The sequence below is a fragment of the Salmo trutta genome, chromosome 19, assembly GCF_901001165.1.
Source record: "Salmo trutta chromosome 19, fSalTru1.1, whole genome shotgun sequence".
NCBI classification, from domain to species: domain Eukaryota; kingdom Metazoa; phylum Chordata; class Actinopteri; order Salmoniformes; family Salmonidae; genus Salmo; species Salmo trutta.
In genome coordinates, this window is record NC_042975.1 from 50368724 (window position 1) to 50481994 (window position 113271).

Below are 113271 nucleotides of genomic sequence, written 5' to 3' on the forward strand. Positions count from 1 at the left end.
TGACATGCATAGACGTGTGGATGCAGATGCTGTCTGAAACTCCGAGTCAGAAAAAAGCACTTCAAAAGTAAAGAGGTGATATCAAGAGATTGTATCTTTATTTCCAACACCTATTTAGTCACAAAATGACTGACTACACTAAGGTTAGGACTTGGCAGTGTCTCCACAGTACCCTCTGGTGTTAACAGAAGGGATGATCAACTTTCAAGGAAGTCATTGGTTAAATTAAAATCCTGACTGGGATAGTAATAAAAAACGACAACAAGAGAATAACGTTTTGAGGTGTGCATTTATTACAAGTCTATTGATGTGGTAACACATCGGTACTGTACACCTTGACTCATACAGGTGGGGTGAAACATAAGCATGGTGATGGTGATGGCGCAGAGACAGTGGCCAAGACACAGACACCCACTCATCACTTATCCGAGGGAGTTGTCTTCTTCTTCGCCATATCTACTGAAGATAAAAGGAGAGCTTGTTATTCATTCAGTTCCTCCTTTTAGTTCTTTCTAAGAACGATCATAATCCCTCATGATGACAGTTTGTGACTAACCGTGATGTATGTGTGCAGTAGACTTCAGTGTAGATAATAGCAAGTCTCATATCATGTTCATTACAGTGTCATATCATGTGTGCAACTCACCTGTCTGTGTCCGCTTGCTCATCGGTGCTGCGTATCCCCCACCACTGGAGGTGCAGCTGCAATAGTTTAGCTTGGGGACGGTGTAATCCGTATTCTCCGTATCGTCATCCTCATCGTCATCTTCGACTATGGATCGCCGAGCCAGGAGCACCTCTTTGTCTTCTCTGAAGTGGGCTTTCCTCAGCTGCTCAAAGCTGGGTCTCACTGTGAGAATGAATCAATCAATCAATCAATGCATGAATGAATTCAACAAGGGGATTGTCAGGTGAGAAGGCAGCAGATGAGATAAAATAGAACCACAATGCTCTTAGCTTTCAACTTCTACTCAATGCACAGGCAGGATGCATTTGGGGGTAATTATTCAATACCGTGGAGTACTGTAATGGTGTGCTTTTTTTAATCTACTCACCGTAGAGATCTATGTCTGCACTCTCCTCTGTGGCCAAAGACTTCGCCTCTGTTGCCTGCTTTGACGGGCCCATCATCCCGTGTTGTGAGGTGTCCTTAGGTTGATCTAATTGGTTTCGGTTTGGATACTGATTTGAGGCTGATGAACTAAAAGCAAAAATGTATTAAGTTGAAGCGTAGTCAGTAAGAAACTGAAAGACATGCTGAATAAGTGTTTCCCGTAAAATCACACAATCATCTTGGGCCTTATAGCATAGGGTACTGATAACGTCTATATGTGTTTGTGTCTGAATATATTTGTCTGCGTGTTCTCACTCCTTCCCAGGCTTCAGAGGAGACCACGGAGGCTGGCTGTAAGAGGTGCTGGTAGTGCTGTGGCTGGGTCCTGTATCGTCCCTGAGGGACAGGGACTGCCTAAAGGAGAGGACAGAAACACACAGGATAGGTCATTAGAGGGAGAGGGAGAGAGAGGGAGAGAGGGAGATGGACACAGAATGGTCTATGCCAATGATACCCTTTCACTTGCATTTGCACCTAGTAAATAGGCCAACAGTTACCATGCCACAGAGGCAGTGAACCCATCATCTGCCTTCATCCAGGGGTTGTCTGTGTAGGGAGGCTGAGTGGCCATAATACTCATCTCATTCCAGCTCTGGCTCTTCTTCCTGAGAAATAATATTAGGTCAGATAAGGAATAATAAACCAATCAACCATGTGGACATGATCGTTTTTTTTTGTTTTAGACAAAGCCCTGATGCTATTAGTGGAGGCATGGCATCTTAGGTGTTCTCCAATCAATGTAATTCCCCATTGCAATGAAGGGACACTTTGCCTGACATACAGTACCAGTCAAAAGTTTGGACACAACTACTCATTCAAGGGGTTTTTCTTAATTTTTACTACATTGTAGAATAATAGTGAAGACATCAAAACTATGAAATAACACATATGGAATCATGTCGTAACCAAAAAAGTGATATACAAATCAAAATATATTTTAGAATTTAGATTCTTCAAAGTAGCCACCCCTTGCCTTGATGACAGCTTTGCACACTCTTGGCATTCTCTCAACCAGCTTCACCGGGAATGCTTTTCTAACAGTCTTGAAGTAGTTACCACATATGCTGAGCACTTGTTGGCTGATTTTCCTTCACTCTGTGTTCCAACTCTTCCAAAACCAGGTCGGGTGATTGTGGAGGCCAGGTCATCTGATGCAGCAGTCCATCACTCTCCTTCTTCAAATAGTCCTTACACAGCCTGGAGGTGTGTTTTGGGTCATTATCCTTTTTAAAAAACAAATAATAATCCCACTAAGCGCCAACCAGATGGGATGGCGTATCGCTGCAGAATGCTGTGGTAGCCATGCTGGTTAAGTGTGCCTTCTAAATAAATCACTGACAGTGTTACCAGTAAAGCATCCCCACACCATCACACCTCCTCCTCCATGCTTCACGGTGAGAACCACACATTCGGAGATCATCCGTTCACCTACTCTACGTCTCACAAAGACAGAGTGGTTGTAACCAAAAATATCAAATTTCCACTGGTCTAATGTTCATTGCTCGTGTTTCTTGGCCCAAGCAAGTCTCTTCTTATTATTGGTATCATTTAGTTGTGGTTTCTTTGCAGCAATTCGACCATGAATGCCTGATTCACACAGTCTCCTCTGAACAGTTGATGTTGAGATGTGTCTGTTACTTGAACTCTGTGAAACATTTATCTGGGCTGCAATCTGAGGTCAGTTAAGTCTAATGAACTTATCCTCTGCAGCAGAGGTAACTCTGGATCTTCCTTTCGTGTGGCGGTCCTCATGAGAGCCCGTTTCATCAAAGCGCTTGTTGGTTTCTGCGACTGCACTTGAAGAAACTTTCAAAGTCCTTGAAATGTTCCGCATTGACTGACCTTCATGTCTTGAAGTAATAATGGACTGTCGTTTCTCCTTGCTTATTTGAGTTGTTCTTGCAATAATATGGACTTGATCTTTTACCAAATAGGGCTCTCTTCTGTATACCCCCCTACCTTGTCACAACACAACTGATTGGCTCAAACGCATTAAGAAGGAAAGAAATTCCACAAATTCACTTTTAACAAGGCACACCTGTTAATTGAAATGCATTCCAGATGACTACTTCATGAAGCTGGTTGAGAGAATGCTAAGAGTGTGCAAAGCTGTCATCAAGATAAAGGGTGGCTACTTTGAAGAATCTCAAATATAAAATATATTTTGATTTGTTTAACACTTTTTTGGTTACATGATTCCATATGTGTTATTTCATAGAATTTTGATGTCTTCACTAGTATTCTACAATGTAGAAAATAATAAAGAAAAACCCTGGAATGAGTAGTTGTGTCCAAACTTTTGACTGGTACTGTACATCAAGACAGATACAGCATATCTGATGCATAACACGCAATGTTCTTTCTGTCCTCTTACCTCTTACTTATACACAGACATATCTGTTCTCCTGATGTACTGGTGCCTGCACCTCCATCCAACATGGTGACACTACACCTGAGGAGGAAGAGGAGGAGGAGGAAGAAGAAGAAGAAGACAAATGTCTATTGTCCACAGTAAAGTGAGATTTGTCTTTTTACTTCATTCACTGAAGATGACGGATCAATTAATTGTAGGTGCAATGGCAGTATGTCCACTATGGATATCAATTTCCCTATATACCTCCATCATTCTAATCTACTCACAGATGAGGCCCAGGTTTGACATCCTTACTCCCTGACACAGGCATCAGCCAGGAGTGACAGCTAGTGGCTAGGATGTTGCCCTCGTCCCATCTCTGTCTCTTCCTGAAACATAGGCAAGGACCACAGAGATATAAAACCTAGATGGCGCACCTCCTCGTATCTTCTTGAATTTATATCTCAGGACAGGGGAGATGGCTGAATGGTGAGCAGAATATAATTAGGCCTATTAAGAATGGTGGAAATACAGTGCACAAGGTTCAATCAAACCTTTCAGGCATGAAACAGATGGATAACAAAAGCTTGTTGATATTGAATTTAGTAAATGTAAGTAAACCAATGTGCAATGCACCCCAAGCAATGTGCAATGCACCCATCCTCCGTCACTGAGGGATAATAAGGGAGGAAATAAAATAAGGGGGAAATAAAAAGGACCTGCAAATAAAAAGGACCTCACCGAAATTTAGAACTGTTACAATCTTTCTGTGTTTCCGTCACCCCAGAGCTGATGCTGGTCCTGAGGATGCCTTTGAGGGGCATGCTTGGGTCGGATAGTGATGCTGAGTTGGAACCAAGGCTGAGGTGGCACTGCAGCTGGGACAGAGACTGAAACAGAATAGAATATATACTTTGTCTATTTTAACAACTGAAATTTGTATTCTGCCTGACTGAAACGTCGCCGTCCCAGTCCCAGTCCCAGTCACCCCAAATACACATGTATGTTAAGTGGCACAGAGCCAGCCACAGAGCAGCATCCCTGGTTGTAGAGTGGTTTTAGGGGTTAAGGTGGTACCTGGCAGCTCAGGGGGCAGTCGGGATTGTGAACTAAAAGCTCTGGTTCATCAGATGGATGAGAATTCTTCAGAATGCCTCTCAGGGTCATCAATGATGATCCAGCACCAGAGTCTGTCATTGCATGTGACACCTATAGATGAGAGTCTGAGACTGAACTTCAGTGGGGAAATTGTATTGTGTCAAAAATTAACATTTGAGTCTGTTAGACTCTTCCATCAGTCAAAAGCGGTGTCCCTATGCCTCCCTATATCTACCTATGCTAGATATAGACCATTTTGAGGTAGAAAAACATCTGACAAACATAATTTGAGTTTTTTTTGCCTAATCATCACTGATTTCAGATTATATTTGCCATTCACTTACCTCATTCGGTTGATGGTCACTTCCGTTAAAATGGTTAATTGATTGATTTGATCTCAACGAAAAAGCTTGTTCGTTGTCACAATGACTGAGCCATGTAATTCTGTAGTGACGCAATAGAAGGGTTGTGATGTAATAAAGAAAGTACGAGGAAAATGAAGTTTTACTACTTTTTTTAATGTACTTTATCTTTTGTAGTCTCTTTGGTTTTGGGTACCGTGATTTCTTCTCAAGAAACACTTGCAAACGAAGAACATTTATATTTTAGACCATGTAGCTGACGTTCAGCCGGTGTTCGCTAGATGGCAGGACCTTTCTAGCCATTACGTCGCGGGGACAGATTATTTTCTGCTTGTACGTCTCTGTTTTCAGTATTTACTTCCGCCAATAAAAATGGCAGCTTTGTAGCCCTTCGTGTTGTGATTTTGTGTTGTCTTAAGTGCTTACAAAAACTCAGGTAGGTTGATATAAGTTTTGATTAGCTGTAAAAATGAACATCGGTGGTTTATTCGCTGATGTTGTGATTGAATAGCGGGTATCTAAATAATGGATGTCTCAATGACTTAAGTGTAATGGATCTGAGAGTCATGATCAAGTGCTAACACAGCATATGGATCTGTGCAACACTGCTGCAGTAAGTGCATATTTTTTATTCGAAAGATTATTTCTCGCTGATATGAAAGATAAGGGGCATATCAGCATATGTTTCCAAAACTGTTTCACGAGCAATAATTATTGACGTTTCGTAACGTTAAAACACAGCCTCGGGAATTGTAGTTCACAAGCAGGCAACCGTAAGCGAAGCTAACCGCTGAAAACCCTACAGATAAGGGTTTTGAAGAACTAAGTAAGAATGCCGATGATGTGCCATTCCCTCATAACTCCCTAATGAGCCCGCCCCACAAGTCTCTCTCTAATTTAGCGCCCTGTCTATTTTATTTCCCCTAGTTCCTCCAGAATGCAGAACGCCACAGTGGGTCGTCCTCTATTTGGAGGAGCCCTGTCAGCCACCATCCCTCACAGTGCCAAAGACATCAGGTGAGACAAAATATCATGATCAACACATTTCTATGGTCAACACTGTCAGCTGCGGAGGGAAAGCTGAACTGTCTCAAGAGCACATTTACCCCCCCCCCCCCCCTTGTATATGAGCAGTGAGTTGAGGGAGCTTCCAGACAACCAGGAGGTTTTTGCCCACGACCACAGTGACCAGAGCATCATCGTTGAACTACTAGAGTTACAGAACCATGTCCAGAATGAAGACGCTGCCAGGTATGCACTAAAATTGTGGTGCGAGTGCATCCCATATGGGACCCTATTCTCTTTATAGTGCACACTACTTTTGACCAAGGTTCATTGGGCTGTGGTCAAAAGTTGTGCACTATATGTAGAAGAGTGCTATTTAGGATGAATCCTGTGTGTTTTTGCAGTGATTGACTTGGGCAGGAGCTCACAGGAACTGAGTACTGGCACCTCAAATGTTCTAGGTTTTGAGTTCCTGTACGTCTTTATAGATTTTAGCTCAAAAGTACTGTAGCGTTCCTCCACCTATATATGAACAGTACCAGCACATATTTCAGTCCAAGTCAAGCATTGCTCACTGCTCAGCCTCCCCTTTCTTAACGTAACCTTTGACCTTTAGGTACCACTTTGAGGATGTAGCAGGGAGCAACAAGGCATCGGCCCCAGGGACATCAGAGGTCAGGACTGTGGCGGCCTTGCCCAAGTCAGACCTCTCCCTGGAGGAGTGCAGCTCTGCCTTTCTGCTCACTGGAACACAGTGTGTGTCCAAGTTCAATGAGGAAGTACGTCTGTCTGTTTTCTTTCTTAGTTTTGAAAATATATTTCTTCTTAGTAAAATCGTAACCTTGTTTTTCTGAAAGGGAAAGTAAGTGACCTCTGACTGACAATCTCACCTGCAGCCTCACGTGTCAATTCACAACCCTTTGCACAAACAGTAATGCCCATTCACCTTGGTAGTCATGTGTCCTATGCTCAAGAGGATTTATAGCCTAGTCTTTTCAGGAAGTGCACAAGTGCTAGTCTTTTCCTTGTCACAGTCAGAAGGGTCATGTCAATTGCAGTTATATAGTCTGAAACCATGTGGAGGTTTATGGCATTCACCTCAACTGTTGGTAAACTCTATTTGAACTGTTCCAGCTCTGGATCCTTTAGAATTTGTATCTTATTTTGTTGCGCTCCTTCCCCCAGGCCAAAAATACAGTGACCATTCACCTTGGCCTGTTCCGACTACCACAGTTCTCTACGGATGTTCTGGTGACCTTCAACGACCCCCTCAGCATAAGGTGAGGTTATACAGGGTGTTTGTCCCAAGTGGCACCGTATTCCCTATATAGTGCACTACTTTTGAACAGTGCCCATAGGGGACTCCTGTCTATCCCTGGTGTTTTGTGAAATAGAAGACGTTAAATCTATTTTTTTTTAAGTTTTATTTTTGTCAAATATGGATAAAGCATAGGTAGAGCATAATCTAGGCTAAAGGTACTATGGCAAAAGGTGTTATTTAATATTAATATAAATGAAACTGAAAAAAGGGTATCAATGTTTTCATTGTAACTACTATAACTTGTTACAGATGCTATTGCCATGGTATTACCACGTTTTCCTAAGCTACCTGTTAAGCGCTACTCCTTTTCCCTAACCTCTCCCGTCCCCCTCTCCTCTCTGGCCACCCAGCCCTGGCAGCAGCAGTGCAGTGGGAATGGGAGGAAAGTTGCAGGAGGACATAGAGCCATGGACGCTACAGGACTTCCAGCGTTTACTGCAGTCTCTCAGACTACACGACCCAGGCGTGTTTGGGTAGAAGAGGCCTTCAGGTCCAGCCCGCCACACCGCTTCAACAGACATTGCCATTACACTCATCTCCAATCATTTTGTACTCTCAGACGGACATAATGTAATATGCAAGTTACTGGTCACAGTAAAAACCACTCAAGATTGCGTTTTGGTTGTCTTCTCATGGTATCATTTGTGTTTACTTAAATTGTATGAACTTAGCTTATGCTGATATTATACTGAACAGAATATAAACGCAACATGTAAAGCGTTGGTCCCATGTTTCATGAGCTGAAATAAAAGATCCCAGAAATGTTCCATATGCACAATCTTATCTCTCAACTTTTGGGCACAAATTTGTTTACAACCCCGTTAGTGAGCATTTCTCCTATGCCAAGATAATCCATCCACCTGACAGGTGTGGCATATCAAGAAGCTGATTAAACAGCATTAGCATTACACAGGTGCACCTTGTGCTGGGGACAAAAGGCCATTCTAAAATGTGCAGTTTTGTAACACAACACTGCCACAGGTTGTCTCTAGTTTTGAGGGAGTGTGCAATTGGCACGCTGACTGCAGGAATGTCCACCAGAGCAGTTGCCAGAGAATTGACTGTTAATTTCTCTACCATAAGCTGCCTCCAATGTATGTAGTTTTAGAGAATTTTGCAGTACATCCAACTGGCCTCACCACGCCAACCCAGGACCTCCACATCCAGCTTCTGCGGGATGGTCTGAGACAAGTCACCCAGACAGCTGATGAAACTGGGTTTGCGCAACCGAAGAATTTCTGGACAAAGTCAGTTTGTGCATGCTGCTTGCGTCGTCCTCCCCAGGGTCTTGACCTGACTGCAGTTCGGCGTTGTAACTGACTTCAGTGGGCTGCTGGAGAAGTGTGCTCTTGACGGATGAATCCCGGTTTCAACTCTACCGGGCAGATGTCAGACCGCATGTACAGAGTCATGTGGGCGAGCAGTTTGCTGCAGTTTGTGAACAGGGTGCCCATGGTGGTGGTGGGGTTACATTATGGGCAGGCATAAGCTACGTACAACAAACACAATTGCATTTTATTGATGGCAATTTGAATTCACAGAGATACCGTGACGAGATCCTGAGACCCATTGTCATGCCATTCATCCACCTCCGTCACCTCATGTTTTAGCATGATAATGCACTGCCCCGTGTCACAAGGATCTGTACACAATTCCTGGAAGCTGAAAATGTCACAGTTCTTCCATTGCCTGCATACTCACCAAACATGTCACCCATTGCGCATGTTTGGGATGCTCTGGATCGATGTGTACGACAGCATGTTCCAGTTTCCGCCAATATCCTGCAAGTTCGCACAGCCATTGTAGAGTGGTGGAACAAAATTCCACAGGCCACAATCAACAGCCTGATCAACTCTATGCGAAGGAGATGTGTCACTCTGCATGGGGCAAATGGTAGTCACACCAGATACTGACTGGTTTTCTGACCCACGCCCCTACCTTTTCTATCTGAAGTTCCAGTCATGTGAAATCCATAGATTAGGGCCTAATGAATGTATTTAAATTGACTGATTTCCTTAAATGACCTGTAACTCAGTCAAATCTTTGAAATTGTTGCATATTGCGTTACTATTTTTGTTCAATTTTAATCCGAAGTCTGAGCATTCACTATAAGCTCAAAATCAGTGAAGTTGCAACCTTTTCACTTTGCCATTTCCTTCACTTGTCATCTCCTTGGCAATGGAAAACAACCCATGTTTATCTGCTACCCTTGAAAAGGAAATATTCATTTCCATTTGTCAGCAATTACAAGTATTATTATTTATTTATTTTTTTGGAGGGGGGCTGTTTTGCATCCTACAAAATTACATTACATGGCACTGCATATGGCTGTGTAACAAACCAATCAGAATCACATGTTAGTAAATAAATATCCTTCAGAGATTGGATCTACACAAGAATCTAAACATGAATTAATACATTCATTAGAGAGATCAAAAAGAATCAAAATGCCTGTAATGGATGTACAGCAATTAAATAACCCAGCTGTGTCAAGTAAGCAGACCCAATGTACAATATTAGTCAACCTTAGAATCAATAGAAGCAGTAAGCTATACATCCAGAGAGCAATTTTACAGTAAGGCAAGCGGTATGAACAAATCCCACTATACTTTATAAAAATAAACTCATGTCTAATTTCTGCTGTAAATTTATATTAAATGTGTGAAAACAATTGTTGCGATGGGTTTGTAAATCATTAAATCTACTCTGAAGGTCGATGCTTTCTATATTAATACTGTGCTGAGATTGTTCATGTACCTTTGAAGAAGTCTTGCCTAATCTGTAGATGTTCTAATTCTCTGTAGATTCAATTGTGTAGTAGAGTTTTCCTAGTACTCAAGCTACATAAATTCACAGCAGTCAGTAACTTGATGAGGTAAGGACGTTATCATTAGTGCAAGTGGAGGAAGCTTGTGGTGAACATTCTGCAGAAGAATGAGGAATTATTCTGACTCAGAAACATCTTCCTATTCTTATTGGATGGATAAACTATTCTGCTGCATACCACGTGTCAGCAACCACAGCAGCCTATTGTTACCTCACTGTGCTTCCAAGATCAGAAACCAGTTTGAATTAGATTCTTATTGGAGTGTAGAACAAAGACCGTTGCTCTACTTTAAAAAAAAGTTTACACACAGAAGTAAACTCCTCCGCTATTTACCTATATTTTATTTTTATTTTTTTATTTCACCTTTATTTAACCAGGTAGGCAAGTTGAGAACAAGTTCTCATTTACAATTGCGACCTGGCCATATCTCAAGACCAAATGCATAAGCCTGGTCCCAGATCTGTTTACGCTGTATAGTCAATGACCATAGGAGTTGGCAAGACTGAGCAAACAGATCTGGGATCAGGCTACAAACTCATTAAATGAAGGATCATTTAACCTGTGAACTGACCTGTGGCTTAATGAGTCTTTATCTTTATACCTGATTGCATCCATGTTCAGGGCCACCTAGACTGCAGTCACGCACCACATCCCAACTCCTGGATGTCAGTAACCGCATTGAATTCTGATGCCTGGCACAAGATGGAGTGTTGGAACGTGGCTAACAAAATTACAGTTAACGAAAATGTACGCTTAATCCAGTATAAACTAATTTATAGAATTTATTATACAAGAGACAAAATTCCCAGATTCTACAGCACAACAGCAGAGTCATGTCTCAAGTGTAAAAATAACATGGATTTAATAATCCATGCCGCCTGGGAGTGCTAAGTCCAAAAGTTACGGGCGGAGTTAGACAGTTGGCTGTGAGAAGTTTTACAATGTAAGTTTACTTTTAATCTGTCTATCTGCATATTTCAAGACGTGGCATATTAGGGTGCGGTGAGATACTCAAATCGGGTGGACCGTACTTTTCTCGTCAATGATTTTGAAAAAAAACTCTCCTCAAAAACTGGAAATCAAATTATCCTCCATCACTATGACAGTGGATGAATCAAATGTATTATGTAAATATTCAAAAGGTGTGGGCTACGGATAAAAATAGAAGAGTGCAATTTGAGGCCATATGGCAGAGTGCTACAAGCACTGGAATGTTCCAGGATGAAGGATGGGGGGGGGGGGGAGTGTGGTTGAGACATACGTGATGCGTATGTTTGCTGTGGGAACACGTGGGCCTGAGCAGGTGTGATGCCATTTATGTTTTGATGAAATTTGTCTGTTTGTCTTTTGTTTATGTATGGTTGTTATTGTTTGAGAAAAAGATACAAATAAAACCATACAAAAAAAGTATAATTCTGATGCCCGACCGCAATGTAGATGATGTGGCAATCATTGGTTAATTTATGCAGCGCAACTGCTTTGCAGATGACCTGGAACACGGCCAGGGTCTCCCTTTCCTGATACTATCTGTGTTGCTGGCAGAGTAGAGCTTGCCCTGCCTGCCGGCTACTATCTGTGCTGCTGCCAGAGCTTCCTCAGTTCGTCCCAGAACAGTAGAGACAGGATGGTGTGTGGCCCCAGACGGAAATAGGATGCACCCAGGCCTTTGTAGAGCCCTGTCACACCCTCCATCTTCAGTGTCTTCGAGAAGCAGTCCCCAAAACCTTTATAGAGCTCTCCCTGGAAATTAGAGTATATCCAGTCAGTTTTCAGAGCCATGTTAGATTAATTACATTAAGACAATTCATGTGATAAACAGTGGGTCACTTGGGTCCCTTTGACCAATACTCTAGACCTGCAGGAATGTTAATCTTCATATTTTGCTCAACACACACTTTTTTTCAGAGCCACTTGGCAGCACAGTGACAGCATACATTTTTAGTATGTGCATGTGATCACTGCGGGAATAGAACCCAGGACCTTGGTGTTGCTAGCGTCATGCTCTTACCAACTGAGCCACACAGGAAGGACCATGTAAAGTAAACCACTGACCTTGCCTGTATGATCCACAGGTTGGTTGTAGAGCCGTGTGCTGACCACGTCAAAGGGTGTCATGGCTGCCACCACCACCACACTGCTGATCATCCCTGCACACAGAGCCACCAGCCAGCTGCCCTCTGGGAACAACTGGCGGGGGGAGAGAGAAAAGGGTAACTTAGTGAAGTATGCTTAGAGCTGGTTTCCCGAAAATAACTTATAGGATGTGTCCCAGACACTGGAAAATCTCTACTGTAAGTGCCTTTTCGTCTATGGAACCATTCCTTAATAGTCAGACAGCCAGTATCCAGCTGTTAACATAGCAGATCATTTGATATGACTAAAATAATAAACAAATTAGATCGATGCAGTGTTCTTCTGTAACATTAAACTTCTGTTAACAATTTAGTTTAGATGGAGCTGAATAATGACATAGCTAGTCATTTCTTCCCCACCAAACAGAGTTACGTAAACACCATGTAACTGGTGAAATATTATGAATGGTGTCAAATGTCCCAAAATGAACAGAGAACACCCTACCAAATACAGAGCACTTCTGTGGTAACCATACGGTTGTAGTACATTAAGTACAGTATTTACAAATGGGCACAATGGGAAATGACAAATTTCCATCTAAAAGAACCCATGAGCACCAACATGTGAAGTTCATAGGTTTCAAATGAAAGCTAAGAGGCCAACATTTTTTGAAACTAGGGCATATACACAGTACATACTGTAAAAACTGTTAAATCCCCATGGATTGATGAGGAATTGAAAAATTGTATGGTTGAGAGGGATGAGGCAAAAGGAATGGCAAATAAGTCTGGCTGGACAGCTAATCATGAAATGTACTGTAAATTGAGAAATCATGTGACTAAACTAAACAAAAAAATCAAGAAACCGTACTATGAAACAAATATAAAATATATGAAGAATGACAGTAAAAAGCTTTCGAGCACCTTAAAGGAAATACCCCAGAATGACAAAGTGAAAACATGTTTTTAGAAATGTAATCAAATTTATTGAAAATGAAATACAGAAATCTCATTTACATAAGTATTCACACCCCTGAGTCAATACATGTTAGAATCATCTTTGGCAGTGATTACAGCTGTGAGTCTTTCTGGGTAAGTCTCTAAGAGCATTTGTACATTATTCTTTTTAGAATTCTTCAAGCATACCCAAGAAGACTCGATGCTGTAATCGCTGCCAAAGGTGCTTCAACAAAGTACTGAGTTAAGGGTCTGAATTCTTATGTAAATATGATATTTCTGTTTTTTTTATTTGTAATAAATTTGCTAAAATCTCTAAAGACCTGTTTTTGCTTTGTCATTATTGTGTGTAGGGGGGGAAATCTATTTAATCCATTTTAGAATAAGGCTGTAACGTAACAAAAATGTGGGAAAAGTAATGAGGTCTGAATACTTTCCGAATGCACTGTAATTCTGAATCCAAACATTACACTGTTGATGTTATGTGCATTTTAGATTCACTGTACTTTTCACCACATTTGTTGATAATAAAATCAGAAAATACTCTGGATACATTCAGTAACATGACAAAAAATAATCCTGGAAATGTGGGGTGTGTGAAACATAAGACAAAAAAAGTACAAGTGTTTGAGTATCTCTTTTACTAGGACTAACTAGTATCTCCAGGTGACCACACCCCTCTCCAAAGTGTGCACAGTTCCTAAGTCATTTCTATGCATTTTTATGACTCAAAGAAGAGTAATTAACTATAAGTAGCTTTTTTTAGGACCTGAGTTTTATGATATGGATATGTGAAGTACACATTTGGCCTCACAGCTGTTTGGCTTGCTTGTATGACATGTATTATAATCCTCAACGTCTCATCTTTCAAAATATATACAGTCCTCTTAATTTTCAGCATTTCGCTCACTCAGGCAACAACAAAAAAAGTGTCCTAATTTAGTGGGAGGGATGGGGGCAACTTCTTGTTGCGTGCGGTGCTCAAATTGAGAACGGCTGTCATTCAAAAGCCATACTGCGCTGTGAAGCGGAGACCGGAGCTCAGACATCATTTATAGCGTGTTACTGTACAGCCACTGCGTTCCAGTCTAGGCGCTTATCTGTGGGAAAAGCTGTCATTTTCAACCCGCATACCGGTACGAGTGTAACGAGTTTTCGGAAAACGTGGTCGCAAAAGAGATTTTACTGTAATTCTGTCACCAATCTTTGCATCTGCACAGTTCTTCCAGTAAATGTGTTTTTGTGAAATTTTCTGTGTACATTTTTCAACGTAGTCCTTGTATGGTTTGCTAAAAGTTGAAATCAATGGTTTTTGTTTGGCATACATTTTAAAGTGAAAATTCAGAGTAATTCCGTTATCATGGAACTGCCCAAATACCTCTGTCCTCTATGATATAAAACACAACTAACATCTGTGTTATAAATTGACTTGTGTGGAGTTTGTATTGTCAACAAAAACTACCAACATTCATGGGGCATAGGCCTAATGATGGAATAGGCCAACAGAGACAAAGATATTGGTCCATGCCTACTTATCGCTCTGAAATGAGATTTAACAGGTGTAACAGTGTTTCTTCTGTCCCTCTCCTCGAACCAGGGACCCTCCACACACATCAACATCCCATGAAGCATCGTTACCCATCGCTCCACAAAAGCGGCGGCCCTTGCAGAGCAAGTGAAACAACTACTTAAAGGTCTCAGAGCAAGTGACGTCACCGATTGAAATACCATTAGCGCATACCCCGCTAACTAGCGAGGCATTTCACACCGGTTACACAGGCAACAATTAAATATTGGTCCTTTCACCCCTCCGGTTCCCTGATAGATTCCCTCTTCATCCCTGACACTGACAGCTAGCTGTCTTGGCTCCTCTTTTGAACCTGTAGACAGTATGCCTGCATTTCTCCTGCACTCTAAACGGTAAAAGGTTCCTGGAGTATCCTTTAGGGGTTCTTCAAATTGAAACTGTGGGGAAACCCTATAAATTCTTATAAATGGTTCCTTATAAATGGTTCCTCAAAGAACCTTTGGGGTTTATTTTAACTCCCTGTACAATATTTTAATAATAACAATAGACAATATTGAATTAAATAATGGTTTATTTAGTGGCACCACAAATGTGAATTAATATTTACAAAACACAAAATTTCTGCAGATATGTCAGACCATAATAATACATTTACTTTGTATAGAGTTTGTCATTACAGTTTTTAAAAATAAAATGTACAATAAAAACAAAATTATTCATAGGTAAACTAACAATATTGTAGACTTGATGCTAAATACTGATTTTTTTTTGCTTAAGTGTGTGTCCAACAACCACTTAGTTATGTTAGGAAGTTTGCCATCTTTAAGGCCAGCCCTTGTAACTTCACCCCAACTTCTCTCATTCCCAGAACACAGTAACTTAAGAACATAAGTGTTTTGCCATTTTTGGGAAATGCTACTGAAAAAAAAAATGAAAAAAAAAAATAAAATACAGCCCTAGCAGAGACCCAAGTCCCAAGGGGACGTCCTCGAGGGCGTGGATGTTCTCCCCATCAAAGGCCAGCATGATTTCACTCTCATGGTGAAATGGATTTCCGCCGATGTGCAGTAAAGGAGTAGGGAGCGGTGAAATCTGTGTCAACAAAAGAAAGAAAAGATTAATACGCATACAATTATCAAAGAACATAAATGTTCAGCTGTAGTGTTTTATAAGCATGCACACTTATGTTTATGAAGAATATATTATTTGTGCATAGGCATACCTTGTCACAGACATAAAGGCCACTCGGGTCCTCATTGAAGAAGTAGGGCAAGAGCTGTGTTCGAGTCCTAGTAAAGCAATGATCTTACTACATTTGCTAATTTTATTACAAAATACCTATTTTTAATGTACCATGTATTGGCTACATTAGAGAAAGGGAAGGAATAAGAGCAAATACCCGTGTGCCTCTTCTGCATTGTCCTTCAGGGACTGTCGAAATAGCAGGATGATGTCCTCACCCCTGCCTCACCTCTAACTCTGCTATCATTTTGCCACGAGCCTTACGGAGTCCGATAATTTTCTTTTTGTCTATATCCATTCCATGGATTTGATTCATTTTTGAGAAGATCTGAAAAGATCATTTGCACACATGTGTATGCTAATAGATAGTTTGTTTTGACTGCTATGTAGGTTAAATGTACACTTCAAATGCAGCTGTCCTACAACACATCCTTACCTTCTTCTTGATCCCAATTGCATTGTGTCCATGTTCTGTTCTATAAGAATTTCAAAGGAAGAGAAAATGTGTCAAAGAACAGTTGAAGTCAGAAGTTTACATACACTTAGGTTGGAGTCATTGAAACTCGTTTTTCAACCACTCCACAAATTTCTTGTTAAACTATAGTTTTGGCAAGTCGGTTAGGACATCTACTTTGTGCATGACACAAGTCATTTTTCCAACAATTGTTTACAGACAGATTATTTCACTTAGAATTCACTGTATCACAATTCCAGTGGGTCAGAAGTTTACATACACTAAGTTGACTGAGCCTTTAAACACCTTGGAAATTCCAGAAAATGATGTCATGGCTTTAGAAGCTTCTGATAGGCTAATTGACATCATTTGAGTCAATTGGAGGTGTACCTGTGGATGTATTTCAAGGCCTACCTTCAAACTCTGTGCCTCTTTGCTTGACATCATGGGAAAAATCAAAAGACATCAGCCAAGACCTCAGAAGAAAAATTGTAGACCTCCACAAGTCTGGTTCATCCTTGGGAGCAATTTCCAAACGCCTGAAGGTACCACATTCATCTGTACAAACAATAGTACGCAAGTATATACACCATGGGACCACACAGCCGTCATACCTCTCAGGTAGGAGACGCGTTCCGTCTTCTAGAGATGAACGTACTTTGGTGAGAAAAGTGCAAATCAATCCCAGAACAGCAGCAAAGGACCTTGTAAAGATGCTGGAGGAAACAGGTCCAAAAGTATCTATATCCACAGTAAAACGAGTCCTATATCGACATAACCTGAAAGGGCGCTCAGCGAGAAGAAGCCACTGCTTCAAAACCGCCATAAAAAAGCCAGACTACAGTTTGCAACTGCACATGGGGACAAAGATGATACTTTTTGGAGAAATGTCCTCTGGTCTGATTAAACAAAAATAGAACCATTTGGCCATAATGACCATCGTTATGTTTGGAGGAAAAAGGGGGAAGCTTGCAAGCTGAAGAACACCATCCCAACCGTGAAGCACAGGGGTGGCAGCATCATGTTGTGGGGGTGCTTTGCTGCAGGAGGGACTGGTGCACTTCAAAATAGATGGCATCATGAGGAAAGAAAATTATGTGGATATATTGAAGCAACATCAAGACGTCAGTCAGGAAGTTAAAGCTTGGTCGCAAATGGGTCTTCCAAATGGACAATGACCCCAAGCATACTTCCAAAGTTGTGGCAAAATAGCTTAAGGACAACAAAGTCAAGGTATTAGAGTGGCCATCACAAAGCCCTGACCTCAATCCCATAGCAAATTTGTGGGCAGAACTGAGAAAGCATGTGCAAGCAAGGAGGCCTACAAACCTGACTCAGTTACACCAGCTCTGTCAAGTGGAATGGGCCAAAATTCACCCAACTTATTGTGGGAAGCTTGTGGAAGGCTACCAGAAACATTTGACCCAAGTTTAAATTGTTTAAGGTAATACTACCAAATACTAATTGAGTGCATGTAAACATCTGACCCACTGGGAATGTGATAAAAGAAATAAAAGCTGAAATAAATAATTCTCTACCATTATTCTGACATTTCACATTCTTAAAATAAGTGGTGATCCTAACTGACCTAAAACAGGGAATTTTTACTAGGATTAAATGTTAGGAATTGTGAAAAACGGAGTTTAAATGTATTTGGCTAAGGTGTATGTAAACTTCAACTGGGTATATATATAAATTAATATTGAAAGAAATGGCATCGACATAAAATGTAATGCAAAATAGAAGAACATATTGGAGAAAGCACTAGCCAATACAGTAAAAGTACTGCCATACAGGCCTAATATCAAATTTCAAGCTATCTTTGTACACAAATTGTTTAATATTTTATCAGGCTGACTTGAAAGATTATACGCAACATTTTGCTGCGTGGCAATACCGTGTTTGGATTCTGAAGGGCATGCATTTATACAAAAGAGCTAGTCACTGTATTACATTATGCATTTGAATCCAATCTGTAGCTACCATCTAAGCTATTAATTTCCCTCCACAAGGGGGCATACATGTAATGTTTCCATAACGGGATAGTATTGTACAACGTAATGTTATGTCCCCTTGTGAGTTCATAATAGTACTGCATGCTGTAGCAAGCTATATAAAGAGGAAGCCCTCCATTGACCGATTCAGTTCATTGTAACATCTCGTCTGGACAAGTCACCATCCTTAGTTGGCTGGCCAAAAAAATTAAAATGTTGTTGGCTAGCTAGCTAACGTCAACGAAGCTAATGTTATGTTGTTCACGCTCACCAAAAAAAAGTGAGAACTGCTCTAGATTGGAAACTTACGTTAATGAGTGTAAAGCCATGTTGGCTTTATGGAAACGATATACAATATGGGACAGAATATAGTTCAGGAAATAATACAAGCCTAGTCCTGCCCAGTTAGCTATGTCCTAACGGTACAGTAGCTCATACAACGCCAACTGTCAAACCCGGCTTTCTAATATTTAAGTTAATTCTTCTGAACTATAGCTAACTAGCGTGACAGCTACAGTGAGGGAAGAAAGTATTTGATCCCCTACTGATTTTGTACGTTTGCCCACTGACAAAGGATCAGTCTATAATTTTAAATGGTAGGTTTATTTGAACAGTGAGACAGAATAACAACAACAAAAAAAGAAAAACACATGTCAAAAATGTTATAAATTGATTTGCATTTTAATGAAGGAAATAAGTATTTGACCCCCTCTCAATCAGAAAGATTTCTGGCCCCTAGGTGTCTTTTATACAGGTAACGAGCTGAGATTAGGAGCACACTCTTAAAGGGAGTGCTCCTAATCTCAGTTTGTTACCTGTATAAAAAGATACCTGTCCACAGAAGCAATCAGATTCCAAACTCTCCACCATGGCCAAGACCAAAGAGCTCTCCAAGGATGTCAGGGACAAGATTGTAGACACAAGGCCGGAATGGGCTACAAGACCGTCGCCAAGCAGCTTGGTGAGAAGGTGACAACAGTTGCTGCGATTATTCGCAAATGGAAGAAACACAAAAGAACTGTCAATGTCCCTCGGCCTGAGGCTCCATGCAAGATCTCACCTCGTGGAGTTGCAATGATCATGAGAACGGTGAGGAATCAGCCCAGAACTACACGGGAGGATCTTGTCAATGATCTCAAGGCAGCTGGGACCATAGTCACCAAGAAAACAATTGGTAACACACTACGCCGTGAAGGACTGAAATCCTGCAGCGCCCGCAAGGTCAGCCTGCTCAAGAAAGCACATATACATGCCCATCTGAAGTTTGCCAATGAACATCTGAATGATTCAGAGGACAACTGGGTGAAAGGGTTGTGGTCAGATGAGACCAAAATGGAGCTCTTTGGCATCAACTCAACGTGTTTGGAGGAGGAGGAATGCTGCCTATGACCCCAAGAACACCATCCCCACCGTCAAACATGGAGGTGGAAACATTATGCTTTGGGGGTGTTTTTCTGCTAAGGGGACAGGACAACTTCACCGCATCAAAGGGACGATGGACGGGGCCATGTACTGTCAAATCTTGGGTGAGAACCTCCTTCCCTCAGCCAGGGCATTGAAAATGGGTCGTGGCTGGGTATTCCAGCATGACAATGACCCAAAACACAGCCAAGGCAACAAAGGAGTGGCTCAAGAAGAAGCACATTAAGGTCCTGGAGTGGCCTAACCAATCTCCAGTCCTTAATCCCATAGAACATCTGTGGAGGGAGCTGAAGGTTCGAATTGCCAAACGTCAGCCTCGAAACCTTAATGACTTGGAGAAGATCTGCAAAGAGGAGTGGGACAAAATCCCTCCTGAGATGTGTGCAAACCTGGTGGCCAACTACAAGAAAGGTCTGACCTCTGATTGAAGGGTTTTGCCACCAAGTACTAAGTCATGTTTTGCAGAGGGGTCAAATACTAATTTCCCTCATTAAAATGAAAATCATTTTATAACATTTTTAGACATGTGTTTTTCTGAAATTTTTTGTTGTTATTCTGTCTCTCACTGTTCAAATAAACCTACCATAAAAATGATAGACTGATAATTTCTTTGTCAGTGGGCAAACGTACAAAATCAGCAGGGGATCAAATACTTTTTTCCCCCCCCTCACTGTATAGTAACGTTAAGGAAGCTATTCACAGAAGACCATAATTGTCTTCGTCATTCATTGGTATTTTATATAAACTTTTTCAATACATATTCAGAGCCAAACATCAACCCAACTTACCTTTTTAAACTGTTGTCGCATTCAAACTTGGCACGAGCGTTTTCAGTTGCGAAGTTCCCCGAAGAATTCCAGCAACAATGGGGGTTCCTCGATGAACCCACCTCCTAAGAAGTTCTTCGAATAACCTTTTGGGGCTGTTTTTCATTGCCAAGAACCTCAAGGGTTCTTCGAGGATCTTAGAAGAACGCCAGTTGATCCCCTAATTTTTAGAGTGTACTACCACACAAATCTTGGCATCACAGGACCAAATCTTGCCTGCTTGCTGGACAGCTACTCAATTTAGGATATGTTAACAGTCTGTCCCAAGAGAATTATCTTAACAACCTATCCTAACCTGTAGGTCAACGACAAGCTCCTTGGAGGCAGCGAAGGAGTAGAGTTGAGCAGCTGACCCCACGCTGACCCTGGGTACAGCTGCACTGGAGCCCCTCCACAGGCCTAGGATACCATGCTGCTTGTGGATCGCTGCCAGAGCATGGACCATCCCCTGAGAGAGAGGGAGGGAAGGATGGAGGGGTAGAAGGGGTGAGAGACGGAGAGGTATAAGGACAGATGGAGGAGTAAGATGTAGAAATGGATGGAAGGGGTGAGTACAGTAGTTGCAATGTATATGAACATTTGACAAACATTATTTATTTGATTGATGGAGGACTAGACTTTACCTGATGTTGATACTGATGTCCAACAGCTATAGAGGAAGTGGCCTGACTCTGAATGTGAGTCTTCACCTGAGTGATGGAAACAGGAATGTCAAGCCTTCACTCACCTCACCAACTGTCCTCAAGTCTAGCGCTGTGGTTGCAGGTGGTCCGCGATTTTAATAATTTTTACTAATATTTTACTTAATTTTCTTTAAAAAAACAGATGGGAGTATTAAATGGTAATAAGCAATTTTACATTACTTCAAATTAAAATTGTGTATAATAATAATATAAAAACAATAATAATCCTTTAATCTGTTACATAAAATTGACCAAATTAGACCAGCAAGCTAAAAGACTCTGCGACTCCGCGAGTGGTGGTCCTCAAGAGCTTTTGACCGTGATTTGGTGGACGCCGGAAGGGAACAAGGTTTGGAACCGCTGGTCTGGAGGCTACACCACTGACAGCGTCAAGCTGATATTGGGGATGTTTTCAGCATTAAAAACTACAGGGCAGACGTTCAAATGCGCCTGTATACGGTCACTCACTGGCCATAAATGTAAACACACAAATGATAATCCATGATGCGGGGCATGCGCAATACTCACCAAGTAGATGGGACTTCCCATCACTGCCCCCACTACTCCAGCGGCAGCCCCTGCTACTGTGGTTTTAGCAGCACTAACCCTCCCGTCCGTGTGGATGTATCCAGATGACTCAATTATTGAATACGATCCAAGCCTCACTCCATTCATGAAAAACTGATAGACAAGTCCCGGTACCAACCCTTTCTGTAAACCAGCGAGTCCATCTACTTTGCCGATAGTGTAAAAAGCGTGGAAAACGTTGCGGTAGTAAATCTGGTAGGTCCCCCGGCTTTTGAGCTCTCCTTGTAATTGCATCCGAGTTTTGACAACCTCCAGCGGGTTAGTGAACAGGCAAGCTCCGCAGGCAGCTGCCCCGCTCAATATAAAATCCATCGCTAAATGGGCTCGACCTTTGCTAAATGAAATTCGGTATATGAAGGATATGTAGAATTCCAAATCGCCGGTTCTAAGCAAAATCTGTTAAAATCCCAAGGTCACAGACTACTGCGGGACGATAATAAACAATCGGTCGCGCCCTAAAAATAGTTTGTACGTTCCATTGTGGTTATTTCTACTGTGTTTCTTCCTCTCGTCTGTCCTTTAAACTGTGTCCTTGCGATGTTCATCAGCTGTTTATCAGCTAATCAGGACCAGCGCGCACATATCACGTGTGCAATGTGCTGATGAATCCATCCAAAGCCTTGGCTTGTCTTCTTGGCCAATGAAAACGCTGAGTTAAGCACATCCTACATCCGGCTTCTTTTGATTGGACGATCAGAGCACAATGTAGAGGACCGTTGGCCAACCTGGAATCAGGGGTAGACGTAACATAGGGCGGATTTGATTATACTGATATGCAAGGCACCGATCTATCGCCGGTGATGTGAACGGGCAAAAGCAGTGAGCGCCCTCCCAAATCGAACAGTAATCTGTGCCTCTCGGTCATGTCGACAAGACAGCATGGTGTATCATCAAGAAACATACAACATCTCTTTTCCATAAAATGTTTAAGTTTTTAACAAGGTTTCATTGGGAAGGCAGATAAAGGCATGTTTAAAACACAGATTTCTACTCATTACTCCACCTACATAATTAAGACGATTTCGCCACGGGCTTTGAACAGGGCACCTGGCTCACGCCTGGGAGGCAGAGGCAGTCCGGTTCCAAAACTAATACAATCAACTTGTACTGGGTGCAAAACACGCCTACCCGGGGCCCTGGCCAGATTAGTTGAATCCCTCACTGTAAACGTAAATCTGGGACACTCCAATTGGTATGGTACATATTCATTTGTTGATGTCCATCTATTTTGATATGTTACAAATTACAATATGTATATGTAAACAAAAACGAAGGGAAGCAAGCACTGCTAAGGTACACAATAGTAGATTTTGCTAGACAGAAGGTGCTCTTTGGAAAAAGGGGTAAATTGGTCATCAAACGAAAAGGAGGACCAAAACACTCTTTAATATAATTAATTAAAATGCCTTTATTTGTATGGCATGTTCAGTTGAAACAAAGTTTAAAAACTCTGACCCGTTTCGGCTGCATGGCCTTCGTCAGGGAGTACAAAGATATAATACATGCATTATGTAAAAAATAAAAAGCATTAATGAGACAACTAAAAGATGTGCAACATGAAAATATTGTCCCATTTACATTGTGTAATTTATTGAGGTCCTTATCCAAAGTCAAACCAATTTTGACATTGTTGCACACCAGCCTGAAGCTTATTGGCTAAAAGAAATTGGCTCTCCCTACCTGAGAACACACAAGAGACACCCACATCAAACCACTGAATTCAGTCATGGCTGGAAGCATTTCTTAATGAACCAAATCTAAAACGACAATAAATCAGGAAATGCAGTCGCTCACAGGCTTTGGAGATCTTATACCTTTTGTTCTATGAGATAATATCAGTCAGTTAACATTACCTTTATGAATTATGAAGCCTTTATGTGCGTTATGTACTTTTTCTATTACATAAATGCTTCAAAATTTACCAAAAGTGACGTTGGCTGATGAAGATGATCTCATAGACTAAAGTGTATAAGATCTCCTAAGCCCGTGTTTACCACAGATCTTATTTTCGGGGTTTATCCATAAACCCTTAATTTCTCCATAGGCTTTTTCCAAAGAATCATGGCGGAGTTTGTACCTAATTTGCTGTTTGCCTTCAAAATAAAAGTCCCCCATTGAAAGAAATTCAAACGATACAAATAGTGGAATCATACCATATTTGGACTAGATAATGCTAAACAAAGGTCGGAGTGTTGTTATATAAATTAAACACGAGACAAAAAAGGTTTAAAAAATCAGTTGATATAGCATTGTGGACTACCCCTAAGAAGCAACTTCTCATTTTGAAAATGGCCTATGTGGCGTCGATATGACTCAGAAACATTTATTCTAGTGTCAAAATGGACAACAAGGTGTAAATAGACAAATGTTGTAGTCAGTCTCGTCCAAAACTGAGATTTGTGATAGGATTTTTTTTTTTACGGATTAAAGGGTACCATAACAGTTTTCAGTGGGACCTGATATTAATGCCCATGATCAATTTGGTTTCACATTTGATATCCCTATGGGGCTAGTTAGGGACAATCAGTAAATTACACAATGTATGAGACAATATTTTAAAAGGTCCATAGCTCCAAATGTAAATTACTTAAAAACCTCAAACCAACTATAAATTGTAGAAATGAATATACAAATATTTAAAGCATTAATGAGACAACTGAAAGATGTGCAACATGAAAATATTGTCCCATTGACATTGTGTAATTTATTGAGGTCCTTATCCAAAGTCAAACCAATTTTGACATTGTTGCACACCAGCCTGAAGCTTATTGGCTAAAGAAATTGGCTCTCCCTACCTGAGAACACACAAGAGACACCCACATCAAACCACACCCCGAAACCAACTCACTTTTGAATTCAGTCATGGCTGGAAGCGTTTCCTAATGAACCAAATCTAAAATGACAATAAATCAGGAAATGCAGTCGCTCACAGGCTTTGGAGATCTTATACCTTTTGTTCTATGAGATAATATCAGTCAGTTAACATTACCTTTATGAATTATGAAGCCTTTATGTGCGTTATGTACTTTTTCTATTACATAAATGCTTCTACATTTACAAAAAAATACGTTAGCTGATGAAGATTATCTCATAGACTAAAGTGTATAAGATCTCCTAAGCCCGTGTTTACCACAGATCTTATTTTCGGGGTTTATCCATAAACCCATAATTTCTCCATAGGCTTTTTCCAAAGACTCCTGGCGGAGTTAGTACTTACAGAAAGACCATGCCGGAGTTAGTAACTACAAAACAATACTATTTATCTCTATTTTACTGAGGTATAAAGAAACAGGAGTTTATTTGCTGAAATGTCTGCTGATCACAGAACAGTGTCGATTCCCGCATATTAAAAGGGACATGCGGCTATTTGAGACAGCTTTTAAATGAAGTTTGATGATATTTTCTTCCAGGGCGGGCGTTATGGGCGGGTCTTAGGGGGCCTAGCCTGCCCTACCGTACCTCCTTGCCCTTCCAAATAAAATATTGAATATTGAACATTTATTTGACCGAGACGCGCGCCGACAGAGAGACACATCAATCTCAGTTAAAGCACCGGAGCGAGCGAAACAGCGCCCCTCTTGTCTCGGTATGTGAAGACCATGTATCTGATGCTGTCTGGAACAAAAAGAGTATGTATGGCATCTCATACTATTTCTGTCCCTACAGTTTCGCTCGCTCGGATGCTTTCTCCGGTGATATAGTTTCAACATCTGTCCAGTATAAACCCAATGCGTTTCAACGTGAATAATATGCAGACCCAAGCCCATTGTCAGGGCGGAGACATGAGCATATCCTCGTCATATCCAGATCTCTGGTTTCAGCCTCTTGTGAATTGAAAATTAAAGTTGGCGGATGCGCAGTGCACTGTTAGGACGTTAAAGTAAATAAATGTGTTGCCAAAATTATATAACTCCTTTCTAAATAAAATAATTCAAAACACTTCACTAGGAAGCATGACTTAGCCACAGAGAATCATTCGCTTATTTTTTTATTTTTTTGCTGTGGTCTAGATGACTGAGTTGCGGCTGTCAGGGAAAAGCTTCTACAATATGTGTGAAGATAATGTGTCTTGATATATTTCAAAATGCTGTATCAATAAGGGGAGAGGGATGTGGCGAAGAAATGGTGCATCTCCAGAAATCATGCATATGTTGGAAAGTGCCCATTTGGCAATGTCTTATTTGTGATCGTCTTAACTCACCACGCACACCACTCATTTTTTCTTCGCCTCACACAAGTCAACAAAGTCTGTTTTTTTTTAACATCCATTGTGAATGATAGTTGCTCAGTTCCATCATTCGTCCCAACACTCCCGGCCACCGCACTTGATAATCCCCAAGCCTCGGTGTGAAAGAGCAAAATATCATGATCTGATGATCCCATATATCCAGTGGAAAGGTAATTAAAAAAAAACAGCTTTCTGTCGCGAGTTAACTGGCGCAGGAAACTTTGAAGGCCCGTAATTGGCCCGTTGATACAATGTTGTAAGATTGTTAGCCACAGCTTCGGGCCGGACTCTAATGATTTGATAAACCGTTGAACATCACTAACAATTGCTCATGTCAAGACAGATAGACTTGGGAGGCAGACAGGCGTAGAAGAGAGATGAATGTGATTGAAATAACCTGAATTTTCATCAGGATATTTGCTACTGTTTTTATTTGTCGGCTTTAGGCCTATGTTTTTCACCTAGTTGATGATGGAAGTTCTAGGTGTAGGCTACTGCGGCATTGGTCTATACTATACTATACTATACTATACTATACTATACTATACTATACTATCTCTGAGTCCTATGCTCTCATTTCTCTCTTTACAGCATATCAATGTGTCCATATGACACAGGTTAGTGCTCTCGCCATAGTTGCATTTGAACTTTTAGATTTTTATCATTTTACTTCATATTTTTATTATTAACCAAGGTGCCAATGAATTTGAGAAAACGAAAACGTTATTATTGAAATGAAACTGTTCCACTAAAACGTGCAAATATAAATATTCATAACTGTCACGCAGATCGGTAGAAATAGTAGGATAAATTGTAAACTTCCCCAAACTTGAAACTCGTGAGCTGCCCGTGGTCTTTACTATTACACCTATTTAAAAAAAATACGTGCAAGCGCGTGCACACAGGAGGTCCCGTGAAAAACCCGGCCTGCCAATGGAAATCAAATGCCCTTCCAACTGATTCCTTCTGGCGCCGGTTATGTTTTCATCTTGTTCTGTAGTTTGCTAAATTCCTGTTCTATTGACGGACACTGGCTGCGCTAAAGACGGAGGCTTCAACCACAAGGGCACAGGCCCTATTGAAATGAATGACATCTGGCTCAACGCAAAAGACTGTTCAGATGGAATGTAAATGGTTTGGCCAAAATAAATACACCTCTAGTCAAATTATGTAATTCTTGGATGTTTCTATTTTCTGAAAATCTGCATTTCCATCCATCAGTCTAGCGAGCCTATCCATTATCAAAGTCAAAATAATTGCACTTTTGGAAACTAAGCCTTTGTCATCTTATATGTAAATGAGTTCTGATGAAACAGGTGTTGTGCCGAAAATCTCCCCCCTGCCAGAACCCCCCCCCCTTCGCGTGAACGCGCACACACTCAATTCTTCATTGTTGCGACTTGCTTGCTAGTTGAGATTTCTGCCCTTCACTCCGTTGTCAGTTTAGCCTACATTTCACTGATCTTAGTAGCAGAAAGCATTTTTTTTTACATTTGTGTCTTTAAAGGCAGCTGTCAATGATCACGTTAGCCTGCGTTTCATAATTCTTTTATGTCGGTTTGATAGCGGGGGAGGCACTAGTAATGTCTTCAGTTTTCGGTTTGGCTATTTGTTTCAAGTGTATTAGTCTATAAATATATCTCTTTGCCAAAATTCTTAATCTCTCCCAAGTCTTATTCGACTAGTAGTTGTTCTGAAATGTTTACTGCTTGGCTACATTTTACTCCCTCCTCTATGTTTAATATAACACAAAGACATGAGTTATTCATTTCGGTTGCCTATCCTGACGTGAAGTTTGTTCTATAGAAAGTATTTGACTCTGATGTGTGCCACAGAAAGTATTTGACTCCTGTGACAAAATTTAGGAAGTTGGGGGGGGGGGGGGGGATTTCGGCAAGGCCATTTTCTTGCCTGTCGAAATTCTCCCCCCCCCAGCCACAAAATTAAGGAATTTAGAAGGGGCGTGCAAAAATCCTCCCCGCCTTCTAATTTCCTTAATTTTGTCGCTAGTCAAATACTTTCTATAGAACAAACTTCAAACACTTTTTGTGTTGGCCTACAAACTTGAGCACAGATCCATTGAGCAATCAGGTTTCCCCTTATGTCATCAGTATCTATCCCAAGCAGAACTGAGAATATCCTGTGTGTGTAGTTAGGGACTACACAGAACAGATACTTTAGGGAAACTGGACTTTTGAAATGAAAGTCGTCCAAGGGCAAGTCCAATGTCATTCAACATCCTTTCTGTGATCGTAAGTTTCAAGTGTATTTGCCATATTGAATACATTTGAAATATTTTAGAGTGAAAGTGGCTAAATAGGCAACAGGGTGATGGATGTGGAGGAAGGGAGCTGTTGGTTACCCAAGGGGAATCCTGCAATCCAGGATGAATCTCACACATGTCTGTGCAATGACAGCACACTGACATGAGGCCCCCTCCTCTAAGCCCGGCCCCCTCTCCTTTATCCACATCCACATCTAATCATTTTTTACAAATGTCTCAGAGAAGCATTGAGGAAGATTGGAATTGAAATTGGAATTCCAGTTTACTTCCTGAATTGACAAGGAATTGACACCAACGCTGTTTTACAGAGTAGTCAGTGTGACCAGACCAACACAAGAACACATGAAACCCTGGCCCGCTCTGTAGGTGGCTGTCACCTCATGTGATTTTTGTCCGTTCTATGAATAACTAGAACAATCTCACTCAGGCAGAAAGTGCAGAGCGCTGTCACAGCACGCTGACTGCGTCCCAAATGGCACCCTGTTCCCCATATAGTGCACTACTTTTGAAAGAGACCTATAGACGCTTGTCAAAAGTAGTGCACTATAGGGAATAGTATGCCATTTGTCACAGCACACCATGTCAGCCGGCAGCTGCTGGCTCCAGCCCACTTTGGGATGCAGTTTTCCATTTATAGAGCATTTCCCTTGCCCATCTCCCCAACCCAAACACAGAACCAAACAGGCCAAATTTGTGAGTCATGTTCCCACAGCTAAACCCCCATAACCTTTCATGACAATAGCACCAGACTGACACAGCATGAGACAAGAGTTTTTGAAACGGGTGCAAATTCTTCTCTACTGTTTTTATTTACTTTCATTGGAAAATAAATCAAGTGTATTTGAAAGGACACAATATAGATATTCATTAATTGAATTACACTCATGCATTGCAATATCCTAAGGGGATCAAAATTGTTGTTTAGATCGTAATTCTTGTGATTTTCACTTATTCATGAAGTAAAAGGTATTTGGCTTCTTCCGCTCATCTGTTGAACCACCTGTAATACAATACAGCTGACAGCATAGCTCATATCATATCCACCCTCCTCTGCAGTAATGGTGTTCTCACACTTCCTAAAGGGCAGATTCTGCTGTGATAATTTTATAATTTATGCAAATACCTATATGAACATACAACATGCCTTCACAATTTAAACACACATGTTATTTGAAGCATCAAGCAGACAGCGATTTTCCGGCTCAATGTCTTAAGGTCAATACTTACAGTCAATCAATCAAAATTATCACATGGTTACACTGTCAGGGCAGATTTTAGAGCGATACATTGCATACATTTGGGTCTGTCTGTAGACCAGAAGTCCAACTAAAATGACTGTTACGTCTGTCCACAGAGTAACTATTCCTTTGTTCAGTATGCCATTCATTGCTTTCATATGTAAAGACTAACACTGCACTCTAGTGGCCAGGGATGTACATTGTGGTTTTAAACCCGTGTCCTTGCATGGCCTGTCAACCTGGCACTCCTCCAGTAAGTCTAATAACAGCAGTGTGGCCTTGGTATATTGCCCTGCTCTGCCTGCAGTCATTAATGCCCCAGTGCACGTATCCTATCCTCAACAGACTACAGTCTGGGAAGCTTGTTATATAACTGTCAGTAGGCTATGTCAAGCTGACTGAGACAGTCTCTGGCTGTGTCCTTTTGCCCAGGGCTTTCTAGTTTATACAGTGTATAGCAGTAAATACAAAAAAATCGAGGGGGTCGAAGAAAATAGAGCTAATTGCAATCCACAACCAGTGGAGAACTACTTTGATTGTATTTGGTTACTGGTGATTCTCATGAAATAATAATAAACAACCATTATCTGAGGTTTTAGGGTATTTAGTTTATGTATGTACAGGCAACTGCCAAAATAAAGGAAACACCAACAAGTGTCAATAATAGGGCGTTGGGCCACCACGAGCCACCAGAACGCTGTCTCAGGTGTCGCTCCAGAATCCACCAAAGTGTTCAATTGGGTTGAGATCTGGTGACTGAGACACACACCCACCTACCCCCTTTAAACCCCCTATGCACCTTTGAGACCCTTCTTTCAGTCACTGAGATCTCTTCTTCTAGTCATGGTAGCCTAAGCATGATGGGATGTTAATTGCTTAATTAACTCAGGGACCACACCTGTGTGGAAGCACCTGCTTTCAATATACTTTGTATCCCTTATTTTCTCAAGTGTTTCCTTTATTGTGGCAGTTACCTGTAGCTACAACAGAAAGACAAATCAAATAAAAGTTTATTGGTCGTGTTCACAGATATGCAGAAGTTATTGCAGGTGCAGCGAAATGCTTGTGTTTCTAGCTCTAACAGTGCAGTAATAATACCTAGCAATACAAAACAGTACGCACATAATCCCAAAAGTAAAAAATAAATGGAAATTAAGAAATATCCTAACGAGCAATGTCAGAGTCCGGAATGTTACAAAGTGAGATAAAATTGATTATATTTTTTGTCAACGATCTATACAAAATACTCTAATGTGAAAGTGGAAGAAAAATTCTAACATTTATGAAAATGAAACACAAAATAAAGTATTCAACCTCTTGAGTTAAATGTTAGAATCACATTTGGCAATTACAGCTGTGAGTCTTTCTGGGTACGTCTCTAAGAACTTTCCACGCCTGGAAAATTGGTTGTTGATCATTGCTAGACAATCATCTTCAGGTCTTTCCATAGATTTTCAAGCATATTTAAGTCAAAACTGTAACTTGGCCACTCACTGCCTTCTTGGTAAGAAATGCCAGTGTAGATTTGGCCTTGTGTTCTAGGTCCTGCTGAAAGGTGAATTCATTTCCCAGTGTCTGGTGGAAAAACAGACTGAACCATGTTTTCGTCAGTACTTAACAATTACAAGCATACCCATAACAACTGTCACGGTTGTCGTAAGGAAAGGACCAAAACGCAGCAGGGACATGTATACTCATCTTCTTTATTGACGGGAAAAGAAGGAAAAAAAACAAACACATATACAAAAATAACAAAACGATGAACGACAAAATAACAGTCTTGAAGGCAACACAGCAATCCAAGAACAATCTCCCACAAACAATTAACCAAACACATACCCATATATAGGACTCTCAATCAGAGGCAACTAGAAAACACCTGCCTCCAATTGAGAGTCCAACCCCAATAAACTAGACATAGAAATACAAAAAACTAGAGACCACATAGAAATACAAACATAGAACATAACCCCAAAAACCCGGAACTAACTAAACCAACACCCTACTAAATAAATCACCACCCCGAACCACATAAACAAAATACCCTCTGCCATGTCCTGACCAAACTACAATAACAAATAACCCTTATACTGGTCAGGACGTGACAACAATATAGCCAACACTATGCTTGAAAATATGGAGTGGTACTCAGTGGATTTCCCCAATGGTGACCTGGCCAAGATAAAGCAAAGCAGTTCGACAACATACAACAACACAGAGTTACACATGGAGCAAAACAAATATACAGTCAATAATACAGTAGAAAAACAAGTCTATGTATAATGTGAGCAAATGAGGTGAGTTAAGGGAGGTAAAGGTAAAAAAAAGTCAGTGGTGGCAAAGTAAATACAATATAGCAAGTAAAACACTGGAATGGTAGATTTGTAGTAGAAGAAAGTGCAAAGTACAAATAGAGATAATGGGGTGCAAAGGAGCAAAATAAAATAAATAAATACAGTAGGGGAAGAGGTAGTTGTTTGGGCTAAATTATAGATGGGCTATGTACAGGTGCAGTGATCTGTGAGCTGCTCTGACAGCTGGTGCTTAAAGCTAGTGAGGGAGATAAGTGTTTCCAGTTTTAGAGATTTTTGTAGTTCGTTCCAGTCATTGGCAGCAGAGAACTGGAAAGAGAGACGGCCAAAGGAGGAATTGGCTTTGGGGGTGACCAGAGAGATATACCTGCTGGAGCGCGTGCTACAGGTGGGTGCTGCTATGGTGACCAGTGAGCGGAGATAAGGGGGGACTTTACCTAGCAGGGTCTTGTAGATGACCTGGAGCCAGTGGGTTTGGCAACGAGTATGAAGCGAAGGCCAGCCAACGAGAGCGTACAGGTCGCAGTGGTGGGTAGTATATGGGGCTTTGGTGACAAAACGGATGGCACTGTGATACTGCATCCAGTTTGTTGAGTAGGGTATTGGAGGCTATTTTGTAAATGACATCGCCAAAGTCGAGGATCGGTAGGATGGTCAGTTTTACGAGGGTATGTTTGGCAGCATGAGTGAAGGATGCTTTGTTGCGAAATAGGAAGCCAATTCTTGATTTAACTTTGGATTGGAGATGTTTGATGTGAGTCTGGAAGGAGAGTTTACAGTCTAACCAGACACCTAGGTATTTGTAGTTGTCCACATATTCAGAACCATAAGTCAGAACCGTCCAGAGTAGTGACGCAGGACAGGCGGGCAGGTGCAGGCAGCGATTGGTTGAAGAGCATGCATTTAGTTTTACTTGTATTTAGGAGCAGTTGGAGGCCACGGAAGGAGAGTTGTATGGCATTGAAGCTCGTCTGGAGGGTTGTTAACACAGTGTCCAAAGAAGGGCCAGAAGTATACAGAATGGTGTCGGCTGCGTAGAGGTGGATCAGAGACTCACCAGCAGCAAGAGCGACATCATTGATGTTTACAGAGAAAAGAGTTGGCCCAAGAATTGAACCCTGTGGCACCCCCATAGAGACTGCCAGAGGTCCGGACAACAGGCCCTCCGATTTGACACACTGAACTCTATCAGAGAAGTAGTTGGTGAACCAGGCGATGCAATCATATGAGAAACCAAGGCTATTGAGTCTGCCGATGAGGATGTGGTGATTGACAGAGTCGAAAGCTTTGGCCAGGTCAATGAAAGCGGTTACGATATTGTTTAGGACCTTGAGCGTGGCTGAGGTGCACCCATGACCAGCTCTGAAACCAGATTGCATAGCGGAGAAGGTGCGGTGGGATTCGAAATGGTCGGTAATCTGTTTGTTGACTTGGCTTTCGAAGACCTTAGAAAGGCAGGGTAGGATGGATATAGGTCTATAGCAATTTGGGTCAAGAGTGTCCCCTCCTTTGAAGAAAACAACATTGGTCGAGAAATTAACTTTCAACTTTCAATTAACTTTCTGGTAACAGCTCTGGTAGGCATTCCTGCAGTCAGCATGCCAATTGCATACTCCCTCAAAACTTGAGACATCTGCAGCATTGTATTGTGTGACAAAATGTCACATTTTAGAGTGGCCTTTTATTGTCCCCAGCACAAGGTGCACCTGTGTAATGATCATACTGTTTAATCAGCTTCTTGATATGCCACACCTGTCAGATGGATGGATTATCTTGACAACGGAGAAATGCTCACTAACAGGAATGTAAACTAATTTGTGCACAACATTTGAGAGAAATACGCTTTTGTGCATGTTGAACATTTCTGGGATCTTTTTATTTCAGCTCATGAAACATGGTACCAACACTTTACATGTTGCGTTTATATTTTTGTTCAGTGTATATATATATATATATAATGGTGTGTATAGACAGTATGGACAGTATCTGAATAGAAAGGTGTGTACAGCAGTAGTTATATAGGATGAGCCATGACTAGAATACAGTATATACATATAAAGTGGGTCAAAAGTATGTAAACATTATTAAAGTGGCCAGTGTTCAATGACTATATATATATAGGGCAAAGCAGTCTCTAAGGTGCAGGGTAGAGTACTGGGTGGTAGCCCGACAGGATGCTCCCAGTGGTGCATCTATAGAAGTTTGTGAGGGTCTTAGGGGCCAAGCCGAATTTCTTAAGCCTCTTGAGGTCGAAGAAGCGCTGTTGCACCTTTTTTACGACATTGTAGGCAGGTAGCCTAGCAGTTAGAGTGTTGGGCCAGTAACCAAAATGCTGATTCAAATACCAACAAGGTGAAAAATCTTTTGATGTGCCCTTGAGCAAGACACTTAAACCTACTTTGCTCTGTAGCACTGTACTACTATTGCTGACCCTGTAAAACAACACATTTCACTGCACCTATCCGGTGTTTGTGACAATAAAAAACATTTTTTTGAAGGGACCATTTCAGGTCGTTAGTGATGTGCACGCCAAGGAACTTGGAGCTTTTGACTGCCTCCACTGCAGCCCCGTAGATGTGGATGGGCGTGCTCTCTCTGCTGTCTCCTTCAGTCCACAATCAGTGTAGTGGGAGAGATTATTTTCCTGGCACCACTCCACCTGGGCTCTCACCCCCTTCATGTAGGCTGTCCCATCATTGTTGGTAATCAGTCTGTTGTGTCCTCAGCAAACTTAATGATTGCGTTGGAGACGTGCGTGGCTACACAGTCATGGGTGTACAGAGAGTAAAGGAGGAGGCTGAGCACACACCCCTGTGGGACCCCTGAGGATCACCATGGCGTAGGTGTTGTTGCCTACTTTCACCACTTGGAGTCGCCCCGTCATGAAGTCTAGGACCCAGTTGCATAGGGAAGGTTTCAGACCCAGGGCCCTGAGCTTAGTGATGAGCTTGGAGAGAACTATTGTGTTGAAGGCTGAGCTGTAGTCGATGAACAGCATTCTTACATAGTTATTTCTCTTGTCCAGGTGGGATAGGGCAGTGTGCAGTGCAATGGCGGATCTATTGGGGCGGTATGCGAATTGTAGTGGGTCTAGGTTGTTTGGTAAGGTGGAGGTGATATGGTCCTTAACTAGCCTCTCAAAGTTCAGTTACCTTTGCTTTCAACCAACTTCCATAATAAAGTCTCCAAGGGCCCAGTATGGTATTTAGGTGAAGAGTGCCTTACAATAAAAAGTTTGATGGGAGTATTATTATTCTTGGAAGGCAAAAGTGAGGCGGAGAAAAAGGGGCCGGAGGACGGGCTGCCATCTGAGAATGCGTAGGCAATCGAATAAACCACCACTTCGTTCCATTCTGCTAGCAAACGTGCAATCTTTGGACAATAAAATAGATGACCTACACAGAAGATTAAACTACCAACGGGACATTCACGGAGTCGTAGCTGAACGACGACACTATCAACATACAGCTGGCTGGTTCTACGCTGCACTGGCAGGATAGAACAGCGGCGTCTGTTAAGACAAGTGGCGGCGGACTATGTATTTTTGTAAATAACAGCTGGTGCACGATGTCTAAGGAAGTCTCGAGCTATTGCTCGCCTGAGGTAGAGTATCTCATGATAAGACGTAGACCACACTATCTACCTAGAGAGTTTTCATCTGTATTTTTCGTAGCTGTTTAGATACCATCACAGTCAGAGGCTGGCACTAAAACAGCATTGAATATGCTGTATTCCGCCATAAGCAGACAAGAAAATGCTCACCCAGAGGTGGCGCTCTTAGTAGCCGGAGACTTTAATGCAGGGAAACTTAAATCCGTTTTACCAAATTTCTATCAGCATGTTAAATGTGCAACAAGAGGAATAAAAACTCTGAATCACCTTTACTCCACACACAGAGATGCATACAAAGCTCTCCCTTGCCCTCCATTTGGAAAATCTGACCATAATTCTATCCTTCTGATTCCTGCTTACAAGCAAAAATTAAAGCAGGAAGCACCAGTGACTAGATCAATAAAAAAATTGTCAGATGAAGCAGATGCTAAGCTACAGGACTGTTTTGCTAGCACAGACTGGAATATGTTCCAGCATTCCTCCGATGGCATTGAGGAGTTCACCACATCAGTCATTGGCTTCATCAATAAGTGCATCGATGACGTCGTCCCCACAGTGACCGTACGTACATACCCCAACCAAAAGCCATGAATTACAGGCAACATCCACACTGAGCTAAAGGCTAGAGCTGCCGCTTTCAAGGAGTGGGACTCTAACCTGGAAGCTTATAAGAAATCCCACTATACCCGCCGACAAACCATCAAACAGGCAAAGCGTCAATACAGGACTAAGATTGAATCGTACTACACTGGCTCTGACGCTCGTCGGATGTGGCAGGGCTTGCAAACCATTACAGACTATAACCAGCAGCATACCACCCTGCATCCCACTGCTGGCTTGCTTCTGAAGCTAAGCAGGGTTGGTCCTGGTCAGTCTCTGGATGGGAGACCAGATGCTGCTGGAAGTGGTGTTGGAGGGCAAGTAGGAGGCACTCTTTCCTCTGGTCTAAAAAAATATCCCAATCCCCCAGGGCAGTGACTGGGGACACTGCCCTCTATAGGGTGCTGTCTTTCGGATGGGATGTTAAATGGGTGTCCTGACTCTCTGAGGTCATTAAAGATCCCATGGCCCTTATTGTAAGAGTAGGGGTGTTAACCCTGGTGTCCTGGCTAAATTCCCAAGTTGTCCTTCATACCATCATGGTCACCTAATCATCCCCAGCTTACAATTGGCTCATTCACCCCCCCTCCTCTCCCCTGTAACTATTCCCCAGGTTGTTGCTGTAAATGAGAATGTGTTCTCAGTCAACTTACCTGGTAAAAAATAAAGGGAAGCAGAGCTGCCTGGTGACATGAGCCTACTGGTTGAGCTAAACTACTTCATTGCTTGCTTTGAGGCAAATAACACTGAAGCATGCATGAGAGCACCAGCTGTTCTGGAAGACTGTGTGATCATGCTCTCTTTCAACATTTGCAGGGCCAGATGGATGTACTCTGAGCATGCGCTGACCAAGTGTCTTCACTGACATTTTCAACCTCTCTGAGTCTGTAATACCAACATGTTTCAAGTAGACCACCTGTGCCCAAGAACACAAAGGTAACCTCCGTAAATGACTACTGACCCGTAGCACTCACGTTTGTAGCCATGAGTGCTTTGAAAGGCTGGTCATGGCTCACATCAACACCTTTATCCCAGAAACCCTGCAATCTCTATTGCACTCCACACTGCCCTTTCCCACCTGGACAAAAGGAAAACCTATGTGAGAATGCAGCTCTGCGTTCAACACCATAGTGCCCTCAAAGCTCATCAATAAGCTAAGGACCTTGGGACTAAACTCCTCCCTCTGCAACTGGATCCTGGACTTCCTGATGGGACGCCCCCAGGTGGTAAGGGTAGGTAACAACACATCCGCCACACTGATCCTCAACACAGGGGCCCCTCAAGGATGCGTGCTCACTCCCCTCCTGTACTCCCTGTTCACTCATGACTGCACGGCCAGGCACGACTCCAACATCATCATTGAGTTTGCCGATGACACAACAGTGGTAGGCCTGAACACCGACAACAACGAGACAGCCTTTTGGGAGGAGGTCAGAGACCTGGCCGTGTGGTGCCAGGACAACAACCTATCCCTCAACGTGATCAAGACTAAGGAGTTGATTGTGGCCTACACCATCGAGTGCATCCTGACTGGTTGCATCAATGCCTGGTATGGCAACTGCTCGGCCTCCGACCGCAAGGCACTACAGAGGGTAGTGCGAACTGCCCAGTACATCACTGGGGCCAAGCTTCCTACCATCCAGGACCTCTATTCCAGGGTGAGTCAGAGGAAGGCCCTAAAAATTGTCAAAGACTCCAGCCACCCTAGTCATAGACTGTTCTCTTTGCTACCGCACGGCAAGCGGTAGCTGAGCGCCAAGTCTAGGTCCAAGAGGCTTCTAAACAGCTTCTACCCCCAAGCTATAAGACTCCTGAACTCCTAATCAAATGGCTACCCAGACTATTTGCATTGCCCCCCCCCCCTCTTTTACACTGCTGCTCCTCTCTGTTGTTATCATCTATGCATAGTCACTTTAATAACTCTTCCTTCATGTACATATTACCTCAACTAACCGGTGCCCCCGCACATTGACTCTGTATCGGTATCCCCTTGTATATAGTCTCGCTATTGTTATTTTACTGCTGCTCTTTAATGACTTCTTACTTTTATTTCTTATTCTTATCTGTTTATTTTTTTATTTTTAACTACGTTGGTGGTTAGGGGCTCGTAAGAAAGCTTTTCACTGTAAGGTCTACACCTGTTGTATTCGGCGCATGTGACTAATACGATTTGATTTGATAAACACAACCTCTGGAGAAATACAGTATGAGTTTTATTTTGTAGCATGATACCTCCTATCAAATTAAGGCTTAGTCTGTGTATACATTTACACTACCGGTCAAAAGTTTTAGATCACCTACTCATTCAAAGGTTTTTCTTTATTTTTGATATTTTCCACATTGTAGAATAATAGTGAAGACACCAAAACTATGAAATAACACATGGAATTATGTACTAACCAAAAAAGTGTTATGCAAATCAAAATATATTTTATATTTGAGATTCTTCAAATAGCCACCCTTTGCCTTGATGACAGCTTTGCACGCTCTTGGCATTCTCTCAACAATCTTCATGAGGTAGTCATGAGGTAGTCACTGGTGTTAATTTGTGAAATGTATTTCCTTCTTAATGCGTTTGAGCCAATCAGTTGTGTTGTGACAAGGTAAGGGTGGTATACAGAAGATAGCCCTATTTGGTAAAAGACCAAGTCCATATTATGGCAAGAACAGCTCAAATAATCAAAGAGAAAAGACAGTCCATCATTACTTTAAGACATGAAGGTCAGTCAATAAGGAACATTTCAAGAACTTTGAAAATGTCTTAGTGTGGTCGCAAATTCATCAAGCGCTATGGTGAAACTGGCTCTCATGATGACCGCCACAGGAATGGAAGACCCAGAGTTACCTCTGCTGCAGAGGATAAGTTCATTAGAATTACCAGCCTCAGAAATTGCAGCTCAAATAAATGCTTTACAGAGTTCAAGTAACAGACACATCTCAACATCAACTGTTCAGAGGAGACTGTGTGAATCAGGCCTTCATGGTCGAATTGCTGGAAAGAAACTACTTCTAAAGGACACCAATAAGAAGAAGAGACTTACTTGGGCCAAGAAACACGAGCAATGGACATTAGACCGGTGGAAATTTTCCTTTGGTCTAGAGTCCAAATTGGAGATTTTTGGTTCCAACCGCCATGTCTTTGTGAGACGTGGTGTGGGTGAACAGATGATCTCCGCATGTGTATTTCCCACCGTAAAGCATGGAGGAGGAGGTATTATGGTGTGGGGGTACTTTGCTGGTGACACTGTCTGTGATTTATTTAGAATTCAAGGGACAATTATCCAGCATGGCTACCACAGCATTCTGCAGCGATATGCCATCCCATTTGGCTTGGGCTTAGTGGGACTATCATTTGATTTCAACAGGACCATGACCTCCAGGCTGTGTAAGGGCTATTTTAGCAAGAAGGGGAGTGATGGAGTGCTGCATCAGATGACCTGGGTTCCACAATCCCCCGACCTCAACCAAATTGAGATGGTTTGGGATGAGTTGGACCGCAGAGTGAAGGAAAAGCAGCTATCAAGTGCTCAGCATATGTGGGAACTCCTTCAAAGCATTCCAGGTGAAGCTGGTTGAGAGAATGCCAAGACTGTACAAAGCTGTCTTCAAGGCTATTTGAAGAATCTCAAATATCAAATATATTTTGATTTGTTTAACATTTTTTGGTTACTACATGATTCCATTTGTGTTATTTCATAGCTTTGATGTCTTCACTATTATTCTATGATGTAGAAAATAGTAAAAAGAAAGAAAAACCCCTGAATGAGTAGGTGTTCTAAACTTTTGACCAGTAGTGTATATAAATAGTAGATAGTAGATTTTATTGCTTTGTCTTACAAAGTTCATTGACTTTCTCTGTAATTATGTTAAATCATATGCAGTAAAAAAGAGCATCTCTACATACAGGTAGATAATAAAGGTATCGTGCGAGATTTTGATCTGATGAAGGCTAGATCTGCTGGGATTGGGAATCCATAAAAAGGACCAAAGGTCTAGCTGATAGCAGCATGCCTGTCTGTCTGGGAGACTCAAGTCTCTCTGTACCAAAGGCTTTTGGTATTTTAGCTCTCTCTCACCGTATCAGACGGAACACAACCTGGTCTCTGTCTCTTTCACTCCTAGGCCAGGACCCTCACAGGGTAAGAGGTTTATCAGTTATATATATGCACTGCTTATATCAATTATTATGATTAACTATCAGTTTAATTAGTATCAATTTAAACATGCTCAATGAAGTTTGACTTGTTTTGGTTGTCTTTTAATCAGTCTTGTGTGACATTTTATCTTTGTGAGGTGAGTCCATGTGATTACCATTTCATACAGTTATAGTAAATGTAAAAATAAACTTTTCTTTATTTCGCAATGATAACCAATAGCATGTCCTTTTTCTTTTGCGTGGATGACAGTTATACTGATAGATAGAATATGTGACTTTAATTGCCACAGGTTTGCATATAAACCTACTCGATTTATGCTATCATTTGATAGCTCAGTGATAAAAAGAAAATATCAATTCGCATACGCACTGCCAAAATGATCAGGCAGGCAACTATGTTTGTATTGAAGAGAGTACTGAGGCCTACCTACTATGTGAATGTTGTTTCAGGTTCTACACCAATAGCATAAAAAGGCACTAAAGTGGCTCAATAAACATCCAAAAAATGAGTATTCTGAAGAAGAGTATTCTCAAAGAGAAGAAGATCAGTAAGTTGTTTATTATTGCTGATTCAGCATTGTGACAGACTTCATATGAGGCCTCTATATGATATGTAACCATGCCTGTAAGCCCCAGTAGCTGCATATACATGTAAGAAAAATTCCTTATCAGACAGATTTCATTTTAACCCATGTAAAAATGGGTGTAATCAATTGACAAAGTTTGGTTTTGTGTACGTGTGTGTCAGAATTCAACGATGTCGAGGAGAGTGCAACGCAGAACAGCTCGATCGGGGCAGTACGATGGGAAATGCCAGAAGACCTACAGACTCACAACTCAGCACCTAAACTAAAATTGAGCAGCAAACCATCCAGACAAAAGGTACAGGATGGACATTACAGTCAGAGATAGAGAGGGAGAGAGAATAAAGTATATGGATAATGGCAGTGAAAGTGAAAGTGAGAGACAGTGAATTGACAGCTTGATTTTCTTTTTTGAATCTCTTTCCTTATAGGGCCTAAAGGACCTGCACAGCCTGCAGGAATGTGTTAGATTCATCACACAGTGGAAACAACAGGTGGAGGTCGTCTGCAAGGTAGGCCTGAGACTAAATATTTAGGGTCTGCAAGGTAGACCTGAGACTAAATATTTAGGGTCTGCAAGGTAGGCCTGTGACTAAATATTTAGGGTCTGCAAGGTAGGCCTGAGACTAAATATTTAGGGTCTGCAAGGTAGGCCTGAGACTAAATATTTAGGGTCTGCAAGGTAGGCCTGTGACTAAATATTTAGGGTCTGCAAGGTAGGCCTGAGACTAAATATTTAGGGTCTGCAAGATAGGCCTGAGACAGAAGATCTGTCTGGGCTGGGCCTTACTGTATAAGGTTTGGTTAGGTAGGCCTGAGACTTAGGGACCGGGTCCCACGTTGGGCCCAAATCCTTTGTTATATGTATATTTGTATATTTATTGATCGGTCTTTATTCGTATGTGTAGGAGTACTGAAACACTGTATGGGAGCCGGCGTTCTGTTGTAGGGTAATGTAGATTGACAGTTGAAATCATCAGTTACCCCTAGGTATACACACGGTATACTGGTATGTATAACACCTTTTATAAACTGGATGGTTCGAGCCCTGAATGTTGATTGGCTGACAGCCGTGGTATATCAGACCGTATACCACGGGTATGACAAAGCATTTATTTTTACTGCTCTAATTACGTTGGTAACCAGTTTATAATATCAATAAGGCACCTCGGGGGTTTGTGATATATGGCCAATATACCATGGCTAAGGGCTGTGTCCAGAAACTCTGCGTTGGGTGGTGCATAAAAACAGCCCTTAGCCGTGATATATTGGCCATATACCACACCTCCTCAGGCCTTATTGCTTAAATATACTGAGTAAATGAAGCAAGAAGAGTATAAATTAATCTGTTTTAAATGTACTTTTTGAAAGCTTTGTGGTTGCTGAGCAGATTAAATTGAAACACGTGTCAAATTCTATTGAGTCACTTTCTGACTTAAATGAGACAACTCATCTTGATGTCTTAGTTTGTTATGGCTTATAATGGAGTTTATTTCATGCTGTTAGAAAATGAATTTTCTGGTTATGGATTTGTCATTATGGTTTCCCGGGTTGAGTTCTTTCTTTGTCTGGTTTGATCTGCTTATGGATAGTAAATCACTTCACATCATTTGAAGAAACTAAATGAAATCACTAAATGAAATCACTATAGGAAACCATGCTTTGTTTTGGATTTGATCATTTGAGCTAAATATTATGCATCATATTCTATCTAAAGTGTATGTATGTCAGTATTGCGTGTAGATTATAGAAGGTCATATGTCCTCTTAATGGAAAACTACGATGAGATTTGAATCTGGGACAAGGAGATGTCGAAGTACAAAATCCCCCAAAACCAAGTGACTAAATGGATCGCCCTTTATCTTAACCTTTATCCTGAGTCGTAATCCAGAATGGCCTTTGACAAGGAAATAGAGCCTTCACTGTTGTCGTTTTATGGGACTTTCATAAACGTTGCTCAGGAAGACTGTATGCCATAAATCCATGGATCACGGTGGTTGATAAAAAAACTGTATAATTCTTATGAAAGAACTTACCAGTCCTCAGATAAACTAAACGTGGAATAAGATACCGGATCTAAATTTGGTGGGGGAGATGCTACATCAGCTCATTGGGACCGGAGTGGGTATGGTGGCCTGACATATGAATGGGAAGAAGCTTTGGGGCAAATTACGGAATTTCTTGCGAACCTTGCTTCAAATACTATTTGAAATCATTTCAAATGCTTTATCTGTGCTTGATTGAGCATGCCTGACTAAATGGACCAATAGAATAGTCACAAAACTGTAAACCCCACCCATCTAGCACTCTAGGCAGGCTAGAGGAAACGCTCAAATAGTATTTGAGTGTAAATTACAGTTTTGTGCTGTGTAAGTCAACTTGTTGTTGTGTGTTGTTCTGCAGCGCAGTAAGAATGTCAGAGTGGACCAGCAGAGCGAAAAGAGTCTGGAACAGTGTCGTAAACTCATCCTCCAATGGGCAGAGGAGTTGAAGAGAGTGGACACAGTGAGTGGGTTACTAACAATATTCTCACAAATCTCATCTCGAGCTACTTGCATATTCATACTGGAAAATATGGATGGGGTTGACTGGGACATGACAGATAAAGAGGAGGGGGGGGAAGTGATCTCCTATACTTTACTATGATGTGAATTAATCAAACCAGGATGATCAATTGAGCATCCATTAATCTTACTCATAACAATTATTTATTTCATTTATATGTGACACTGATACAAACACAATAATTGGCTATACTTCATATGTTTTACTCTGTCCCACAGAGTGCCTGGATACAGGAGAGAGCTGACCTCATAGACCTGGAGAAGAACAGGGAGGATCCTGAACCCTCCACACAGGCAGAGCAGAGGATCATGGAATGGGCTAAGGAGCTGCAGAGTGTCACAGAGGTGTGTGTGTTCTTGCCAGCCATAGCCAACATTTCTGATTGACACATATCATTGGTGTAGCTAGAGGTTGCCTGATCTAGGGTCAGAGTCAGTCTCAATGAGATCAAATCAATGAAGGAATCTTGCACCGTTTGTGTCCATTCAGAGATGTGGTCTGATGAGGGATGAGCTGACCCAGATGCTGAGACGGCTAGAGCTGAATAAGAAGAAGCTGGTGACCCTCCTGCCCTTCCTGGAGTTCATCACCTGGTCTCTACTGAAGGAAGAGGACAGCAGCATGGTGAGGCACACAGCCCTAACCCTATGTTCAATCCTGACCCTAACCAAAACCCTAGCTTCATGTCCACATGCGAGTTCAACCCTAACAATAACCCTGCCACCCACACATTTCTCTCAAACTTTGTAGGATCCAGTCTTATTACATTTCTTTACAATTTCAAGCTATGATTGGTACCATTTACCTTTTTCAAATGCAAAACACATAATTTGAGTTAGGTTTCGATTCACCTAGAATATTGTCCTCGGATAACATTTTGTCAATCAAAAGAGGAGGACGGCTCCAGATAAAGTTGTTATACGCAAGCAGTGATAAGGCAGCCGCCTAATCAAAGGGGCTATAGACCAGCCAATATAAGTCGTTATCAGATCAGACAAATCATCAGCAATACTTCATGCTGACCTTTCTATTACCTACAGTTGAGTATTTTGGAATGAAATACTACCCTCTAGAACTGCCCATTGGTATCAAAGTGCCCTCCTTTATTACTCCTGTTCATGCCCTCTGGCCACTGCTCTCTTTCTCGATCATCCACAGGCATTGCCCCCAATTCTGACGCAACCCTTCTCTTTGCTTCTCCTATAGGGTATCATTCCCCAGCTATGGCTGGCTACGAAACAACGCACCTGGAAAACAGGTATGCCCCCCCCCCTCCCCCCTCCCCTAACATCCCAATCTCTGTTTTCTGGCTGTGAATGTTTGAAAAGGTATTTTTACATTTGAATGTTATTGAGGTAGGTATCTTATCGCCTTCTTCTCCTGAATTGACAGAAACACCTAAGTACATCCCAAACTCAGTGTGGAACTGGATCTGCAGTGCTTCGGGTAATTATGCTTCATTTGCTGCATTTCATAATTCAGTACAGTGTTTTACCAACTACGGTCCTCAGGTACTCCCCAACAATACATATTTTTGTTGTGGCCCCGGAAAAACACACCTGATTCTACTTGTCAACTAATCATCAAGCCCTTGACAAGTTGAATCAGGTGTTTTTGTCTGTGGCTACAACAAAAATGTGTGCTGTTGGGGGTACTCTAGGACCGGAGTTGGGAAACACTGCAGTAGAGCGACATGAAAATGTATTTAGATGGACAGATTTGATTAATTTCTTTTTAAATGAAATTACAGCCACACAGGTGGATACAGCGTTTTCAAAATAACAGGATAATAGAAAAAAAGGTTTGCACAAATAATTTCAATTGTGGGTCCTCTATTGCCCTGAAACTACACTAAAACCTCTCCTCTCATGTTGTCCTCCTACATAGTTGACATTAACTTGGACCCTATGACCAACCACCCATGGCTGCTGCTCTCAGACGACCATAAGAAGGTCCAGGAGTCTCACTGCACGACAGAGGTGGCCTTCAGCACACAGCGCTATGACAGCTGGCCCTGCGTCCTGGGCTCGGAGGGCCTGTCCTCTGGACGTCACTACTGGGAGGTTACCCTGGCCAACAACGGATACTGGAGGGTCGGTCTGACCACCGCCACGTCCAAACGCCACGGTCGCTTCCCTATGACCCCCGCAGAAGGCTACTGGGCCCTGTGGCGCAGCATGAGGCAGTTCTACGCCTGCACCAAGACCGAGACTTCCCTGCCCATGGAGATGCTGCCCCGCAAGGTGGGCATCTTTCTGGACTACGAGGAGGGTCAAATCTCCTTCTACAATGCAGAGACCCGGGCACACATCTATACATTCACGGATAACTTCAAGGAGAAGCTGTATCCTCTGTTTGCTCCACTGGATGGACGCACCCTCATCACCATCTTATCACCGAAGTATGTCACAGATGTAGACTAGACACCCCTACCTAATCTCAGTACCACAAACTCGTGTGTCAGAAGAGCCTACCCTCTACCGATCATAGGGGAAGTTCCTGCTCGCCCTGGACTAAAAAACCAACTCAATGGAGATTCTCAGGTTTAGGCTTAATCAGTGTGTGAGGGAAACAACCCTATGGTGTACAGCAACAACAGATAACCTTGATCCTGGAACCGTGACCTCAATATCTGAGCCCTCCTATTGCCTCCATGGATGATACATCTAGTATCTATGAAGTTTCTAGTATCTATGAAGTATCTCTGAAGTATATATTTAGTATCTCTACTGAACAAAAATAAACACAACATGCAACTGTTTCAAAGATTCTGCTGAGTTACAGTTCACATTCTGAAATCAATTTAAATAAATTCATTAGGCCCTAATCTATGGATGCAGGGGCACAGCCATGGGTGGGCCTGGGAGGGTATAGGCCCACCCACTGAGGAGCTAGGCCCAGCCAAACAAAATTTGATTTTCCGAGCCTCCCGAGTGGCTCAGTAGTCTAAGGCACTGCATCGCAGTGCTAGCGTCGTCACTACAGATCCGGATTCGATATCGGGCTGTGCCGCAGCCAGCCGCGCCCACGAGACCCGAGGCAGTGCACAATTGGCCCAGCATCGTCCGGGTTAGGGGAGGGTTTGGCCCGGCAGGGATGTCCTTGTCCCATCGCGCTTTAGCGACTCCTGGGGAAGGCCGGGCACAGTGCACGCTGACAGTCACTAGGTGTACAGTGTTTCCTCCCGACACATTGGTGCGGCTGGCTTCTGGGTTATTCGAGCAATTTGTCAAGAAGCAGTGCGGCTTGGCAGGTCGTGTTTCGGAGGACGCATGGCTCTCGACCTTCGCCTCTCTCTCTCGTGTTTGTATGGGAGTTGCAGCGATGATCATGCTGTTTAAATCAGCTTCTTGATATGCCACACCTGTGAGGTGGGTAGATTATGTTGACAAAAGATAAAATGCTCATTAACAAACAGGGATGTTACCAAGTTTGTGCACAAAATAAGCTTTTTGTGCATATGGAACATTTCTAGGATCTTGTATTTCAGCTCATGAAACATGGGACCAACACTTTACATGTGTTTACATTTTTGTACAGTATTTACACACACAATATATATGAGGAATGAACAGAACTTCAGTTGGTTTTTTAACCATCAATATGAACTAAAATTGATCAAGCTTGGACCAATCACTTTTGTATGAAATATTTTCATAATAATAATAATAAAACGTCAAATGTATTGCCTATGCTTTACATTCCATGCATGCTGTCACACTTACTAATACATATCTATTTATACAATAAATCAAAAAGTCAAACAATGGAAAGTAATTTTTTTCTTTAATAATTTCATGAAAAAGTCAATGTATTTCTGTGGCAGTGTAAAGTGTTTGTTTGGTAGATATTCCTGTGTGTGTGTATACTCTACCTCTTAACAAAAATTTTAAAAAAAGGGTACAAAAACATTTTAGGATACAAAATTACAAAAAAGATCATCAATAATTGGACCTTAAAAAATATCCAACTAAGGCTGCAATTAACACTTTTACTATATTTCTGCAGTGTCTTACAAACTCCTGTACTGAAAACAGCAAGCATCTACCAGCGAGGGGAGTCTATTTGGCAGAACAGTAGAAGGTTCTTTACTCCAAACTTATTCCAGGCACACAGAACCAAATCAGCTACTCTTCCGGTAAGGCTGTCTTAAGACACTACCAAAGCATACATCATGGTGAAAGGGGTGTCGCAGAACAGACATGTTGAGCAAGACACGCATGTATGGCAGTGGCAGGACAAAAACACTCAACTTTACAGTTAACAATATAAAATGACTAGGGAGGTAGATGTTCAGTTGAAACGCTCACCCATTATTGAAGTAAGGATCTTATCAATAGGACTCGCTAACTAAACATCATCAGTTATGAACCACAGTAAGGCTCAGTCAGGCCCCTGTACTCTAATACATACTTTTCTTTCATAAGCAAAAATGACAGTGATGGCCATGCTAGGTTGTTAGCTAAATGTACAGTACCAAGAACCCAGGGGAATGCACATACTATATAGAAAAGTAGATAATTTCACAATTCTACAAAAAGCAAGACAATCTAACAGGACAAGAGTTCATTGTCCTCAGAGTGAGTAAAACTAGAATAGGGATTCAGGATCTGCATGGGCCACCAACCAACTGATGTGTGCACCAAAGCTGCCCATAAGCATGACAGAAAAATAACCTCAAACTGCACTTAAGAGACCCAAAACAGCTTGCTAACATAAAGCTAGTAAGCTGCAAGCATCAACAGTTCACCGTACATGCATTCCCTCAATCAATAGAAAAGGTTATCTGGCAGAACACAAACAAAGCAGAACGGGTTAATTCTCTCAGGTTGTTCCACCTCAAAAAGCACAAGAAAGAGGATTAACACCCACCATCTCAGATTGTTCTGAAATCATTTCTGTAGTTGGTAACAGATATGATTAGCACTCCGAAAAACATTTTGTTGAAATATAATTTGATCTGAGAAATTAAGATAATTGATTGCACCCAAATTGGCTATTTTAATAGGATTCAGATAATACAACATACAGCTCCATACTACTTGTCAAACAGAACTGAAACTGTATACTGGATGTTGGGGGTGGGCTTGGCATGGGGTCCCCCCCCAATTTATTTTGGGATTCATCATGTCGTACTCATTGGTAGGAAGAAGTTTTATCCAAATCAGATGTTGGGTACTATATATTTCTTGAATATTATCTGAATCCCGTCAATTAAAATGGCCAACTTGGGTGCAATCAATAAGCTTAATTTCGGCAAGATAAAATTTACATATCAACAAAATGTTTTAGGAATGCCAATCTTACCTGTTTCTAATTACAGAAACAATTTCAGAACAATCAGGTGGTGGGTGTCACGGCTTGCTGAAATGACATGGAACGACTCGCTCTCCTTCTCAGTCAGAGTCGCTCTTCTCCTCCTTCACCAGTAGTTTCTTCCCTTTCTTCGGCCCCACTCCGATTTCCCGTTTGGCAACTCTCTTGGTGAGGCTGTAGGGAATTTAATGTTTAATTTGAATAAGATTCGGAAAGGAAACGAGAGACACACACACACACACACACACACACACACACACACACACACACACACACACACACACACGAGAGAGCCAAATGCACAAATGGGAGAATTCTAATGTTGCGTAAGGGAAAGAGAGCGGGAGAAAGCGAGGATGTGTGTCAGAGGAGAGAACTCACCGTTTCTGACGGTATTTGTCAGCGTCGGCAACAGGCACCAACTCACTCAGTTCAAGACTGTCATTGAACTTCTTCAGCATCTCATATTTTTCCTTCCCTCGAATCTGGATGGGCAGATGAGCCCAGTTACACACAGTATACACAAACAGCCAACAGCAGACTAGTGACTAGGCATCTCTGAAGGGGACGAGACATGATAATAAACTGCCATTGGTCTGTTCTCTGAGCAGTTACCTGAAGAGTGTAGATCTCATCGTCGCTCACAGCAGGGGAGGACTTGGTCTTCTTACTGGCCTCAGGCCGAGGGGCTTGCAGGGAGGCCGCCTTCATAGCTTAGAACACAAACATGACACACACGATGAGGAACTGCTCACACTCAGGGTCATAGGTCAATGTCAACCTTTATCAGCCATCACACAACTTTAAAGTCCAATGTGAATCTGGCATCTTTCTTTTTGTCATTTAATGTTAATCCCAACCCCAAGACCACCGCTTTAAGATTGTCAGGATCAATTACAGCGTTTGATTCCCTGGGCAGGCTTGGTCTTGGTCTCCAGGGTTGTCTCCTGCTGCTTCTTCAGGTTGATCTCCTCTGTCTTCCTGTCACGACCAGGACAGGCACACACACGCACCTCAAAGGAGCGCCGGCCCAGGAGCTGCCCCCTGCAGAACGGGAGGGGAAGTTCCCATCACTGTCATACTATGACATGACATTAGTTGGGGGGGGGGGTCAACCCAGGACCAGGGTTGGGTCAATTCTATTTTAATTCAGTCAAATTATACATTTGACTAATTAGAAAAGCAACAATGACAATGTAAAATGGATTATCACATGACACTCACTCCTGTGTCTCCAGGGTGATGATGGTGAGGATGGGTCTGCGGTTCATCCCTCCCATACAGGAGCTGTTGCACATGAAGTTGTAGAGCACAGTGGTACACTCTGATCCCACCTGGGAAACCAGATAGAGATGTCAACTTATGCACTATGGGGGATAGTAGATTGGCATAGGCTAGTGCTTTTGCTGTTTGTTAGGCCTACTCATCTTGTTGGCTGACGAAAAGTAAATGTGGACAGTTCTTCCAATATGCACCTCGGAATTGGATAAGGACGTGCGCAGTTAAGTCCCCAATGTGTCTGTTTTAACTTGTAGCCTGTGAGAAAGACCTGATCACGTGATAGAGAGACGTGTGAGTGAGATGAGAGGTGCTTCATTGCAGGCAGCACTCAGGGAGAAGGGCTGCAAAAGGCATGGTTTTTTTAGGCTGCATTATGGCCACACAAATGGGGATGCTGCCCGGGAAATTTGCTTCTCAAATTGTGAATGAGAGACAGATGAAGCGTGTACAGCCTGCGCAAAAAAACAAAGCAGAGCTGATGCCTTTCCAATGACTTTATTTTAAATCAGAGTTGCATCATGCAGCCTTACAATGCATTAAAAATCAAACCATATAGCCCAATGTTTGTAGAACAACTAAAGTTACATTAATAACTAAATTAAGCATATAGGAATATCTATTTCTTTGTTAACCACTCACTGAATAGCCACATGTGCACTCTCCCTCAAATCGTTTGGAGAAAATATTATTTCTTTGTTCAATTGTATTCTTTATACTACAAAACAATGTCATGGAATTCTAAGCAAATCTTGTCTGTTAAATGAACTAGTGTATTACAGCCATATGGCATAGCCAGATCAGGACGACTCAGTATGCTATTCTGTTCTTCTGAATGTTTTTTTCTTAATTTTTTTTATTTTACCAGGTAAGTTGACTGAGAACACATTCTCATTTACAGCAACAACCTGGGGAATAGTTACAGGGGAGAGGAGGGGATGAATGAGCCAATTGTAAACTGGGGATGATTAGGCGGCCATGATGGTATGAGGGCCAGATTGGGAATTTAGCCAGGACACCAGGGTTAACACCCCTACTCTTACGATAAGTGACATGGGATCTTTAATGACCTCAGGGAGTCAGGACACCCATTTAACATCCCATCCGAAAGACTGCACCCTACACAGGGCAATGTCCCCAATCACTGCCCTGGGGCATTGGGATATTTTTAGACCAGAGGAAAGAGTGCCTCCTACTGGCCCTCCAACACCACTTCCAGCAGCATCTGGTCTCCCATCCTGGGACTGACCAGGACCAACCTTGCTTAGCTTCAGAAGCAAGCCAGTAGTGGGATGTAGGGTGGTATGCTGCTGGCATAGACTACATTTTCTTCATATCATGTTTCTTTAGACCCGTCTAAAATAAATCATGGATTTATAGTGAAGGTGTAGGCTATATTACATAGATTTAGACTTTTTAAAGATTAAAAAAAAATATATATATATATATATATTTTTTTTATTAAAAAGAGGCGAATTTGTGAAATTGCTTTATCCAAGATTTTGTGGTTGCGTGAGGCTTGGTGCTCATGGAATCAGTAGTCTATTAAAAAAAAAACACTCAAACTGGAAACAGAAGCAGGATCTGTCTTATTTCTGTATGGATGATTTATAAAGCCAGGCACGTTTAACAGTTAGGCTATTGATTATACACTTCATTAAGTTGGGGTTCTCGCGCTCCTAAATTATCTTAGACAATTAAGGCAAGGGGCGTTTTCTCGTCTCCTCACTCCGCTGCTGCCTCTGACGCATTGTTCTCAACACCAATATGCTGGTTTAGCTATTTTGCACATAGCAACATATAGGAAAGGCACCATTTCAACAGCGCACAGATGATTAAGTTCCAGAACCGCGGACAGCGACCGCTATCCATCACGGGAGAAAGCGCATGTTATAAATTAATATATTTATTAGTGAACCATTATTCTCATATAACATAACCATTTACAATTTCAGTAGCACGTCTTAGAGCACAGGTGTCAAACTCATTCCACAGAGAGCCGAGTGTCAGCAGGTTTTCGCTCCTCCCTTGCACTTGATTGATGAATTAGGCTCACTAATTAGTCAGGAACTCCCCACACCTGGTTGCCTAGGGCTTAATTGAAAGGAAAAAAACTCAAACTTGCAGACACTAGGCCTTCCGTTGAATGCACTTGACACCCCTGTCTTAGAGTGACTGTGCCATCCCTGTGGCCTCCGCAATGGGATTAGTCCACAGAGACAGGTGCAAATCAGACGGGTGTCTTGTGCACCACAAAAAAATTACATTTGCAACTGCTTGACTAAAGAAATCTTGGTCGACCAACAGCCTATAGACCAAACAATCGTCCAATCGACTAAATGGGGTCAGCCCTAACACACACAACAGTAGTGTATGGGACCTACCTGAGGAGGCTCATAGGGGACGAGCACACTCTGTCTCAGAGTGTTACCATCCTCCATGTACTCTGCTCGCTGGTTCCCCTCAACTCTGACCAGGTGACCTCGCGGGGCAGGACCTAAAGGCACAGAAAACACTTGAGTATTAAGCGACACACTGAAGATAACCTACCAGTCAAAACATTTGCGTTACTCATTCAAGGAGGCAACAAGTTTAAGTATAAAATGACGTTTAAACTCCTTTTATAGTGTGGACCCTCTATACTGCATCGAAAAGCACACGGTATAACATTCTAGATCAATCTAACATGTTTTAGTATGGATAAGAGTAGCCTTCCCGCTGTGATGTGTACCTTCATTGTTCTCGCTGGTACTCTGGTGGTGAGGGCAGCGTCTCACCACGTCAGCCACGTCACTCAGCTTCTTATAGATGGCCAGGGCTCGTACCACTGCCCCAGGAGGAGGAGGGTGGTCCACCACGATCTGAACTGGACAAGTCTTTGCCAATTGGCAGAACAACTTGTTCAGATCTGGCGAGTACTGGAGGAGAGAGAAGGGGGTTTGTTAAATCAAAAACAATACTTAGGTCTTTGTTTAATAATCTGTCAGCATTGTTCTAATCCCAGTGTGATAGATTATGGCAACGAAATACAAACTTCACCATATAAAATTTGATCACTGGATCCAAACTGCGTGCGTCCTTATCCAATTCCGAGGTGCATATTGAAGATATTGGAAGAACGGTCTACATTTACCTTGTCAGCCAACAAGATGAGTAGGCCTAAAGAACTTCTATTTTTCTGATAGTTTGATTGAACTCACAAAATTAGCATGTATACATGTCCAAAATTCACAAAGTAAATCTGATTCCCCATTGTTCTTGTCTGACTCTGCCCTGAACCTTTCCAAGTCCCCTTTGAAGCGTCGGACGGTAGAAAATGTAGTCATTTCAAAGCACTTGATTAGTTTAGATCTAATTAGTGACACAAGAAGGAAATTTGACCATTACAAGTAGTTTGGACAAAAGAGGAATCGCTTTACCTTCTGTATAAAGCAGAGTCCTCTTGATTCTTATCAACTGTACTAAAACTCAAGGCTACTGTGACAGCCCAGCATCCTCCAAATAAACATCACTCCTCTCCTGATATAATCTCCAGATTATGAATGAGTCCGGGTTTAAATATTCTGTAGAGAGAACAAGCTGCTCCCCCAGTTCATATGGCCAGGACTGAAACCCCTCCCCCAGCCCTGCTTTGAGGCAAGTCAAGACATGTCCTCACAGGCAAACTTTACCATTGCCATTTAAATCTTCAAAAGACTTATGCTTATTATGCTTTATTAAAACATTCCAGTGAATGTACTGTAGTAAACATAACTGTTATGCGTCATTAATATTACGTTTTTTTTAGCAGCCACATTGCAAATTTACCATTATAAAGTAAATGATATAGCTCCCATCACATTTACAATGCCTGCCTACAATGAGTTACATTGTACAAGTTTGATACCAACATCAGAGACAATGTTGCACTTGTTCAAGTAACATTGTTGCAAGTAGAAGACGTTTATGCTAATGTAACCATTTCAAATGAAACTTAAATGTCTTAAATCTGTTTTTCAGATTTTATTTCACAAAAACCCGGAATCTCTTACACACGGAACAAAAGTATAAATGCAACATGTAAAGTGCTGGTCCCATGTGTCATGAGCTGAAATAAAAACAATGTTTTCCGTATGCACAAAAAGCTTGTTTCTCTCAAAATGTTGTGCATAAATCCGTAATTTCTCCTTTGCCAAGATAATCCATCCACCTGACAGGTGTGGCACATTAAGAAGCTAATTAAACAGCAGGATCATTACACAGGTGCACCTTGTGCTGGGGACAAAAATGACAAATAAATGTGCAGTTGTCACAACGCCACAGATGTCCCAAGTTGAGGAAGCGTGCAATTGGCATGCTGGCGGCAGGTATGTCCACTAGAGCTGTTGCCAGAGAATAAAATATAAATTTCTCTACCATAAACTGCCTCCAACGTCATTTTAATTGAGTTTGTCAGTAAGTCCAATCGTCATCACAAACGCAGACCATGTTTATGGCGTTGTGTGGGCAAGCAGTTTGCTGATGTGAACAGTGTGTGTAATGGTGGCAGTGGGGTTATGGTATGGGCAGGCAGGCAGGCAGGCATAAACTACGGACAACATCCACAATTGCATTTTATCGATGCCAATTTGAATGCACAGAGATACCGTGACAAGATTCCACAGGCCACAATCAACAACCTGAGCAACTATGTGAAGGAGATATGTCGCGCTGCATAAGGAAAATGGTGGTCACACCAGATACTGACTGGTTTTCTGATCCACACCACTACCCTTAATTTTATTTTTATTTTTTTAAAACACTTACCAGATGCAAATCTGTATTTCCAGTCATGTGAAATCCATAGATTATGGCCTAATGAATTTATTTAAATTTACTGATTTCCTTATGAACTGTAACAAAAAAATATATATAGAAACGGTTGCGTTTATATTTTTGTTCAGTATATAATCTACATGCTATGTATGAGTTACTTCCAACACCAGTAGGTGAGGTCAATATGAGATATTAGCTCCATTGTAATATCAAGCCCACACCTCATGTGTATACCGCTACATTAACATGTGTGAACACCATGATCACATCCCCAAAAACATGAATGAAACATTTGGTGTCAAGGTGCTAATAATTAAGAATAAGAGTGTAAAAAGAAAGTTTGACTGACCGGCAGTCAAACTAAGCACAGGACGCAGGGCGGGGAGGTGCCGTGTTAGTTAAATCTCTTACAGCAAGGATGGGGTTGTTGAAATCATAAACAAACCAACGACATAAACAAACCCGTCATGTCTTAGGACAATGCTTTGTGAATCAGTTAAAAAAAAAAAAAAATTATCGCCAAGATATAGAAGGGCCACTATGAGACTTGTCTAACATGTTGATGGGCCAAGTTGTTCAAAGATTTGGGTTAAATCTAGCAATTGATTTTTACAATGGCAACAGAAAAGGATGATCCTGCCATGTTCTTGTGTGGCAAGGCTCCCTCTTCCTCTTTGAGACCTTCTGCTACACCGCACAGACAAAGGAGGACTGGACCTTATTTAACTTTCTGCAGTGGCCCAGGTCATTTACTAGGTCCATTCAACGGATGCTTAACTGGATGCGTTTGACTATATACTCGTCTGCGAATATATGAATAGAATCTAGGACGATTAAGCGTCACAAAAAAAAACACAAAAAAAAGGACTACCTTGGTGACCAATGTTGAATGGAATGTTAGTTATATTCAAAATGATCAATTCAAATTACAAAAACTACAGTGCTATACCTGAGCATTTCCATGTAAAAAGCCCCATGAGCACTAACGTGAAGTCCATAGGAGCACATCAAATTGTGTCAAATGAAAGCTAAGAGTCTATATTTGTTAGAAATTTGTACATTTCTCAAACATTTCCCGTCTGAAAAATTCTGAAAAAGCATGAAGGCTTTGATTTCTGGTAAAACAGATGGAAAAGGGATCTTAGAAATACATCAAAACACAATGTTGAAGTAAAGATCCCACGCAACTAATATCAACGTTTATATTTTGTTTTGCTGAAATGTTTTTCCTTCTGTAGGTTTAAGAAATATTGCCTAGTGTCTTGTCATTCTGTTACAAAAAACCCACATATTTTGAAGATATTTTCAAATCTCTCCCACATGAGGACAATGAAAGTTCACATTGCACGTAAAGTTAAACCAACCAATTAGTTACCGTTTCAACTAATAACGATTTAGTATGATTTATTAAGTGATTAAAATGCATCATTCTGTTACCAAATTGGTAACAGAAAGACAACCCCCGAAAAATTGGGAATTCATCAAATCAAATGTTATGTCACATGCGCCAAATACAACAGGTTTAGACCTTACAGTGAAATGCTTCCTTACAAGCACTTAAACAACAATGCATTAAGAAGTAAAAAAAGCTGTTAAGAAGCCTTTTGGGCATAGACTTGGTGCTCAGGTACCACTTGCCGTGTGGTAGGAGAGAGAACAGTCTGACTAGAATGGCTGCAGCCTTTGACAATTGTAATGCCTTCCTCTGACACCGCCTGCTATAGAAGTCCTGGATGGCAGGAAGCTTGGCCCCAGTGATGTACTGGGCCGTACGCACTACCCTCTGTAGTGCCTTGCGGTCGAAGGCCGAGCAGTTGTCATACCAGGCAGTGATGCAACCAGTCAGGATGCTCTCGATGGTGCAGCTGTAGAACCTTTTGAGGATCTGAGGACCCATGCCAAATCTTTTCAGTCTCCTGAGGGGGAATAGGCTTGTCGTGTTGAGGATCAGCGTGGCAGATGTGTTGTTACCTACCCTTACCACCTGGGGCGGCCCATCAGGAAGTCCAGGATCCAGTTGCAGAGGGAGGTGTTTAGTCCCAGGGTCCTTAGCTTAGTGATGAGCTTAGAGGGCACTATGGTGTTGAACGCTGAGCTGTAGTCAATGAACAGCATTCTCACATAGGTGTTCCTTTTGTCCAGGTGAGAAAGGGAAGTGTTGAGTGCAATAGAAATTGCGTAATCTGTGGATCTGTTGGGGTGGTATGCATATTAGAGTGGGTCTAGCGTTTCTGGGATAATGGTGTTGATGTGAGCCATGACCAGCCTTTCAAAGCATTTCATGGCTACAGATGTGAGTGCTACGGGTTGGTAGTCATTTAAGCAGGTTACCTTAGTGTCCTTGGGCACAGGGACTATGGTGGTCTGCTTGAAACATGTTGGTATTACAGTCAGGGACTGGTTGAAAATGTTAGTGAAGACGCATGCCAGTTGGTCAGCGCATGCTCGGGATTTCTTATAAGCTTCTCCTTGAAAGCGGCAGCTTTACCCTTTAGCTCAGTGCAGATGTTGCCTGTAATCCATGGCTTCTGGTTGGGGTATGTACGTACGGTCACTGTGGGGACGACATCATTATATAGCTTAGCATCGGCTTCATCTGACCACTTATTGAGTCACTGGTGCTTCCTACTTTAGTTTTTGATTGTAAGCAGGAGGATAGAATTATGGTCAGATTTGCCAAATGGAGGGCAAGCTTTGTACGCGTCTCTGTGTGTGAAGTAAAGGTGGTCTAGAATTTTTTTCCCCTCCGATTGCACATTTAACATGCTGGTAGAAATGAGGTAAAACAGATTTGAGTTTCCCTGCATTAAAGTCTCCAGCCGCTAGGAGCGCCGCCTCTGGATGAGCGTTTTCTTGTTTGCTTATGGCCATATACAGCGCACTTAGTGCGGTTTTAGTGCCAGCATTAATTTGTGGTGGTATATAGACAGCTACGAAAAATACAGATAAACTCTTGGTAAATAGTGTGGTCTACAGTTTGATGAGATACTCTACCTCACGCGAGCAAAACCTCGAGACTTCCTTAGACTTTGTGCACCAGCTGTTGTTTACAAATATACATAGACCACCACCCCTTGTCTTACCAGAGGCCGCGGTTCTATCCTGCCCGAAAAAGCTTAAAATCTGCCAGCTGTATGTTATTCATGTCGTCGTTCAGCCACGACTCGGTGAAACATAAGATACGTTTTTTTTATGTCCCGTTGGTAGGATATACGTGATCTTAGTTTGTCTACTTTATTATCGATTGATTGTACGTTGGCTAACAGGACCGAAGATAGGGTCCATCACCGAGAGGGTAATCTTACAAGGCACCCGGACCTTCGTCCACGATACCTCCGTCCCCTTCTCCTGCGAATGACGGGGATTTGACGGGCATCTGAAGTAAATCCTTCCCGTCCGTCTCGTTGAAGAAAAAGTATTCCTCCAGTACGGGGTGAGTAATCGCTGTTCTGATATCTAGAAGCTCTTTTCGGTCATAAGATTATGAACAAAATAAATTACAAATAACATCTCCTTAAGGCACCATTCCCTCACATAGTAGTGACAAACCACAGTTGGGTCACCTGCTACTGTCCTACCTTCAACTCATAACAGTTCTTTCTTCATCATGTGGTGGTAAACGGTCCGAAAACACTGGACAACCCCTCCCTCGCTCTCTCTCTGTGTCACCCCTCGAGGCTTTTACTGACACCTACCCATGAGCCTCCTCCCTTTCCATTTATTGCAACCAGCCCTCTCACCCACTGAGCCTTGTTATTTTATTGTTGCTCTTATTTTTTTGTTTATTTAGTAAATATTTTTCTTAACTGCATTGTTGGTAAAGGGCTTGTAAGAAAGCATTTAACGGTAAGGTCTGCCTACACCTGTTGTATTCGGCGCATGTGACAAATAAAATGTGATTTTGACGTCCAGTAGTTAATATTGTCAGTCCAAATCATAGATGTTTGGACAACACAGTACAGTAAAAAGTTGATTACAGGTCAGTACAGTTCAGTAGAGCACACTAGAGTACAGTATAATTTACTGTACTACTTTGCTATACTCTACTGTACTCTGTCTGTTTCACCAATTTGGACATCCATAATTGGTACAGATTTGGTCTGGTCCGAACAAATTTGGTCTTGTTTGGGGGCGGAGCTCATTAGAATAATATCCAGTGTGTAGTAGAATAATAAGCAAGCATTCAAAGTAAGATATTACATTTTTCTACCTTTGTGTACCTATTCAGGATACATGAAGAGAACGACTCATAATTATGTATAGTACAGATCATGGACCCATAATGTTATTGTTACCAGGTGTTAATCTAGTTCACTTACTGTAATTCAATAAACAAAATTGATTTTTTCAAACTCAAGGTGTCATATTCATAGCCCACACTCCATTCTTTCTGCAGACATCTTTTTATCTAAAAGGGATAGTTGGATATTTTGGCAACTTCCCCAGAGTCAGATGAACTTGTGGATAGCATTTTTATGTTTCTGCGCTAACGCTAGTTAGCATTGGCTCGTGAAACTACCTCATACTATATGCAGAGACATACAAATTGTATCCACGAGTTAGGGATAATTGCTAAAATACCGCACTTTAAATCTGGGTAGCTATTTAGCAGAGTTCTTGGAAACCGTCGTCAAACTGAGGGTGATTTTACTGCCATTGTGTTACCAAACTTTAAATCTGCACTGTTCTTCGAGTAAATGTATTTTTTGTAAAATGCAGTGTTTGTGCATAGTTTAACTTTGCAATCAATGGTTTTGCTTTGGCATACTTTTTTTGTGAAAAATCAGAGTCTCTGCGTCATTCAGTTACTGTGGAATTGACCATCACTAAGAGTTGTAAGAAATCATACACTAAATAAAATCCATCAGATGATATTTCATTAAAACTATAGTTAATGTGATTGATAAGCTACAGAAAGTATTTTGGCAATTTAGATCAACAACTTTCTTTACACAGACTACTTTAAATAATAAGAGCTTCATTGAGCAGCCATCATGGGTGGATACAAAGAGCCCAATAAAATCTGCGATGAGGGAAAATGAGGACGGAATCACAGAATCTGATATTAAAAGGGGAATTAAACAACTTTTATTGAACCTAGTAAAAAGTTCATTAGATGTAACTAGAAAAGTTGGTGAACTGCACTAGTTTCTCAAAATAATGCATCAGTGTTTCTCATTTCCAGCAACTTTCTGAAGTAGTAACGGCTAGGGAATGCGCTTGTTTGTGTTGTGTAACTGGTTAGAATGCCGAAACTAAAGGCTTTCAAAAAAAAAAACGTTCCAATTAACTGTTGACTGCAAAGTAGGCCTACTTGGCAGAATAACATCGTGATGAATTGCTTATCAATCAAGTGGGCATTTGTTTTGCCACATATTCTGTACTGCATGCATTTTTTCCTAGACATCAAAAGTGGTCTCCTGATGTGGTTTAAGCATTGTTGTGGACCAATGTTGTTCCTATGAAAGTGATTTTTTTTTTCTGTGAAAACCTGAAGAAAAAAAAAACTGGGGGGGAAAAATCAGAAATCTTTAATAAAAAAAGACCAATTATTTTTGTGAAAAAAAACAAACATAATTAAAATACAAATATTTTAAAGGCCCTAGATACATAGGTGAGGGTGTCAAATCCCTTAGACTTACTGTGCAAGTGACGGACTTGGCTGTGCTGGACTGGAGGAAACGTAGCTGGAACCCCAGGGCCCCGGGGTAGTCAGAGGTGGTTGGTACGGTGGAGGTAGGTGGCGAGCCAGTGTCCAGGGTAGAGATGGAGGGCTGGGGTGCAGGCTCCGTTGCAGACACCTCAAACAGACTCGGATCAAATTCCTCCTGGAGAGGGGTCTCCATCATGAACTGCATGCAAGATAAGTATGTTTTTCTTAATACAACGAATGGTATCAGAGCAATACTTCCCTACAAAAGGTTAGGTAAATAGTGCACTGCAATGGAGAGACCAACATTTGTTTCCAGCAACAACCAAATTGTAACATGAGACAACATTAAAATTACTCGCTAAATATTACATAGAAATAACATGCACAAGGAAAAATTACTTGCTGCAGTGAAACGTACATTATCATATCCCTCCCAAGCGTCGGTTACAGGTGGTTGAACTTCCCTGATGAGAGAGAGACAAACTCAGAAAACAACCAAGTGCAGGCATTGATCATGACACAATTCAACAGTTCAGATTGTTGAAACTTTGGAGCTGATAGTGATAGCAACAGCTGCTTTGCTTATGTCTACACTCACAAATGGTCATAACCCTGAGGATGGAGAGACAAAACTGAGAGGCAGAAACCCTTGGGAGGCAGAAACAAAACATGATATTTGAGTATCTGATTAATTCAATTGTAATACTGCACGTTTTTTTCTTACATCAGGTTCAAATTCATTTTCCACAGGTCCTCGAAAGACTCTTGGCTAAGGGGAAGAGACACGTTCTCCACCAGATCAGCCATGATAGCGTTCTCTAGGACCTGAAAGCAGCACGCAGGGAAGAAAAGCCAACCGGGGCTGAAAGGAGACAAGCGATTAGAAACATGCAATATAATGAGATGAAATAAGCGTTACAGTATTTACTATGTAACGTTAAACAGGATAATATACAAATTGCCAAGACATATCAAAATGATTAGCTCGTAGTAATTAGAATGGTAAGGCTCAACATGCTAAGTGTGGTTCAAAACGTTTGTCTTTCATACTTTAACAGGCGCACTTCCGTGTTATTGCCACGATGACTATGCAATAGCTAACAAACGTACATCATTTCAATACAATCTAACGTTAACTAGGTATAAAATAATAATAATGCCGACGTACAATCTCCCTTGCTAGATATCTCCCATTCAAGTCAGTCTCACAGATCAAAGCAGTACAGTCATTGGCTACCTGAATGATGTATAACAAAACCCATAAACCACAAACCAAGCAATGTTCTCTAGAAACTAGATTGCTCTGATCATTTAGTGGTGGACGTGGACTAACTTACCTTCTCCGATCTGATTACCCCGAAACTCCTGATTGCACAGCGTTGCCGGTGAAGTGTAGCTAGCTAACTCGGTATGTAAATTCACATTTGTTATTGCCGGGGGTTTTAAGTATATAGTTTGCCAGCACAATATTTTTATACTTTTCTTCCATGCGTTGGGGAATCCCCTAAATTTGACCTGTTATATGGGCGGAGTCAAATGGGTCATCCAGTCAAATCCAACCAACGAAAAGTAAATTATTTTCAAATCAAAACTGCGCCGAAGGGATCGAAATATATTTATAATATAATTTTAGTGATGTAAATTATAGTAAACTTCAAATAAAATATCAAAGGAATATTTTCAGGTTGTATGATCAAGTGTTGATGGGTGCGTTCCAGAAATAGTCTCCCAAGGAAAACGGACAAGTTCGATATTCCAGATACATTGGAGGTGTCCCGCTAGCAGTGGTGTAAAGTACTTAAGTAAAAATACTTTAAAGTACTACTTAGGTCGTTTTTTGGGGTAACTGTACTTTACTATGAATATGTTTGACAACTTTTACTTCACTACATTCCTAAAGAAAATGTACTTTTTACTCCATACATTTTCCCAGACACGCAAAAGTACTCACTACATTTTGAATGCTTAGGACAGGAAAATTGTCTAATTCAGAAGTTTATCAAGAGAACATCCCTGGTCATCCCTACTGCCTCTGATCTGGCAGACTCGCTACACACATGCTTCGTTTTTAAATTATGTCTGAGAGTTGGAGTGTGCCCCTTGGTATCCATAATTTAAAAAAACTAGAAAATGTGTCTGCTTTGCTTAATAGAAGGAATTTGACAATATTTATACCTGTACTTTTGATACTTAAGTACATTTACTTTTGATACTTAAGTATATTTAAAACCAAATAACTTTACTCAAGTTGTATTTTACTGGGTGACTTTCACTTGAGTCATTTTCTATTAAGGTATCTTTTACTCAAGTATGAAAATTGGGTACTTTTTCCACCACTGCCCAAGGAATACTGTAACACGGGCTGGTGTCTACCTAAGGCCCAAGTTTTTATGGTACAGGGAGCAGATCCTCACCTTTTCACCACAGGATCGTAAAATTTAGCAATCTGTCAGCTCTCTCTCCATCTACAATGAAACCTGCAAAGGCATGAATAATCTGGAACGCACCCAAATGGCCTGTCCAGAGCTGATTATTACAAAAGTGACAAAATTAAGAGAAGATGCTTTTATAGATTCAAATGAACAGAATACAAACCATTTACATGTCCACTTTACCGATATCTTACACTCACCTTCATATGTACTTGGACAGTGAAGCTAGATTTTTTTTATTTGGCTCTATACTCCAGCATGTTGGATTTTCATAAATATCGGTTTTAGCGCTTTATGTATAGAGTCCCACCCGAGTGCTTTCATTTCTAAACGGTAAATCAGATATGTATGAAAATACCCTCAAATAAAAGGTGACATTCTGTACGGTTGCCTCATATGAAACATTTGATTTCAAAATGCTGGAGTAAAGAGCCATTTTAGCTTCAATATCAAAACACAGGTGAGTGTACATGCTGGATTACAAACCAAAAACACCAGAAAGAGTGGTGTGACGATTTCAGAGCCTCCATTTCATTAAATTTACTGAAAAAGTAGAAGTTTCAAGTGGATATTTCATAATTTTCTTGACCATCTAAAAGTCAATAAAGGCTACATAGTTATAAAATCCAACTTTTCAAACAAACTTTTGATATGATAATCAGATAAATATGTAGACAAATACTTTACAGGGAAAACGGAGAGATTCTCTGCACATCCCTTTCTGCTTCTCTACCACATGGACACATACAATGGCGCTCTGTCACAGGCACATTCCAGACATGGTGAACAAGACTGACAAACAATATATAACTAACAAAACCAATAAATACAAGTAAATAATACAAATCTAATTAATTCAAATAATTATTGTAGATAATAGGCAGAATCTACCGCACACCTAAATCAGATTAGTGAAGGCACCAGAGGCAAATCGCTAAACTGGAGAAACAGGAAAAACTACCCACACACTTCCAGACAGATGCAAATTCATTTTAATAGTAGCTGAGCTTTCGGTCAGTCGACCTTACCTTAAAGTAAATTCAAATAATGAATAAAATACTTTAAGCCTAAACACTAATGTATCAGTGTAAAATATATTTCTCAGGTAGAAAATGGGACTAATTACATCAAAAACCTTCGAAACCATACGTTTAATTGAAATATGTATAAATTAACACAATTACGTCGCTTGACTGCGTAGCATGTTTATCGAATATCAATGGCAACCTACTCCTGCAATTGAATCACCCACCTGTCATTGGTGATGCCTGGAAAAGTAGTAGAGAAAGAGGTCTCCATGAGTGTGTTTGAAACTCTGGGGAGATGGAAAGATTGAGAGGTTGCATAGAGATCCATGATAAACAATAGTGAACAAAAGGTGTAAAATTGCTCCTATAATTCTAACTGACTAAAAGCCGGAAATGGAGGTTGGTCTGAGTATAGTCAAATAGGTCAAAACATCAGGAAAAGAGCATCATTGGTAACCAATTGTATTGCTTGAACAATTTCGGAAGTAGAAATCAACCGTTTTTTTTTTTAAAGCAAAGGAACACCCTCATGAAGACCCCGTTATCTGTGAGGAAAATGTATAAACTTGAAGGATATTAGCCAATAGCCACCATGATTGAATGACAAATATAGGAAACCAAAAAATTCAGTACTTGACGTGAAATGGAAAAAGCTATATACACGAGAGAAAAAAAGGAAAACGGGCGAATATAACACTCACTCCAAAAGCAACTGTACAAAATTCACAAATGGATACATCACCCACATAAAAAGTCAAGTCATCCCAGTGCTTTCAACTACAAGAAAACAGACTCAGTGATTCATTCAAATAACACACTGGTTTCAGTTTCATCAGTCCCATAGCAATGTGAAGAGTAAAATCCAGAAGGGAACGGGTCGAATCCAAAAACAGTAGGCTATATTTTTATATCTTTGATATCGACCTACTTATTTTCTGTTAAGTTGAAATCTGAAACATGACGAGTCACTGGAGAGCAGGCCATTTTTTCTTCATTTTTCGCGCCCTCCCTCTCTTCCTAACCACTAAAAAGTGCATAATCAACTTCCGCCCTTCTTCTCTCCCACAGACTGGCATATATTCAAGACTCTTCTGCATGTGATCCTGTAACAATTTTTTTATGCTTTACTTCTTGTGAATGACCTCTCCTTAGATTCATCGCTGTATGAAAAAAAAAATCTATTCCAAGCCATCATCTCAAAGTTCTTTCTTTCGTTTTTACAAAGATTAACACCTTCACTTCCCTCCCACATATCTTGTCACATGTTCTCTTCTTACACATCACCATACGCCTCTGCATTAAAAAATAAAAGCCCTTGCATGTTTAGTTTAAGTGCAATTTAATAAAATTAGCAGATTTTCATTTAAAAAGTTTATGAAAATATGGCTTCCACAAATACAGCATGTTTAAGTGAATCGAAGAGTTCATCCTTGCAAATGATCATTTCCTCCATGGGCCCTGAGAAGGGTTTACATTTAATCATTTAAAATGTATTAAATAAGATTAAGAACACATTAAGAGTATTTTAAGAGGCTTTCATTATCAGTAAAAAGTGAATAGCACAGAGTACTGAAGCTTGGGTTCATTTGCTAACACATCAACAATGAAAACAGCACCATTGTTTGGAATGCAAATATTATCGTTCTGAATCTACCAATTCTCTCTCATAGTATGTCATGATTGAGACACCCTGTATGAAACAGAAAGCTTACCTATTGAAATTCAGATTTTTAAATATAAAAATCAGAAAACAACATGCTAATGCATACTGAAAGTAGTCAATATACACATTATGGGATGTAATGCAACATTTTGGCAGAAGAAACGCTACATTGATGTACTATTTCAGCAGTTGAAGTTGAAGCCTAAATCTGTGTGGAGAATGATGCCAATCCCTAATTGCTGGTGGTGGTTGTGGCCAGTTTACTTGGTGTGGTGGTAGAACCTCTGTCCTGATTGGCTGTGGGAAAGGTAGGCATGCCGAGGAGAGCTCTGAAACGTTGCCTGTAAAAGACAAACAAGAAAGCATGAATAGATCCTTTAGAAACATCATACCATAGAAGTATAATTTAGTTATTCTATTTGTAAGCATCACATGTCTAACTAAACATGAGAATGACTGAGTCAGTCAAATCAAAGCTAGGGTGCATCTAGCCTAAAAAAAGTGATGAATACTCTAATCCATATTGTGACTAATGTTGATTTTCATGATGTATTCCTAGTATTTTGTCGAAGCCATTACCGTTGGCCATTTGATCTCCCTGGCAGCACCAAGGCTGTATGTAATGGGTTGTGCTGCCCAAGTTTGGGTGCTATGTGATAGGTAGGGCTCTGCATTTAGGGAGTTATTTACTACCCTGCATTTCAGTCATCCAACCTCAAGAGGCTGATATAGCATCCTCTCACACCACGTGTGAATTAATTGTCAATCCGTGCATACCCTAATTGTATAACGGAATTATTCAATTAGTCCAAAATAAATTCCCAACCATGTGGATTGACTTCAAAAAGGAAATTACTGCCGACACTTATTCCAGAGAGGAAGAGGCAAAGTGGCAGGGTCTCTGCCCAAAATCTGTCCGCGCAGATTGAGCAGACTTAGTCAGCGATAAGCAGACCAAGTGAGGAGTTTTTGTATGGGGGGCAATGAGTGTCGAATTTGGTAAAGATAAAAGTGATTTGCTATTTTGATACAGTAGTTAACCTGTTGGGGCTAGGGGGCAGTATTTGCACGGCCGGATAAAAAAACGTACCCGATTTAATCTGGTTACTACTCCTGCCCAGTAACTAGAATATGCATATAATTATTGGCTTTGGATAGAAAACACCCTACAGTTTCTAAAACTGTTTGAATGGTGTCTGTGAGTATAACAGAACTCATTTGGCAGGCCAAAACCTGAGAAGATTCCTTACAGGAAGTGGCCTGTCTGACCATTTCTTGCCCTCCTTGATCATCTCTAACAAAAACAGGGGATCTCTGGCATGACGTGACACTTCCTACGGCTCCCATAGGCTCTCAGAACCCGGGAAAAAGCTGAATGACGTAATTTCAGGCCCAGGCTGAAACACACTAGCGCGTTTGGCAAGTGCTCTATCAGAGGGCCATCAGACTGAGGCTCGGGCATGAGGGGATAGCATGCTTTTACTTTCACTCTCTTTGTAATAAAAAACGATTTCCCGGTCGGAATATTATCGCTTTTTTACGAGAAAAATTGCATAAAAATTGATTTTAAACAGCGGTTGACATGCTTCGAAGTACGGTAATGGAATATTTAGAAGTTTTTTGTCACGAAATGCGTCGTGCTCGTAACCCTTATTTACCCTTTTGGATAGTGTCTTGAACGCACGAACAAAACGCCGCTATTTGGATATAACAATGGATTATTTGGGACCAAACCAACATTTGTTATTGAAGTAGAAGTCCTGGGAGTGCATTCTGACGAAGACAGCAAAGGTAATAACATTTTTCTTATAGTAAATCTGACTTTGGTGAGTGCTAAACTTGCTGGGTGTCTAAATAGCTAGCCCTGTGATGCCGGGCTATCTACTTAGAATATTGCAAAATGCGCTTTCACCGAAAAGCTATTTTAAAATCGGACATATCGAGTGCATAGAGGAGTTCTGTATCTATAATTCTTAAAATAATTGTTATGTTTTTTGTGAACGTTTATCGTGAGTAATTTAGTAAATTCACAGGAAGTGTTCGGTGGGAATGCTAGTCACATGCTAGTCACATGCTAATGTAAAAAGCTGGTTTTTGATATAAATATGAACTTGATTGAACAGACATGCATGTATTGTATAACAATGTCCTAAGTTTGTCATCTGATGAAGATCAAAGGTTAGTGCTGCATTTAGCTGTGGTTTGGGTTTATGTGACATTATATGCTAGCTTGAAAAATGGGTGTCTGATTATTTATGGTTGGGTACTCTGCTGACATAATCTAATGTTTAGCTTTTGTTGTAAAGCGTTTTTGAAAACGGACAGTGTGGTTAGATTAATGAGAGTCTTGTCTTTAAAATGCTGTAAAATAGTCATATGTTTGAGAAATTGAAGTAATAGCATTTCTAAGGTATTTGAATAACGCGCCACGGGATTCAACTGGCTGTTGAGTAGGTTAAGGCCTAGCCCAGAGAGGTTAAGGCTTATTGGATCGAATAGAAGTTTCATAATGCTTAGGTTGTTACGATTGTATTAAATATTTTCTACAAAAGATCATTGTCTAGCTAGAATGTTCCCACTTGATCGCGCCTCCTTCCACCTGCCGTTCGCTTTTGCGGACATGCATTTCTATTGTTTGAGCCCTGTTCCCGGCGAGATACCGTCCTGTAGGATTTCACTCCAACCCTAATCTAGCGCACCTGATTCTAATAATTAGCTGGTTGATAAAATGAATCAGGTTAGTTACAACTGGGGTTGGATTGAAAACCTACTCTCCAGGAACAGGGTTGGAGAACCCTGGTTTGAGGGGTCAGTCGAACATCTTGTCAATATAATAGATATTTGCTTATTCTCATCAGCACAGCAGCCTACGCTTTATTGCACCAAATTATGTGGCTGTCTCAAGGACATTATCAACATTATATAGGAATTATGGGCCTTTTATCAAATAAAATGTTCCTATTTCAGAACAAAGTAGCCTTAATATTTAATTTGTTTTAGAAATAAATTCAGAAGAAATAGTGAAACAGTCTCAATCTTGCATAACAATATAGAAATCAACAAAAATATGTCTCTACTTGTCTATACTTAAACCTGTTGTGGATAGGGGGCAGTATTTTCACGGCCGGATGAAAAAAACGTACCCGATTTACATTTACATTTACGTCATTTAGCAGACGCTCTTATCCAGAGCGACTTACAGTAGTGAATGCATACATTTCATACATTTTTATTTTTTTCCTGTGCTGATTTAAACTGGTTACTACTCTTGCCCAGAAACGAGAATATGCATATTATTAGTAGATTTGGATAGAAAACACTGAAGTTTCTAAAACTGTTTGAATGGTGTCTGAGTATAACAGAACTCATATGGCAGGCAAAAACCTGAGAAGATTCCATTCAGGAAGTGGCCTGTCTCAATTTGTAGTTCTTCTTTTGGTTCTCTATCGAAACTACAGTTTCTGAGCTGTTACGAAGCACTTTCTAAGGCTTCCATTGGCTCTCTAAAGCCTTCAGAAAGCGGATTGAGGCGTCTCCTGTCTCTGGGCAGAGTATACTAGCACAGTTTGTCAGTGGTCTGCCTGGTGACAAAGAGATTGGAGATGCGCGGTCCTGCGACCATGCTGTTTTTTCTTTTCTCTCTTTGAATGAATTCACTATTGTCCGGTTGGAATATTATCGCTATTTTATGAGAAAAATACCATAAAAATTGATTTTAAACAGCATTTGACATGCTTCTAAGTACGGTAAAGGAACATTTTGTATTTTTTTTGTCTCGAAATGCGCTCGCACATTACCCTTTGGATAGTGACCTGAACGCACAAACAAAACGGAGGTATTTGGACATAACTATGGATTATTTGGAACAAAAACAACATTTGTTGTTGAAGTAGCAGTCCTGGGAGTGCATTCTGACGAAGATCAGCAAAGGTAATACAATTTTTCTAATAGTAATTCTGAGTTTAGTGTGCCCCGAACTTGGCGGGTGTCAAAATAGCTAGCCGTGATGGCTGAGCTATGTACTCAGAATATTGCAAAATGTGCTTTCGCCGAAAAGCTATTTTAAAATCTGACATAGCGATTGCATAAAGGAGTTCTGTATCTATAATTCTTAAAATAATTATGTATTTTGTCAACGTTTGAGTAATTTAGTAAATTCACCGGAAGTTTTGGGTGGGAATGCATGTTCTGAACATCACATGCTAATGTAAAAAGCTGTTTTTGGATATAAATATGAACTTGATTGAACAAAACATGCATGTATTGTATAACAATGTCCTAGGAGTGTCATCTGATGAAGATCGTCAAAGGTTAGTGCTTCATTTAGCTGTGTTTTGGGTTTCTGTGACATATATGCTTGCTTGGAAAATGGCTGTGTGATTATTTTGGGCTATGTACTCTCCTAACATAATCTAATGTTTTGCTTTCGCTGTAAAGCCTTTTTGAAATCGGACAATGTGGTTAGATTAACGAGAGTCTTGTCTTTAAAATGGTGTAAAATAGTCGTATGTTTGAAAAATTGAAATTATATCATTTGAGGTTTTTGTATTTCGCGCCACGCTCTACCATTGGATATTGGCGAGGCGTTACGCTAGCGGAACGTCTGTCCTCAACAGGTTTTAGCATATGGGAATATGCATTGCACATAAGAAAATGTAGGGGGCGGGGGGGGGGCGGAATGTAGCCTAGGCTATTTCAGAACAAAGTAGCCTATTTTCTGGTGGCATGCATTGAAACACGTGGCCTTATCGTGGCTTTCTTTTGCAAAAATATTATGTATTTCGAAAATGGTCAATTGTAAACACCATATTAAGGTGTGGGACGTTCATTAAGGTGCAGGTCTATTTCATTCCAGTAGATAGCATAATCTGTCCGTCCACAATTTACCTGTGGCAAAATGGTGGCATAACACCAGACAACAGAAAGAGCTGGCTGCTACTATCCCAGAGATGACCTCTGCCCTCAACTTGCAATTAAAACAGTAAATTAATCACTTCCATTGCTCACTTCTAAAGTGGATGCCTATTCAACTAAAGTGGAAAGTCTGGAGAATGACCTGGAAACAGCGCATGCTAAATTAGAAGGGGCAATCAATCTCCTAAAAGAGAAAACAATCACTTGAAAATCCCTCCTGTAAATTCAATGTGCGGGTATTTGGACTTGGAACTGGGGCAACCAAATTTCTTTCATGAGCAATGTTTTCTATGAACTGTTAGGGCAGGAGAAGCTGGGTCCCATGCCGCGAATTAACATTGCACACTGCACGGGTCCTCGCCAGAATGGCTCGTTGTATGAATGTACAAATGCACAGTTTTGAAGTCAAAAAGCTAATTGTTCACCTTGCAGCAGAATTGGGGGCTCTGACCTATGTAGAAAAGAGGATCAGCATCTACCCAGACCTGAGTGCCGAACTGCTAAAACAGAGGGCAACCTACAATGAGGTGAAATCTGCAGCTATGCAAGCTAAATCTGTTAGGCAAGGGGGGTCAGGGAAGGGGGGGATGGTTTACAGGGAGGGTTTTCTGGGTGGAGAACAATCAATGGGTGAATTTCCCTGTGGGTCCTGCTTTTTAGTTACACATCCTTCGGCTTATCAACACTAAAGACAACAATTCTATAATTAATATAACATTATTTTCTGAAAAACAATGGCAAAAATAGCAATTCTCTCTTGGAATTTGAAATACCTTACGTCCTATCAAACGTGTCAGCGGTCTTGATATCCTTTCAAGAAACCATATCGATATAGAAATGCTCCAAGAAACACACCTGCTCTATAAGCATTGCTCGACATTCAGGGCAGCCCGCTGGCCCTGCAACCTCTGCCGAAGCATGCCGGGCCAGTTAATCAAGCTTTCATATCGCCCACTTGGGCCAGTACATTTTCAAACTCCCCCAAAAATAAAATAAATACATATTCACAATCTCCCTGACGTCTGATGCTTCACACTTGTTATCAACCAGCATTCGGTTTCCAAGTATGGGTGATTTTCCGATGCATGTGTTGTGCATCTCGGAGTGGTGAGTACAATCAATGTGGGCTTGGGGGGAGGCCATTGTGAATGTGTGTGTGAGACTGGGCCATTGTGGGCTTGAGGGAGGCCGTTGCCTAATCCTGTGGATGTCCTTGGACATTTTTTGTATCGTTGCTATGGTTACGCCACCAATATAATCTATGACCTGAAGTATGTGCCAAGAAGGGGAGGAGAAACCAAGTAAAGATGGCCGTAGATAGACTACAAGTAAGATTAGGAAACAATAGTGGCAGAATACCAAAAGATGTGGATCATATACATAAAGAGGAGTGAATATGTATGTTGTGTCAAACTGAAACTGTATATAAAGTGATCTGAGTCTGGGACCGGCAGTTGCTCCATGGACCAGCTCGGCTTGTTACTTTGTAATAAAGTCTATATTGAATACACAAGCTCAAGTGTCTAAAAATATATTTTAAGAAGTATTTCCACGACACAAACAAGAATGTCTGACAATTCCCTCTCCGTCTAGAGTGAGCCCCGCCAGTAGCCTACGTCCTGGATACTCGCGCCAGACCCATCTCAGCAGAGGCAGGAAGCCCATCAATGAACACCGGCACGTGTATTCAAAAGTCCTCCACCTGCCTTTCCGCTTGCTTGTCAAAACATTAACAATATTTACACAAATGTGACTTGTTTCAGGAAACTATGCTGTGTCACTACTTCACAGGAGCACCATTTAAACTATTTAAAAAATATATACATTTAATCAAAATGCGTTTTTGGGCAGAAATGCCTGAACTTTCATGTACCTTAACACACTTGTATGCCATCTGTAAATATGAATACAATTACTAAGTTTACAAGCCTAGTTGGTTTAGCCACAGAAAAAGACCGCAATCTTCCCGGTAGCAATGATTGGCTGAGATAATGAGTGGGCTGGAAATGCTGAGAGATGAGTTCGGATTGGTCTGCCATGTAGCACACTTCTGTCTATAATATGAGCTGGTCAGTATGTGTAGGTAATCCTTTTTAAACAAGATATCACGTAGTAGAACTGCATAAGTGTTGCTCTCCACTTTCTGGAGGACAGAGTTTTGAAATCAGTGGAATTAGAGTACTATAGCTAAGGAGATGGACATAATTCTGGCTTTTAATTGCAAATATGCAGACGGAGTCGAAAAGAGAACACACAGAAGGCTCCGGATCACATCTTCAAACTAAGGGCAACCATGTTATCCGTGACAGAGGGAGAAGCGTCCATCCATGTAAGAGAGTCTAGCTAGCTACATTTTTAGATATTACACGCTTCTAATTTTGTCGATTTCAGTTGAAGTTAAAGTGTACTGTTAGCTAGCTAGCTAACGTTACTTGTATGATCTGTGTAGTAATATTATTCATATCTCAGAGCCATTTGCATTGCTAGTTATAGCCTAATGTTAGCTAGCTAACATTGAACCTGGTTGGGTAGCTACCTGCAGATTCATGCAGAGTAGTAACATTATGAGTTGGGATTATGGTTCATTGTTTAGCCAGCTAGCTACATGTCTAAACAACAGACTCCACTATGGAAGTAACTATTACAATAGAATGTTTATGATGTCATTGCGAAAACTGTCGATAGATGTAACTGGTAAATCCGCTCTGGCTATCTACTCCGACTTCAGAGCATTCTCATCAGACTGCCAGAGTGCAGAATAACTGACGAATTTACAAACGCTCAACACCCGTTGAATATGGCCAGTGCCAGTAAACGTTGGCAAAAAAAGTGTAATTAAATTGTTGCCAGCAGCAGAGTTGCAGTCACCAATGCTCTGGTTAACATAAAAACACCCTAACCAGCTCTGTTAGGGCAAGTAAATTGGTCAGAGTGAGCTGTTCTCTCATTTGTGTATGGAATTAGCTAGCAAGCTAGCCAATGTTAGCCAGTTAGCTTGGGTGCTTGACTGCTTTTGTTAGGTCAGAACGCTCGGATCAACCCCTCAACCCAGTGTGCGCTCTGAACACTCCGAGAACGAAACGCTCTGAATTTACGAACGGCCAATCTGACAAAGCTCTGAGTTTCGAACGCCCAGAGCACACTCTGGCACTACAGATAAAATTTATGAACACACCGGTAGTATAAACCAGCCTTTATTCTTGGAAAGCTTTGGTTTTTTAGTACATAGCTTCACATGTGAATCCTTAAAGCCATGGGTGGGTCTAAAGATTAACCTGTCTGGGCTAGGGGGCAGTGTTGAGAATTTTGGAAAAAATATGTTCCCATTTTTAACTGCCTCCTACACCAACTCAGAAGCTAGAATATGCATATTATTGTTCAGGTTTGGATAGAAAATACTCTGAATTTTCTAAAACTGTTTGAATGGTGTCTGTGAGTATAACAGAACTCCTATGGCAGGCAAAAACCTGACAAGGTTTCAAGCAGGAAGTACCCTGTCTGACAAGGAGTCGTGCGTCTTACATCTTTTTATTGAAAAGTAAGGATCTTAGCTGTAACGTGACAATTCCCAGGGCTCCGATAGGCTCTCAGAGCCCGGGAAATAACTGAAGGTTTACGAGGGAGTCTCAGGCTGAAACACATTATCACCTTTTGTAAGTGTCGACTCAGAGGACCTTTGAATGAGGCGCGTGCACGAGTCGCTCCTGAGGAGAAATTTTATTCGGCTGTTTAGGCTCAATGCATACTCCCGGTCGGAATATTATCACTTATCTACGAGATAACTGGCATAAAAATTGGTTTTAAACAGCGGTTGACATGCTTCGAAGTACGGTAATGGAATATTTAGACATTTTTGACACGCCAATGCGCCATGCGCAGGACCGTGAAGAAGCATTCTGATAGTGTCTAGAACTCACGAACAAAACGTCGCTGTTTGGATATAACGATGGATTATTTGGGACCAAACCAACATTTGTTATTGAAGTAGAAGTCCTGGCAGTGTATTCTGATGAAGAACAAGCAAGGTAAGAACATTTTTCTTATAGGAAATGTGATTTTGGTGGAGGCTGACCTGGGTGGGTATCTAAATAGCTAGCCCTGTAATGCCGGGCTATGTACTTAGATTATTGCAAAATGTGCTTCATCCGAAAAGCTATTTTAAAATCGGACATATCGAGTGCATAGAGGAGTAATGTATCTATAATTCTTAAAATAATTGTTATGCTTTTTGTGAACGTTTATCGTGAGTAATTTAGCAAACTGTTAGTAAATTCCCCGGAAGTTTGCGGGGGTTATGCTTTTTCTGAACGTCACATGCTAATGCAAAAAGCTGTTTTTTGATATAAATATGAACTTGATTGAACAGACATGCATGTATTGTATAACACAATGTCCTAGGTGTGTCATCTGATGAAGATCATCAAAGGTTAGTGCTGCATTTAGCTGTGGTTTGGGTTTATGTGACATGATATGCTAGCTTGAAAAATGGGTGTCTGATTTTTTCTGGCTGGGCACTCTGCTGACATAATCTAATGTTTTGCTTTCGTTGTAAAGCCTTTTTGAAATCGGACAGTGGGGTTAGATTAACGAGATTCTTGTCTTTAAATAGCTGTAAAATAGTCATATGTTTGAGAAATTGAAGTAATAGTATTTCTAACGATTCAAAAATCGCGCCACTGGAATTTCAGTAGCTGTTACGTAGGTGGGACGAGTTCGTCCCACATACCCCAGAGAGGTTAAGAGGGTGAGAATGATTCTGAATGTGTGTAGAAAATGAAGAGCTCCCAGCAGGTACCATAACATTCGAAGGCCATTTTCTCAAAAGTGAGGTTACAAGTTTATCAACTTTCAAAGCAGAATTACTTTCCCATTGTTGCTCAACTGTGGTGTATGATATACCATTTTCTAGCTCTGAGTCTCTACTTTTATCCAATGTAAAAAACACAATTTCAAATTTTGCTACATAAGACCGAATCGAGACGGTCGGTCAGAAATTATTTTTTGGTTAAATACAGAAACAAAAACGAATATTGTAATAATGGTATCCTGCAGTCCATAATTGTTTAGAAACCAGCTATGTAATTTATTTATCAGCTAAAAATGCCGACCGTATTACCTCCAAGAGAATTCTCTTCGGTTAGTCACAGCTGTGTATATTGCCCCTCAAGCCGATACCGGCCCTGAAGGAATTACACTGGACTTTATGCAAACTGGAAACAACATATCCTGAGGCCGCATTTATTGTATCTGGGGATTTTAAAGCAAATTTTAAAGCAAATTTGAGGAAAACGCTACCGAAGTTCTATCAACACATTCACTGTAGTACTCACGCTGGGAAAACCTCTCGACCACTGCTACACTTTCTTCCAGGATGCCTACAAGGCCCTCCCCCACCCTCCCTTCGGCAAATCTGATCACGACTCCATTTTTGCTCCTCCCTTCCTATAGGCAGAAACTCAAACAGGAAGTCCGTGCTAAGGTCTATGCAACGCTGGTCTGACCAATCGGAACCCATGCTTCAAGATTGTTCTGATCACGCGGACTGGGATATGTACCGGGTAGCCTCGGAGAATAACATTTACGTATAAACGGACACGGTGACTGAGTTCCTCAGGAAGCGTATAGGGGATGTTGTTCCCACTGACTATTAAAACCTACCCAAACCAGATACCGTGGATAGATGGCAGAATCCATGCTAAACTGAAAGCACGAACCACCGCATTTAACCATTGCAAGGTGACTGGGAATATGGCTGATGACAAACTGTGTAGTGATTCCCTCCGTAAGGCAATCAAACAGGCAAAACGTCAGTACAGACACAAAGTGGAGTCGCAATTCAACGGCTCAGACACGAGACGCATGTAGCAGGGTCTACAGGCAATCACGGACTACAAAGGGAAAACCAGCCATGTTGCGGACACCGACGGCTTGCTCCCGTACAAGCTACACCATCTTTTTTAACAGTGCCATTGACGAGGCCTGATCTTCTCTGTGGCCGACGTGAGTAAGACATTTAAGCGTGTTAACCCTTGCAAGGCTGCCGGCCCACACGGCATCCCTAGCCGCATCCTCAGAGCATGCGCAGACCAGCTGGCTGGAGTGTTTACAGACATATTCAATCTCTCCCTATCCCAGTCTACTCTCCCCACTTGGTTCAAGATGTACACCATTGTTCCTGTACCTAAGAAAACGAAGGTAACTTAACTAAATGACTGTCGCCATGAAGTGCTTTGAGAAGCGAGTTAAGGATCATATCACCTCTACCCTACCTGACACCATAGACAAACTTAAATTTGCTTACCGCGCCAAAAGATCCACAGACGATGCAATCGCCATTGCACTGCACACTGCCCTATCCCATCTGGACAAGAGGAATAACTACAGTTGAAGTCGGAAGTTTACATACACTAAGGTTGGAGTCATTATAACTTGTTATTCAACCACTCCACAAATTTCTTGTTAACAAACTATAGTTTTGGCAAGTTGGTTAGTACATCTACTTTGTGCATGACACAAGTAATTGTTCCAACAATTATTTACAGACAGATTATTTCACTGTATCACAATTCCAGTGGGTCAGAGGTTTACATACACTCAGTTGACTGTGCCTTTAAACAGCTTGGACAATTCCAGAAAATATCATGGCTTTAGAAGTTTCTGATAGGCTAACTGACATAATTTGAGTCAATTGGAGGTGAACCTGTGGATGTATTTCAAGGCCTACCTTCAAACACAGTGCCTCTTTGCTTGACATCATGGGAAAATCAAAAGAAATCAGCCAAGACCTCAGAAGAAAAATTGTAGACCTCCACAAGTCTGGTTCATCCTTGGGTGACAAGTTCTGTCTCTTAGAGATGAACGTACTTTGGTGTGAAAAGTGCAAATCAATCCCAGAACAACAGCAAAGGACCTTGTGAAGATGCTGGAGGAAACAGGTACAAAAGTCTCTATATCCACAGTAAAACAAGTCCTATATTGACATAACTTGAAAGGCCGCTCAGCAAGGAAGAAGCCACTGCTCCAAAACCGCCATAAAAAAAGCCAGACTACGGTTTGTGCACATGGGGACAAAGATCGTACTTTTTGGAGAAATGTCCTGGTCTATTGAAACAAAAATATAACTGTTTGGTCATAATGACCATCGTTATGTTTGGAGGAAAAAAAGGGGGAGGCTTGCATGCCGAAGAACACCATCCCAACCGTGAAACACAGGGGTAGCAGCATCATGTTGTGGGGGTGCTTTGCTGCAGGAGGGATGGGCCAAAATTCACCCAACTTATTGTGGGAAGCTTGTGGAAGGCTACCTGAAACGTTTGACCCAAGTTAAACATTTTAAAGGCAATGCTGCCAAATACTAATTGAGTGTATGTCAACTTCTGACCCACTGGGAATGTGATGAAATAAATAATTCTCTCTACTATTATTCTGACATTTCACATTCTTAAAATAAAGTAGTGATCCTAACTGACCTAAGACAGGGAATTTTTACTTGGATTAAATGTCAGGAATTGTGAAAAACTGAGTTTAAATGTATTTAGCTAAGGTGTATGTAATCTTCTGACTTCAACTGTATGTAAGAATGCTGTTCATTGACTATAACTCAGCCTTCAACACCATAGTACACTCCAAGGTCATCATCAAGCTCAGGGCCCTGGGTCTGAACTCCGCCCTATGCACCTAGGTGGAGAAGGTAGGAAATAACACCACTTCACTGATCCTCAACACATGGGCCCCACAAGTGTGTGTGCTACGCCCCCTCCTCTACTCCCTTTTCACCCATGACTGCGTTTCCACACACGCCTCCAACTCAATCATCAAGTTTGCAGATGACAACCATAGTAAGCATGATTACCAACAATGATGAGACAGCCTACAGGGCGGAGGTGAGGGCCCTGGCGGAGTGGTGCCAGGAAAATAAACTCTCAATGTCAACAAAACGAAGGAGCTGATAGTGGGCTTCAGGAAAAAGCAGAGGGAGCACGCCCCTATGCACATTGACGGGATCGCGGTGGAGAAGGTGGAAAGCTTCAAGTTCCTCGGCAAACACATCACTGATGATCTAAAATGGTCCACCCACACAGACAGTGTGGTGAAGAAGGTTCAACAGCACCTCTTCAACCTCAGGAGGCTGAATAAATTTGGCTTGGCCCCTAAGACTCCCACAAACTTTCACAGATGCACAATTGAGAGCATCCTGTTGGGCTGTATCACCGCCTGGTACAGCAACTGCACCGCCCACAACCGCATGGCTCTCCAGAGGGTGGTGTAGTCTGCCCAACGCATCACCTACAGCACCCGATGGGCACCTACAGCACCCGATGTCACAGGAAGGCCAAATAGATCATCAAGGACATCAACCACCCAAGCTATGACCTGTTCACCCCGCTATCATCCAGAAGGCGAGGTCAGTACAGGTGCATCAAAGCTGGGACCGAGAGACTGAAATACAACTTCTATCTCAAGGCCGTCAGACTGTTAAATAGTTATCACTAGCCGGCTACCACCCGGTTACTCAACCCTGCACCTTAGAGGCTGCTGCCCTATATACATAGCCATGGAATCACCGGTCACTTTAATAATGTTTACATACTGCTTTACTCAGTTCATATGTATATACTGTATTCTATTCTAAATGTATTTTAGTCAATGCCACTCCGACATTGCTCGTCCTAATATTTATATATTTCTTAATTCCATTATTTGACTTTTAGATGTGTGTGTATTGTTGTGAATTGTTAGATATTACTGCACTGTTGGAACACAAGCATTTCACTACACAATTAAAGAAGATAATCAGAACTGGAAATGTTAACTGCTGTAGAGCGTTCAACACTTTTCTCAGACGAGATAGTCAAGACAAAACTTAATTTATTGATAAGGCAGAGAGAAGAATTTCCCGTCCATCGAGTTAGACTCAACCATTACTCCATGCTAATCATCCCAGTCTTTTACTGGCCAACAAGCTATGCATAATGATCAATTAGCCGATATAGCTACTACTGAATCTGAAACCGTGGAATTATCAGAACCCAAATGAAATAAAGAACCTTGCACCACTGATTGTAAATCCACATCAAGCCAGATTGAACCCTTTCTAAAAGAATGAACTACTCTTCTCAACAGAGGAAGCCACCTCGCTGGGAGCCCAAATCTCTTTCAAAGAACTCAAAAGAGCATTGGATAGCATGAATGAAGGCAAATCACCTGGATGAGATGGTATTCCCCCGAGGTCAATTTAACAGTTTGGAATCAATTAGGTCCACTACTGCTCGGAATTATTAACACAGCCGTTCACAAACGTTCATTTGGAAGAGATGTGAATACAGCACAAATTTCACTTACATTTTTTTTAAAGCATCGCGCCCAGTGTTCTCTATCGCCCCCTATCTTCGATAAACACCTATTAAAGTTTTTCAAAATGTTATCCTCCCATTTCGAGATTTACTACACAAATTGGTCTACAAGGACGAAAGCAGGTTTGCTAAAAAAAACATTTATCCTCTGCAACCTCCGACTATTACACATCTTAAATGCTTCATATGAAACAACATCTCCTTGGGCTGTTATATCTCTCAATGCAGAAAAATATTTTGATAGACTAGATTAGTCATATCTTTGGTGTCTTGGAACATACAGTACCAGTCAAACGTTTGGACACAACTACTCATTCAAGGGTTTTTATTTTTACTATTTTATACATTGTGGAATAATAGTGAAGACATCAAAACTATGAAATAACACATGAAATAATGTATTAACCAAAACAAGTGTTATACAAATCCAAATATATCTTATATTTGAGATTCTTCAAAGTAGCCACCCTTGCCTTGAAGCCAGCGTTGCAGACTTGGCATTCTCTCAACCAGCTTCATGAGGTAGTCACCTGGAATGCATTTCAATTCACAGGTGTGCCTTGTTAAAAGTTCATTTGTGGAAATTCTTTCCTTCTTAATGCGTTTGAGCCAATCAGTTGTGTAGTGACAAGGTAGGGGTGGTATACAGAAGATAGCCCTATTTGGTAAAAGACCAAGTCTATATTATGGCAAGAACAGCTCAAATAAGCAAGGAGAAATGACAGTCCATCATTACTTTAAGACATGAAGGTCAGTCAATGCGGAACATTTCAAGAACTTTCAACGTTTCTTCATGTGCAGTCACAAAAACGTGCTGATGAAACGGGCTCTCATGAGGACCGCCACAGGAAAGGAAGACCCAGAGTTACCTCTGCTACAGAGGATAAGTTCATTAGAGTTAACTGCAGCTCAGATTGCAGCCCAAATAAATGCTTCAGAGTTCAAGTAACAGACACATCTCAACATCAACTTAAGTGGAGACTGTGTGAAATAAGGCTTTCATGGTTGAATTGTTGCAAAACCAATACTAGAGGACACCAATAAGAAGAAGAGACCTGCTTGGGCCAAGAAACACGAGCAATGGACATTAAACCGGTGGAAATATGTCCTTTTGTCTGATGAGTCCAAATTGGAGATTTTTGGACAATGACCCAAAACACACCTCCAGGCTGTGTAAGGGATATTTGACCAAGAAGGAGAGTGATGGAGTGCTGCACTAGATGACCTGGCCTCCACAATCACCTGACCTCAACCCAATTGAGATGGTTTGGGATGAGTTGGACCGCAGAGTGAAGGAAATGCAGCCAGCTCAGTATATGTGGAAATTCCTTCAACACTGTTGGAAAAGCATTCCTCATGAAGCTGGTTGAGAGAATGCCAAAATGGTGCAAAGCTGTCATCAAGGCAAAGGGTGGCTACTTTGAAGAATCTAAAATATATTTTGATTTGTTGAACAGTTTTTTGTTTACTTCATGATTCCATATGTGTTATTTCATAGTGTTGATGTCTACACTATTATTCTACATTGTAGAAAATAGTGAAAAATTCATAAAAACCCTTGAATGAGTAGGTTTCCAAAATGTTGATTGGTACTTTGTGAATTGGCTCCAATTTCATTAATATGATTAAAATTCTATATGCCAATCCCTCAGCCATAGTTATAACAGGTAATATCTGCACTGCTCCTTTTAGAATCACTAGAAGCAGCAGACAAGGTGAGAGAGGTGCTATTATTATTATTATTATCATCCATGGTCCCCTGGCCTAGACAATTCGTCAAATCGAAAGTAACACCAATTTCATTATATGCGGATGACATTTTACTCTCTCTGTTAATCACCCTCGAACACATTGAAAATCCTAGATTAATTTTATAACTTGAGATGAAGCTGAATTTCAGTGCATTTGGGAAGTTCAGACCCCTTCACTTTTTCCACGTTTTGTTACAATTTTTATTTTTGCAAATGTATTAAAAACGACATAAGCATTCAGAACATTTACTCAGTACTTTGTTGAAGCACCTTTGGCAGCTATTACAGCCTCAAGTCTTCTTGGGTATGCTGCTACAAGCTTGGCACACCAGTATTTGGGGAGTTTCTCCCATTCTTCCCTACAGATCCTCTCAAGCTTTGTCAGGTTGGATGGGGAGCGTCGCTGCACAGCTATTTTCAACTATCTCCAGAGATGTTCGACCGGGTTCAGGTCCGGGCCACTCAAGGACATTCAGAGAATTGTCCCGAAGCCACTCTTGCATCATCTTGGCTGGGTGCTTAGTGTTGCTGGCTTGTTGGAAGGTGAACCTTTGTCCCAGTCTGAGGTCCAGAACGCTCTGGAGCAGCAAGATCTCTCTGTACTTTGCTCTGTTCATCTTTCCCTCAACCCTGACTAGTCTCCCAGTCCCTGCCGCTGAAAAACATCCCCATAGCATGATGCTGCCACCACCATGCTTCTCCGTAGGGATGGTATTGGCCAGGTGATGAGCGGTGCCTGGTTTCCTCCAGACGTGACGCTTGGCATTCAGGCCAAAATGTTTGATCTGGGTTTCATCAGACCAGAGAATCCTGTTTCTCATGGTCTGAGAGTCCTTTAGATGCCTTTTGGCAAACTCCAAGCGGGCTGTCATGTGCCTTTTACTGAGTAGTGGCTTCCGTCTGGCCACTCTACCATAAAGGCCTGATTGGTGGAGTGCTGCAGAGACGGTTGTCCTTCTGGAAGGTTCTCCCATCTCCACAGAGGAACTCTGGAGCTCTGTCAGAATGACCATCGAGTTCTTGGTCACCTCCCTGAATAAGGCACTTCTCTCCCAATTGCTCAGTTTAGCCGGGTGGCCAGCTCTAGGAAGAGTCCTGGTGGTTCCAAACTTTATCCTTTTAAAAATGATGGAGGCCACTGTGTTCTTGGGGACCTTCAATGCTACACAAACGTTTTGGTACCCTTCCCCAGATCTGTGCCTCGACAGAATCCTGTCTTGGAGCTCTATGGACAATTCCTTCGACATCATGGCTTGGTTTTTGCTCTGACGTGCACTGTACACACACACACAGGTGTGTACTTTCCAAATCATGACAAATCAATCGAATTTACCACAGGTGGAGTCCAATCAAGTTGTAGAAACATCTCAAGGATGATCAATGGAAACAGGATGCACCTGAGCTCAGATGAGGCTCATAGCAAAGGATCTGAATACTTATGAAAATATGGTATTTCTGTTATTGTTTTTTTATACATTTGCAAAAATGTCTAAACCTGTTTTGGCTTTGTCATTATGGGGTAGTGTGTGTAGATTGATGAGGATTTTTAATTGAATCCATTTTAGAATAAGGCTGTAAGGTAACAAAACGTGGGAAAAGTGAAGGGGTCTGAATACTTTCCGAATGCAACGTAAATACACATTTGATTAAAAGAAATCTATATATATTTTTCATTCGCTATAGAAATTAATGTAAAAACTTAAATGGAGAGGAAATCGCGATAACAGACGACACAGTCTCAACCTTAGCCTACATAACATCCTAAAGCATAAAAAAAAACATCAAGAAAGAATAACGTAACCTAGGTTAGCACATGTGAATAGAATTTTAGTATGGTTACGCTAATCGTCTATTGTGATAATAACTGATAATGATTGGCGCTGGTGAGTAAATACTTGACCATACGATGACGCGGTTCTTTCAACATCAACGGAATTGTTTGAAACGGAGAGATATTTGTAAGCCAATGTAATTGTACATTTGCAGAGCTTTTCCAGAATGGATTAATTTCGCTGCGGTTTTGTTTTGCATGGTGTGTGTATTGGTCCAGTTCTAACACTCTTTGGTGAAATTAGAAATAGAAGATAACCGCAGACTGCTTACCTTCAAACTGACCACTTGTTGGGGATTTAAAAAAATCTGTATTGTCTTGAGAAATGTATGAGCTGGTTGATTGAAACAAACTATTTTCAGAGTAACCCGGGTAATAATATGAGTTGAGTTTCTTTGACCTGATTAAATGTATCCACACATTTACAGTTAACCGTCTGGTCTGTGCAGTGTACCTCATGTGCCAATGACTGCTATTTCTGTATTACTGTATTGACTTTATTGTAGGTGAGGTGAATTCTGGATTTGTCTCTCTCAAACCACTGGATGAGGTCTATTAGGCTCTTTGCATGTTAAGCAATTAGAGAAAGTTGCTTCTGCAAACCCTCAGAGTTAACCAACAACTTCTCCACTCTTTAAGAGATCTGCTTCTCCGCCTCCACAAAGCGTGAGGAAAAGCGCAGGTACTCTGAATGATATCCGACAGCTTTGTACCACGTACCCACATCGGGTTTTACATGGCTCGGGAGGAAGCTGTGTCACCAGAGGGGAACATGTTTCTGTAATGGGTCTCTGAGATGCTCTTTCTATCTAAGCTTTCTGCCTGGGAAATGTTTGAAGATTTTATTGATGAGTTTGCCAGATATTGCTGGCAAGAGCCACAGCATGGGTATTTCCAGTCAAACGCAACAATTTGCTAACAACCCCCACAGAATGTAATTGCATGAATTCACCATGCATCTTGAATTGTCTGACACCAATCCAGTTACCTTTTTAAAATCAACCTCAAAATATTGTAGACATTGTTTTAATACTTCCAGACAGTGTTGAATAGTGCACTCCCTATAAATACACTATCAGCCAGAACAACTTTTCAATCTTCACCCAGCTCTCCTTGCAAGACAAACAAAATATGAACATATTGTCAGTTGATTCGTCCGTTATTATTGACATGTTTTCAGTTTTTTGACAAGATGTTTTCGTTCCTCTTCGTGTTCTGTGGCTACCTTTGGTAGATGTAGACTCCTGAGTTGGCTACTTGTAGGGACTGTGCCTCTGTTTTTCACATGTTTATTAATGAATGCGCGCATTTCGGGGTTATCAACTTTTCTAGAGGGATGTTGGCACTTGCAAAACCCTCCACCATATCCTCCAGGACCTCCCACCTGACTAAACAATCTTGGCCAGTAGTCCTAGAATTCTTATGAGACAGCGTAATGTTATTTCAGATGTCTGTCTATCCTGTCTTTCTGTTTATGAGCTAATGCTAAGTTGCGTGTTTTGCTGAATATATTGTCGTCATCGGCAAAGAGCGTCCCTGTGGAGTATTGGCGCGTACTTTTTCTTAAAGCTATATTCAAATTTTGGAACTTTTCTTTCTCCTTCTATGGTTGGTTTCATTGACTCTCCATTTTAACTGCCCCTTTTTTATACCCTCCGATGACCAGAAATTGAGTCAGTTGGAGAGGATCAGTTTGAGCAAAGTGAGGTGCAGAATCACTGATCTACAAAAAGAGTTCCTTGACAAAAAATGTATTCGCAGAACTACGCCTCCCCTGGATCAGGCGAACCCCCGCAAAACACACGCGTACAACCAGCCATTGATTGATTGGAAACAGCTTGTGTCAAATATAATTTCCTAGAATTTTCTGACCGCTGCCTCACTAGCAGAATAAGGCTGGAAATACCGGTAAAAGCACAATGCTACATATCATCAACCAAAACTCCAGGCCCTAGTGATAGGATACTCACTGGGTGAGCCTGCTGTGGAGGAGTTCCATGAGTAAAGCTTCCTGGAGAGGCCGGACGGGGGGGATGGGTGTATGGCAAGCCAGACTATTCACACAGAACAGGAGGAGCAAGAAAGGAAGACATGATGTTATGAATTGATAAGGATAACTGACTTTGTGGTGTGTGTAATGCCAGAGGGAAGAGAGTAGTACATACAGCAGGGTTGCGTTCATTAGGCACCAAATGGAAGAAAACTGAGTGAAATGGAAAGGTACTAACTACACCTGTCCAATAAGAAACACTTGTTTCGTTTCTCATTGCAAAACATTGCTACTTTTGTCCTAATGAACACGACCCAGGACAGGTGGGTAAAGACGGTTGACCTTACCTTGGCAGGAGGGATCTGCACTGTGAGGGAGGGGGTAGGCAGCAGGCCTGCAGCACTGGCATGAAGAGCCTGAGGGTGCATGGACCGTAGAGCACTCTGAAACCACCACAAAAACACAGCAGACAAAGATTAACGGACAGATACGTGTGAGTTAACCACAGATGACCCGTCCACAAACAGACACAGTACACTGCTTGTGATCAACCTCTTAAAAAAGGTTTGTTTGAACACTGTTTTATAACACTTAACACCATATTATTTAAATTGTGTGCAATGCAGCTTTTCCACTCTATAAGTGGAATGTAAATGTCTATAAAGGGGCCCAACGAACTTACAGAGTCAGTGAAGCCAGATTGTTGATTGGCATGTTCCAGTTGCTTCTGTAGAGGGATCCCAGCACTAGGGATAAATCCTGGTGACAAAATACAGAATATGTTTAAAAGAGAAAAATGGAGTGAAGCAAGAAAAGTGAGTAGTAGTTTAGACAGAGCATGCGACCAACTTTATTTCCTCACCATCCTGGTACCGTCCGGAAGTGCAATTTCAACTGTCCCAAACTGATCTTGAACCGTCCCAAAATTAAAATTCGTTTAAAAAAAAAAATGTTTTGATATGCCAAGATGGGTCTAGGTCATTTGCAGTGCTTTTAAATTAATTGGTGTATTTCTGAGACAGAGAGAGTCTACATCAACTTCATTTGTTAAGAAAAAACCTTTTTGCATCTTAAATGAAAACAGACAAACATCCATTACATTACTAATAATTACAATTTATTAACTGAACATGCTAACCACATGTATACAATATATCTAAGAGAGAACAAACAATGTTATTGTGAACTGGTTACTGAACAAACTTAAGAGACATTACATTCCACCAGCAGCTGCCCCATTAAACAGCATAACACAACAACATACAATAAAGAACAGTGTGTGCGTGTGTTCCCCAGCCTTCACTTTCTCCGCTTCACCCTCCCTCTTCAGTCAGTGAAGAATGGTCACCTTGACCTTATTGAGCGCCACCACCTGCTTACAGCCAGGGACTAAAATGTACTTTTTGGTACACCAGCCACTGTGGCAGGTATTCAGATTTTTACCAGCCCAGATAAAATGTAATCTCTAAAATTACACCAACAAAACATAAAAAATAAAAAAAAACAGATGAGCATGCTTTGTAATGTTTCTAAAACAATACATGTATTAGTAGTATGAAGTAGTGTGTTATATTGTTTAATTTCATAAAACACTTTGTGACCTAAGTCTTTTAAACAGAGACTTAACATTTTACCGTGGTAATGTATGTTTTCGCCTGTGAGATTGAGATTCTGACTGGTATCCACATTGCTTCTCCCTAGCAGTTGAAACTCAAACATTGAAAAATAACCTAGCTGGTGAACAAAACTATGTAATTAGCCAAGGAACACAAGGACAAAGTCTCACTTCAGTAGACTTCCGTTTCAATTCAATTAAAACAAACTTTAATGCCTGTGCGCTGCGCTTCTAAAAATGAATCGGTCACTCAGCTCTTCCCGTGTGCATGCACAGCCCCCAGTCAGGCAGTGTTGTAGAGCAAGGCAGAAATATATTGCAAATTTTCCAGTGTGCATTCGGTTCAGGTCAGGGACATCCAGCCATAGCCTCAGCTCTGGGCCGGCGGGCACGCAGACAGGCTGAGAGAGTACAATGTGTATTCTAATAGGCCTATTTGCCCAACATTGGAATGATATTCTAATACACAATAATAATTACATATGCGATGCCTAGCCAGCCATATCATTGTTTGAAACCTGGACGTTTTACATAGCCTACAGCCAAAATCTGATCATAGAAAAAAGCAAAGATTTCCTGATTTGCCATTGAAACCCGCATTTCTTCTTCTACTGTCCAAAGGCAGGAAGGCACAATCCTATTGTTGCATCTTCATTTATTCCCTCTTTGTAAATTTCTACTATTATATCCATCTCTGTCGCATTATAAGAATCGCTGGCATCAGGTGCGCGTTTGAGAAGGGTGTTTTCCCACAATAGCGTTTTGGAATATTCACGTACATGGACGAGACGAGTGAACACATTGCTGCACTTAAGTGAATTATTCATAGTTTATCAACTTTAAGCTAAATATTGTGGTCCGTTTCATCAGCCTCATCTTTGTGTTGAATTTTTTTTCTGGCCTATAGTCCCACAACTGTCCGAACGTCTGTTTTGAACCGTCCCAGACATATTTATCGTCCCCGAGATGACAGGACGCCCTTAATTTCGAGCCGAGTCTAGGGCTGTTAGTCTTGGAATTTGAGGTTAAGGTAATTGGCCAGGCCAATGTACATGTCACCAACATAACCGTTGGGGGGGGGAGGATTAGGCATATCAGACTCAAAAGAGAGGTGGCTTTTCTCTGCAACTTTACTATTATCATTACACTTCGTTATTATTATTCAAGTTATTACCTCGAAATATTAATCTAGTATACAAATTAAGAAATGTCCGAATGGAGAGGAATTCCGCAAAAATATAGATTCAAATTTTGACGCACTAAACCACTCACATCAAGTCCATCGCGTTTTTCCCTCCACTTTTCCAAACAATTCGCATAACGTCACCAATGCTTCTGCGATCATTCTGTGGCAATACTTTGTTCAAAGTAGCTAGAGGACACAGTAACTAGAGAAAATTCATATACTACTGGAAAAATAATACTACTGAAAATATTATGATATAGGCTATGCATCCTGTAGGATGAATCATGAAAAGAGCTTGGCTACGTTTCATTCAGTTGCACCACATTTAATAAGAGAAGAAACGCATAACCTGCACCTGTCGTCATTCCCTGCACATATGCTGACTCTGCAACAAGACATAGAAAACAACAACCTATCTGATTAAAGAGATGAAGTCCAGACAGGCTTGGCCTATTTTAGTAAACTGTATGAATGGACATAAGGAATTAGTGAACTCATACATGCACACCACCCACCTAAAAGGACCCATCAATCGAGCTGTCTGCACCGCATCTCATTCAGACGCATAAGCAAATCACATTTGTCCTTTCCCAAAGACATTAAAAATCAAATCCTTTCTGTGGGATTTTTAAAAAAAGTCTACATTACAGGACAATGCTAAAACAACGTAGCCCATCATAAATTGAAGAGGAAAGTTAAGGGGGATATAGACAGCTGTGATAGGCATGAAGATGAAATTGATAACCATTAGAAAAAGTAAAACACATGCATGCAGCCTGTCCATAGCCCAATGATCAGCCTGTCCATAGCCCAATGATCAGCCTGTCCATAGCCCAAATGATAAGCCGTTGATCCATTTTATTGAAGCAATGGGTGGTTATGTTGACACTACATTTTAATTTGAGTGCTTTATTTAAATCTGCGCAACCACTTATTGAGAAAGGTAAACTCCGGAGGATATTTTTTTCCTCTGTCTTTTAGGGCCGCCTAGATTTACTTTAGCAGGCCTATAACGTATAGCCTAATGCTGTATATAGGCTATACAAATAATGTATTAATAAATCAATTCACTTCAAACTTACACATCTGTCTTCTTCACGGTTCCCTTCCACTGGCCCATCTCATCCCCCTCTCTCCAGCTCTTGAACGAGCAATATAATTTGTAACTTATTTCAAGCAATTTCTAAAACTAATAGGCCTATTCGAGAAGAGAAGCACTGATCAATCGTCTTGCTTGCTGAACGGCTATAAAATAGGCAACAGCGTTGGCAATGAACTGGTGAGAAAAGTGTATGTAGCCTAGGTCTGGTGTGACATGATCACATTGAATTGATACATTGCTTAACTGATGCATTGCAAACGTTAAAAAAAAAAGTCTGAGAAATTAATTTGTATATGAATTCACACAATGAACTCAAAGACCTGTCAGAGGCAGTATCTCTGATAACAAATTCTATTGGTCAACAGATTATTTTCGCATTCAAAAAGACACAAATCTAACCTGTTCCGGATAAATAATTGACGGATTGTGGCAGGAAGATATTTCGCAATTCGTGTGAACGGCATCATAAACAAGACGTGCACGTATTTTTTTTTTTCTTCCAAATTATTCGGACGAAAATAACAGACTTGGTGAGAAATGGCCTTTAACAAGATTAAATTATGATTGGAGCGTTTGATTTTCATTAGAGATAAAGCCTAGACAGACTACTTTAACCTGTCTGGGCTAGGGGGCAGTATTTTCACGGCCGGATGAAAAACATACCCAATTTAAACAGGTTACTACTCTGGCCCAGAAACTAGAATATGCATATTATTAGTAGATTTGGATAGAAACCACTATGAAGTTTCTAAAACTGTTTGAATTGTGTCTGTGAGTATAACAGAACTCATATGGCTGGCAAAAACCTGAGAAAAATCCAAGCAGGAAGTGAAAAGTCTGAGAATTGTAGTTCTTCTTTTGATTCTCTATCGAAGCTACAGTGTCTGTGGGGTGACGTTGCACTTCCTAAGGCTTCCATTGGCTGTCTGAAGCCTTCAGAAAGTGGTTTGAGCATTTTCCTGTCACTGGGCAGATAATAGGAGCTCAGTTACTGAGTGGTCTGCCTGGCAACAAAGGGATTGGATATGCGCGAGCACGCCGTTCCTTCTTTTTCTTCTTGAATGAATATGCTATTGTCCGGTTGGAATATTATCGCAATTTTACGTTAAAAATACCATAAAGTTGATTTTAAACAGCGTTTGACATGCTTCTAAGTACGGTAATGGAACATTTTGACTTTTCGTCTCTCGTTCCGCGCTCGCGTTATGCCTTTGGAAAAGTGATCTGTACGCACGAACAAAACGGAGGTATTTGTACATAAATATGGATTATTTCAAACAAAAACAACATTTCTTGTGGAAGTAGCAGTCCTGGGACTGCATTATGACGAAGATCAGCAAAGGTAAGAGAATATTTCGAATATTAATTCTGAGTTTAGGTTGCCCCGGACTTGGCGGGTGTCTGAATAGCACACCGTGATGGCTGAGCTATGTACTCAGAATATTGAAAAATGTGCTTTCTCCGTAAAGCTATTTTAAAATCTGACACAGCGGTTGCATCCAGGAGTAATCTATCTATAATTCTTAAAATAATTGTTATATATTTTGTCAACGTTTATAAGTATTTTTGTAAATTGATGTGCACATTCACCGGACGTTTTGGTGGGAATACATTTTCTGAACGTCACGCGCCAATGTAAAATGCTGTTTTTGGATATAAATATGAACTTTATCGAACAAAACATACATGTATTGTGTAACATAATGTCCTAGGAGTGTCATCTGATGAAGATCGTCAAAGGTTAGTGCTTCATTTAGCTGTGTTTTGGGTTTTATTGACACATGTCCTTGCTTGGAAAATGACTGTGTGATTATTTTGGGCTATGTACTCTCCTAACACAATCTATTGTTTTGCTTTCGCTGTAAAGCCTTTTTGAAATCGGACAATGTGGTTAGATTAACGAGAAGTTTATCTTTAAAATGGTGTAAAATAGTTGTATGTTTGAGAAAGTTGAATTATGACATTTTGTTGTTTTTGAATTTTCCGCCCTGATATTTCACTGGCTGTGTCCCGCAGGTAGCGTCCCACCTAGCCCATAGAAGTTAAGAAACCTTCTGAATGGACATATAAGCCTATAAAGAGAAATCAGCGAACTCACAATCGCACAACCATGTAAAAGGACCTGTCAATCAAAGCAACCAGCTTATGTCAGAAACAAGAGCAAAAAAAATTCATTTTCTTAAAACATATGAAAAAACCTAGGACTACCTTATTCGTTCCGAAAGTAGGCTATAAGATCATGAATTGACAAGGAAAGTATGAAGGGGAGACAACCAGGCGAAACTGACAATCATTAACATAGAAACAAATACACGCAACACAGCCTATTTATCAGCGTTGATTAGTCTATAAATTAAGAGAAGATTACATATCAAATGATACCATGCCAGGTTGGATAGGATTTGCGCACTGTCCATTTGAATCATTAGCACATTATAGGGCCTCAGAGCCAGAACAAACTTGTCAACTGCTGTTGAATAATTAATGAAGTCAGACACATCCAACCTGTTTTTTAAAGACAGATTTATTTATTTACTAATCCACACAAACTATTTTTTTTTTTTACTGAAGTGCCATAGCATATAGGCTAGCACTTCTCCACCCCCATGCATCTAGCGGATTAGCTGCTCGAGCATCAAACGACAGTTGGAAAAAGGAGGAGACGTAGACAGACTAAGTGAGCAAATCAAATGCTTATGATCATTAGTAAACACTCCCGCTATTAGGTCAAGTTTATCTACATCAAAAAGTTTATTAAAAAGTTAATACAAATAAATGTAGGCCTATTTAAACGGTTTTGGAGGTTGTTTAATTTTCATGGCGGACATCATCCATAACCATCAGTTACATGGTTATTCAATTACTGACAAGAGTCCTAGTGCAGTCAGTACACCAAGCCATCCCAGCGCCTTTACGCATAAACGTTCTTAAACATACTGTTCCACAATCACAACAGGGCCTACAACAAAATAGATTTTAGTAGACACAGACACACAGGTGTAAGGTACCTGGCTGAGAGGTAAAGTGGCTGTGTACAGCGTAGCCCTGCTGTTGTTGAGGCAGGTACTGCATGGCTTGGAAGGCTGAGGCACCTGGACACAGAGGGGACATAGCGATGGGTTTATGAATGAAGGACGCACAAACATTAGGGTTCTCATTCTCATAATAACCTCAACATAGTCACCTTGAAAAACATAATACCTAAAGTTTCAACGCCTGTTCCCAGATCCGTTTGTGCCATCTTGACAACTCCATTGATCATTGTCAAACATGCTTGGCATTACAATGACCATAGGAGTGGGCAAGACAACAGATCTGGGAGCAGGCTACCCGACAAATGATTTGCTTTATCATCTCACATAGACAACACGTCTCTGAAATAACAATTACATTTAAAATTCAAAGCGGTTACCTCTGAGCTGTGAGCTGCTGGCGTAACTAACAGGGACAGACTGGCTGGGGGCGAAGGGAGTGGCGTGCTGTGCCTGGGTGAGCTGGCCGTAGGGGCCATGGGCTGCCTGGCTGGCTGCATACTGCCCATGCTCCAAGCCTCCGGAGCTCATCCCTGGCTGGCTCTGGTAGTGACGCCCCTGTCGAACAACATACAGGACACGTTTTCAAACATTCACTGTACCGTAATTGCATATATTATAGTTATTACATTACATTCAAGCCTGAACTAAATAAAATAATTATAGAACAATTAAGTACAACAACTAGGGCATCTTGTGTCCCCAATGGTCATTCCTCAAGTCACTGAAGTTCTAATTATAATCAACAGGAACAAGTGCCTGCTGCATACACTGACTAAGGTGCTTGAGGCCAAACCCTAAGAACCCCATTTCTACACTGAACAAAAATATTAAAAAACGCAACATTTAACAGTTTCAAAGATTTTACTGAGTTACAGGTCATATAAGGAAATCAGTCAATTGAAATAAATTCATTAGGCCCTAATCTATGGATTTCACATGACTGGGAATACAGCCATAGTGTCCTTGTGGCTATCAAAAACATGGAGTTCCGGTATATACAATGTAAATGATAAGAAAAGCTCATATTTCATTTTGAAAACATACACACACTCCTTCACTCAAACGCTCATGCACACATACACGTCGTGGCGATAAGTCTGCCATGAATGGAGTAATGTCACAACGCCTGTGGGCTTCAAGAATGTACATACTGTTAACAGATGTGCTGGGATATCTTTAAAAAAAAGTAGGGGCGTGGATCAGAAAACCAGTCATTATCTAGTGTGACCACTATTTGTCTCATGCGGCGCAGCACATCTCCTTTGCATAGAGTTGATCAGGCTGTTGATTGTGGCCTGTGGAATGTTGTCCCGCTCTTCTTCAATGGCAGTGCGAAGTTACTGGATATTGGCGGGAACTGGAACCCACTGTCATACACGGCGGTACAGAGCATCCCAAACATGCTCAATGTGTGACATGTCTGGTTAGTATGCAGGCCACGGAAGAACTGGGACATTTTCAGCTTCCAGGAGTATGTACAGATCCTTGCGACATGGGGCTATGCATTTTCATGCTTAAACTTCAGGTGATAGCAGGGCATGAACGGCACGACAATGGGCCTCAGGATCTTGTCACGGTATCTCTGTGCATTCAAATTGCCATTGATAAAATGCAATTGTGTTCGTTGTTAGAAGTTTATGCCTGCCCATTCCATAACACCACCTACACCATGGGGCACTCTGTTTACAATGTTGACATCAGGAAAGCGCTCGCCCAAACGACACCATACATATTGTCTGCCATCTGCCCGGTACAGTTAAATGCGGGATTCATCCATGAAGAGCACACTTCTCCAGCATGCCAGTGGACATCGAACGTGGGCATTTGCCCACTGAAGTCGGTTACAACACCGAACTGCAGTCAGGCCAAGACCCTGGTAAGGATGTCAAGCTCGCAGATGAGCTTCCCTGAAACAGTTTATGACAGTTTGTGCAGAAGTTCTTTGTTTGTGCAAACCCAGTTTCATCAGCTGTCCGGGTGGCTGGTCTCAGATGATCCCACAGGTGAAGAAGGCAGATGTGGAGGTCCTGGGCTGGCGTGGTTACACGTGGTCTGCCAAATTCTCAAAAACGATGTTGGAGGCGGCTTATGGAAGATAAATTAATATAAAATTCTCTGGCAACAGCTCTGGTGGACATTCCTGCAGTCAGCATGCCAATTGTACGCTCCCTCAACTTGAGACATCTGTGACATTGTGTTTTGTAACAAAACCTTTAAATTGTACCCAGCACAAGGTGCACCTGTGTAATGATCATCCTTTTCAATCAGCTTCTTAATATGTCACATCTGTCAGGTGGATGGATTATTTTGGCAAAGGAGAAACACTCACTAACAGGGAAGTAAACACATTTCTGCACAAAATAGAGAGAAATATGCTTTTTGTGCGTATGGAACATTTCTGAGATCTTTTATTTCAGGTCATGAAACATGGGACCAACACTTTACATGCGTTTATATTAAGAAGTCCGCTCACTCACCGGAAGGACAGGGGACTGGAACAGCTGTTTACTGCGTTCTCCTAGCAGAGCAGCAGAGCGGCCGTGACTCACTTGACCCGCTGATCATTGATATAGAGAGGAAGGAGACAGAGAGAAAGATAATACACAGTTTGTGTGTATTAACAATCAAACTTGTGCTACATGAAATCAATGTGAATTACCTTGCATGCTGAGCAGGTGTTGTCCTGAGTGGGAGTGGATAGCCATGCTGGGCTGGTACGTAGAAGATGTCAGGGTTGTCATATCACTACAGGAAAACAATCATGTCCATGGTCACACACTAGCAGTCAGTAGTAACAATGTGTGTGTATGGTAACAATGTTAATGCTAATCTATCAGCAAATAGGACTGAATCTCACATCAAAAGCCAATAACATAAGTAGGTTGCTTGGGAATGTTTGGATGTGTTAGCCTGGTGGTCCCAGATATGTATGCGCTGTCTGTATGATGTCAACAACAACAACCACCATAGATGTGGTCAAGACAGCACATACAGATCTGGGACCACAAGGCTAAGGACAAGTGATTTTTGTAAGACCTCCAGAAAGCTCTTTCAAGAGCCGGTAGAGCCTTTACCTCTGTTCTTTCCTCCGTCTCTTCTCCTCCTCATGGAGCACTTTCTTCAACTGGAGGAAGAGTTGGTGTTTCTCCTCTTGTAGCCCCTGTAGCTTCTCCCCCATCTTCATGATCTAAGGCAGAGAGAGGGGGACAAACAAAGAGGAGTTGAATAAGAGAAATAGAAAGAGGCAGGCACTGGTCAATGTAAAAATCTCAACGCACCTGCTCTTTTGTCTCATCTAAAGACATTCTCTCCTCCACCTCTTTCTTCCTCTTCCTTTCTTCCTCCTCCTTCTGCTTCTGCTCCATCATTTTGTCTACTTCTTCTTCCTCTGTGGCACAAGGTTGGATGAGGGGGTTTACAGGACAGGAGTTGGAATCAATGACCACGTTCACATGCACACCAATATCCTGTTATTATTCGGGATACTCAAGTATTTTGTTTTTGAGTTGGCGCATATAAACCTCATATCCCGTTTACAAAAGCTTATATCCCAGTTATGAGAAACCCGGATAAGATGCCTGGTATATGCTAATCTAAGACGGGATACTGTGGCATGTAAACATCTATGCCCGTTTACTGTTGTTTTTTCTGTCTGTGCAGGCTTAGTTTTGCATATCATAGGTGTTGTGTGATGTTTTAATCGGATTGCCAAACAAATCACTTCAAAAAGTAGCATACCTGCGCAGTTCGATCCAGCATAATAACTTAGCCTATTAGAATTAATTTACAATAATTTACTACTGGCTACTTTCACCCCTAATTTAGACAATTCTAATTCTGTTTATAATTCCCGAAATCTGGTAGGCCATATTATAATTTCAGAAATTTGGTAGGCCATTTGTTTGTCATAACTTTTTGCCCCAGAAGACTAAATGAAAGTAGTGCGCACCAAAATAATGTCTTACATTGACAGAATGAAGGAATTAGTAATCTAGTTAACACCAGTAAAGTTGTCTGTTTCGTTTAGGGACCAGGGAGAAAACACAATAACTCCAAAACAGTAGAAAGATTGGTCCTGTGTGAAATCAAATCAAATTTTAGTCACATGCGCAGAATACAACAGTGAAATGCTTACTTACGAGCCCCTAACCAACAATGCAGTTTAAAAAAAATACGGATAAGAAATAAAAGTAACAAGTAATTAAAGAGCAGCGGTAAAATAACAATAGCGAGACTATATACAGGAGGGTACCGGTACAGAGTCAATGTGCGGGGGCACCGGTTAGTTGAGGTAATATGTAAATGTAGGTAGAGTTATTAAAGTGACTATGCAAAGATAATAACAGAGTAGCAGCGGCGTAAAAGAGGGGGGGCAATCAAATAGTCTGAGTAGGCATTTGATTAGGTGTTCAGGAGTCTTAAGGCTTGGGGTAGGGGCTGTTTAGAAGCCTCTCGGACCCAGAATTGGCGCTCAGGTACCGCTTGCCGTGCAGTAGTAGCGAGAACAGTCTATGACTAGGGTGGCTGGAGTCTTAATATTTTTTTAGGGCCTTCCTCTGACACCGCCTGGTATAGAGGTCCTGGATGGCAGGAAGCTTGGCCCCAGTGATGTACTGGGCCGATCGCACTACCCTCCGCAGAGCCTTGCGGTCGAAGGCCGAGCAGTTGCCATACCAGGCAGTGGTGCAACCAGTCAGGATGCTCTTGATAGTGCAGCTGTAGAACATTGAGGATCTGAGGAACCATGCCAAATCTTTTCAGTCTTCTGAGGGGGAATAGGTTTTGTCATGCCCTCTTCACGACTGTCTTGGTGTGCTTGGACCATGTTAGTTTGTTGGTGATGTGAACACCCAAGGAACTTGAAGCTCTCAACCTGCTCCACTGCAGCCCCGTTGATGAGAATGAGGGAGTGCTCAATCCTATTTTTCCTGTAGTCCACAATCAGGAATACCTGGGATAGGATAAAGTAATCCTTCTAACCCCCCCCCCCCCTTAAAAGATTTAGATGCACTATTGTAAAGTGGTTGTTCCACTGGATATCATAAGGTGAATGCACCAATTTGTAAGTCGCTCTGGATAAGAGCGTCTGCTAAATGACTTAAATGTAAATGTTAAATGTAAATCATCTCCTTTGTCTTGATCACGTTGAGGGAGAGACTGTTGTCCTGGCACCAAATGGCCAGGTCTGTGACCTCCTCCCAATAGGCGGTCTCGTCGTTGATCAGGCCTACCACTGTTGTGTCGTCTGCAAACTTAATGATGGTGTTGGGAGTCGTGCATGGCAGTGCAGTCATGAGTGAACAGGGAGTACAGGAGAGGACTGAGCACGCACCCCTGAGGGGCCCCTGTGTTACCTACCCTTACCACCTGGGGGCGGTCCGTCAGGAAGTCCAGGATCCAGTTGCAGAGGGAGGTGTTAAGTCCCAGGGTCCTTAGCGTATTGATGAGCTTTGAGGGCACAACGTTGTTAACCTGTTAGGGCTAGGGGGCAGTATTTACACGGCCGGATAAAAAACGTACCCGATTTAATCTGGTTACTACTCCTACCCAGTAACTAGAATATGCATATAATTATGGCTTTGGATAGAAAACACCCTAAAGTTTCTAAAACTGTTTGAATGGTGTATGTGAGTATAACAGAACTCATATGGCAGGCAAAAACCTGAGAAGATTCCTTACAGGAAGTGCCCTCTCTGACAAGATCTTGTTCTTCTTGTCTCTGTTTATTGAAGACTGAGGATCTTTGCTGTAACGTGACACTTCCTACGGCTCCCATAGGCTCTCAGAGCCCGGGAAAAAGCTGAATGATATCGAGGCAGCCCCAGGCTGAAACACATTTGCGCTTTTGGCAAGTGGCCAATAAGAGGATAATGAGCTTAGGCGCGTGCACGAGTCGACCCCGTGCTTTATTTTCTTTCGTCTATTTACCTAAACGCAGATTCCCGGTCGGAATATTATCGCTTTTTTACGAGAAAAATGGCAAAAAAATTGATTTTAAACAGCGGTTGACATGCTTCGAAGTACGGTAATGGAATATTTAGAATTGCGCCGTGCTCGTGACCCTTATTTACCCTTTCGGATAGTGTCTTGAACGCACGAACAAAACGCCGCTGTTTGGATATAACAATGGATTATTTGGGACCAAACCAACATTTGTTATTGAAGTAGAAGTCCTGGGAGTGCATTCTGACGAAGAACACCAAAGGTAATCAAACTTTTCTAATAGTAAATTGGAGTTTGGTGAAGGCTAAACTTGCTGGGTGTCTAAATAGCTAGCCCTGTGATGCCGGGCTATCTACTTAGAATATTGCAAAATGTGCTTTCACCAAAAAGCTATTTTAAAATCGGACATCGAGCGCATAGAGGAGTTCTGTATCTATAATTCTTAAAATAATTGTTATGTTTTTTGTGAACGTTTATCGTGAGTAATTTAGTAAATTGTTAGTAAATTCGCCGGAAGATTGCGGGGGGAATGCTAGTTCTGAACGTCACATGCTAATGAAAAAAGCTGGTTTTTGATATAAATATGAACTTGATTGAACAAAACATGCATGTATTGTATAACATAATGTCCTAGGTGTGTCATCTGATGAAGATCATCAAAGGTAATAATCTAATAATCTAATGTTTTGCTTTCGTTGTAAAGCCTTTTTGAAATCGGACAGTGTGGTTAGATTAACGAGAGTCTTGTCTTTAAAATGCTGTAAAATAGTCATATGTTTGAGAAATTGAAGTAATAGCATTTCTAAGGTATTTGAATAACGCGCCACAGGATTCCACTGGCTGTTACGTAGGTGGGACCATTTGGTGCCACCTACCCTAGAGAGGTTAAACTCTGAGCTGTTGTCAATGAATAGCATTCTCACATAGGTGTTCCTTTTGTCCAGGTGGGAAAGGGCAGTGTGGAGTGCAATAGAGATACTATCATCTGTGGATCTGTTGCGGCAGTACGCAAATTGGAGTGGGTCAAGGGTTTCTGGGATAATTGTGTTGACGTGAGCCATGACCAGCCTTTCAAAGCCTTGTGAATGTTGACCTGTTTAAAGGTCTTACTCACATCGGCTGCAGCGAGCGTGATCACAGTTTTCCAGAACAGCTGGTGCTCTCATGCACGTTTCAGTGTTATTTGCCTCGAAGTAAGCATAGAAGTAGTTTAGCTCGTCTGGTAGGCTCATGTCACTGGGCAGCTCTTGGCTGTGCTTCCCTTTATAGTCTAATGGTTTGCAAGCCCTGCCACATTCGACGAGCGTCAGAGCCGGTGTAGTACGATTCGATTTTAGTCCTGTATTGACGCTTTGCCCGTTTGATGATTCGTCGGAGGGCATAGCGGGATTTCTTATAAACTTCCGGGTTAGAGTCCCACTCCTTGAAAGCGGCAGCTCTAGCCTTTAGCTCAGTGAAGATGTTGCCTGTAATCCATGGCTTCTGGTTGGGGTAGGTACGTACGGTCACTGTGGTGACGAGGTCATCGATGCGCTTATTGATGAAGCCATTGACTGATATGGTGTACTCCTCAATGACATCAGAGGAATCCCGGAACATATTCCTGTCTGTGCTAGCAAAACAGTCCTGTAGCTTAGCATCTGCTTCGTCTGACCTCTTATTGATCTAGTCACTGGTGCTTCCTGCTTTAAATTTTTGCTTGTAAGCAGGAATCAGAAGGATAGAATTATTGTCAGATTTGCCAAATGGAGGGCGAGGGAGAGCTTTGTACGCGTCTGTGTGTGTGGAGTAAAGGTGGTCCAGAGTTTTTTTCCCCCTCTGGTTGCACATTAAACATGCTGATAGAAATTTGGTAAAACGGATTTAAGTTTCCCTGCATTAAAGTCCGCAGCTACTAGGAGCGCCGCCTCTGGTTGAGCGTTTTCTTGTTTGCTTATTGCGTAATACAGCTCATTCCATGCTGTCTTAGTGCCAGCCTCTGACTGTGGTAGTATGTAAACAGCTATGAAAAATACAGATAAACTCTCTAGGTATATAGTGTGGTCTACAGTTTATCATGAGATACTCTACCTCATGCGAGCAATAGCTCAAGACTTCCTTAGATATCGTGCACCAGCTGTTTTTTACAAAAATACATAGTCCTCCGCCCCTTGTCTTACCAGACGCCGCTGTTCTACAGACGCCGCTGTTCTATCCTGACGGTGCAGCGTATAACCAGCTAGCTGTATGTTGATGGTGTCGATAAGATATTACAGTTTTGAATGTCCCATTGGTAGTTTAATCTTCCGCGTAGGTCTTATATTTTATTGTCCAAAGACTGCACGTTAGCTAACAGAATGGAAAGAAGTGGGGGTTTATTCGATCGTCTACGAATTCTCAGAAGGCAGCCTGCCCTCCAGACCATTTTTCTTAGCCTCCTCTTCACGCAAATTACAGGGATCTGGGCCTGTTCCCGAGAAAGCAGTATATCGTTAGCGTCGGCCTCGTTAAAGGAAAAAAATGGATTCTATCAGTCCGTTGTGAGTAATTACTGTCCTGATGTCCAGAAGTTATTTTTGGTCATGAGAGACGAGACTGTAGTGGCAACATTATGTACAAAATAAGTAAAAAAATAAGATGCAAATAAACAAACAAAAAAACACAATCGGTTGGGGGCACATAAAACATCTGCCTTCTTCTCCAGCGCCATTTTACCAAATGTCTAGTGTCATCAGTTTGACCGGTTTTAAGGAAATGAAAAGCTGAGAAAATGACCACACTTTTCTGATAAGACTTCAGTTCCTCATGGGTGCATATTTTATGTGGCTGAAATACTGCATGCTTGCATAACAGTGTCAAAGACAACACATACAGTGAGGGAAAAAAGTATTTGATCCCCTGCTGATTTTGTACATTTGCCCACTGACAAAGAAATGATCAGTCTATAATTTTAACGGTAGGTTTATTTGAACAGAGACAGAATAACAACAAAAAAATCCTGAAAAACGCATGTCAAAAATGTTATAAATTGATTTGCATTTTAATGAGGTAAATAAGTATTTGATCCCCTCTCAATCAGAAAGATTTCTGGCTCCCAGGTGTCTTTTATACAGGTAACGAGCTGAGATTAGGAGCACACTCTTAAAGGGAGTGCTCCTAATCTCAGCTTGTTACCTGTATAAAAGACACCTGTCCACAGAAGCAATCAATAAATCAGATTCCAAACTTTCCACCATGGCCAAGACCAAATAGCTCTCCAAGGATGTCAGGGAAAAGATTGTAGACCTACACAAGGCTGGAATGGGCTACAAGACCATTGCCAAGCAGCTTGGTGAGAAGGTGACAACAGTTGCTGCGATTATTCACAAATGGAAGAAACACAAAAGAACTGTCAATCTCCCTCGGCCTGGGGCTCCATGCAAGATCTCACCTCGTGGAGTTGCAATGATCATGAGAACGGTGAGGAATCAGCCCAGAACTACTCGGGAGGATCTTGTCAATGATCTCAAGGCAGCTGGGACCATAGTCACCAAGGAAACAATTGGTAACACACTACGCCGTGAAGGACTGAAATCCTGCAGCGCCCGCAAGGTCCCCCTGCTCAAGAAAGCACATATACATGCCCGTACGAAGTAGAGGTCAACCGATTAATCGTTCAAGTTTTCATAATCGGTATTTTTGGCCACCGATTTGCCGAATGTATTTTTTTTTTTTTTTTTTTAACTAGGCAAGTCAGTTAAGAACACATTCTTATTTTCATTGCTGGGTTAACTGCCTTGTTCAGGGGTAGAACGACAGATTTTTACCTTGTCAGCTTGGGAATTCAATCTGGCAACCTTACGGTTAACTAGTCCAACGCTCTAACCACCTGCTTTACATTGCACTCCACGAGGAGCCTGCCTGTTACGCGAATGCAGTAAGAAGCCAAGGTAAGTTGCTAGCTAGCATTAAACTTATCTTATAAAAAACTATCAATCAATCAATCACTAGGTAACTACACATGGTTGATGATATTACTAGTTTATCTAGCCTGTCCTGCGTTGCATATAATCGATGCGGTGCGCATTCGCAAAAAAGGACTGTCGTTGCTCCAACATGTACCTAACCATAAACATCAATACTTTTCTTAAAATCAATACACAAGTATATATTTTTAAACTTGCATATTTAGTTAATATTGCCTGCTACCATGAATTTCTTTTAACTAGGGAAAATGTGTGACCTCTGCAACAGAGTCAGGGTATATGCAACAGTTTTGGCCGCCTGGCTCGTTGCGAACTGTGTGAATACTATTTCTTCCTAACAAAGACAGCCAACTTCGCCAAACGGGGGATGATTAAACAAAAGCGCATTTGCGAGAAAAGCACAATCGTTGCACGACTGTACCTAACCATAAACATCAATTCCTTTCTTCAAATCAATACACAGAAGTATATATTTTTAAACCTGCATATTTAGCTAAAAGAAATCCAGGTTAGCAGGTAATATTAACCAGGTGAAATTGTGTCAGTTCTCTTGCGTTCATTGCACGCAGAGTCAGGGTATATGCAACAGTTTGGGCCGCCTGGCTCGTTGCGAACTAATTTGCCAGAATTTTACATAATTACGACATAACATTGAAGGTTGTGCAATGTAACAGCAATATTTAGACTTAGGGATGCCACCCGTTAGATAAAATACGGAACGGTTCCGTATATTTCACTGAAAAAATAAACGTTTTGTTTTCGAGATGATAGTTTCCGGATTCGACCATATTAATGACCTAAGGCTCGTATTTCTGTGTGTTTATTATATTATAATTACATGGCACATATTGCACTTTTACTTTTATCTCCAACACTGTTTTTGCATTATTTAAACCAAATTGAACATGTTTCATTATTTATTTGAGGATAAATTGATAATATAATACATAAATACTAAGTTAAAATAAGTGTTCATTCAGTATTGTTGTAATTGTCATTATTACAAATACATTAAAAAAATATATATATATACATACAAAAAAATATCGGCCGATTAATCGGCAGAGGCTGTTTTTGGTCATCCAATAATCGGCATTGAAAAATCATAATCGGTCGACATCTAGTCTGAAGTTTGCCAATGAACATCAATGATTCAGAGGACAATTGGGTGAAAGTGTTGTGGTCAGATGAGACCAAAATGGAGCTCTTTGGCATCAACTCAACTCACTGTGCTTGGAGGAGGAATGCTGCCTATGACCCCAAGAACACCATCCCCACCGTCAAACATGGAGGTGGAAACATTATGCTTTGGGGGTGTTTTTCTCCTAAGGGGACAGGACAACTTCACCGCATCAAAGGGACGATGGATGGGGCCATGTACCGTCAAATCTTGGGTGAGAACCTCCTTCCCTCAGCCAGGGCATTGAAAATGGGTCGTGGATGGGTATTCCAGCATGACAATGACCCAAAACACACGGCCAAGGCAACAAAGGAGTGGCTCAAGAAGAAGCACTTTAAGGTCCTGGAGTGGCCTAGCCAGTCTCCAGACCTTAATCCCATAGAAAATCTGTGGAGGGAGCCTTAATGACTTGTAGAAGATCTGCAAAGAGTGGGACAAAATCCCTCCTGAGATGTGTGCAAACCTGGTGGCCAACTACAAGAAAAGTCTGACCTCTGATTGCCAACAAGGGTTTTGCCACCAAGTACTAAGTCATGTTTTACAGAGGGGTCAAATACTTATTTCCCTCATTAAAATGCAAATCAATTTCTAACATTTTTGACATGCGTTTTCTGGATTTGTTTGTTATTCTGTCTCTCACTGTTCAAATAAACCTACCATTGAAATTATAGACTGATCATTTCTTTGTCAGTGGGCAAACGTACAAAATCAGCAGGGGATCAAATACTTTTTTCCCCTCACTGTAACACATGTATTCAAATTTTATCAAGAGATGCAGAAAGAAATCATTTTTCTCCACTCCTTGTCCCAAGACAAAATTCACATTGCTCTATTGCCCTAAGCTATGTTTAAACTGTTGTGGTCCATGTTGCTGTTATCTAGTGATGGCTCTCCTATTCTTATCACTTTGCCCAGTCATATTCAAGGTTAGAACTACCTTTCTAGGGGGTTCTGATGCCTCTAGCCTTGATATGCATTTGATAACACATCTACAGTATTTCCCTTTTTAACCTCACTAGGGTAGGGAGCAATATTTTCACCTCTGGATGAAAAGCGTGCCCAAAGTAAACTGCCTGCTACTCAGGCCCAGAAGCTAGGATATGCATATAATTGGTAGATTTGGATAGAAAACTCTAAAGTTTCCAAAACTGTTAATAATGTCTGTGAGTATAACAGAACTGATATGGCAGGCAAAAACCTGAGGAAAATCCATCCAGGTAGTGCCATTATTTTGAAATGGCTGTTTTTCCAATGAAAGCCTATCCACCAATTAAATGGATAGGACCAAGATTCCATTCCCTATGGCTTCCACTTGTTAACAGTCTTTAGACATTGTTTCAGGCTTTTATTCTGAAAAATAAGGGAGAATGACCACCTTGAGTGAGTGGATAGTGGGATGTCCGCAGAGCTGTTCTGCGCACGACCGAGAGGGCGCCTTCCTTGTTTTTCTTTTATATTGTCCGGTTGAAATATGATCAATTATTTAGGCTAAAAACAACCTGAGGATTGATTATAAACATCGTTTGACATGTTTCTACGAACTTTACAGATACTATTTGGAATTTTGGTCTGCCTGTTGTGACTGCATTTGAGCCATTGGATTACTGAACAAAACGCGCCAACAAAATCGAGGTTTTTGGATATAAAGAGGGACTTTATCGAACAAAACAAACATTTGTGTAACTGGGAGTCTTGTGAGTGCAACCATACGAAGATCAAAGGTAAGTGATTCATTTTATTGCTATTTCTGACTTTCGTGACTAATCTACTTGGCTGGTAACTAACTGTATGTAATGTTTTGTGTGCTGGGCGCTGTCCTCAGATAATCGCATGGTTTGCTTTCGCCGTAAAGCCTTTTTGAAATCTGACACGGCGGCTGGATTAACAACAAGTTAAGCTTTATTTTGATATATTACACTTGTGATTTCATGAAAGTTAAATATTTATAGTAATTTAATTTGAATTTGGTGCGCTGGAATTTCACCGGATGATTGAAAAAAGATGTTCAAAAGAGGACATGTATTATATCTTTGTACTCCCTGATGAAGGCCATGCAGCAAAAACGCATCAGAGTTTTTAAACTGTTTCCATTGAACATGCCATACAAATAAAGGCATTTTAATTAATTATATTAAAGAGTACCTTGGTCCTCTTTTCTTTTTGATTACCAATTTACCACTTTTACAAAAGAGCACCTTCTGTCTACCAAAATCTACTATTGTGTACCTTAGCAGCACTTCCCTTCCTTTTTATATATAAAAATGTTTTATTAAAAGTTTGTTGTATAATTTCACTGAAAGAAATGCATCAATCTGCAGGTGTTAATATTATGCTACATGTGAGAGGTTATATGACTACAGTCAGCGTCCATATCGCAGTTACTATTCCATTTAACCCATATGAACCTAAATTAGGAATATTTTGTTTATTCATGAGAATAGGGATACTCAGGATATCAAATGTAAACAGCTAATCCCGAATTCGACCTTAAGCAGGATATGAGCCACTATCCGGAAAACTGTGTGCATGTAAACATGGTCAGTGTGTTACCTGTAACTTTGTTTGAGTTTGCAAACTCCCAGTGTCATTGGGTAGAGTGTTCTTTCTTACCTTGTCTCTTGCGGTCTCGCTCCTGCATGATGTGCTTGTGCAGGGCGCGTGCCATGGCATTGGACAGTTTGGGCCTCTCTAATAGAGCAGGCATAATGGTAGGGATTGGTGGGGCCAGCTAAGAACAGACAGACACAGGAAGAAAGTGAGCCCACGAATCATCACTGACATTGCTAACATATGTTTACATCTATTTGCCTACCACAGTCCTTCATTAATCAAACAATACATGACTCAATCAGGCTGTTTTAAATTCCCTAATAAGTAGATCACAACACCATAAATGTAAATCTAAACTATAATAATATATTAAATTAGCAAACGAGCTATGTCTGAAGCCAGCTACAATATGACTGACTTGCTGAAATGTCAGCAGCAGATTCTAGCTACTGTACTTAAATATGGTAGCCTATGTCGAGGATGTGATCATGATTTTGTGATTCGACAGTTTTGTGGCAACGTTATACAATAAAAATGCGTAATATTACAAAATCATGTTCACATCCTTGACATAGGCTACCATATTTAATAATAATAATAACAACAAACTAACACTATAATCAAGAATAAACTATAGGCTAAATTGTATTACTAAGTGGCTAACAAACCGGTAACATAGCTAGCCAAGTTAGCAGCTAGCTTTTAACGACGACTTGCTTGTTGACTAATTGCACGATGGTAATCTCACACGAGCAGTTTAGCATTAACTAGCTAACGTGAACTTGGTGACTTTTGGAAATCAATCTGACTACTTTGAAATCACACACGGGAAGCCTGACTCTATAGCGAGCTAAAGTTAGCTAGATAGCAACGCTATCTAAAAACATCAAGAATGTAGTTTGGCAAGCGAACGTTGTGGCTAGCTAAACTACACATCCTCGCATATCTAGCTAGCGAACAGTCTTGCAATACTATTGCGTAGAATCCTTTCAAAACGCACTTTTATCCGTGCCAGAAAATATGTCTTTGTTAGTCTGGTTTGCAGATAAAATATTATAAAAGCCCAACGTTGACACTACAGCTGATACTGTTGAGTGTGACGTTACCGAGTTTCTGAATGTTGCCAAAATCAACAACAACAAAAAAGCAGAGGAAATTTGACACTTTATGCATTAACGACAGCCAGAAGAAGAAATAATAATTATTCTTCTTCGGTGGAGTTTAACGGCGGTTGGCATCCGATTTGTTGCGTTACCGCCCCCAACTGAGCTGTAGTATAAATCCGTTACACTTTGTGATACAAAATGGGTCAAATTCAATACAATTTTTTTCTTCATTATCCTACTAACCCTACACTCATTAAAACCCACCACGTTATTCCACTACTGTAAAACACTATCTGATCTTACCCCGGGCCAATGACCTGAGAGGTCGGGACACTACCACTCAACACACCCTGTAACTCATCTTTAGTCAAATCTCGTATCCTCAATTACTTCTCTGCAGATGCCACCACAACATCCATTTTCTGTGATTTACGTTAAATCTCAGCAGTACTGTTGATAACCATTGCTATGAACGCTAAGAAGCCAACCTTACTAAAACATATATCAATCATTGGCCTATCCATCTGTCCTGGCGCAGATCTACTATTCACACGGATCCTCTCAGTATCCCTCACCCTTGATCCACCTTCCTCTACTTTCTTCACTGCGTCAGAATACAACATTTTCTGCACTACTCTGACCCTGGCCACCTCAACCTGCTTCTCTCGTACCGGACACCTCCGATCCCCAGCAACATGTACACCCCTACAGTTGACACACAACTTTTCCCACCGAAACTACACATTTCTCTGTCCAACACCTTCAAATCTCCCTCATACACACTGCTGCGACATGACCATAAACCTAACACCTATAACACTGCAGTGTATTCAGCACAAAAGCTGTAACAGCATAACTCATATATCCTAACATTACATTGTCAGGTAAAGACTGAATCAAAGCTCCAAAGAAAAGACTGTGTCACCTCTGTTTCACCACACTCCCCACTGGATCTGCGTCGCACCAAACGGCGAGCGTCGCAGACACCAGGAATCTCCAACGTAAAAATAAATAAAAAATAAACATAAAAAATAAAAATAATTTAAAAATAATAATAAATTAAAAAAATAATAAATAAAAAGATTTTTAAAAATATATATAAAAAATAAATTGCCCCACCTCCACACTCCAGAAATCACTCCCTTCAATGGTGTCCTGTACCTAAGCATACGGGGGTGATATGTGCCAGAATTAAGCCTAGGCAAACCTACCACCGTGTGGCTGTCACCTACCATTGAACATCTGACTGACATGACATGATATTAACGTCTGCGTGACACCTGCGTGTAACTAACATGTCGTCATACCAACAGCTTAATAACGTCTGCGTGACGCTTGCATGTTAATGAAAGTCATAAGGTGCATAGTTTATATTTATATGAATTAAATCTCAACAATAAATGTTAGAAACTGACTGTTTTTCCAGTGCAAGTTGACATTCCGAAGTAGCCAGTAGTGTAGCCTACAGCTTGTGTATTTCCTGTTATCGCAAATTGCCTAGAGAAGATGATGCCCAATCTAATCTGTTTTTCCCTCAACACCTCATGGTATGTTATTTTATCTCGCTGTATAGATCTAAATGTTGTTAGCCAATCACAAACTGTGTTGTTACCAGTTCCCAGTAGCCTACATCAGACAACCAATAAGAGTTGTGTCCATGGCTTTCAGTTGAATAGAGGAGTTTGTAGGCTATTTCAGGATCCTTGGGATGTCCATACCTCAATCAAGTATCAATGTAAGATAGTTAAGTTTAGTGTTAGTTAAGGGTTATAATTTAGGGTTTAGGAATGTCCAAAGGAATCCAGAGACGGACATGGTATTTAAGAGCTCGGCAGAGACGCAGGCATTCATACAAGCAGCAGTGTCTGCCCCAGATAGTTTCCTTAGAAACAATGCAAAATAATTACCAAGATGTCTTTGATCCGATTGAGGAGTAAGTAGGCTATATTTAAGTTGTCATATCGTAAGTAAATATTTAGGCCTACTGTGTTGATAAGGCAAATTTGGCTTATTTGAAAATAATTACTTTTTGTTGATAATGAGTTGATAACGTACTGTCGAAAGCAGGTAGGCAATGTAATTTACTGTGTCGATAAAGGAATAGGCTACTGTACAATAATAACGTAATTTGATGTGCTAGTATCATTTATTTCATGGATGAATTAAATTGTAAATGAAAATATACACACGTGGTGCTATAGGATATATACATATTTTACATTGTAAGACGATGCCAATGTGTGCTGGAGCTATGGGTTTATTTTTCCACTGTCACTAGGCCTACACATTCACACTCTAACTGAATTGAATAGGGGATGCATAACTACTTTTCACTGAAGAGGTTAACGAGGTACAACGTTCAACTTCGATCAAAGACCTTAAAATCAGGCCTGACAAGACCAATGAAATCATAACGGTATCCTAATATAGTGTGAATACAGGAGTAGCCTATTCTACAATAATGTAACTGTATGTGCTTCTATTATTTATCTAATTGATAAATAAAATTGTAAATGTGGATGGTACGCACTTCATTCAATGATTACTGTATTGTACAAGGTAGATACAGGAGTAGCCTATAGTCTACAGTAATAATGTCATTGAATGTGCTATATTATAATTTATTTCATTGGTGAATTCACTTGTAAATGAGGATGGGTAGGCTACCTCATTCAGTGAATACTGAATGTCTTGCTATCTCTGGAAGTATGTTAATGAAAGCTTTTCAGCTGTTGAACTAAGACAAGGTCAAACTAATTTCTAAATCTATTTTTATTTTAGTCAAGAAGTGACGAGCCAGAGCAACCAATCAGCGTCACTGTGGATGTTCTCCCCCACCACCCACACTGCTCTCCCACCACAAGCAACCACATCCTATTCTCCTGTTCAATTAATTTTCCGCCACACTGAAAAGGACTGTACATACATACCTCTGTGCCCATCTCATTGCAGCATGATCCATCCAAGGCCAAAGGTGGACGCCTAAAATGTGAGAAATGTAAACAAGATGCTACTGTAGTTTGTCTGTGTGTGTGTGTGTGTGTATGGATGGAGTTCCAAGAAAATACATGAGAAGATGGCAAAAGAGATAGTGGTGAGAGCACACAGTATGAAAATAAAGACCCCTTGGGATCTAAAATGAGTGTGGGGTGCCCTCGTGTCTCCTTTTTGTCTGTTTGAGAATACTACAGTCACCCCTGGTGGTGGTTCTTGGAACACCGCTATTTAAGTCTGAGCAGAGGTGGACAAAAACCTTAAAAGGTGGTGGTGCTATGTTGCGTGTTATCTTGAATACCAGGCAGATGTGTGAGTATAGAATGAAATGGTGTAAACTTAACAGGCTAAACTTGTTGAGTACACTCTTTTGAGAAAGGGGTTCCAACAGGGTTTTTTGGCTGTCAGCATAGGAGAACACTTTGGTTCCAGGTAGAAGTCTTTTTGGTTCCATGTAGAACCCTCTGTGGAATAGAGCCCAAAAGGGTTCTACCTAGACACAGAAGGGGTTCTACCTGGAACCAAAAAGGGTTCTCCTATTAGGGCAGCGGAAAAATCATTTTAGTTTGTAGATGGCACCTTTTTATCTGACTGTAGGCCTATATTTAAAAAAAAAAATTGTATTGGTCACATACACGTGTTTAGAAGGTGTTCTTGCGGGTGTAGCGAAATGCTTGTGTTTCTAGCTCCAACAGTGCAGTAATATCTAACAATTTCACAACAATACACATAATACACACAAATCTAAAGTAAAGGAATGAAATTAAGAATATATAAATATTTGGACGAGCAATGTCAGAGCGGCATAGACTAAGATACAGTAGAATAGAATACAGTATTTACATATGAGATGAGTAATGCAAAATACGTACACATTAAAGTGACTAGTGTTCCATTATTAAAGTGGCCAGTGAAGTCTTTGTATATAGGGCAGCAGTGGTGGTTCTGTGGTTTTCTGTAAAAATACATATTAAAAAATTCCTTGGTGTTGGGGAGTTAACATAATCAGAAATACTATGAAACATCCCCACTTTTAACACAGCTTTGCAAGCAGGCAAAGTAACCGATGTGTGCTGAGGCATGTGTGATCACTCAACATTGACAGGACAGACAAAAAAGACATGCTCACATGCAAACAAAAGATAGCATGTGTCTAACTTGCACCGTTATGCAATTATTAGGAGACTAGATACAAATAGCTAATCCTGGCTACCAATGTTTGAGCATGAATTTATTGAGGCAAGCAGATCAGAGATGTCAAGGTGGTACCCAAGCAAATGCCATTGTTATATGTGAGAGGCACACAAATATGTATGGTCATATTTTTTATGTTTCATTTCGTTTGTTATTTTAATGGAGCCATCCCTTGTATCATTTTCTAGGCCTCACAGGTATTTACATTTAATGTACAGTTGAAGTCAGAAGTTTACATAGCCAAAGTACATTTAAACTCAGTTTTTTACAATTTCTGACATTTAATCCTAGTAAAAATGCCCTGTTTTAGGTCAGTTACGATCACCACGTTATTTTAAGAATTTGAAATGTCAAAATAATAGAGAGAATTATTTATTTCAGATTTTATTTCTTTCATCACATTCCGTCGGTCAGAAGTTTACATACACTCAATTAGTATTCGGTAGCATTGCCTTTAAAATTAACTTGGGTCAAACATTTCTGGTAGACTTCCACAAGCTTCCCACAATAAGTTGGGTGAATTTTGGCCCATTCCTCCTGATAGAGCTGGTGTAACTGAGTCAGGTTTGTAGGCCTCCTTGCTCGCACACGCTTTTTCAGTTCTGCCCAGAAATGTTCTATAGGATTGAGATCAGGACTTTGATGGCCACTCCAATACCTTGACTTTGTTGTCCTTAAGCCATTTTTGCCAAAACTTTGGAATAAGCATTATAAAAACACTTGTCTCTATTGACAGTCCATGTTAATTCATGGTGGTATTTTATGGCGCTAGGAAGATGTTAGGTGACTTGGTGGGAGGTATCAGTAGCTTTACAAGGCTTCATTTTGGCACATATCACCCCCCACATAAGCGCAAAGCAATATACAGGTCTTTCCCAAGTTGTGTTGCACGCAGCGCCTGTTCCTTCTGATCTTAAGAAACACAAACAAACATCACAAGTCCACTTCAGGTTACCTTAACAACTCAACAGCACCCATCTTTTTCACTCAACCTGAAACCACCCATGGACCAGCCAAAAGGCCTGGTTACACCCTCAATGCAAGGCTCGGGCTCCTTACAACACCTACCCCTTCCATTTCACCTACAGAACTCAAACTGGTGTCAGGCTCATTCTGAACTTGACACCAATCTTCCTCGACATACGCTCTCCCTTGTTATTGCTAGCTTCAACAGGTTCAAACCTATCCTCGGTCTCCCTCAGTCCTTTCAACCTCCTCTCTCTTTCCCTCCAATCCTCCTCCCTTAACCAATTACCCAACTCCTGAAAATATTCAACTTTTCAAAAAACGATTTAACAAAACAAATGTAGGGATCTGGCAGTTCTTGGGGTATGGTCTTCCACAGCTAGATGATAGGCAGTTCAGAAAGGTAGTACTGTATTTTGAGAGAAGGGAGCATAGACTAGACTTGGTTGGTGTGTTTGTTCAGCTATTACATTCCACTCCATAGAAATATAATTAATTGAATGGGCATCTCCATTCAAGTCAATGATGGAATAAGGGGTGGACTGGCAGCCATTTTGAGTGCACCCATGCCAGGTAGAAAAAGCTAGGTTGAAGATGACAACCTAGAGTATAAGCAGGAAGTGTACCCTTCAATCTGTGCTGTGATTTGTTGAGTCAACTCAACTGACATTACAAATAATACATTCCATAAAAAATACATTCCATGAGCATCAGTTGATAGAACATTCCAAAATACCATGGAAATGATTGCATCAGAATACCAGGCAGGCAGCCATTGCGAGTGTACTCGTGACTTTACCAGTCAAATTGCCAGGGTTAGAGCTTCCAAGCCCATTCTATTCCTGCCATTTTCCAAAGAGACTGGCCTTTTGGCAATCTTGAAATATGAACATTCTATCATTAATGACCTTGAAGAGATCAGAAGATTTTATCCTGATTCGATAACCCTCACAGCTATCATCCAATCACAATGTTTATTCAAATTAGACTGATGGGAAAACATTCTTAACTTAATTCATACATGCTC

General features: G+C 41.1%; 6 protein-coding genes and 2 long non-coding RNA genes across 12 annotated transcripts; 3 read left to right on the top strand and 5 right to left on the bottom strand.

Annotated features, from left to right (window-relative positions):
• Positions 1-270: 270 nt before the first annotated feature.
• Positions 271-4951, bottom strand: LOC115153723 (uncharacterized). Its single transcript, XM_029699318.1, has 10 exons — positions 4910-4951; positions 4545-4676; positions 4209-4357; positions 3755-3856; positions 3489-3566; positions 1612-1719; positions 1370-1468; positions 1056-1201; positions 647-850; positions 271-459 (listed from the first exon to the last, which is right to left on the bottom strand). Exons 2-10 carry the CDS (start codon positions 4662-4664, stop codon positions 419-421), a joined length of 1047 nt encoding a protein of 348 aa, XP_029555178.1. The 5' UTR covers positions 4665-4676; positions 4910-4951; the 3' UTR covers positions 271-418.
• Positions 4952-5278: 327 nt separating this feature from the next.
• rangrf (RAN guanine nucleotide release factor) lies at positions 5279-8022 on the top strand. 2 transcript variants are annotated; one of them, XM_029701639.1, is made up of 7 exons: positions 5289-5363; positions 5475-5540; positions 5855-5944; positions 6062-6178; positions 6549-6711; positions 7118-7212; positions 7604-8022. In XM_029701639.1, the coding sequence occupies exons 3-7, from the start codon at positions 5865-5867 to the stop codon at positions 7728-7730; spliced, it is 582 nt and encodes a 193-aa protein (XP_029557499.1). In that variant the 5' UTR covers positions 5289-5363; positions 5475-5540; positions 5855-5864; the 3' UTR covers positions 7731-8022. The 2 variants fall into 2 exon arrangements, with proteins under 2 accessions (XP_029557498.1, XP_029557499.1); XM_029701638.1 differs by lacking the exon at positions 5475-5540 and having other exon boundaries at positions 5279-5363.
• A 1475-nt stretch (positions 8023-9497) lies between these two features.
• Positions 9498-22461, bottom strand: slc25a35 (solute carrier family 25 member 35). Its single transcript, XM_029701640.1, has 5 exons — positions 21788-22461; positions 21200-21265; positions 20872-21024; positions 12133-12267; positions 9498-11820 (listed from the first exon to the last, which is right to left on the bottom strand). Exons 1-5 carry the CDS (start codon positions 22157-22159, stop codon positions 11650-11652), a joined length of 897 nt encoding a protein of 298 aa, XP_029557500.1. The 5' UTR covers positions 22160-22461; the 3' UTR covers positions 9498-11649.
• On the bottom strand, positions 15191-20822 carry LOC115154924 (uncharacterized). Its single transcript, XR_003867968.1, has 2 exons — positions 20538-20822; positions 15191-16355 (listed from the first exon to the last, which is right to left on the bottom strand). It is a non-coding gene; the product is annotated as an uncharacterized LOC115154924 (long non-coding RNA).
• Positions 22462-40152: 17691 nt separating the features above from the next.
• si:ch211-114c12.5 (E3 ubiquitin-protein ligase TRIM39) lies at positions 40153-46542 on the top strand. Its single transcript, XM_029701642.1, has 10 exons — positions 40153-40260; positions 40728-40825; positions 41026-41159; positions 41293-41373; positions 43265-43366; positions 43645-43770; positions 43916-44050; positions 44633-44684; positions 44819-44872; positions 45314-46542. The coding sequence occupies exons 2-10, from the start codon at positions 40783-40785 to the stop codon at positions 45847-45849; spliced, it is 1263 nt and encodes a 420-aa protein (XP_029557502.1). The 5' UTR covers positions 40153-40260; positions 40728-40782; the 3' UTR covers positions 45850-46542.
• A 651-nt stretch (positions 46543-47193) lies between these two features.
• On the bottom strand, positions 47194-61994 carry tp53 (tumor protein p53). Of its 2 annotated transcripts, none has more exons than XM_029701643.1 (11): positions 61805-61994; positions 61192-61329; positions 60886-60931; positions 60457-60666; positions 52752-52938; positions 52405-52517; positions 49967-50076; positions 49641-49786; positions 49358-49455; positions 49124-49227; positions 47194-48916 (listed from the first exon to the last, which is right to left on the bottom strand). In XM_029701643.1, exons 2-11 carry the CDS (start codon positions 61272-61274, stop codon positions 48823-48825), a joined length of 1191 nt encoding a protein of 396 aa, XP_029557503.1. In that variant the 5' UTR covers positions 61275-61329; positions 61805-61994; the 3' UTR covers positions 47194-48822. The 2 variants fall into 2 exon arrangements, with proteins under 2 accessions (XP_029557503.1, XP_029557504.1); XM_029701644.1 differs by lacking the exon at positions 61805-61994 and adding an exon at positions 61636-61724.
• A 3255-nt stretch (positions 61995-65249) lies between these two features.
• LOC115154927 (G protein pathway suppressor 2) lies at positions 65250-107218 on the bottom strand. Of its 3 annotated transcripts, none has more exons than XM_029701646.1 (12): positions 107091-107218; positions 106045-106162; positions 95646-95755; positions 95442-95554; positions 95027-95112; positions 94845-94924; positions 92745-92922; positions 92341-92424; positions 86112-86188; positions 85777-85872; positions 85410-85493; positions 65250-65931 (listed from the first exon to the last, which is right to left on the bottom strand). In XM_029701646.1, the coding sequence occupies exons 2-12, from the start codon at positions 106136-106138 to the stop codon at positions 65851-65853; spliced, it is 1083 nt and encodes a 360-aa protein (XP_029557506.1). In that variant the 5' UTR covers positions 106139-106162; positions 107091-107218; the 3' UTR covers positions 65250-65850. The 3 variants fall into 3 exon arrangements, with proteins under 3 accessions (XP_029557506.1, XP_029557507.1, XP_029557505.1); XM_029701647.1 differs by having other exon boundaries at positions 106985-107102; XM_029701645.1 differs by having other exon boundaries at positions 106653-107099.
• Positions 107219-108531: 1313 nt separating this feature from the next.
• LOC115154928 (uncharacterized) lies at positions 108532-110232 on the top strand. The gene is made up of 2 exons (XR_003867969.1): positions 108532-109023; positions 109872-110232. It is a non-coding gene; the product is annotated as an uncharacterized LOC115154928 (long non-coding RNA).
• The last annotated feature ends 3039 nt before the right edge of the window (positions 110233-113271 follow it).

Excerpts from the sequence above, each read along its gene's own strand:
- tp53 (XM_029701643.1), bottom strand. The coding sequence starts at position 61,274 with ATGGCTGATCTGGTGGAGAACGTGTCTCTTCCCCTTAGCCAAGAGTCT. Across the intron at positions 50,077-52,404 it reads TCCCCTATGAGCCTCCTCAG|GTGGGATCAGAGTGTACCAC; the intron begins GTAGGTCCCATA and ends CTGGTTTCCCAG. Across the intron at positions 48,917-49,123 it reads GACAAATACCGTCAGAAACG|CCTCACCAAGAGAGTTGCCA; the intron begins GTGAGTTCTCTC and ends AATTCCCTACAG.
- si:ch211-114c12.5 (XM_029701642.1), top strand. The coding sequence starts at position 40,783 with ATGAGTATTCTGAAGAAGAGTATTCTCAAAGAGAAGAAGATCA. Across the intron at positions 41,374-43,264 it reads AGGTGGAGGTCGTCTGCAAG|CGCAGTAAGAATGTCAGAGT; the intron begins GTAGGCCTGAGA and ends GTTGTTCTGCAG. Across the intron at positions 43,771-43,915 it reads AGCTGCAGAGTGTCACAGAG|AGATGTGGTCTGATGAGGGA; the intron begins GTGTGTGTGTTC and ends GTGTCCATTCAG.
- slc25a35 (XM_029701640.1), bottom strand. The coding sequence starts at position 22,159 with ATGGATTTTATATTGAGCGGGGCAGCTGCCTGCGGAGCTTGCCTGTTC. Across the intron at positions 21,025-21,199 it reads GACATCAGTATCAACATCAG|GGGATGGTCCATGCTCTGGC; the intron begins GTAAAGTCTAGT and ends CCTCTCTCTCAG. Across the intron at positions 12,268-20,871 it reads AGCTTGTCGTTGACCTACAG|TTGTTCCCAGAGGGCAGCTG; the intron begins GTTAGGATAGGT and ends TCCCCCCGCCAG.
- LOC115154927 (XM_029701645.1), bottom strand. Across the intron at positions 94,925-95,026 it reads ACACCTGCTCAGCATGCAAG|CGGGTCAAGTGAGTCACGGC; the intron begins GTAATTCACATT and ends ATCAATGATCAG. Across the intron at positions 92,425-92,744 it reads CAGCAGCTCACAGCTCAGAG|GTGCCTCAGCCTTCCAAGCC; the intron begins GTAACCGCTTTG and ends CTCTGTGTCCAG.
- rangrf (XM_029701638.1), top strand. The coding sequence starts at position 5,865 with ATGCAGAACGCCACAGTGGGTCGTCCTCTATTTGGAGGAGCCCTGTCA. Across the intron at positions 6,179-6,548 it reads CAGAATGAAGACGCTGCCAG|GTACCACTTTGAGGATGTAG; the intron begins GTATGCACTAAA and ends TTTGACCTTTAG. Across the intron at positions 6,712-7,117 it reads TGTCCAAGTTCAATGAGGAA|GCCAAAAATACAGTGACCAT; the intron begins GTACGTCTGTCT and ends TCCTTCCCCCAG.
- LOC115153723 (XM_029699318.1), bottom strand. The coding sequence starts at position 4,664 with ATGACAGACTCTGGTGCTGGATCATCATTGATGACCCTGAGAGGCATT. Across the intron at positions 4,358-4,544 it reads ACTGCCCCCTGAGCTGCCAG|TCTCTGTCCCAGCTGCAGTG; the intron begins GTACCACCTTAA and ends ATTCTGTTTCAG. Across the intron at positions 851-1,055 it reads TGCAGACATAGATCTCTACG|TGAGACCCAGCTTTGAGCAG; the intron begins GTGAGTAGATTA and ends TCATTCTCACAG.